At 41.7% G+C, this 144179-nt stretch overlaps 3 protein-coding genes across 3 annotated transcripts; 1 reads left to right on the top strand and 2 right to left on the bottom strand.

Annotated features, from left to right (window-relative positions):
* Nucleotides 1-41270: 41270 nt before the first annotated feature.
* Nucleotides 41271-55830, bottom strand: LOC306704024 (GTPase IMAP family member 8-like). Its single transcript, XM_079170235.1, has 4 exons — nucleotides 55629-55830; nucleotides 52792-53841; nucleotides 52555-52557; nucleotides 41271-42947 (listed from the first exon to the last, which is right to left on the bottom strand). Exons 1-4 carry the CDS (start codon nucleotides 55642-55644, stop codon nucleotides 41887-41889), a joined length of 2130 nt encoding a protein of 709 aa, XP_079026361.1. The 5' UTR covers nucleotides 55645-55830; the 3' UTR covers nucleotides 41271-41886.
* Nucleotides 55831-55886: 56 nt separating this feature from the next.
* Nucleotides 55887-57968, top strand: LOC306704511 (GTPase IMAP family member 9-like). The gene is made up of 2 exons (XM_079170890.1): nucleotides 55887-56018; nucleotides 56623-57968. Exon 2 carries the CDS (start codon nucleotides 56661-56663, stop codon nucleotides 57678-57680), a length of 1020 nt encoding a protein of 339 aa, XP_079027016.1. The 5' UTR covers nucleotides 55887-56018; nucleotides 56623-56660; the 3' UTR covers nucleotides 57681-57968.
* Nucleotides 57969-60645: 2677 nt separating this feature from the next.
* col18a1a (collagen type XVIII alpha 1 chain a) lies at nucleotides 60646-101435 on the bottom strand. Its single transcript, XM_079170888.1, has 40 exons — nucleotides 101016-101435; nucleotides 91237-91778; nucleotides 88938-89021; nucleotides 86055-86126; nucleotides 82197-82269; nucleotides 80031-80161; nucleotides 78790-78816; nucleotides 78416-78622; nucleotides 78107-78133; nucleotides 77096-77158; nucleotides 76926-77003; nucleotides 76758-76808; nucleotides 76503-76634; nucleotides 76315-76377; nucleotides 75401-75445; nucleotides 74513-74644; nucleotides 74106-74177; nucleotides 73627-73653; nucleotides 72186-72284; nucleotides 70862-70897; nucleotides 70435-70524; nucleotides 70025-70060; nucleotides 69026-69085; nucleotides 68840-68917; nucleotides 68638-68673; nucleotides 68448-68501; nucleotides 68214-68279; nucleotides 66878-66943; nucleotides 66579-66609; nucleotides 66177-66230; nucleotides 66017-66051; nucleotides 65798-65929; nucleotides 65445-65604; nucleotides 65197-65261; nucleotides 64816-64944; nucleotides 64339-64371; nucleotides 63906-64226; nucleotides 62656-62853; nucleotides 62233-62348; nucleotides 60646-62009 (listed from the first exon to the last, which is right to left on the bottom strand). Exons 1-40 carry the CDS (start codon nucleotides 101365-101367, stop codon nucleotides 61796-61798), a joined length of 4287 nt encoding a protein of 1428 aa, XP_079027014.1. The 5' UTR covers nucleotides 101368-101435; the 3' UTR covers nucleotides 60646-61795.
* Between the last annotated feature and the right edge of the window lie 42744 nt (nucleotides 101436-144179).

The raw sequence follows: 144179 nt of genomic DNA, 5'->3' as shown, positions 1-144179 counted from the left end.
AATCTGTGTCTTTATTAGAGGTGGTCGTCCAATATGGGTCAACATTGAGGGCCCCTGTCTCCTGAATGGTTGGCCATTCTGGTTGATCAAATCCTGTTTCTCTTATAGGTTTAAAGGTCCAGTTTGTAGGATTTGGCCGCATCTAGCGGTGACATTGGAGATTGCAACCGAGTACGATGGTTGACGTAAAAAATGCAAAAGGCCCTCTCTCGAGCCAGGGTTTGGTTTGTCCGTTCTTGATTACTGTAGAAACAGAGTGGACTCTGTAAAGAGGACTCGCTCCATATTTAGATAAACAGCTAAGACTAAGGTCACAAAAACACAACAACTCTTATTCTCAGGTTATTATACACTCAAGAAAACATACTTAATGTGCTGGAAATTAATCTTTTTAACCTCCCCGTCAGAAATATTTTCATATTTTATTACATTTTGCCAATAGATCCCCCGAAATGCAACACATTGGCTCTTTAAATCAGGTCAGGAAGTGATTTATTTCAGACGGAATGCCCCGAAGCAAATCATTTTATTGGCAAACAGCAAGCACTGCAGGATGAATATCTAACCATTTTACACACACACACACACACACACACACACACACCTGTCCCCGTCCACACGCAATATACGGATCTCTATCATCATTATCTCCATGTGTGGACATCACAGGGCATGCTAAATAATACCAACTCATTCTGTAGCTTTATTAATTGCATATTAGTAAGGTCATTCATTTCATCGAAGTGAGCTCTAACGAGTTTATATGCAGTTTGCATTTGTCGAGTCTTTTTTTTTCTTTCTAATGATACATTGAAAAGAAATGCTGCTTTCTGAGATAGAGTACTCAAATAGCAAAGTAAGTGACAGCCTCTGCCCCTTTCAATATCCATTTGAAAGCCTAGTTGGCAGCTTCAAATTGGAGCAGTACAAAAATGTTTGAAAAATGTAAACTACAAAATCCAGAATCATGTCGCATCATGTTTGTGAGTCGGACTGGACTGTGATGCTTGAAATGAAAGATGATTAAAGGAAGGAAGGAAGGATGGTGCAGGTTTTTCTCGATGAATTAATTCCTGGCGACTGATAAGAAAACAGTTTTTGAAATCGTCAGTTCAGTTCCTCACTTTGGCCAAGTACACATATCCCATGTGGCAGAAATTCATTTCAATAACTGTGTGACCAAAGCGGGTCTAGATTGCCTTGCTGGTCTTTTATCTGACTGAAACCAATTTGTCAGCAGCAGTCCAGGTCAGTCTTGTCCAGTTGCGTACATGATGTGAAGCAACACATCCTGTCATCATGTCTATCTGACACTCACAGTGTAAGACAGCCAAAAGAAGAAAAAAAAAGCAGCACATTGCAATAACAAAACTGCTTTTCCACAAATAAGACAAGTTAATTTAGCTCAAAATGACAACTGTGCTACTTTAATCAGTCTGAAGACATAATTTGTCCGAACAAAAGACTATTCAATTGGGAACCCAATGTGATTGTATGCAATTAAAATACTCATACTCTACTCAACAGACTGTCCAATATGTGGACCGACAATGTATTTTTTTCTTTTTTCACAAAGTCATGGATCAATGTCCTGACGTCTCTCTTTGTTAGACTTGTTAGATGTTTTGACAATGAATTAAGGGGCAACACACACCAGCGGTTGACGTCCGTCAAAACATCCACATCCATTTTCCATGTAAGCCCACACCGGTGGCGTCTGTCAATCCTCAATGACATCCGTCAGCTTTCAAGAAAAGCTGCAAAATTATCACATTTGCTCCCCGATTTGAAACAATCCCTGCTACTGGGTGACTATACTCCCTCTGCCTTCATGACACATCCAGTCTGGGCTGTGGGCATCGTTTGACACGTGTCAAGCGGCTGATGTGGGTGGAACTTTAGTCGGATCAGAGACAAGTGGCCTTCGGGTAGATGTAACCAAATCAAATCTAAGAGATTTAAAACAGATGCTCATTGAAAAACATCTGCTCAGTTTAGTTAATATCACAGTGTAAGTGAATTTATTTTGTCCAGTCATAAAGTTTCTGCATAGTTAACAGTTTAGCGTTTAATTATGACACTGTTCATTCTTAAAAGCAGAAAGTCCAGTATGTTTCTAACACAAACTACCTCATGGTGCATGGACCGATGCCTCTAAAAGCAACATTATAGAACAGCCAAAATCACAAGTCATTCAATCAGAGGCGAGTAGGCAGCTGTTTAGCTGGCATATGGAGCTTGGGAAACCCCTTTGCTAGATTTAAGACACTGGGATCATGTCATGAAAGCAAATTTCAACCAGCTCATTAATATTTATCCTCATTGCATTGCTTAAGTGCTCGTCCTCCGCCAGTTTGGGGGGATAGCGCTGGAGCGGGATGCAAAATAATGAGGGCAGAGCTGCACTATGACATTTTAGTGCATAAAAAGGTAGATTAATCAGGTCTCAGTGTGTGTGTGTGTGTGTGTGTGTGTGTGTATGTGTGTTACACACTTTGTAATTGCTCCCATTGGTTACTAGATTGTACATCCTTTTCATACCGTATACTCTGTGGATGTCCTTGATTGATTTATTACGAATGCATTTTGATGATGCCTAATTAGGTGGCCTGGGAAAAGACAGTGAATTACATAACCCTCCCATCCATCAACAAGACCCACAAAATCTCTCTCTGTGCCCATGTCGATGCCATTATATATAAATATGATTTGAATAAATATTTAAATGTCCTCGTTAATCAGTGTGCCATATCAACATTAAGTTTAATTATGACACCACATCAAAATTGAAATCTCTAACAGATCTGTCATTGTTTTTCTCCATCCATATAGGCACGGTGCAAAGCAACATTAAAAAGAAATGTGGACACAAATGTGGACATTGTAACTGTGTATGAAAGCACTAACAAGAACACTGCCATCTCTTTTGAAAACATCCATTTGAAATCTTTAACCCCCTTACGTACCAACCTTCAACAACCATTGTTCATCAGCAATAAACTGAACACATTCAGTGAGGAAGGCAAGGAGTACTAGCCAATCAGTGGCAGAGTAGGGTGGACAAAATCAACCAAACTACTGCAAATAACAGTCCGTGCAACTGCCAATGACAGTTAAAGAGGTCATTCAACGTGATTATAACGGAGAGTTTCAACATTTCCAGACAACTGTTTTGCACTCTTATTGCTAAGGTGCCGTTGGGTAAGCTGCAGCATACCAATGGTGGCACAGCGCCTAAGGTTGCCTACCCGTGGTCTAGTGCAACAGGCCACAGACCACAGCAATGGTCCTGGGCACTTAAAGTTACAATGTGAACAACTGTATTAAAGTGAAGCATGGGAATTGCTGAGAGAGAGCATGAATGCCCATTTTGGAATGAATATGGGTGAGTGCTGCACTCTTCGAGTGCCGTTTTAGTTGATCTGATATAATCTTGATCACAATTAAGTCAACAAGCATTGTCAGCCACAACTGAGATCCTTCTGCTCTGAGGAAAGAGGTTTTCTGGGATACGGCTATTTCTGTCATCCTCATTTGTGTGAAATTTGAAAGAACAAAAATCAGTATGCTTATGAAATCAACGGTAATCAATATCTGTGGTTGTGCCTGAGCATTTAGGGCAAAACTATATTTTACTTGGAACCACAAAAACAATCTGCAAAAGCAAAAGAACTTGAAATCAGTTAAGATTATGACTCACTGTCTGGGATGTGAAATGAAGACAATTGAGGAACCTACTCGCACTAGATTTTGTGATTCATATTGATTAACATGATAATTCCACCTAATGAGTAACGTGTCTCGTTTTATTCGGACAATACAACACTTGTTCTAATGTTTTTCTATGATGTCATCTCATTAATTTGGCCATCAGAGGTTACATGGTGGAGGTTTCCAAAGGAAAGTTGTCTGAATGTGCCAGAGTATTAGATTGCCAACGTGTTTGTGTCCAGCCAAAGATAAGCTTGCCTTTAACTACGAATTTGCATATACATGATGGCTGCCTCGCATATCGTAGCGCTGGGTAGAAGCCATATCATGGCCAGAGGTAACAAAAGCCCAGTGTTTTCTTCTGTAGGGTTACCAATGGAAGCCAGTATCTGCTGATTTGGTTCCTATCAGTCCAAAGCAGTGCTCTGTAGAGGGAGCCAGCTTTGCTGTATATATATATATATATTATTTTTTCTGAGGATATCACGCTTTGCTACAAGTATTTAAAAGTCAAAACACACACACAGATGTGTATGCGTAGACATGTACAAACATGCTCAAAGGATTTGAAGAAGAAACAGGCCGACAGACAGACCATCATGTCCATGCAGAGAAACTTAAAAGGAAACTTGTACACTTCTACTTCCTTCCTTCCCCCTCACTGTTTTGGATGTTTTTGCTCTCAAATGAAGTCATTATGGTGGACACAAAGCATACATTACTATTAAAAGACAGAGCTGAAGCAATATCAGTCACCGCGATAGAGATATGGGCTCCACTGTGATGTGGAAAATCATGGCGAGCAATGCAATATAATTATTAGTAATACTCAGTGACCAAGCTGACTTTCCATCTTTGATGAATGTTAAAAAAAAGTGTAAGAAATGCTTTATATGTATAGCACGCCATCTGCAATTAATGTACATTCCCTTATAACACAACAGAATTATTCATAACTGAAAATTTGGTGATAATATGAAATATGAGTCAGATGCAGGATGTGCGAGGATAAGAAAAGTTCAGTTTTGTACACAGCCTGTACATGTAGCCTAACTCAGCAAGCCTCTGTTGTTATTGTTGATAAGCTTTAGATTCCTGCAGAGTCAACTAACTTAACATTTGGGCCACATGGATGAATCCCTCAGAGAGGATAAAAGAGACTTCGTTCCAGTTCGCCTCTTTGAAAGTCAACATGTCGAGGCTGAATGTCATAATGCTGTCCTGTCCCAATGGCTCCACCAAATATGGGCAGAAATATACTTGCCCAAATATGGAGGTGTGTCCTTGACAGGTCTTGGTCTCCCTCGATCCTTACTGCACTGGTCATTTGTTTAACGGTGCATTCATGAGATCTTTTTGAGTCTTAATGTTGGGAAATAAGATGTAAACATGTCATATCAACCTGGTCTTTGTCATCGGTCACTGGTGAAAACATGACATGAACTGGGACCATGAAAATCTACCACCAAGGTTAAGTACTGTGGACATGAATTCCACTCAGACAATTAGTCTACCAATGGTTATGTGATTTACAATTATGTGTCAAAGTGAAACATCACAATTCATACTTCCTACTACGTTAGTATTGAACTACCTGGGCCCTAACATCTTTTTTTATTTTTATTTTGGGATGTTTCAGTGAAATTATCAGACAGTAAAGAAGACACAACAAGAGAAAAGCAGAGTAATTCATTCCTACATGTGTTGAATCAGAGGGATAACATACATATTTGAAAGCAATAAAGAATTCCAGATAAACTATTCAATTATATTTTTCATAATTGAATTGTCACCATGCCGAGTGTTTTTCTTTTTCCTTTACATAAATAAGGACATTTCCACCATAAATTGGTGCAGAAAAAATTCACCAGAATGCAGGAAATGAAATGTTTGACGCTGAACATTTCATTGGTTTTTCCCTCGTGACTTTGTGTCAAATCATTTCGAACTTGATGTTGATGTGCTATTTTCAAACCTGACAGTATTGCCTTTCCTTGGTAACTTCTGACACCTGGAGCAAATTAAAAAGCTGCTACGTTGGCAAAGGGTAACGTCCGCCTTAAGGGATTCCTCCCCACACTCCACAGTTTAAAGTAGTCAGATGCGCTTTTACTCAACAAAAAGGGCAGCCCAATCTGGTGATAGACTTCACAAAGACATGTCGTAAAAAGATTAATACATTTATCTGAAGGTCTGTGCATGTAATTCAGGCCTGTGACCGAGGTCACCAACGGCTTTCATTCATCAACACACAATTCAGTCTAACCTTCCAAGAATGGCAAAACTGAGATGGCAGAGTGGGCTGAAAAAAAAACAGTCTGATAAAAATGCCTTCTAGTTTTTGAACCTCTGCTATCTGCAGGAGAAATGCCTGCTTGCATTCCAACACTACCTCTCACTTCCGTTACAGGCCCCTTCTTTCACTTTGCCGCTGCAGTAATTATGTCTCCACTGAAATACAGAAAGCTGGCAGAAAGTCAGTTTTTTTTCTCTGTCTCCTGCTCTTAAAGAAGGCTGAACTGTGCATTCTGAATGTCTGCATAGCATCTTTGCCACATACTGTCATTGTGATATGCTGGTTCAACCAGGCAGCCATGGCTATAGTCTTAAAAGATGCTGTGAAACACAATTTTCAACTTCTCTCTGGTACCTATTTACTTTTTTTGTTTGTTCTATACATTATGAAGACTGCATTGTTTACGTGAATGATTGCATTGGTTAGCAGCCGTCTTCCTTGGTTTTGCCATAACGTCGTTTGGTTGAGTCATGGTTTCATGTTCTGCAGCCAAGTTCGGCAAAAGCGTTCACATTACCATTATGTTTAGGCAAACCACTAAACCTCATGGGAGATTGTGTTGAAATGACACTGTGTCACAGAGATGAAGCTGGAGTGACAGAGGTGTATATTTGTAACTTTTATCTAACATTCAGAAAGGAAAGTTGAAGATAAAGAAGAGGTAGGGGAATATAAAAAAATGATCAGTGACTATTTGATGTGTAGACATGAACATTAAACCTCTCTCCTATTTATGGCCAACTAAACATATGTTCCACATTGTATCATTGCTAATAAACCTTGCCTTGATTTCAGCACTCCATCCTCCAGTCTAAAACTTCAAAGCAAGGACACCTGCTTGCTTAAACCTCTCTGTAATAGGGGGGTAATACGCACACTCAATTTACCTTTGATGGATCAAATGTTTGTCGTCACTCACCAGATTTGCGCTGGGTGCTGTGTTCCCAGGGCATGCAGGGCACCAGAGCAATGTGGTCTCACACGCACACAGATCAGTTCATCAGCCTTTGGACTTCCCTTCAGGTTGATAACCAGCCCATGCTGAAGCCCAAAGAAAAAATGATAGACATGAAGGTTGAATCAGAGGATAAGAAATGTCTTATCAGGTTCGATAATCTTATCATATTTACTTTGAGTCTTCAAAATGATGTGGCACCGCAAAATCCCTTTAAAAACTGTATTGAAGTATACGTTGTCACTGCACAGCTTGTTTTTTTTTTCTCGGAGAAGCCTGTGTTTCTGCACAGGATCAACACATTTTGAAGGAAACCGAGACTGTCCAAAACAAGCGCCGCCTTTCAGTCATAATGGAGCAACACGTAAGTCATGTTACCTCTTACTGTGTGCAAGCAATAACATCAAGAAGGTGTGTCTCACCGTAGAGGGATCCCAAAAGTCTCCCAGGTTTTTTCTTCCAGGTCATGTGACCTGTGGCTGGCAGCCTTCCAGCAGAATGGGGAGACCAGACGCCTGGCTGATGGGCCTAAACAGTTCACAGGGTTAAGAGATGAAAACATGATTGGTAACAGGTGACGGGGTTACAAGTCAGGTATCAGCCGAATCAGCAGGGGATCTAACAAAATCTAAAAATCCTATAAAATCGTGCTGTTGAGCATCTATGTAGCGGAGTGCTTACAGCATGCCTTCCAACCGCAGTGATCCCCCCCCCCCCCCCCCACCCCCCACCCCCCACCCCAACACACACATTTCTATCCAACCATCCGTCAAAAAAAGCAATAACTTGAACATTTTTGCAAAGATGAGTGGGATGAAATCCCAAAGACTTATTCACAAAGACTTGCTGCTGTAATGAATACAGTGTTTTGGGGGTTTTTTTCTGGATTTTTGCTTGTTGGAAGATTCAATTTCACTTTTCAAAAACCTGCAATTTCATTAAGTTGTGTAGACTTTTTATATCCACTGTAGATAAATGTGCTCAGTAATTCAGCGGCCCTGCATTGGTTTTGAAATATTTTACAAGTAGAAGCTGAGGGTGAAGAGCATTAAAGTCCAGGACGTGGCTTTTAAAAAAAACGAGTGATCTTTAGAATCAAATTCAACATGACAACTTACTTTGCTGCGCCGGCCCAGCAGAAAGGGATTAGATCAAACCAATTGTTGAAGTGGATTCAGCGGATCTGTTGGAGAAAGGACAACACTGCTTTATAGGCAATACTGAATGAGTGGAAGCACACTATCCACCCCTCTGCTGTCGGAGTGAATTATTACGTTAGCATACTGAGTGAAGTGAAGGCATGAAGGGTTTTGAATACAGGCAAATTTACTGAATGATTCATCAGTGCAAGTCGTGTTTCTTACAATGTGCAGTTGAGTTGTTGACAGACAGCGCTCCGTGGGAGAGGAGAGGAGAGGAGAGGAATTCCTGTGAATGAAATCCATTTATTAATTTTTGGTGTTAGCAACTTCACATCACAGCAACAGCTCCTTCCATCTCCATCTGCCCCAAACGCCACAGAGTCTCATTCAACCACAGCCACACCCAGCTGTGTACAATCAATACACACACACCCCTAAACACACACACACACACATCTAAACACACACATGCACACACACACACACACACACATGCACAATCATTTTGAGGTTTGAGGTAGTGTGAGCTGCCAAGCCTCGTCTGTTTGGAAGGGTACCACTGCCCTCTGTTGGTTTTTCATGTGACAAACACCATTCGGTAGGAAATCTTCTCTGAACACAAGTTAATGTATGAACAACACCAAAAGGTGATTATATAAGCATTGTAACAAAAATATAAGCTTCTACTTATCTTATGTTTGTAAGTGATTTTTATAAGTCAATAAGTGATAACAGTAAAGTGCAACTGCTTATTAACAACACGTGATGAGTAAAACTGAATAATGTGTCAATTGATCAGTTCGGTGATCCACGGAAAAATAGTTGGGAACCTTTTTGACCATTTTGATAGTCGATAAAATATTGTTTATGGTATCTCCTATTAATTAGGAAACTGAACAGTTTTAAGCTTTGACATATGTGTTGCAATCAAGGGACATCAATTTGGGCTTTGGCAAACTGCGATAGGCATTTGTACTATGTTCTGGCGTTTTAAAGGTGAAATGATGAATTGAGAAAAGAACCAGCAGATTAATAGATCATAAAAAATAACTGCTGCAGTCGTACTGAACTGTACACTTAAGGGAACATGAACAGGGTTCTATATAATAGAACTATGAAAATGACAGTTTCCCTGTCTTTAGTCTAAAACGAACCAATACTTAAAATAAGAGCAAAAGTAATTTGCTAAATATTTAAAATGAAAGCGTCACTCTGGAAATACACACACATATGATGTTATGTAGGAAAGTATCTGAAGTGCTTCTCAGGATTAAGTCCTGGGTTAATATATGCTAGTCCCTTCAGGTGCCTTTAATAGTTTTAGAATAGTTCTAATATGCGTATGTCATCGTGAGCAAAAGACAGAAAGGCAGCAAGAGAGAGTGCATGACCTCACATAATCCACAACTAAAACACACACACACACACACACACACACACACACATTAAGCTCATCCTCAGACGCGAGGTGGCGATGTCATCTGCTCTAAGCTTCGGCGCGTGCACCGAGGGCCGGGTTGGGGGTGTTGAAGGTCCCCAGAGGTGAAACTCTATTAGCACGCAGCATGAAAGTCAATGAAAAGGACCCCAGCGTGCTCCAGCCCCCTGACAGTGTTAATGTTTAATGATATCTAAAAAGGCTAATACTCACCCCCCCCCTCTCGCTTTTGCTTTTATCCTCTCATTAAATATCCTCACAATATCATCACCTCCTCAGATTAGAGCACTGACCCCGTCTGCTGAAGGACTCGCCCTTCACTGACAATGAACCTCTCTCTCTCTCGCTCTCACTCTCTCTCTCTCTCTCTCGCTCTCACGCTCTCTCTCTCTCTCTCGCTCTCACTCACTCTCTCTCTCTCTCTAACACCGTAAAGATTTAAGTAGCCTTTAAGGGAAGGAAGCAGAGCTCCATATATTGGAATATGTTAAATAACACTCTGTGTACACAGTGAAAATTATGTAAATAGCTTATACAAAGTGTGTAAAAAATACATCACTCTGTGTGCACATGTTTAATATGTTGTAACTGTGTCTTGTCGCTGCTAGGGGATTCATAAAATATTAATGGGCCACCAGTGGGACTCCCCTCCCAGGAACCAGTGGCAGCAAATCTGTAGGCAAGAAGGAAATTTACTCTCAATGAGGCCTGTTCAGCTTTAACTACAGGTCAGAGAACCAGGCAGGCTTTTTGCCACATTCATTACCGAAACAAGAAGAAGAACTAAAACTAGGAAAAATTAACATTTCACATGTCTAGCAAACACTGTGATTTATCACAAGTTGAACATTAGGACCAACGTCTTTTTTATTCTATGGATCGATATCAAAGTATTCATTTTGTGCCGTTCACTTATGTGAGGACTCACCCAGACTATGACACTATAACAGGGATGAGTTATGGGAATGAAGCAGGTGAAACCTATTGGGTGTAAGTGCTGGATGAGCAGCTTTCACTGGAAGGCACCACAGCAGTCCCCGCTGTGTACAGCAATGCCTTATTTATTTTTAAATAAAGGTTAAATTTAGGTTGCCTGCACCTGTGCGTGCGTGCGTGCGTGCGTGCGTGCGTGCGTGCGTGTGCATGTGCATGTGTGCTGTGTTTGCAACACAGACGAAAGTTGTTGTTGCACCTAGGTTATTAGAGGTGTGCATGAATAAACATAACACATACTGCAACACAGGGACTGATCTCAACACCAACATCAACGAGCACGAATCTCAGCGACAATGCTAACATGGTAATGTCCACTATCTAAGTTTAGCATGCGAACATTTTCTAATTAGCTCAAAACACAAAGTATAGCTGAGGCTGACAGGCCTGAATGTCTACATTTAATCCACCACCATCCAACAGTTGTTGAGATACTTCAGTCTGGATCACTGCGGTGGCGTTTTGATTTTTGTTGCCATAATCCTTTTGCTGGTATTGACTGACTGAGGTCTCTGGCCAAAAGACATCAGCAAACATTTGGGTATCTTTTCCGGTTAGCTCTGCCAGGCCTGTACTTCAGACATCTTCACTCCTTTTTGGGGAAATCCTTCAGAGGCGTTTGGCCTTATTTTTGTCATCAGAAAGTGCAACACAAAGAAACCAGTCGGATTGAGCTCGTAGGTGTAACATGGTAAGTGAAGACTGCATGCATTTAGTATAAAAGATGTAAAAAGTGGTAATACAATAAGTTAAAGAATATAAGGGGCATTAGCTTGAAATAAGAAAATAACACATTATATTAAAATGAAATGACTCATATTTTGTTTGTGGACACTATTTGGGTTGGGGAATGGGTCTGTGCATCTGTGAATACTCTCGCTTTCAAAAGCTGCTTAACTGCAGTATTTTTAAACATGGAGCATAAAAAACCTTGTATGAAATGATGCAAACACACTTCTCAGCACCACAACGCATCAAGGCAACACACATGTACGCTCTCACACAAATGCACACCGCAGAAAAAAACCCACCGCAAATGCACCACTGAGCATGTACTCTACACACACAGCAACACATTCTCCAGGACACACACAAACAGACAGCGCGAGCAGGCAAAAAGTCAGAGGAAGTGCTTATGCCTACAAACACACCCAGGAGGGGCTGCGCAGCACTTAAGTGGTCACTTTCACACACAAAGGCCAATCACTGGAGCTTAGCTGGCCCCATCAAGCTTTTTTAGCAAATGCTGCCGTGCTGAAATTGCTTGTTTAGTTAACCCTGTGCGTCACTGACAGGAATGCGGTTCCATCACTCAAGTCCGTGTGGTGGCAAATGCTTCGCTTTGAAGTCAGTTAGAGGGAGACCATTCATTGTGTGTAAGATGACTCGGCCTTGTCATTCGTGAGGAGGGATTAGTAGTCATGCTGTGTTCGTTGGAGAGTGTGCATCAGCTTTCTTGACTGCTGCGTTTTAGGGATTTCTTTCCGCTTCTGAGGTGTTTCTGTCGGAGTTGCCGAACACTGACACTGAACAACTTTCTGAGCATCGAGCAAGCTCTATGACTATCACGCGATAGTCATTTTGGCATTTTAGAGAGTTAAAGTTTCTTGAACTTTGATGTGCATTTGCTGTGTTCACATGATCAAGGTCATGGACTTCTGCTCTCTCAGAAATTATAAAGCAGAAAAAGTTTGTCCACGTTGGCCATGAGGGTCAGAACACAACATTTCACACAACAGTTAAGTCCCGTTGTTTAATGTAGTTGTGTTTCGTGAAATGTTCTGTTTTCATGCAGAAGGAATTTATATTGAATTAAATGTAAAGGTAGCCTAGATACATGTAATTACAAAGACTGAAACTGACCTTTTATTTAATTGAATATGGTGTGATTCATACAGACATTACGCTTAAATTCTGTTTAGGACCAATCCATGTTGTGTTTAACTTTGCGAAATTGTGGCAGTTAGGTTTAGCAAAAGAAAAACGAGTTAGTAGGGGTGAGGAAAAACATCACATATTTCATGTGACTCTGTGGTGTAGCGTCACGTGACATAACGTCAGTAAAAATCACTCAACGGTTGGTTTCATCTGGGACACGAACGTTGGTCCCCTAAGTGAAAGTCCTCTTTGATTGACTATCCACCAACCTTCACTCTCATCCTCGGTACTTCGCACCATTAATACTACACCGTGGGAGTGAGACCAGGCTGCCTTTTGGTGGTAGAAGCAGTTGATCAGGTCACACATGACATTTCAATATCATCGAAAAATATTACACAGGATTAAAATGTGTCAGATTTGATTTACATATAGACATACTAATGAATAAAAAAAAAAGTGAAACATTTTAAGATATCTGTTTTAAATGATTACAGTGTATCCTGGTTCTGGTGTGGCCGTCCAGATAGCTTCCTTGGTTGTAGGTTACTGCTCAGCTGCACAAGGCATCAATGCACGACGGCTGGATGTGTTTACATAATCCTCAATTAAACTGAGAGGTAATTTTCACTTTGTTATATATCCCTTCTTTGACCCCACCTCATCGGGTTGGTGTATTTCATATGTCAGTGAGGTGCATGCACGTGTGCAAGGCCATGCTTTTGTGTGTGTGTGTGTATTGCATCCCTGCATGAGTTGCAGGGAAGGGGCAAAAAGCAATCGACGAGGCTTCAACCGGAGATGGAAGTGCCGGCTGTATATCTTGACGCTGGACATATTTATGCCCAGAGAGGCTCTCCTTTCTGCCTGCTCATCATAGACACTGGCGGTTGGTGAACTGTGTGTGTGTACGAATTTGCTTTTTTGGTATAATCATAAGTACGGTATTTCCAAAGAATGTTGCACAAGGTTTATCTTCATACACCAATGCAGGATGTGAATGGTAAATGGTTTGCACGTTATGATATACAAGGAGGACATTCTATGGCCTAAGAAGTATCAATCACTGGACATCATCCGCAAAGTAAATTTCAATTCAATTTAGAACTGAACAGACAGTAACAAGTTAATTTACCCAAAAATATGTAATACTTGTTGTTATAGGGTTGAAACTTTTTCCATCTCCTGAAAATCTCATGTTAACAGTTGAGAAAGAGCAGATTTCTGAGTAGATGGTGGGTCGGTCAATCCATCACATGAATCCTTAAAGTTGCCTTTGTTTCACCTCAAATGTTACTTCAATTTTCCCATTTTGTTTATCATCACAAGACTGAAACACATAAAATAAAAATGAAAATTACATAATAAGGAAGTCCAAGTCAGCAGCTGGTTGTGGGCTGCTGATGCTCTATTCATCTCCTTTGGACTTAGACAGTGTGTTCTGCCTGTTGCTGTATATGACTCTACTGATATGAGCACATCGGCCAAAATCATTAAGGAATTGATCAGGATGTGTTGGGAAAGTAAATGATGCGAAAGGTCCCTTTTGGTTGTCACAGATCAACGGACAGCAGCATACCAAGCCACCAGTCTCTGGCCTGCTGAACCGTGACATGGCCTTTGATTAATTCAAAGGTCGGGACATTGTCCTCAACTGTGATTGATTCTTCTCTTTGAGTTGTTGCATGGAAGATCTGCCGTGATATGACCTTCGTCCTGGTGATGGGTTGAAAGTATTAAAGGTTCCTATTGCCTATTAAAGTTGTTGCCCGACTGAAAACGCAGCTTCAGAAATGTGCTCTCAGAGAGCCATTGGGATATTGTGCAGTATTCCAATTCAACAGCGGGAAAAATGTCCTTAGCAAAGAAATGCAATTGTATGTAATTGGTCCTGAAATGGGCGTTGTTACGCCCAAAACACACCAGGCAGCTGCGAAGTGCGGCTTGCCAACATTTTTTTTACTTTCTGGGGCTGGGAGGAGTGTTCATGTCTTTTAGGCGAGAAGAAAGTCTATGTAAGATAAGTTAAAGTGTCAGGAAATAACTGGAGTCCTGTTACTGATAAGGCCCCAATTTGCTGTTTATTCGGCTGCAGCTCGCTGAGTTGGGAGCAGCTTTGCATAGGCATTGCGTGCCCTCCACCAAAATAAAACAATGTCATGTCCTCCATACTCTCCGTCCCAAAAACTATGAGGTGATATCATCTTCATTGATTCATAGAGGTGCAGCGGTGACGTGTGTCAGAGTTCCAACTGCATTTTCTGAATTTGTGAAGGGGGCCTAAAACTGTTCAGTTGCTCCTGACAGATTGATTTGCTACAGTTAGTTTTTGTATACTATAATAATGTCTACATTGCTGATGCTTAACCCTGAGAGATGTGCGAATGAGACTCGAGTCCAAGTCCAAGTCAAACCATGAAAAGGACAGAGATAAATATGTGAGCAAACTGAGGCTTGTCAGGACAATTTTATGGGCCATTACGTTGCGGTGTCTGATAAATTACATTTCACACTGGTTATTCAAATCAGTCCATCCTTTGTGACATCTGTGTGCATGAGCATTGCGACACAGAGCTTTGAATACAAATGGCACATTTCTCAAAAACGATGATTATTTAATTAGTGTTCTTTTGACACCTATCGCAGCAGTTTTATCTATTCAGGTCAAAGAAAATTACCGTTTTTGCAATATGTTTTGTTTTTCAATTTGCATTCACACTGTGATGGGTGGGGGAAAAAAATGACTCATCCTTTCGTTTTAGAATACAGTCTAGAACTAATTTGATCACAGTGCTTGAAGAGCCACAATCTCTGGCTTTCAGTTAATCATCACATCTTGACATTAAAAGTGCAGTACCCCCTGCCCACTGTTGGGGGTCACCCCACAGCTTATTGGGGGTCGCAAGCCAAACAGAGGACTTTTGACAAGCAACTCGTTCAATAAATACAATTTCACCACCAATTCATTCCACAATTAACAGTTAATCACAGACGTAAGCTTAAATTAAGCTTATTCCTCATTGCCAAATGCATAACATTCATGTAATCGAGGATACGAGCCGTATTGATCCTGCCTACATCTCCAGAAGGAAAGCGGCAGATCGCCTCTGCCAAGTATTCAACTCTCAGTTTCACATATTTCTTAAAGAAAAGTGGAATTCTATAATGTGCCTTGTCTAACATATCCCAATTCTTTATACACAGTCAGCCAAATGAGGTTCATGCATCAAGAGACATAACCCCCTTATGTGCATGGATATTGCACAGCTGTTTTTTCCCCTTACTAGGACATTTTTTCTGCAGATAAAAAGTGCCAGCTATAATAAATCTGATAAATTACCAGTTGCAAACTGTTGACCACTAACATTTTTTTTCTAACAGACTGTATTACCTGATTTTCTCCTTTGTATCAAGACTTACTGCAAATGAAGCTTGATTGCTCCCCTAGGTGGTGAGTTACGAATGTAATGATGTTGAACTAACTCAGCTTAATTACATTACATTACAGCCGACACTTTTATCCAAAAGTACTTTTTACAAATCAAATTCTATCACATACACCGTAGGCACAGCTACGGGGTTAAGTGTCTTGCTCAAGGTCACATCTAGCAGAGATGGGGATCAAACCGCCGATTCTTTGATTGAAGGACAGCCCTGCTCTCCACTTAGCCACAGTCGCCCTTAAGTTAATTTTCTCACACGTAGAAAGTCGGCTGCTCTGTTCAATATCTTTCGCTCTCACTCTGACTCTCGCACACACGTAAAGAGGATGGTCACCATTTACAATGATTACAAAAATTGCCATGACTGCAGACTAACAGAATGTCTTGACTAACAATTAGAAAACAGTTGACATGTTAATACACTTAAGAGTGATTTTTTTCACCGATATAGATTATGAGCCTTTAAAACAAACCAACGCCTTCTTGTGATCCCTCATCAGATGCAAGATCCAATGCCACAGACACACAGACACATCCCCTACAGTGGAATTTTAAGGGCCAATACAGGTATTAAAAAGATGTGATAGCAATATCGGCCTAAGTTTTACATGAGCACAAACATAAACAAAGATTTGGGAAACCAAGATATGTTTTGAACAGGGCTTGTCAGTGTTCTCTAGAGGGTGTAATAGAAACTCTATTTCTACCTCAAATACTTTGGCATGTATGTTCTGCATGTCCTTGACTGTGGGTATAGGCCTACCATTGGCTACATATTTCACATGGCATTCTCCTCTGCTGCTATCTACGCAGTGTTTCCCACACATAGACTTTACTTGGGCGTACTGCCAAGGTATATTAACAGAAGGCCCAAGTATATAAGGCTTCCCATTTAAGCATTTTTTTCATTTTTATTTTATGATCCATCTATAAGAACAGCAGCATCCGCGGTCGATTAACGACAGGCCGCAGCGGGTCACAGGGAGAGAGAGACCCCCTTGTGAAAAAACAATGCTCCACAGCGCTACTAGTGGTCAAAACCTTTTCAGGGTACCTTTAACGCACAGATATACTGTATACCAGCTTGCAGTGGCGCTATACCTATAGCCAAAGAACAATTTCCCCCTTTTAGGTTGTTTTAATTTTCATATTTCACCCAAAAAATGCAAAGCAATCATGGTAACCCACAAATAAAGGCATGACCCCCAAAATCGTCTTGCAGCCCCCTGTGGCGTTCTGACCCTGCGGTTGAGAAGCTCATTGCCAAATGGAAGATAGAAGATAATAAAAGACTGTTTGATGTAACCACATTAATGAGGTCAGCGGCTAAGAAGACCTTTGAACAGCACTGGTGCTCTGATGTACATGCAAATGAATGGAGCTAAACATCAAAGGTAAAATTGTTCCAATCCCCAAAACGTTCGTGCTGTTCATTGCACCAATGAACCGATATTAAGAGGTTAATGTGCAGAATTACAAATACAGCTGTTCCGAGGGTTTCTGGAGACTTCAGTGTGTGAATGTCCATGCATGGGAATGTCGGTATAAGTCAGTGTGGGGTAATTATATACCACCTAGCTAAAATAGCCAGTTATATACATAGGCTTAAAGTGTGTGGTTTCTTATGTGTATGTGTGCGTCTCAGGGGAAGCCTAATATCCTGCATTGCTAAGCAGCATATGACATCTTCACACCTTCATCATAGAGCCTTTCCTTAACATGGAGACGACACTGAAACTCTTTGATGTTCCAGAGTCTTTAACCACTTAATCCCTAAGAGAGGGGGGAAATTAAGAACCTCCTACATTTGAATGTCGTTTTTTGTGTAGCTTCTTTAGTCTCTGAACGCTGTGCACACACAAACACAGACACACACATATATCTGTCTACACTTAAGTATAGAGACTTGTACATAGTGCTTTTGTAGCTTGACATCCATGCATTTGTGACTTCTCTCATGGATATTTCAAAGGGTTCCCTGAGAATGAAATCAAACAGCAGAGATGAATTTATCCCTTCAAGTAAATACAGTGAAATCCCCCCAACAATTATAGTTACAAGGTTTGCACATGACAACAGCAATATGCTCATGTGTAGTAAAGTGATTGCAGCTTGGGCATGTAGCAGAATGTACATTATTATTAAAAGGGGGGGTAATCATGATGTCATACTGCTCTCCCTCTTGCAGAACGACGAAAGCAAATTAGCCGATGGATGAAGTTCCATCAAATCCGGGTGCGTGGAGATCACACCATGCTGGTTATATAATCGGCTTCCTCTTTGGATTCTCCTGCAGGGAAACAGATTGTGGCTGAGCTCACGACGAGCTGTACAAAATGTCACAAAAAAATCAAGTGGATGTTCTTCCAGTAAATGTGATCCACTTGGTGTCACAGTGTCAATACCAATCCGTTGTCACTCCCAACGCATTAAATGTTGGAGTTCGGCCAGTGCTCCTCGGCGTCTGACAAAGACGCACGGAGGAAGTCTTTAGCATGTGAATGTGACGCACAAGGCTTGCAACTAACTCCTATGTAAATACACCCACGTCCGTATTACACACTAGTGTGAGATACTTCACACTGTGGGGTGGTGAGGGAGGTTGGATTGGTCAAACAAACATGAGTGTTGGCCAGGAAACAACTGTTATAATCCTGCGCCAAACTATTTTTTCGAATGAGTCGCCAGTCACGTGAGTCGTTAATGTCGATAGTCAAGTGATTTGATAGTGATGTGACTCGTTTGTTACTCGCTTGTAGCGTAGTTAGTCACGTGAGTCATTATCCACGTGAGTCGCTATTGTCATTAGTCACGTGGGTTGTAGTGTTGTCAGTCAAGTGAGTCACATGAGTCGCTAGTCACATGACTCATGTGTGTCACTGGCTATTCGCGTAAGTCTTTAGAGAGTCAAGTAAACGTCAACCCCGCTCTTTTCCCTTAACTTAAAACCTCTTATACACGAGGCCTCCAAATTTGGGGGCTCTCGGGCTCAGAGGGGGTAGCATATACCGTCGAAAAACTTATCGAGAGCGAATATAATGCATGTATACATGTTATATACCAGATTAAACAACACATTCTGGGCAACACTATCATGCAAGTCATCTTTTACACACTCCAAACACAATTACACACAACTAATATAAGCAACTAGAAGGTACCACAATATCACATATTTTTCGCCATGAGTCGGCGAGCTACGCACTCCGCTTCGATATATCAACACAAAGCTACAAGCTAACACTGACCACCAATACATCTCAGAGCATGAGAATTCGACACAGAATCCAGAGATATCTTCAGAATTTTTCTCCGTGAAACCAGTACAGAGCTGTGAACAAACAAATCCTGTGTGTTTTCTGAGCTGTTTCCTGAAGAAGGGGGGGTCAACCAAGCGGGGGAAGGGGTTTGACTTTTGGCAAATGGAATTTTACGCTCGGAGAGGAGCGGCGCATTTTAGATTTTTAGGCTACTCCCACTGTATTCCTGAGACTCTGACGTGTCGAACGAGGTGTCATTGTCTGAATTTGACCAATCATAGGCTGAGAAAGCCTCACATAGACACAGGCAAACTGTATTCAGACGAGAATGGATCCATGGTTCATAGGCTTTGAGAGGATTCTGGCTCTCAAAATGATGCCAAACTGCTGTATTTGAGTAGATTGAACACTATTAGTGATAAAACAAGTGAAATATATAGTTATATAGTATATAAAATTACAATGGAACAGCTGGAACATGTGATCATTTTGCTTGACCCCGCCTGACCTCTCTGTACTAAAATCTCTCTAACTTTGTTGTGCTTCATTTAATCAAAGTAACAATTTGCAGACAGACTGTTGACATATTGTGCTATGATTTGGGAGAGTTTAGGCTTTCAGCTGCATTATTTCAAAGACATATCAATAAAAGTGCTTTTTTTTCTTTTCAATTTGAGCTGTGTGCCATCTTCATTTACTCTTAACCAGTAACATATACACTACATTACACATCTGAACAAATCTCACAAGTGTTACCTTTATTATAACATCAAAATTATTCAAATAGACCTTGTAGTTAGAGAAATACACTCTTTTTAGTATGGGTGTAAACATGCCCGAGCGGCCATGGAGGCAAATGAACAGGTCAGGAGTCCAGAGAGGTTTCAGAAGACGCTTCTTTTATTTTACAAGTCGACCATTTCACCAACGTTCCCACCAGTGTCTAGTGGCCTCCACTAATCTCCCGCACAAACAAAATGAGGGCCCTTTTGTACACCTGGTCCATCTAATTGGACCAGCCATACCACCTACAGGTAAGTCTATTGCTAGCTATCTATGTATAATAAATATTTACCGAATTTTACGCACACCAACCATACCAATATTAATTAACAACTATATATAAATAAGTCCTATACCTAACGTAAATGATCAACCCATAACTTATCTAACTAAATACAGCAACACATATGTTCACTTCCCCCTACCTGCTTCCTGTAGTTGGTATTTCCCGGAACTATAAATGGGTGCTCGGGCCCCCGGGGAAGTAATTTGCCTGAACACCCTGGGAAGAGGAAACAGGCAGAGGTAATTTGTTGCTCTATGTATATATATATCCAATAAACTTGTATTGTCCTTGACGTCCTTCCTCGCACACTATCCGTGGTCTAAGTAACGGCAGCGCGTCGTTACAATGGGTATGCAATTTTTGAGCAGAGGCCTAAAAATAGAGCCCAAATAATTAATTAGTTTATTAGTCAAATCTATCTCCCTGCAAAGAAACAAGTTCATTTTGAAAATATACTGTACATGTAACAGGTGTATATAACACACATTGTCCCTGACAATAGGGGTTAACAAAGAGTGTCAGTATTTGACACATTGATTTGACAATGTGTTGTCAATACACACGGGATATGTGTAGCAGAATGCACATTATTACGAAAGTTCTGCATCTAAGCATTGTCTACCTGATTCAAGCTTACAACAATGCTTGTTTTTTTCAGCTGTCTGAATTATTGTTGCCATTGTTTTAGTGCTCATCTGAAACAGATTGTGTGTGTCTGAAATAGCCCTCCCAAATGTAATGTCACTAATGTCACCAGGTGATAATACACATCAGAGAAGAGATAAGAGGACAAGGTTATGTCACACAAATAAAAAAGACAAAAAAGCAAAGACTAAGGCAGGAGAGTAGGGAGCGCCAATGTTGCACACCAGGTCTGGTACAATATCTGAGCAGTTGCACTGACACAGATTCAGTATTCCGTTAAATGAATAATAGAGGAAGAAGGGAGGGTTAGAGCATTCCCTCCTAATATGGAAAGAAAGGAAAGACAGACAGAGCGAAACGAGCACACAATGAAGCACGGCTGAAAGGTGACGTTTTCTTGACAGTTATTTTAATAGGAGTTTTCTATTTTTCAGCATTATTTTGTTACATCCGGTCCCAATGTTACTCCTAATAGTACACAATGAAATTGTTGAATGTGTCCCCTAGGGGTTGTCTCTGAAATTTTTAGTGATTAATGAATTAGGTTTTACATATGGGTAGGTGGAAAAGCACAGCGCGAGCTAATGGGATTTTAAGCTCTCCTTTTTTTCAGACCTGCCCCCATTTCATTACGGCTGCCCCCCCCCCCCCCACACACACACACACACGTCAAACTCACTACCTAAGATGCTGAGCGCACGCCAGCGGCAGCAACCCGGGGAAGTGTTTTCTCAAGCTCGCCTCCGTTTTCTACATCTGCTTAAGCACACTCGGCTGAGTTCTCGCTGACTTAGCAGCCTCTTCAGCGCACGCTGTAAAGTAGAAAAGTATAAAAATAAAAAAATAAAGAGAGCGTTCAGGGAAAGTGTGTCAGGGAAACAGAGAGCACTGCTATACCATAGTTTCTTCTCTGAGATAGGAGGATGAAATTTGAAAGGAGAGACGGATGCAGGGGATTAAACATGGTGAAATATACAAACACATGCTTTGGAGTTTACACCAGGGTTGATGGACTTGTTGTCCAGGCTTGTTCGCCAGCCTAATAACCTCATAATAGGAAATGAAAACTCTTTATCTTAAAGTAACTCTATTTAACAATCATCGCCATCTAAATGTTGAGAGCTGATCAGAGGAAATCAAAATACTCCCAATCTCGAATCTTGCACTTTAAATTTAGTAATCTGCTGAATACCTGCAATTGCTGTCCGGCTGCAGTTGATTCCCTCATGTCTTATACACTTAAATATTCTTTTATTACCTGTAGATACTTTGTAATAGTGTTTTGAAGTGCTTTGTCTGCTGTGTAAAAAAAAAATTGTAATATTTATTATGGCTGCCATGTTGTATAATATACATTGTTTGTATTGCTTATATATTGGTGTCGAACATCAGGTCCAGCTGAGAGTTCTGGCCAAAATCTTATCCCAATATAGGTCATTTTATACCTGGATAACATTATACAGTATAATATAGCACATTTTCTCATTTGCAATTCACAAGTATTGGACATGTAGTGTGATAGTGTCCACAATTATATCCAATCAAGAGATTTAATTATTATTGATGTTATCTGGGGGCGTGCACAGCTTCTCCATAGATTATTCTATTCATCCTTTAACCGTTTTTTGTCGTAGAACAGAAATAACATTCCTACATAACAACCGAAACATTGTGTTTACAGATTTCTGTGTATCATAGTCTGTCAAACCATGTCAAAACGGCAGAAGTAGCTCTTGTCTGGAAAGGAGCATTTCCTGTTTTGACCATTAGCCTCGCTTTCACATGTAAGGATCAGAGCACGACGCGTCCATATGACATATTGCCTGAACGCAGCTTGACCGGTTTTTAGACAAAATTAACAATAGAGACAATATAGAAAAATATAAGCAATAGACAATTTTGTATCGTTTTGACGGTGGATTATTAAACCATCAAATTAGATCAAAGGCGTATGCAAGGCTGTTGAAGTGGCATTGTATGCACTATTCCATTGTACATGTCCACCTCATGAGCTGAATCCCGAGGTGAGCGTCTGCTGTGTCTGTTCTTGCCTCAGCCTCCAGCTGGGGCCAATCTGTTGGTCAGGTGTGGCTCGGTGGTAGTAGCCGCGGCCTTGCCAGCAAGCTGAGAGTACACACAGCCCACATACAGAAAGGGGAAGCTTACACTGGCACAACTACCAGTAAAACACAACAGATACCAAATACCCCCGCGGCAGTTCATCGTAACTGTTACGGGAAGATTTCTGTGCCTCTAGAATGACGTTTGAATGGGAACATGAATAGAGATGAGTTAGAATAACCTTTATCATCGCAGTAAATGAAAAGGGACAGTGATGCAGAAACTATAACGCCAATACAGTTGCATGGCCCTTGTGCAATAACAACAGAACAGGGACGGTGAAAGGCATCATTTAGACGACAGGTCCCTACACATTACGCGTTCACTTGCCATGTCGAGAAAAAGGGAATGATTTGCTGCGATGACAAAACGGCAGCGATATTATGACCTCTCCAGGAGGGCATCAGAAGACAACCATTGATGCATTAAATCCCAACGGAGGGACTTCCCCCTGTGGTCTACTGTGTAGGACAATACACAGTCTGGCTACTGCTAGCCAGCTTCATCCAAGAAGTAGGGAGCAAGGACCCTACGCCGGGTTGGATTATGTCTAAATAAAGCCCCGGCGGTGTATGAATCACTGTGTCACTGATCCCCTCCGCTTCCCAGACAACAGGTTTGCTTTCTGCAAGCTGTCACTGGCTTTCCACTCTTTTCAAACGAAGAATAAAAGAGAGGGAGAAATCGAGACTGTGTGAGGGAGAGAGGGGAGTTGACGTTCATCACTCGAGTGCCGTGGCTTAGCCTAAGAGGCTTGAATAATCAGTATGTTAAGCTATCAGTGTGTGCGCTCGCACCTACCACGCGCTTACAAACTCCTGGGCGCTTTTTAATCAAGCAAAAACGCTGAGAGGCAGTGGCGAGTGCCAAAAGCCCAGGCTAAGAGATGAGCTTTGGAATATCTGTTACACTTTCTCCTGACATCACCAGACGTGCATTTTCACTGTAAGCTGCAGATGCGTCTGTTTTTTCTTCTTCTTTCTTTTCTTTAAAGAGAACACTATGAATTTTCACCCAAGTTGTTATGTGCTGTGAATCATCATATTCAGTACAACTCGCTCATAGTACGACGATTCTCTGCACATTCTACAAATAGATTCCACATTCACTGTGGATGACGGTGTTATCTACATTGTTTTGGTCAAATCCAGCCTACTGTGCATTCAAACGTGTGTTGACCCACTGAATATATGTGAGACAGTACTGTCAGCAGCAGTCACCAGCATTGCTGAACTGTCATAGGATTTTGAAGTGTTCTGCCTCGGCTTGGTGAAAACACATTACTCCATTTAAGTGCCATCATTTTTTACCCCAGTATCATCATAAATAAATCTGCTTTAAAGTGCTGTTGAAAACGTCTCCCCAAATAGTACATTCGTGGGAGTTGCAAAGAGAAAATCGTTTATTAATCAGAAGCTAGTTTGTAAACGCAGCGCTGTGTTGCCGGTGATTTTCAGCACAGAAATGCGTCCGAAGTTCCACTTTGTATGAGTGATGGAAATCAAAAGAGAAACACTGACTTTTCATGCGGCACCACTTATCCAAACAACATTGACACTGCGCTTCCTTGGGATCAACACACCCGCCATGACATAGTCGCATCTGCTAGCAAGACTAGAGTTTACGTGTCGTTTGAGAGCAAAAGCTCACATGATCATCGACGGAGAGCGAGCTGTACCCAGCATGCGGTTCTGCGGTGTGACAGTTAATAGTGGTCCCCTCGCCATACATTACACAGTGTGTACATAGCCCACTATTAACAAATATGTCCCCTGGATCTCAAGAGCTCACACTCCACACTGCACCCCATTGGGTCCTCAGCAATACATCCACCAACTGTGAAGTCGATCGGATGAACGGTTGTCAATAAAATCAAAGGACAGACACACAGACAGAGATTTCCTCCATTTTAGTTAGATAGTTGGATATCTAACAACTACTGATGCAGTTACTTAAAATGCAGCAAACGTTAGCATGCTAACACGCTAAAAAACAAGGAAAACATTCCTGCATACCTGCTAAGCTGATCAGCATGTTAGCCTTGCCATTGTGACCATGTTAGCATTTAGCACAAAGCACTGCTGTGCTTAAGTAAAACAATAAATAAATCAATTAATTACATACATGCATAGTATATATATATATAAAGAGGTCAACATGCAAGAACATGTGAACTCCACACAGGCCAGGAATCGACAGTGTTAGCCACTTCCCCACCAGGCAGCCCTTAAGAGGAAGGTGAAGAAACTTATCGTCTGACCCCAGGGCACTAATGACGCTGAGTGACAAACCCTCATTTTACGAAATGGCCGGGATAAACTCACAGAGGGGAAAAATTATAGAATAATGAACAAGATTAAGTTTCCATTCTTAACATTTGAGCTACTTTATTGAATAATGAATATTTCACAGGTTAGAGGCCCTGATATCTGGCGTCTTTCAGAAGACCCAGAGGAAGACATGAGGAACTAAACGAAACTAAGTCTGCCATCAGTGAACATGAACTAGTATGCTTTGTTTAACGAAACATCTGAAAAGTACCAAAGTTACATCGTAAATGTTGGAACTCGGCAGAAACTGAGGAAAGGACGTTAAGGTACAAACTGCTCCGATTACGACCCCATCCTCCTCGTTTTATCATCTACACTCCTGAGAAGCATGCACTGAGCCACAGGGACACATCCAACTGTGAATAAAGGCTGAAGTTGATTTTTAAAGCAAAATAAAAATGAATACTCTCTGTTGAGGTAATGTATGTCAAATAATGTAGAGTGCTGGTTTTGAAATTCATTTCTCTTCCCTCTCTCTACTTTAGACTGATTGCATGAGATAAAAGCCACATCTGTGATTAAGTTGGTAATAAATAAATAATCATAAACTGTGGATTGAAGCCTTAAGTAGGCCTGTATTAATATGCTCGTAAGATCCTGCTACATAAGTATGTATGTGCATATTATATGTCCCCAGAAATCTTAAACAGAAATCAGGGTGTGCACTAAAACCATGTCTTCAATCCCTGTATTTTGAATATATATTTTAATGTATTACGAGCTACAAATTTTGTCTTTCTTTGTAAAACTGACTCATCTAAGTGTGTATACGTCTTTGTTTTGCTTTTTTTTTCATCTTTGTTTTGTAAGTATACAAAATTCATCTTACTGACTCAATAAACATAGTGTGTCTATATCAAATATATATTAACTGTGAAAGCTTAGGCTTATCTCATTCATTCATTACACACATAAATATATAGACATGATGCCACCTGGTCAAATGTGATCCTTTTTGGTTAATAATGGTTCATCGTTCATGGTTCATTCATTGTACTCATCATTTATTCATCCTTTATTCACTTCATTCATTGTGTTCCTCATTTATTATTTCATGTGTCTGTTGAGTAGTTTTTAATTAATAGATCAAGAAACATGTTATTTATGAAGAAGTTGATCATGTTATTGGTGAGTATATGAAATAATTGGTCACTGTACACCATATCAAGAACTCCGCAGCAACCCTGAAATCGTGAGATTCAATTGATTCATATCAGTTGTGGATGTTCTCTCTGTTTTTACAAAATTGGGTGGCATCTTAATTTGAATCTAGTCTTACATTCTGTTACTTTAACTAATTGTGTCTGATAGCTCAAGCTGAGTTCCATCACTTTCAACTTTCACTCCAATGCATGGGTTTATGATCCATACATTTGGATTATTCATTATCGTTACATATTTCGATATTAATCAATTCTATTAAATCCGCTACAAGCAATAATGCTACATCATCACAAACTGAATTACAGTAAAACAGCGTCCGCTGGATTCCATTAAAGTAAATGAAAACAACAGTTTTGGTTTGAGAGAGTTTGAAAAACAATGGTTACAAATAAATCCTAACTGGCGGCAGAATGATTCATGGCGTGGTTTGAAAATGTAACCCATATCATACCGAGGTCAAGGATAATATTCCATATCAGCCCTTCCTTCCATTGTGCTTGTCAAATGTCAAACTACTGCCAGATTATTGTGGCACATCATTCATTTCATCCCTCTCCTCTTCCTTTCACTTGGTTTCCACAAGCACTCACTTCAAACACCGTGCTGTTTTAGCAGAATTCACGGGAAACCGTCACACCTTTCCTGTTGTTTTAACCAAGAGCAGAATACTTTGTACAAAGTCTGATCCAATATACAAAACTAACTGTTTTGTATATTGGATCTTGTATATGAGCCCTGATGTAATAAAGAATTAACAACACAAGGGTGATTCTGTCACAACCGTCCTCCACGGGTATGTGCGTAGTTCTTTGATCACTGCAGCTCTCTCAACTCCAAGCCAACAATAATATGTTCTTGTCACTTCACCACTTGAGCTGGTTCTCCAAACCCCCTGCATTAGCGAGTATAAAAATAGCACCAACACAGGGGGTAGAAGGGGCTGCCTATTTATGACCATACTTCGCCACCCAGAGTGAGCAGCGGGGAAGGCTGAAGCCCTGTTCCTGCTCCACCTTTCCCTCTTTAACCCGCAGCCTCTTCCATTTTTCCTCTCCCAACTCTTCATCCGCTCTGATTGATCTTGCAACCCTTCGCCGGCTTAAATTACATCTTTGCAAGGAGACAAAAAGGCCCTCAGGTTTCACAGATCATAATTCTCTCCAATAGCTTCCACTTGTAAAAGGTGCCATGGTTAATTTCAGCCTCTGGCACTGCATCACAGCCCCCAGCCCCTCGCATTCTGTTATGAATTATGACACAGGATAGATTGTTTTTTAAGTTTACAGCCCAGCTCAGTGACAGAAAACTGCTAACCAATCAAGTGAGTGTGAAGGAGGGAGCGAGAGGTAAAAACAAGTCAGTGGCAGCAGGAGTTCAATGGATTATTTGTGTGATCAGCCGCTTGCTGAACCTGTGGTTAGATTTCTGTGCATTGCTGTACACACACATATCCCCTGCTGAAACACACTACTGGCTCTAACTTTTAAAAACAACACACTGTGTTCAGGTTGATCTGTGAAGATGACTATGGGTGCACTAGTCTGCATCGCCACAGCTATTCAAACTGCATTCCTAAACATGGCCACTGCCCAAAATGGAGCTCCCCATAGTCTTTTATTTTCTCATTGTGATGAAGGTGGAAAGTGAAAGCCACGCAGGACAAAAAGAGAAAAAAGGAAATGCAAATTAATAGATATATCATTCCAGCAATCTTCAGCTTCTTTGATGAAGCAAAGGGAGTGGAGTTAGATCATGGTGACGGCAATTTGCAAGTGTAGAGCTACAGTACCAGTAGTGGCAAATCAACCTATAATAACTAAAGCTAAAAATTGTTGCAATGATGTAATTAGTTAAATTATGTTGATTTTAGGATTAAATAACCTGAGAGACCCCAGGCAAAAACATTGATTTCCATGCACTGGTTCATTTTGAAAGTTCTTAGAGAGAGACGTTCCTTTAAATTTAGTGGAAAGAAAATACACACAGCTGACAGTATTTAGTATTTAGGGATAAACAAAGATATCCAAAATTCCGTCGGAATATATTTGAACACAACGCATAACACAAAAATAATTGTCTTGATGAAAATAATCAACTGGTGATATTTATCTGGTGTGTCTCTCCTTAATCTGAGCAGTCACATAATAACGAGCTGCTGTGCTCCTGGTGTGATTGTTGAAGGTAGGATGCGGTAGCCTTTGACCCTAAACAGCCAGGGTTCAAAGGTGGTCATAGTCCAGCCTGGGCTGTAGGTGGTGGTGAACCCCTTTTTATTGTGATTTTAATTGAATGGCCCTTGCATGCTGTGCTGAGTCAGGTGGTCTGTGTAATTAATCAGGTGATCCCCTTTAAGAATATAGTAAAGCACACTGAGAAATGATTGATTAGGATCAAAACATGTCTGCATCAATCTCAACCTACATGCTGAGCAATGTGTCTCAAACATTCAGTAGGTGGTGATCAAGACATGTATGGCCCCATTGATTTTTTTGATACATTCAAATTCAAATGTTGCTTTAAAATAAATTCAATTACATAAACATAATTAACACTTGAGGTATAACTTGTGAAATACTGTGTTTGATGTTCGTTGTTTACCACAGTACAAATAACAGGGTTTCCATTTTTTATTTGAAAACGTTTCTGACTCTAAATTAAGATTATTGATGACCACATCATGGTCGTAATGATGCTTCATTTGTACTCATTTTGCAACATCACAATCTCTGGATGTGTGTTGTGTGTTAACAATTTAGGTTTGATGAATGTGATGAAGTTGGACACTAAGTATTACAAATTTAAGTCCACCAAATATTACTCCATACACGGCACGAAACTTTGATTTAGCCCATTAAAAATGATATGTTCTATGTAGATTCCTATCGTGAAGAAAGTAGGCGCCAGTGTGCAGCTAGTTTTCCAATATATGAACTATAAAGTCAGCACCCAACAGACCAAACACACTAGTTCCTTTGCAGGCCTTTCGTCTGCGTCCATTTGCCCCCCCCCCCCCCCCCCCCCCCATCATTCTGTGGCAGCTACCAAGACGGCAGCCAGTCAACGTCAGTGGCCTTTTTCACGCTGAGCCGGTCCCTACCCAGGCAACTCCCGGCGCACTCTGTGCCCTGAGCCAGGCCAGCGGGAGATCCGGAACGGCTCGAATGGGCCAAGGCACAAAGGGCCAGCTGCTTGCAGAGCATTGGCCTTACATAGAAGGAAGCAGGCCTCACTGAATATGCTGGATACATGTGATCCATCATTTTACACTGCTGTTGTTCCAAATGGCAAATTAGCAGTGGAAAGAGGAACACATTGAAAATGAAGATGTTTATAGAGTATATATGTATTAATGTATAATTACTGAGGATTCATTGAATAATTACAATCAAGTCAACTCGTGACATCCTCAGCTTCATCCCCGTCTTTTCTCAATGGCATTATTTGAAAAACAAACGCCTGTCCGCTCACATTTGATGTGCTGCCACTTCAGCAGCTTCATTTGCGTGTTTCGCTCAGCTCAATTCCCAAACCTTCACAACACCTAGCGCCCCTGACTGACATCTGTGGCATTATGTGATGTGCAAGTGTAAAACTGGTCCGACACGGCGATGCACACTCGTTGTCTGCATCAACTGCATGCCGCTCAAATTAAGCTTAAAAGCAGCGGCTTACGGAGGCAGCATGCAAATGCGCAAGCAGGAGTGTGCAAACACACCGCCCAGGCTCATAAATATGTCATTCTACAGGGAGTTTTATGTATGCATTCTTATGAGAGCTTACACTGAAAGAGATGACGTGCGGTAAGTGCATTAAATATGGCTGCAGAAGAGCTGCATGGGCTCATGTGGGGAGAGAAAAAAACATGTTATATTGGCCAGGTATAGTCTTCAGTTCTCTCAGTGATTTGTCTTATCCTTGAATTTGACCAAACCTGGACTATGCTACTTTTGTTGATTTAGAGATCATTGTTTTCAGATGATGATTAAAGTTGGTGACCTTAAGCTGTCACAGACCTGAATGATTCCATTTTGTTACGCGCTAGTAAGAAAGAGCCTTTTTCTATGACCAATAAATCATTTTCCTCTGAGTCTAAACATCATCTGTTCATTCATAGAAAATACATAATTCACAAAATACAGCCGAGTGCTTGACAATAAAGTCAATCTGACAAGATTGTTTTTATTGGTGAAGAACATTTTTCACCTTAATTTGTGTTTTTGTTCAATAAGCAATATAACTTTGCATCGAGCCTGAACTCCATAGAGGCTTAGAGGCCTCCTATCAACATGCTGTTTTTGATGATACATGGAAATCAGAGTCTGGGTTAATGCTTTGCTTTAGCATCTGGCTCAGAGCCAGCTGAGCATCTGAGGGTTAGCGCAGACAAACACCTGCATGTTTCGTCACGAAGTAGAGACACCCAATTTGCACGTCCTAATAAACGAACAACCTGAATGCATGAATATGTGACCGCCGCCAACAACGTCATAAAAACGCTCTTCACTGACATATTTATGGTAAAAAAACATCATAAATATGTTAAATATAAGTGATATCCAGCGATAGATTTTAAGTTGTCAGAGATTTCCGGGTTTTTTTATTCCGTTGTTCCACACAAACTATCACAATAAAAGCCTCTCGGCGAAAGCTGCTCTCCCTCGAGGCAGCCTTGATGAGACAACCCAATATTCCCAAGATGCTTTGTCACAGATGCTCTTTTTGAGTAAATTAGAAAACGATTATCACAGAAAGAAAGGTCAATCTGTCTGATAGAGAAGGCCAGGTTTGTTTTTTGTAGTTGAAAGTCACAGGCAAACTTTATATGATTGCATAATGAAAATAGTTCAACAGATTAAAGTGCCTTCTGTAAGGCATGAGACTTGACCTGGCATTGGATTATAATAATGTTGTGTTTGTTGATTAAAGTATAATTTTAATGTAGGTGCTATATAGACATTTAAATAATATCATGACGTAATAAATATAGGAAAAAAAAAACATCAGATTTTCATCCACATTTGCTCCTCAGTCATATTTAAACACCCACCTCCTCAGAAAAAAACACCACAGAAACAAAACACCACACCAGGAGAAGCATTTCCTCCGTTGTTGACATTGTTGTAAGGTCCAATTTTCAGATATGATAGAGTGGCTTTAAAAACTCCAGGCTGACAGTATTGATGTCTCAAGCACTTTAGCAGTATCTCTGTCTCCCTCACAAATACACACACACACACACAAACGCACACACATCACTTCCCCTTCCTGGTAAAGTACAGGATGTGCGGATGGAGAACTAAGCAGTTTTTCTTCTTGTGTGTGTGTGTGTGTGTGTCTCCTCTGCTGTTGCCAGGAATGCTTTATGGGCCATGTTAATGTTGGACTTCTCTTGCTGGAGAGATTGCTTGATTCAATCAAGCAAGTCAATGCCTTGCAAAGTCATTACACTTTGTGCAATGTCATGCGTTCTGGAGCCAGTGGCCAGTCCTGTGTTCTGTCCCGGCATCAGTGGAAGTGGCCTATAGCGAAAGCACGTGTGCCTGGCGCGTCAGCACCTATAAATAGCCATCGCCAACTAACATAAACACTCTTCAAAAATTAATTAGAGATGCATTTTCCCGTAACCCGAAAATACAGCATGTTGTCCTTGTCGACTTGTGCTCTGGGCAGACTTAGAAATAAAAGGCTTGACTCACTTTCCCACCGAAATTTGCACACGCTCAAAGCCAGAGGGTATGAGATTGCAAAAGACAAGAGGAGAGAAGATGAAGAGATTGTGTGGTAGAGAGAGAGAGAGAGCGAGAGAGAGAGAGCAAGAGAGAGAGAGAGAGAGGGGAGGGGGGGGATGTTGATATCAGAGGATGAAGAAAAATACAGTGACCTCACTGATATTATCTCCTGCAACTGTGTCACTTTTCTGAGAGGGACAGAAGCGCCGCAGGGAAAACTTAAAATATGCATGCAGGAAAGGAGGAGAGGACAGACACAGCCGAGTGTAAAGAAAATGAAAACAAGAGCAGAAGGAGAGGCAGGAAGTACTTTTTAAAGCCTCAACGCCAGCTGAAAGAAGCAGAGTCTTACCTGCTCAGAGGTTTTGGTTGGTGGGACGGAGAAATGAGGAGAGTCAAAGGGTCCCGGGGTGGTCTGGGTGGTAGGGGGGGGGGGGGGGTCTTGGTCCGGCTGAAAGCAGGGCTGTAGGGTGGTCCAGGAGAGGGGAGGAAGGATGGAGTGACAGGGAGCAGGGAGACGGGGAGGCTAAAGGGGGGAGAAGAAAACGCTGCTTGCCTCTCCCTCCCTTACTCTCTCTCTCTTTATCTCTTTCCTCCCTCCAAAATACACACACACACACACGCGCGCGCGCTCGGAGGCAGACACCAAAACCCAGAGTCACTCAGATAATAGGCAGAGAAGGAGTCTTTACATTTACACGCTCTGCCACAGGGGGAGGATGGGGTGAGCTCTCCTCCCACTCTCCTCCAGGCAGCCAATGGGAGGCGGCACAGAGGTGTCCAGGCAGCCAATGGAAGGGGAGGCAGCCGGTGCTTTTGCCCCAGCCAGTAAGTGCAATAGCTCATATCCAGTTGAAATAATTACAATATGGAAGGAGTCGTGGAAAGCTTCCCCCTTTTTTTTTTGAAGGACAGACCGAGCCTTGCGGTCCAGCCAGGGAGTGTGATTTAGGGCTGCAACAGACATTAGAGTGATTAGATTCTGGGCCTCTTAATCCGGCACAATATCCCCGCATGGTCCTCTGCAGACCTGGCAGAAACCCTTCTGTGCCACACAGAAGAACGAAGAAAAAAGAGGCTTCAGTCAGCTGGAGTTTAAGAATTACTCATGTGCGGTCAAACGAGCCTCTCACATGCACAAAGGCAGGAACACACGACGACATGCATGGCATGTGTGTTCACATCCACAGGCTCTCACACACACCCACATGATCAATTCCCTTCTGCCACCGCACAGTACATTTACACTCAGCATTCTCCAACGGCGCCCATCAACAACACCGAGCAGGGAGAAAAGTGTGAAGTTTCATCAGGCGTTGTTGCCCGTATGTTCACCGGGGAGCACATACCTCACTTTCACATGTCTTATTTTATTTCCCTCCCCCCCTCCCCTCCTCCCTCAATCGATAGCTCTGGCAAGCACCCAGCTTGATAAATGATCAATGGTGAACTGTCAGGTTGAGGAATGAAAGGCACATCACCATTCCACTCCTTATTCTGCACCGGGGAGTGAAGGAAACAGCCGTTATACTGTTACATGAAGGGCCTTGCAAAAGAAGCAGTACTTTTCCGTTGTTCTTTTTGTTAGCAAACACGGCTCGGAGCCCTGCTGAAAGATTTTGTGAGGGATGGAGGGAATTGTCATTCACTGCTGGAAGGGCAGCTGTGGGGGGGGTGCAGGGTTTTCTTCATGATGTTTGGCTGTTTTGGACAAGAGGCCGGAGTACGCCCTGGACAGATTGTCTATAACACACAGAGACGAACAAGATCACACTCATGGTCAAGCCTGTGGGCACTTGAGTGTTTTCATTTCACCTAACTTGCAGGTGTTTGAGATGTTTTGAGAGGAAAACCCCATGCAGACATATAAACTAATGGCAGCAGTCAGACATAGGGTTTCCAGGAAACGCTAGTAGTTAATACTAGAGTATAAGTACATTTTCTTCTGCCATCTCCTCTCCTTCAGCTTAAGATCCCTTGTCAACTTTAATCTGGATCGGCTTGACAGTGTCTGCCAATGCTTATGTCTATCCCTTTTCCCAATTTCAAACATGGAAACATGTTCAACCATATGTCTCCATGAATTCAGTTTGTCACAGCTTTACTTTAACCCAAGCAATGTGACGGGATCATTTCAGAAATAACCACTATACACACGCTGCTAATGTGACCCGGTGCAGTTAAAGGCAACAATGGAACAGCAGAGTTCCTGTTCGGTCATTAACTGTATGTGAGGCATTTTGCTGGGGCTTTCTTTGGTTACAATTAATTTGATTAACTTTTATTTTATTTATAAGAACTGATGACTTTATATGAATTGAGTTTCGGGCGGCAACCAATGATTACCTTCATTATCGATTAATCTGCCTTATATTTTCTGGACTCACTTTTTTGGTTTCTAATAAAATGATCATGGTCCTCTTGAAGCAGAGAAAGATGTGGATTTTCTCTCTCCTTCTATTGCCTCATTTCCACTGCGTGCTGCCAGCACAGCTCAACTTGACTTAACTCGCGTGGAACCGTTCTTTTTGTGGTTCTCCATTAGCAAAAGTTGTGGATGAAACCTGGGAACACCTTGGGCGAGGTTCTGCTCAGAGTCCTGTCTGCATTGTCTACATTTACGTACTTAGTTTTTTGCCTTTATTCCGATAAGACAATATTCCTGCTGAGCTGTTTTCATGGCTATTGAAAATGATTATTCCACTAATATTTCCTTTACTATGCAGCAGTGCATACCATAACATAAAACACCCCCCATGATGTACGTCCTGAAGCCGCGCCCCTTTAAAGGAGACATATTATACTCATTGTCAGGTTCATACTTTTTATTTTGGATTTGTACTACAACATGTTTACATGCTTTGATGTACCAAAAAGTCTTCATTTTTCTCCTATTGTCTGTATGAACATACGTGTTTACACCCTCTGTCTCTCTGTTTTAGCACCGGGATCTTTAAGCCCCCCCTGCCACCTGTGACTGTATAGTTGTGATACCACGATCTCACGGAGGCTGTGTGCATTTCTCCACGAATTGAACATATACTTTCACAATATTCACAGCCTTTTACAATTGCACTGTATACATGTACAAATAATGCTCCTGAAACCCAAATAGCATGGGCTCATCCCACATGTCTTCATCAGTCTTAAACATGTCCTAACCTTATTCAATTTAGAATATTGTAATATAATAGTGGAATATTAGTGTGCATGTAAATGTAGGGAGTGACGGGATATTATCTGCAGTGGAAAAAGAAATTGAGAGAAGCACCTGCTGTCATAAGTGAGTACAGTTTTTACCTAAATCTGATATAATTCATTTCAGACTTCTTTACATCATTTTAAATTCCTCAGAGTTAGATTCCTTCTACGCATTAGTTCTCGCCTACAGCTCCACTCCACCATTTTAAATGAAATAATATTGGATTCAAATCCTCTTTATACAGTATATAGTACATCATCACCATCGGCTGTGTGAAGAGGTTAGTAAAAATAAAAAAATAAGGAGATCAGAAGAAATGAAGTGTTATTTCTCCATCTAGGTAAAACAGTTGCATGTATAGGGCCTGCAGATCATCCCATTACTCTCCTTTGAAAGATCTTAGATTTGCAAAGGGGCCCTAAAAATCAATGAGGCTGTCAATACCTGAGTGCATTATAGCATGGTCAGATATGCACAGCACAAGTGTGGCATCAAACTGTCAGTTTAGCGGAGAGTAAAATCCAGAAGTTTCTCGTTCTGTGAAATCAATATCACCAGACGGGGGATGCATGAGAAAAGAATATCCCATTACTGGGCCGCCCCTTGTATAATGCTGTCTAAGATTAAACATACAAGCATGATTCCTTGTAAGGAAAATAATTTCATGGATATTTATAATGTTTGACAGGATTTTCCCCTTTCCTGCATGCACGAGTTTGGATCTCGACGATGCAATGATTGTTAATTATCCTGCGTACGCGCCAACGCTGTGTATTGAAACGTCTCTGGACGGAGCAATTGGCGAGATACCTACATAGTGCGATCTATGTCCTATCAGGACAAAAGGGGTCACGGATTCCAAAGGCAACACCGTCATTTACAGCAGCATACTTTCACAGAAGAGGGCTGATAAGAGGCCCGTCTGCGTGTGAGTGGGAGAGGAAGAGACATAAAAAATTCATGAGAAGATGGAAGGAGACGTCACATCGAATATGTAACCAGCTGCACTGATGACCATGGGCAGTGAGCTGTGTGAGGTTGGCGAGGGAGCTGTGAACTGCCACTGTACTGTAGACCAGACCTGGGGGGATTGTGAGTTACACGATCACGGAGGTCTCAAAAGATGCAAAAAACTAAAGCATGATACATATAAACATATATTTGTTTTTAGTGGTTATTTGGTAGTTCATGGTAAAGGGTCTTCGTTGATGAAAAGTCACAAACAGTATCTAACAAGAGTGGACGTCATTTTGGTTCAGAATTTTGGCAAGAAGATTCATTTTCCCACAACGCTGCTAAGTAACATTGTCATCCAGATAAATACATAAAATATAGATGAAAACCATTCCATCGATTCAATTGCAGCAGTCATGGGAAAGGCAATCGACGATAGAAAAATTGGGCCAGCGTGGTAAGTCATGATCTTTTCACCTCTGTCCCTGAAGCCTGTTTGTCAGTAAATGGCTTCGCCGTGACTTTGAATTATGCCTTTCAAATGTGAAGATCTTGGAGCAACCTGGGTCAGAGTAAAGGAGAGGGCATGTATGATGCAGTGGTCAAGGCCAATGCCAGGAATATCCACTCAGATAGCATCCTCCTTCATCAATTATTTAAAGACAGGAGGGGAAAAAAATAGACTTAAATGCCATATATTCACAGGGGGATTAAAAGACTGGGAGATTGTTACTCATTATCTATCTAAATGTCAGTGAAATGTGAAAGCCTTGCGGTGGGACTCAAGTACTTCAGACACTACACAGATGTTGCTTAAGGCCTCCTTATTACCCTTTAATTTGATGGGGAGCATGTTGGTCTAGTTAGAGGCAGAATGCATTAAAATGGTGATATGTGAAGACATTTAAGCAAGTAGTCTTTTTTTTACACACACTTATCTTCCTGTCTATAGGCTAAGGTTGGTAATACATAAAAAAAATAAGCTTGCTCTTCTCTCAGATGAAACACAGCACAAGGTCACAAAACAAAGTGGCTCTGTAACCGAGCCGAATCCAGTGGTGAGATATTGTTAGATCTGGGTTAATGTGACAGCGAGTCACCAGCATCGGATAAACACAGACCAGAGATCTGACAACTGTGGCTTTTCGCTTCCGCCCCGAGCGTAATTAAGTCCCCCAATATCTGGTTGTCGCCTTGTTGTATCATTACCGTAGCTGGATCATTTCACTGTACTTAGCTATTACTTGGCACCCACTAAATATAGCTTTCCTCAGGCAGACAGTGTGATAGCACCTCGCAGCAAAGCCAGCTGCGGGTTATTACATCCCAACCACCCCTCGCCCACTCTAGGCCTCACTCATTCAAGAAGACTTAAATGGATAATACGGCACTCAGTCAGTTGTGGGTTTTTTTCCCTGAAGATTTACTCAACCAAGGACATTGAGGAATCGGACAGGAGTTATGATGCTGGTCTATTTTTCTTTCAACCGGGGACTGCGACCCCTCCCCCACAGTCAATTAATATACGCCTTGCAGCTCTTGTGGGGCCGCTCAGTTGGCTGAGATGCTTAAGAGGCAGATTTGATGAAATTGAGTGGGAAGTGACTGTATTTACTGATTATTTTTAAGGCATGCTCGCTTTCTTATTACGGGTGGGCGCGTGGATAAATTCAGCTGCGCCTGATTCGTAAATGACCTGCCACTAAAGATGATGCCTTAAGGCTCCCATCTAATACCGACTTAATACCAAATTCGGCACGAGTTTATTGAAATGTGAAACTTGAATGAAACTGACCCGAGCAAGTTTTTACAATGTTCACTGTGCTCTGTATTGAAGTACGGGCCTGTTAAGAACCTCTCCAGGAAACTATTCAGTACAACAACATTAACTGTCTCAAAAACCAGGCTGATAACCATATGTTGTACAAATTGTAACCCTATAGCTCTATGAAGAGGATCTACTGTACAGACTTGTCTAGTCGCCCAGATGCTGCTCATGGTGATTTATTCACACACATTCAGTAGATTGATTCAAAGCACATTAGTTATTTTCGAATTTCTATTAACAGTATTAGAAATAGGCTCATATTTAAACTACAGTAGACTACATGTCATGATTTATTGGGAGAACCCAAGCAAATCTATGTAAAATCAGACATTCAGCACCCCACATATTGCTGGAATTAAATGATTTGTTGTTTCATAGTCACATTTTCCTATCACCCTGTTGAATCGGGCTCCTTAGATCAAATCCTCAAATAGTCGACTATTTAGGGTCACCCCTCTAGTTCAGATATTCATGTCCCCCACAAGAGGAATCATGATGACTTTTCATAACCTTCATCTTTGGCATTTTTTTTTTTGTCCAATACTTTGGTTCCAATACCTTAAAAATAATGACATACCTATCAGGCTCAGACTTGATTTGTTTAGTGTTAATTAGTGATTGTTAGCATTATAACCTAACCTAACCTTGTGAACACGGTTAGCATTTTACCACGTAAGAGAGTTTTACTAAATGTATCTATGTGTGTGTTTGATTGTTTTAGGATTTTTTGTGAAAACAAAACGGCTTATTCAGCAGTATGCTCTGGAAACTGTTTTAAAGCAATTTTATATTTTCTAATGTGTGCTTCGTGTTATATTTAGATTTGGCTTTGAGTTTGCGACACCAAACTACAGCTGTCTTTTTCTATCTAACTATTTTTTATCATTTTGATGTGTTAAAATAAGAAGCCATACAGTGCATATGCTATGATTTATTCTTCTCAAAGTGAAAATACACAACATGAACACATCCCCCACATCCACCACTACATTATATATAGAGATTATATTTTATATGAACCATACACACTCCACACGTAGAACATCCCCAGATGTTACAACACCACCAATGATTCTGTCCAGCATGGATGTGGAAGCTTCTGAAACTCACTAATTAACGCACAATAGATTTGTTTGTTTGCCAGCTGGTTGTCTGGCAACCTCATGGGGGACAGAATCCAGGAAGAGAAGAGCTGGACACTTAAAGCTACAGTTAATGACAGTGATTTTGTGCTTCATTTCTTGTTTAAATCAAACAACTGAGATACAACGTGTTGATTGGTGAGGGTTATACTATGTTATTTTTGCCACTCTTTTGTGGCTCTATAATAATGTTCATGACTTTTTATGACATACTATCCTATGATCTTTTCATGATCTTTTATGGCATACTGTTTTTTTCTATTTTTAGACATACTACACTATGATATTTCTGATGTGACTCTTTGATGTTGTACAATAATGTGCTATTTTGAGATATTTTTATGGCAAACTATACTATGACTTTGTATGACATGTTGTGAAATACTATACTATGCCATTGTATTGATATACTATTATGGGGTCTTTTTATGATTGTTTTATGACATACCAGACTATGGAATATCTTTATTTATTTATTTTCTTTACGGCTAATAAGAGTTATTATGAATGTTTTTTTTATTAAATACTATACTATGACTTTTTATGTAATTTCATTGCATACTATACATTTACTTTTTCATGACTCTTTTGTGGCATATTATACTTTGACACATTTTTTGACATAGTATGCTGTTATTATTTGTGACTATTTTATGGCATACAATACTATGACTGCATGACGTTTTTTATGAAACACATTATATTGACCTTTATTTAGAACATTCTTATGACTCTTTTATGGCATACTATTCTATATTTGTTTACTTTTCATGACATACTAAAGTATTTTTTATTAATCTTTTTGTCATACTATATTGTATTTTGTATGACATTTTGATAACGTTCTCAATTTTACTTACATTTATGTCACTTTCATGGTATACTAAACTATGACATTTTTATGAAATGTTTGATATATTTCAAGACTTTTCTATTACCTATTATACCATGATAGTTGTATGATATTTTTATTGCATATTATTCTATGATATTTTTTATGACTTTTTTGTGACATTCTATACTATGGTATTTTTAGGATTCTTTGATGTTATACTATACTCTATTTTTTAACACACTTTTAAGGCATACCATACTATAATATTTCTTGTGACTTTTTAATGACAAACTACACTATGGTATATGACTCTTTTTAGCACTATGATATTTTTATGACTTTTTCATGACATAATATACATAGTAATGTATTTTTAGGATTCTCTCATGGCATACTATACTTGGCATTTTTATGAAATACCATACTATAGTATTATAGACTCTTTTATGCCACACTATGATATTTTGTATTTTGTGGTATACTATGGCATTTTTTTGTTTTTCACTATCAAATACTATACTATGATATTTTTATAACTTTTTAATGAACATACTATATTTTGGCATTTTCTGACTCTTTGATGCTATACTATACCCTGCTGTTTTTTATGACTTTTATGGCATATTATATTGTGGTGTTTTTATGATGATTTTTGGCATACTATGCGATGACATTTTTATTACATACTATACTATGATATTTTATATGACTCTTTTCATGGCAAAATATACTTTGACATTTTTTATGACAAATGTATACACATTTTGTATGATACACGATTATATGACTTGTTATGCATTATTTAATGCACTTTTTAATGACATTCTTTACTATGACTTTGTATGATATACATTACTTTGACTTTTTATAATACCAATACATTTTATTTGTATAGCGCTTTAATGGTATAAGGGTACTCATTGCTATGGCATACTATTATGACTCATTATTTATTTTTAACGACATGTTTCTATGATACATTTGTATGACTCTTTCATAACTATCTGCACTAACATATTTTAAAGATATTTAATTGATTTCAAACCTGATCCATTTACATCCTGACTATGAAAACGTAACCCTGTACTACAGGTAGTAAATAGTGACTGTAAGTAACAAGACATTTCTCAGTTTTACATGTAAACTTTATTATATGTTGACTGATGACAATATGAATTATACAATATTCTCTTCAGAATTTTGAAAGATTATCAAACACATATCTGTGAGTTTGACAAACATTACACAGCATGAATATGGTAATAACCAAGGTTAGATGGTTACTTTTAAAGTGTATTCCAATACAATTACAAATTACCTGTTAAAAATGTAATCAGTAACCTGATCCAAGTATCACAATATACAAGTCATGTAAAATGATTATCTCTGTGCATATGAACACTTACAGCTTTTTCATAACTTGTGAAAAGAATGCTTTGACTGTTACTTCAGTTTTTATATGATCTATTAAATGTTAATGATATGCGTACATGTATTACTATGAAAAGTTAACTTACACAATGAATACCTCCTAAGAACAAATTCAAAAAGAAATCATGCGTGACTTAGCCTGACTAGCAATAGTCTCTAGTTCTACTTACATGATTAAAATTAGCTTCATTATCATTCATTCTGATAACTAAAAAAAGCAAATGTAGATTATAGTTCTGTGGATGAAATCATTTTTGTTTCATATATTCCTGTATGTGTTAGCTGCTAGAGGGTTACTCTGTAGTTAACTGCCTGAGAAATCAAGATATTGTACAGTCAAAAGCTTTTTCGATTCCTTTAGCGAAGTCAACCAAAAAACCATCACTCCTCTCAGCTTTCTTTCTGGCCTCTTTTTCATGCATTGTCTGCAACTTTTCTCTTTCTTCTCTCAGTTCTCTGTCATGCTGTTCCTTAATTTTACTCTGCATGTTTGCCATATCCTTTTCTTGCTGCTCTCTGTCTCTCTGTCTCTCTGCTTCTCTCTCTTTCCTGTCCCTCTCTCTGTCCTCACCAAACATCTCCACCGTCTTCTTCATTTTCTCCTCAAACTCTTTGCTCTTCCTCTCGCTCTCAGCCTTGAGTTGGTCAGTCATTCTCTTCATCTCTTGGTCATATTTTTCCTGTATTTCCTTGGTCAGTTTCTCTTGCTCTTTCCGAATTTGCTCTTCTTTCTCTTTCAGGATGCGTTGTTTCTCCGCTTCGATTTTCCTCTCTGCCTCTTGGAACATCTCGTTGGTGTAGTGGCTTCCTCCGTTCTTCTGGACTACATTTCTGATCTTCTGGAGCAGCTCAGTGACCTGAGAGTGATCCTTCAGCTTATTATTGAAGACATGGTACTGGCCCTTACATCTGCCCACAAGTTCCTGCAGGTCCGGGCAATCCTCCAAGAACTCCTCAATAGATGTGTCAAGAAGGTCACCATGAGTAAAGAGCACCATGCTGTATTTGTCTGCTGCCTGGCCAAAGAGTTCTTGAATTCTCTGCACCGTCTGCTTTTCCTCTTCAGTGTATCTGCCCAGCTTGATGATCACCAGGAACACCTGGGGTCCAGGGGCAGCATAAGAGATGCACTGGGAGAGATCTTTAGATGTTTTCTCCATTTTAAACCTGGTGTCAAAGAGGCCCGGGGTGTCGATAACAGCAACTTGTTGCCCATCCACCTCAGCGTCGCCCTTGGAACAGTATACAGTCATAGACTTTCCACTGAACTTTGATTGAAAGCACTCTCGTCCCAGAATAGTGTTTCCAGTGGCACTCTTCCCAATTCCAGTCTTCCCCACCATCACTATTCTCAGCTCCTCATCATTTTTTCTGTTGCTTCCTGTGTAGAAGAATGAATGACACTGAATAAGACTCTACATCAGGTTGTACACACATTGTACTCAATGCAACTTGTACAGATATAGGAGAAAAGAAGCATTCATTCTGCTGCTTTGACAGAGCCAATGAAGGAGTTTGTTGGAGGTTCCAATTTACAACATTTGTTGCAGACTTTCATTTGAGACAAATAAATGTTCTCATCTGGCTTTCTGTCCATCATCTAATGTGGCGTCCATATACTGTTCAGTTCACCACTTACAGGAAAAGGTAGCAGGTCTTTTAAAGTGTGATCAGCTGAAAAGTGGAACTGGATGTTGAAAACCTGTCTGCCTATCCAGACTGACATTTATTTGAGGGTGTCTAAGATTCAAAAGGCAATTCAACCTCCCTACCAAATAACAATACAATGACAAAAACAGAACAAATGAACTTCTGACTCTGATTCTCAAACTAAAACGAACCCTGTCACCGGAGACAGAAAGTGTCATACAAAATTCAAATTACCGTAACTCCTCAATTCAATCACGCTATCGACAAAATTCCAACGGATTCTGAAAGCTGAGAAACTGAGCTTTCCAGTGATATATGGTACATTACGGTAGTGGAGAAACAGTGCCGTGATTGGCTGTGGGGGAGGGGTGGAAGTGAACAGAGCAGGAAACGCAGCAGCTGAGAGTGAGAGTACAACTTCTGAGTATTGTAGCAGTGTTTTCGCTGTGTTTTCTTTGTAAAATATATTTTGGTGTTGTAAATAATAGCGTTAGTATTGTTTCTGAGAGTTTTTGAGTGTTTTTTTGCCGTTTTCTTTTGCCACCATTCGTCTAAGTAGTGGAAGGAGGAGGAGATCTACCAGGGAGAGCAAAGTCCCATCGAGATTTTTGGAGGAGGAGACAGGAGGAGTCTCAACCACAGTCAGTAATTCAGTTTGTATACACTAGATGTTTATTCCCAGCTTTGTTACAATAATGTTTTTCAATATCTAGTGTATATTTTCTTATTGGCCTTGTCTCAAATTGCTTTATTTATTACTTTTCCTGTGTTATATGTATTACTTTTCCTATTCTTATACTGTTGAATGTTGAATGGACACTGAAAGCTGTCGGCAAACAAAACTGTTTGAGAAGATGTAAAATAGGTTGAGTTTAATTTTTGTATTCTCAAAAGTTCTGTTCATGTACATTTACAATTGTTTATAAAGAGAAACCTGATGAAATTCAAATCCGTTTATTTACTTTTTTGTTATTACACACTGTTTTAAGCATCTATAAAATATAATGACAAATACTTGCCAGATTTTTAAATTTACATTTCTCCTGAAAAAATGAGCAAAATAATTTTCAAAAAGGACATTTTCTAACACATTTATTGAAGAAAAAAGACAAAAAAGACCAGGCGGACCCTCATAATTAGAGTATTATGAGGATTAAGAACGAAAACTGCATTCGTCTCACTCCACTATGGATAATTATTTTTTATTTTTTATTTTCTAGTGATGAAGAAATTATGATTTTAATTATTCCAGAATTTATATCAGGCTACATTCTTGGTACTAAAGTCAGAAAAACTAAATGTATTTACAGTTCTAACCAGTAAGTCTAATACAGTATTAGTTTATAGGAGGTACAGAGGAACATTTCATAAAATTAGATTCAGCAGTGAGCACTACTATATCAACATACAATAATTCACTTTAAAACATAGATACAGTTTCCGACTTACCTCGGTTTGTGGCCATGTTTGGGTTAAAGAGTGCAGTAGATACTGCAGCTGAAGTTCAGACAGTTCAGAGTGCGTCTGCTGCAGCTCTGTTAGAACGGCCTTATATGTACTAAACAACACCCACCAATAGAAAGAGAAACCAAAGGGTTTCATGGAGGTTTCGGTTATGGAAGGATTTTTTAATAGATGGGGTAAAGGTGAGAATATATGCTAAATACAATATAGTCTTTAATCATTTTGGAGTATACGGAGTCTAGTCTTAACAAAGAAAGCAAGAGACATTAGTTATTCTAGATGAATTAATCAAGATAGTATTACTATTAGCTTAAACAATCTCACAAGCTGTGTCACATAACACATTCAGTTATTACCAGAGCTTGAGTTTAGTATACACTTTTAAGAGTACTTTCAAATGTTTAAACCTTGATCCCTTTCCAAAACACATCCATGACCTCAGGTTGAAAATATTGAGGAAAAAAAAGACAATAATTTAACTCTGCATACAGTAATGACAGTGACTCCAGATAAATATGGAACTTGTGTGGAGAAAAGTTTTTCTTGATGACCACATGCTGCCTTATTTGTCACAGCGTTTTATAACTTCACTTTCCTTTGCAAGTTCCCGCTGTGCAGGGCTGCAAGACATTACGAGGAGTTTATTTGAATATGACATACTATAAACAAAGACAATTCAAAGTGCCTTTCAAAATGTATTAACCACATTAACCAGAAAGTGCATCAATAGAAATGAAAAGAAATTACTGTTAAAATTTGAGAAAAGAGAAAAAGAGAGACTTACAAGACAGTGAAACTTTAGGTTCTTTAGTGCTCGAGTACTTAAGGTTTCGTTGATTAAATATATTCACACAGTGGACATATGGCTCTGACATCGTGCTCAGGGTGGGAAGGAATCTCCCTGAAACTAGTCAAACTGCTGTATAACTATGGCAAAGTGGAGCAAACATGTGAAGCTATTCGTATGAAATGCCATTTAGATCCTGCAATAATGCATTCTTTATCAAGTTTAGATTTTGTTCATATCGTACTTCTCACTCTAAAAGGTATTTGTGAACATTTTATGTCAATAAAAATGGAATCACTGGCATAGGGCGACAGAGAAAGCAAAACAAGAAAGACCCTCAGCTTTTAAGCTTTTCTTGACCTGAACAAGTCTATTTGTAATCAGAAGCTGTTTTTCTCTCATCGTGTGGCTTTAAAGTAGTGACTTACAGTGTCCCTAAGACAGGGGTCGGCAACCCGTGTCTCTGGAGCCGCATGCGGCTCTTCAGCCCCTCTGTTGCGGCTCCCCGAGGCTACATCCACTACTACTGGAGTAGAGTTTGGAGTTTTAAAACGATCTCCGTACACACGGCGTTTCAGCATCGTATTCGAGATGATCTCCAGCCAGACTACCACGCCTGAAAACTAATATCACGTGACTATACACGTACACTGGGCACGAAGGTGCCGGTGTAAACAGGATGTAGATTGGTTGCTTAGTTAAAATAGTACGACAGATCAAAGGAGTCTTTAATAATGAAAGGTCGTGCTTGATAATTTGCTCTGCTGGTGACTGAAGTCTCTGTGGTTCTGGAGAGCAATCAATGTTTTGTTCCTTTACAGTTTATGTGTGTGGACTTCACAATAGTTGTGCAGAACAAAATAAGCATTAATAAGGAAAGGAAAGTCCTGTTTTGTGTCCGTCCTCCTCAAAGCCGCTAACCGTGACCTCAGACGGCCGCTCCGTAGGGCTGATAACACCGCTGGACACGCCGCCAACAATACAAAATGTTTTAATAGTTTGTCAACTAAAATGTGCGCCACATCCTATTACGCCTTTCCCTGCAGGTGGCCAATCGTATATTATTATAGTAAGCTGCTCCCAAGGCAAACAGGTCTCAGGGGAGAGCCCAGACTAAGAGCGGTTCAAAACGACCCTGATGATAAGCAGCCCACGGACTTCAGCCACCTCGCCCGGACCAGGGAAACCGGGGCACCCTCCCGGAGCCAGACTCAGGAGGGGAGCTCGTCGGCGAGCGTCTGGTGGCCGGGCCTTCGCCCATGGGGCCCGGTCGGGCTCAGCCCGAAGACACAACATGGAGCAGCCACCCTGTGGACCCACCACCCGCAGGGACAAGCATCGGGGTCGGGTGCAATGCAGACCGGGCGGCAGGTCAGGCCGGAGGCCTGGGCGAGCCGATCGCCGGCAGCATAGACTAGCTCTAGGGACGTGGAACGCCACCTCGCTAGCGGGGAAAGAGCCGGAGCTGGTGCAGGAGGTGGAGCGATACCAGCTAGATATAGTTGGACTCACCTCCACACACAGCACTGGCTCTGGAACCAAGCTCCTGGAGAGGGGTTGGACTTTGTCCTTTTCCGGAGTTGCCCAAGGTGAGAGGCGCCGGGCGGGAGTGGGGATACTCACGAGCCCCCGGCTGAGCGCCGCTGTGTTGGAGTTCTCCCCGGAGAACGAGAGGGTCGCCTCCATGCGCCTACGGGTTGCGGGGAGCAAGGCTCTGACTGTGGTTTGTGCTTATGCACCAAACAGCAGTTCGGAGTATCCGGCCTTCTTGGAGTCGGTGGGAGGGGTCCTGGAAAGGGCGCCGCCTGCCGACTCCATAGTTCTCCTGGGGGACTTCAACGCTCACGTGGGCAATGACGGAGAAACCTGGCGTGGGGTGATTGGGAGGAACGGCTTGCCCGATCTGAACCCGAGTGGTGTCTTGTTATTGGACTTCTGTGCTAGCCACGGTTTGGCCATAACGAACACCATGTTCGAACATAAGGTGGCTCATAAGTGTACCTGGTACCAGAACACCTTAGGCCGGAGATCAATGATCGACTTTGTAATCGTATCATCTGATCTGCGGCCGTATGTCTTGGACACTCGGGTGAAGAGAGGAGCAGAGCTGTCAACTGATCACCACCTGGTGGTGAGTTGGATCAGATGGCAGGGGAACCGGTTGGAAAGACCCGGCAAGCCCAAACGTATAGTGAGGGTGAACTGGGAACGTCTGGCAGAGGACCCTGTCCGGGAGGTCTTTAACTCCCACCTCCGGAAGAACTTCTCACACATCCCGAGGGAGGCTGGGAACATGGAATCCGAATGGACCATGTTCAAAGCCTCTATTGTGGACGCGGCCGCTAGGAGCTGTGGCCGGAAGGTCATCGGTGCCTGTCGTGGCGGCAACCCGAGAACCCGGTGGTGGACACCGGAGGTGAGGGAAGCCGTCAAGCTGAAGAAGGAGGCCTTCAGGGCCTGTTTGGCCCAGGGGTCTCCTGAAGCAGCTGAGAGGTACCGGCAGGCCAGAAGGACTGCAGCTGCGGTGGTCGCGGGTGCTAAAACTCGGGCATGGGAGGAGTTCGGGGAGGCCATGGAGAAGGACTTTCGGTTGGCCTCAAAGAGGTTCTGGCAAACCATCCGACGCCTCAGGAAGGGAAAGCAGGGCCTACCCCAGGCTGTTCTCAGCAGGGGGGGGGAACTGTTGACCCGGACGGGGGATATTGTCGGGCGGTGGAAAGAACACTTTGAGGAACTCCTAAACCCGACCAACATGTCCTCTGCAGAGGAGGCAGCGCCTGAAGACCTGGGGGGCTCACCCATATCCCTGGCAGAGGTCGCTAAGGTAGTCAAAAAGCTCCTTGGTGGCAAGGCGCCGGGGGTGGATGAGATCCGCCCTGAGATGCTGAAGGCGCTGGACACTGTTGGGCTGTCTTGGCTGACACGCCTCTTCAGTGTCGCATGGGGGTCGGGATCAGTGCCCATGGACTGGCAGACCGGGGTGGTGGTTCCCATTTTCAAAAAGGGGGACCGGAGAGTGTGCTCGAATTATCGGGGTATCACACTACTCAGCCTTCCGGGGAAAGCTTATGCCAGGGTGCTGGAAAGGAGGCTCCGACCGTTTGTCGAACCTCGGATTCAAGAGGAGCAGTGCGGATTCCGTCCCGGCCGTGGAACAGTGGACCAGCTCTTTACCCTCGCAAGACTACTGGAGGGGTTCTGGGAGTTTGCCCAACCAGTCTACATGTGTTTTGTGGACTTGGAGAAGGCTTTCGACCGGGTCCCTCGGGGGTTCTTGTGGGGGGTGCTGCGGGAGTATGGGGTGCCGGACCCGTTACAACGGGCGATCCGGTCTCTGTACGACTGCAGTAGGAGCTGTGTCCGCATTCTCGGCAATAAGTCAGACACGTTCCCGGTGGGTGTTGGCCTCCGCCAGGGCTGCCCTTTGTCACCGGTCCTGTTCGTGACTTTCATGGACAGGATTTCTAGGCGCAGCCGGGCGGTGGAGAACGTCAGGTTCGGGGGTCTCGGGATCACCTCTCTACTATATGCAGACGATGTGGTCCTGTTGGCCTCCTCGGATCGTGACCTCCAGCATTCATTGGGGCGGTTTGCAGCTGAGTGTGAAGCGGCGGGGATGAGAGTCAGCACCTCCAAATCCGAGGCCATGGTGCTCTGCCGGAAACCGGTGGATTGCTCCCTCCAGGTGGGGACGGAGTGCCTACCTCAAGTGAAGGAGTTTAAGTATCTCGGGGTCTTGTTCACGAGTGAGGGTAAGATGGAGCGGGAGATCGACAGGCGGATCGGTGCGGCTGCAGCAGTAAAACAGGCGCTGCACCGGACCGTCTTGGTGAAGAGAGAGCTGAGCCGGAAGGCAAAGCTCTCAATTTACTGGTCGGTCTACGTTCCTACCCTCACCTATGGTCACGAACTCTGGGTCGTGACCGAAAGGACAAGGTCGCGGGTACAAGCGGCCGAAATGAGTTTCCTCCGTAGGGTGGCCGGGCTCAGCCTTAGAGATAGGGTAAGGAGCTCGGACATCAGGAGGGAACTTGGAGTCGAGCCGCTACTCCTTCGCATCGAAAGGAGTCAGCTGAGGTGGTTCGGGCATCTGATTAGGATGCCTCCTGGACGCCTCCCACTGGAGGTTCTCCGGGCACGTCCAACTGGGAGGAGACCCCGGGGAAGACCCAGAACACGCTGGAGGGATTATATCTCCCAGCTGGCCTGGGAACGCCTCGGGATCCCCCAGTATGAGCTGGAAAATGTTGCGGGCGAGAGGGAAGTCTGGGTCAGCCTGCTTGGCCTGCTGCCACCGCGACCCGACCCCGGATAAGCGGAGGAAAATGGATGGATGGATGCATTTAAATCAATGAGGTTGGTAAATTATGCTTAGTGTTTAAAAAGAATAAACCAAACATCTCTTTATTGTTCAATTGTCATTATTTATTGCCTCGTGATCAACACATGCTCACTCTTCCATGTAGGAATGTTTGGTTCTAGAATGACAAAAAAATTACAAGTGTTGTGTTTTCAAAATTTCTCAAAGAAAAGGCAAAGGGATAGCCCCCCCCCCCCTCTCTGCTCCGTCATCCGTCAGCAAAGCAAGGCCGAATCAGCTGTTTTGAGTTCAAATCAAAAGGAATTTAATATACTAACAAAAGCAAATGCAGTTACAAACTGAATCACACTATGAATTACAAAACAAATATATATATTTCATGAAATAGAGGATCGCACCACACGACAGACTGGTGTATCTGCCCCATGGTCCGGAGGAGGTCTGATTATCTCCGGGGATTCATAGTTCCTTTGTCCCTCCAAAGTCTCTGAAATTTCTCATATTACACATTTCTTAGCCCATCGATCAGCTCAATGATCAGCTGAACCCTTCGGAGTTCAGTCGGCCACTTCCTTGACTAATTCCTTCCCCCTTCTTGAAGGCTGTGCTCAGAAACTCTTCAGCAACATCCCCCTCTCTCTGATTTTTATTACTTTATGGCGGTGTCATAAATTCTCTGGTTTCTCTCACAGTGCACAATAAATTCAGTAACTCTCCTTTTAGTTTAAACCTTCCACAAGTAAACATATTGTAACACATATCCAGCAATAGGAGCGCTTTAAACTTAAATTCCTTACACCAGTAAATACATGATGTATATAACTAGGTTGCAAATTAACTATCAACATCAAGTGTAGTATAGTCACTGTATAAACAAAACAAGCTTGTTCAACTTAAAATAATTTGTAACCTGGCTGCCTTAAAATGTTGAGTTACACAAGCTAAGAAACTTAATTTATTTGCACTTCAATCCGAGTTCATTTAACTAAAAATAAATAGTTGGGCTGACAAGGGGGAAGCTAAAAAATAGTCCCATCAACTTTAAATATTGGAGGTTTTTTCTTACTACCAACAAGACATTTTAGGTTGTGCAAACTTAAATGCTAGTTGAGACAACAAAGAATGACTCGTGTAACCAACAAACTATTACTGTTATTCTGAGCTGTACAAACGTGAAAATAATAGTTGTTTGAACTAATCTTCTTGTTGGATCAATTTATAAATTTTACTGAACTGTTTATCTGTGGAGTAGATACACTCATATATTCTGTTCATCAGGATTCTTTCTAGTACTTTTGACAGTACGCTGCCCAAAGCAATGGTATCGGTAATAGAAATAGTAATGTGAGTAATAATAAAATGTATATTAGCAGTGGGCATCAGCAGGGCTATGGCGGGAGGAAGAACCAGGGTCCAGATATAACCACGATCCATGGACACCTGCGAGGCGAGAAAGCATAAAGACTCTGGGGAAGAAGCAAAGTTAGTAATGTGCATTAATGGGACATGAATTCATACAGAAGGAGAGAGAGATAGAAGAGGAGAGAGGGACTCAGTGGATCCTAGGAAGTCCCCCGGCAGTCTAGGCCTATACCAGCTTATCTAGGGGCTGGTCCCAGGCAAACCTGAGCCAGCCCTAATTATAAGCACTATCAAAAAAGAAAGTTTTAAGCCTACTCTTAAATGTGCTGAGTGTGTCTGCCCCCCGGACTGAAACAGGAAGCTGGTTCCACTGAAGAGGAGCTTGATAACTGAAGGCTCTGGCTCCCATCCTACTTTTTAAGACTCTCGGAACCACAAGTAACCCTGAATTTAGGGAGCGTAGCTCTATAGTAGGATAATATTGTACTATAGGCTCCTTCAGATATGATGGTACCTGACCAATTAGTGCTTTATAGGTAAGCAGAAGGATTTTAAATTCTGTCGTTGATTTTACAGGGAGCCAGTGCAGAGAAGCTAATACAGGAGTAATATGATCTCTTTTCTTAGTTTTTGTTAGTACACGAGCTGCAGCATTCTGAATCAGCTGGAGAGATTTAAGAGACTTATTAGAGCAGCCTGATAATAAGGAAGTGCAGTAGTCTAGTCTAGAGGTAATAAATGCATGAATTTATTTTTCTACTTCGCTTTGAGACAGGATGTGCCTGATTTTTGAAATGTAAATTTTTAGATTATTTCAATACTAAAGATGTAAATAAAGAGAAAGGAAAAAATCATGCTGAAATTTCATGATTTTGTTAGTAAAGCAGGAAAAGATAAACAACACAGTACAGTGCAAGTCCTGCCTTCCAACTGGGAAAATCATTCAAGTTCTTAAATGATTTGGCCCACTAGTGTGTCTGGATGTTAACAGCAGCAGCAGTATCCATATACATTAAATTACGCATATTTGTAGCGCTGTACAAAATGCCTTTTTTTCCATGAAAGCCTCTAATGAGGTTTTTCAAAAGAAGCTTTGAATGTCTGTCTATGATGTCATCACCCTGAAAAATTGGCAAGATATGTCATATGCAATATGTAATTTATGCAAGATAAGACTTTTGACCTTTGAACTCTTGGTAGAACAGTTAATCATGACTTAGAAAAAGGTCTGGTCTTAATATCACATGTTTATTACAAGATCAGTTTAGCATATGAACACTTACAGCTTTACATAACTTGTGAAAAGAATGCTTTGACTGTTACTTCAGTTTTTATATGTTCTTTTAAATGTTAATGATATGCGTACATTTATTACTATGAAAAGTTAACTTACACACTGAATACCTGCTAAGACCACATTCAAAAAGAAATCATGCGTGACTTAGCCTGACTAGCAATAGTCTCTAGCTCTACTTACATGATTAAAATTAGCTTCATTATCATTCATTCTGATAATTAAAAAAAGCAAATGTAGATTATAGTTCTGTGGATGAAATCATTTTTGTTTCATATATTCCTGTATGTGTTAGCTTCTAGAGGATTACTCTGTAGTTACCTGCCTGAGAAATCAAGATTGTGGACAGCCAAAAACTTTTTCGATTTCTCTAGCGGCCTTAACCAAAAAACCACCACTCTCCTCAGCTTTCCTTCTGGCCTCTTTTTCATGCATTGCCTGCAACCTTTCTATTTCTTCTCTCAGTTCTCTGTCATGCTGTTCCTTAATTTTACTCTGCATGTTTGCCATATCCTTTTCTTGCTCCTCTCTGTCTCTCTTTCTCTCTGCTTCTCTCTCTTTCCTGTCCCTCTCTCTGTCCTCACCAAACATCTCCACCGTCTTCTTCATTTTCTCCTCAAACTCTTTGCTCTTCCTCTCGCTCTCAGCCTTGAGTTGGTCGGTCATTTTTTTCATCTCTTGGTCATATTTTTCCTGTATTTCCTTGGTAAGTTTCTCTTTTTCTTTCCGAATTTGCTCTTCTTTCTCTTTCAGGATACGTTGTTTCTCCTCTTGGATTTTCCTCTCTGCCTCTTGGAACATCTCGTTGGTGTAGTGGCTTCCTCCGTTCCTCTGGACTACATTTCTGATCTTCTGGAGCAGCTCAGTGACCTGAGAGTGATCCTTCAGCTTATTATTGAAGACATGGTACTGGCCATTACATCTGTCTACAAGTTCCTGCAGGTCCGGGCAATCCTCCAAGAAGTCCTTAATAGATGTGTCTTCAAGACGGTCACCAAAAGTAAAGAGCACCATGCTGTATTTGTCTGCAGCCTGGCCAAAGAGTTGTTGAATTCTCTGCACCGTCTGCTTTTCCTCATCAGTGTATCTGTCCAGCTTGATGATCACCAGGAACACCTGGGGTCCAGGAGCAGCATAAGAGATGCACTGGGAGAGATCTTTAGATGTTTTCTCCATTTTAAACCTGGTGTCAAAGAGGCCCGGGGTATCGATAACAGAAACCTGTTGTCCATCCACCACAGCGTCGCCCTTGGAACAGTATACTGTCATAGACTTTCCACTGAACTTTGATTGAAAGCACTCTCGTCCCAGAATGGTGTTTCCAGTGGCACTCTTCCCAATTCCAGTCTTCCCCACCATCACTATTCTCAGCTCCTCATCATTTTTTCTGCTGCTTCCTGCGTAGAAGAATGAGTGACACTGAATAAGACTCTACATCAGGTTGTACACACGTACTCAATGCAACTTGTACAGATATAGGAGAAAAGAAGCATCCATTCTGCTGCTTTGACAGAGCCAATAAAGGAGTTTGTTGGAGGTTCCAATTTACAACATTTGTTGCAGACTTTCATTTGAGACAAATAAATGTTCTCATCTGGCTTTCTGTCCATCATCTAATGTGGCGTCCATATACTGTTCAGTTCACCACTTACAGGAAAAGGCAGCAGGTCTTTTAAAGTCCCCCCTCTGTCAGCTGAAAGTGGAACTGGAAGTTGAAAACCTGTCTGCCTATCCAGACTGACACATTTATTTGAGGGTGTCTAAGATAAAAAAAAATCTTGATAAAATAAAAATGTCAATAAAACTGTTTGTCAATCACATTAATAAATCAAAGAAAACTCTCAACTGAACCTCCCTTCAAAAGACAATTCAACCTCCCTACCAAATAACAATACAATGACAAAAACAGAACAAATTAACTTTTGATTCTGATTCTCAAACTAAAACGAACGAACCCTGTCACCGGAGACAGAAAGTGTCATACAAAATTCAAATTACCGTAACTCCTCAATTCAATCACGCTATCGATGAAATTCCAACGGATTCTGAAAGCTGAGAAACTGAGCTTTCCAGTGATATATGGTACATTACGGTAGTGGAGAAACAGTGCCGTGATTGGCTGTGGGGGAGGGGTGGAAGTGAACAGAGCAGGAAACGCAGCAGCTGAGAGTGAGAGTACAACTTCTGAGTATTGTAGCAGTGTTTTCGCTGTGTTTTCTTTGTAAAATATATTTTGGTGTTGTAAATAATAGCGTTAGTATTGTTTCTGAGAGTTTTTGAGTGTTTTTTTGCCGTTTTCTTTTGCCACCATTCGTCTAAATAGTGGAAGGAGGGGGAGATCTACCAGGGAGAGCAAAGTCCCATCGAGATTTTTGGAGGAGACAGGAGGAGTCTCAACCACAGTCAGTAATTCAGTTTGTATACACTAGATGTTTATTCCCAGCTTTATTACAATAATGTTTTTCAATATCTAGTGTATATTTTCTTATTGGCTTTGTCTCAAATTGCTTTATTTATTACTTTTCCTGTGTTATATTTATTACTTTTCCTTTTCATATACTGTTGAATGTTGAATGGACACTGAAAGCTCTAGGCAAACAAAACTGTTTGAGAAGATGTAAAATAGGTTGAGTTTAATTTTTGTATTCTCAAAAGTTCTGTTCATGTATATTTACAATTGTTTATAAAGAGAAACCTGATGAAATTCAAATCCGTTTATTTACTTTTTTGTTATTACACACTGTTTTATTAAGCATTTATAAAATATAATAATGACAAATACTTTTCAGGAGAATACATTTCTCCTGATAAAATGAGCAAAATCATTTTCAAAAAGGACATTTTCTAACATATTTAAAGGACCAGGCGGACCCTCATAATTATAGTATTATGAGGGTTGAGAATGAAAACTGCATTCATCTCACTCCACTATGGATAATGATTTTTATTTTCTAGTGATGAAGAAATTATGATTTTAAGTATTCCAGAATTTATATCAGGCTACATTCTTGGTACTAAAGTCAGAAAAACTAAATGTATTTACAGTTCTACCCAGTAAGTCTAATACAGTATTAGTTTATAGGAGGTACAAAGGAACATTTCATAAAATTAGATTCAGCAGTGAGCACTACTATATCAACATACAATAATTCACTTTAAAACATAGATACAGTTTCCGACTTACCTAGGTTTGTGGCCATGTTTGGGTTAAAGAGTTCAGTAGATACTGCAGCTGAAGTTCAGACAGTTCAGAGTGTGTCTGCTGCAGCTCTGTTAGAACGGCCCTTTATGTACTAAACCACACCCACCAATAGAAAGAGAAACCAAAGGGTTTCATGGAGGTTTCGGTTATGGAACGATTTTTTAATAGATGGGGTAAAGGTGAATGAAGTTGTACTCTCACTCTCAGCTGCTGCGTTTCCTGCTCTGTTCACTTCCACCCCTCCCCCACAGCCAATCACGGCACTGTTTCTCCACTACCGTAATGTACCATATATCACTGGAAAGCTCAGTTTCTCAGCTTTCAGAATCCGTTGGAATTTCATCGATAGCGTGATTGAATTGAGGAGTTACGGTAATTTGAATTTTGTATGACACTTTCTGTCTCCGGTGACAGGGTTCGTTCGTTTTAGTTTGAGAATCAGAATCAAAAGTTCATTTGTTCTGTTTTTGTCATTGTATTGTTATTTGGTAGGGAGGTTGAATTGTCTTTTGAAGGGAGGTTCAGTTGAGAGTTTTCTTTGATTTATTAATGTGATTGACAAACAGTTTTATTGACATTTTTATTTTATCAAGATTTTTTTTTATCTTAGACACCCTCAAATAAATGTGTCAGTCTGGATAGGCAGACAGGTTTTCAACTTCCAGTTCCACTTTCAGCTGACAGAGGGGGGACTTTAAAAGACCTGCTGCCTTTTCCTGTAAGTGGTGAACTGAACAGTATATGGACGCCACATTAGATGATGGAAAGAAAGCCAGAGGAGAACATTTATTCGTCTCAAATGAAAGTCTGCAACAAATGTTGTAAATTGGAACCTCCAACAAACTCCTTCATTGGCTCTGTCAAAGCAGCAGAATGGATGCTTCTTTTCTCCTATATCTGTACAAGTTATGTTGAGTACAACGTGTGTACAACCTGATGTAGAGTCTTATTCAGTGTCACTCATTCTTCTACACAGGAAGCAGCAGAAAAAATGATGAGGAGCTGAGGATAGTGATGGTGGGGAAGACTGGAATTGGGAAGAGTGCCACTGGAAACACCATTCTGGGACGAGAGTGCTTTCAATCAAAGTTCAGTGGAAAGTCTATGACTGTACTCTGTTCCAAGGGCGACGCTGTGGTGGATGGGCAACAGGTTGCTGTTATCGACACCCCGGGCCTCTTTGTCACCAGGTTTAACGAGGAGAAAACATCTAAAGATCTCTCCCAGTGCATCTCTTATGCTGCTCCTGGACCCCATGTGTTCCTGGTGATCATCAAGCTGGGAAGATACACTGATGAGGAAAAGCAGACGGTGCAGAAAATTCAAGAACTCTTTGGCCAGACTGCAGACAAATACAGCATGGTGCTCTTTACTCATGGTGACCAGCTTGAAGACACATCTATTGAGGACTACTTGGAGGATTGCCCGGACCTGCAGGAACTTGTAGACAGATGTAATGGCCAGTACCATGTCTTCAATAATAAGCTGAAGGATCACTCTCAGGTCACTGAGCTGCTCCAGAAGATCAGAAATGTAGTCCAGAGGAACGGAGGAAGCCACTACACCAACGACATGTTCCAAGAGGCAGAGAGGAAAATCGAAGAGGAGAAACAACGCATCCTGAAAGAGAAAGAAGAGCAAATTCGGAAAGAGCAAGAGAAACTTACCAAGGAAATACAGGAAAAATATGACCAAGAGATGAAGAAAAAGAGCGACCAACTCAAGGCTGAGAGCGAGAGGAAGAGCAAACAGTTTGAGGAGAAAATGAAGAAGACGGTGGAGATGTTTGGTGAGGACAGAGAGAGGGACAGGAAAGAGAGAGAAGCAGAGAGACAGAGAGACAGAGAGCAGCAAGAAAAGGATATGGCAAACATGCAGAGTAAAATTAAGGAACAGCATGACAGAGAACTGAGAGAAGAAAGAGAAAAGTTGCAGGAAAAGTATGAAAAAGAGGCCAGAGAGAAAATTGAGAAGAGTGATGGTATTTCTTTTCTCCTCGCTAAAGTAATCGAAAAATTTCTAAAAAAAATTTAATTATCAGAATGAATGACAATGAAGCTAATTTTAATCATGTAAGTAGAGCTAGAGACTATTGCTAGTCAGGCTAAGTCACGCATGATTTCTTTTTGAATGTGGTCTTAGCAGGTATTCAGTGTGTAAGTTAACTTTTCATAGTAATAAATGTACGCATATCATTAACATTTAAAAGAACATATAAAAACTGAAGTAACAGTCAAAGCATTCTTTTCACAAGTTATGTAAAGCTGTAAGTGTTCATATGCTAAACTGATCTTGTAATAAACTTGTGATATTAAGACCAGACCTTTTTCTAAGTCATGATTAACTGTTCTACCAAGAGTTCAAAGGTCAAAAGTCTTATCTTGCATATTACATCTTGCATATAACATATCTTGCCAATTTTTCAGGATGATGACATCATAGACAGACATTCAAAGCTTCTTTTGAAAAACCTCATTAGAGGCTTTCATGGAAAAAAAGGCATTTTGTACAGCGCTACAAATATGCGTAATTTAATAGTGCAGGGCTGCAAGACATTGCGAGGAGTTTATTTGAATATGACATACTATAAACAAAGACCATTCAAAGTGCCTTTCAAACTGTATTAACCACATCAACCAGAAAGTGCATCAATAGAAATGAAGAGAAATTACTGTTAAAATTTGAGAAAAGAGAAAAAGAGAGACTTACAAGACAGTAAAACTTTAGGTTCTTTAGTGCTCGAGTACTTAAGGTTTCGTCGATTCAACATATTCACACAGAGGACATATGGCTCTGACATCGTGCTCAGGGTGGGAAGGAATCTCCCTGAAACTAGTCAAACTGCTGTATAACTATGGCGAAGTGGAGCAAACGTGTTGAGATAAGGTGCATATAACACTTTGTTAAACTATCCCTTGTTGTTAGACCTCCGCACCAACTGTGGCGAAAGAGCTGTATCCATTCAGCTGAATTATTATTAGTGTCTGTTCAATCAATATATTTTAGATTTTTTAATAAAACAGTTAAAAAAATGTTTTTCCAAACACAAATGGCGACGAGGATGGGATCGGACGAGTAATCAGGACTCCGTTAGACGACAGAAGCGCGCAAACAATAGTTGACTCCTCCCAGAAGGTGAGAGGCTGTCGTCAGGCGGGGTTTGAGATTGCCGTACCAATCCTGGACCTGGAAAAAGAATCCCACCCTGTGAGAAATTATTTTGTGATGGAACAGACACTTTGAAGTGGTAAACCGGTATTATCGCACATTAGGGTGCTGGACAGTAGAGTCCTGGTTAACTTGTAGTTTTTTAGAGAAGATTTGGTGTATCCTTTCAAGTCTTGATTGAACCAGATTGTTTTGAAGATACCGTAAACAACTAACTAGAGAAAATAGGTAAAAGTCAAAGTAAGTCTGAGCCTAAGCAGCCTGATGCCATGGTCTTCCCTCCAATAACAAAATACATGTGGGACAAAGATAATCAGACTGCCAGACAATTGGAAGGATGGATAAAATTGGGGTTCCCTGAAAAAGGCAGTTTTAGCCTCCGACAAAAAATTGGATTAACTCAAAACGTGTTTGAAGCAAAGAGAGAAAGGTGCAGCAGAAAAATGCTCAAGAGAGAAAGAAAGAAAGAAATGTAGAACGTTTAAAGTAGACTGGAAAGCATATAGTATGTGCAGAGAGAAAGCACAAGAAGAAAAAGAAAGATTTGGAAATAAATGTCAGAAAGACACAAGAAAGAAACAGGGAACAATAAGACAGATAAAATTGTTTTGTTTGGTATTTGTTTTATCTGAGGTACATGCTTGAGTTAAGTTGAATTAAAGTGTTTAAGTGATCATCTTTGAAGATTCATGTGTTTTCAGTGGACTCATTTTCCCCCTCGGTGTTGACAGACAAATAAATCCGTCTGTAACAAGAACTAAGGTGTTGTGTATTTCCTTTCATGATATGGTTAATATTGTTCCCTCTGATGTGAATAATATTTGAATGGCCCGTGCTCTTTAGTGTGTGGTGGAATGCGTGTTTTGCTGGATTGATTGTCCGTTAATGACGCAGCATCCCGCCGTGTGCGTATTCATGTATCTGCACTCAGCAGTTAGTGTATTTGTAGGTGTTGAGCTTCATTTTTACACGAAACAAATAATAACCCGTAGCTGTGGCGTCAGAATGAGGTTATTAGGAGCTGGTTTAACTGCAGTAGGACAGCACTGAAGGCCCAGGTATAAAACACACGGCCCGCCACTGCTGTAGAACCACCTGAATGTAAGAATCTCTCTTCTGGTGGACATATCATTTTAAAGTAACTTCTAAATTAGGCCAACTCTGAATGATTCAAATTAATCTTCTTAATCAAAGATTATCTTGAAACGCCTCCTAACTTTAAAGACGAGATTTAAGGGGATTTCATGAGCTATCGCCAATGACTGGTGACCCAGTTCAGTTCTCTTTTAAAATCCACTTACTAGACCTACAGCAGATGCTAATTTCCTTTTCTTTTTGTTTTTATGTCAATCTGGACATGTTCTGCTGTAATTAGTTCACAATGACACATACAAGTTTACTTAACTCCTCATCAGGACACATTGACATTTTTTTTTAACATACCCATAACATTGGCAGTTACCATTATGGTTACTGTTGTATCATCTATGTTATCATCTATGTAGTTATGATGTCATGGTTAAATTAAATGAAGTTGCATTTGTAGATTAACAGTGATGATGTATGACCAAGGCGTGTTGAGTGCCTCTCTTTACCATGGACACACTGATTTGTGGTGGAGTCAATGCCACCAGCAGCAGCTCATTGAATAGGACATAAAGCTGCTAGTCAGGGCTGCTGAGTGAAACCTATCAAGGCCACAGTGCCATCAGCGCTCCTCATGGGATGGGGCCATTTGTTTCAGCAAATGAAAGTAATTCAACACGCTGTCTGGCTACATGAACATGACATCACATTATTGATGTAGTTGAAAAAGACTTTTATTCAGTGCCTGGGCGAAACAGTATAGCACAAATAGTTATAGAAATGGATATCCACAGTTTCAGTCAAGATATTCAAGATATCAGTAGCATTAAGGCCAGGTTAGTCTCTGAAATTCATACAAGGATACTGCAAGAGCTTCTCTCCTCTTAACATACTGTTTTATCCGGCCCTAACGCCCGTGACAGCAATCCCTCCAACAAAGATTAGCAGCAAACTAATCATTTCCAGCTTACTCACTGATAGGTTTTCATGAAGTGGTAAAGGGAAAAATAATCATTTTAGATTCATAAGGCTCAATTTTAGCTAGGATGAATCTTGCCCTGTGGATGCAGGATTATTTATCACAGTGGTGTCTGTGTCCAACAAGGTCATTTAAATTTAGCAAAAGTAAAAGCATCTGAATGCAGTAGAATAATGCTTTCCAAAGGAGGGGTTCACTACATGAGCTTATTGTGTAAAGCAGTCCTGGTTGTGTAAAAAGGCAGTTTCTGATCAGAAGCTCTTTTGAAAAGAATGAAATGTTCTAAGTTGTGTAGAATATAAATGAGGGTATTAAGCATTTTTCTTTATTTTTCCAAATCATTTTTTTCCTTACATAACTTCATTTAAAAATAAATATCTATTATCTCCTTTAAAATAGTCTTTAAACGTTTGCTGTTTCCCCGTCATTACCCACAATTTAAAAATGAAATTGGAAAAGAAAGTGGAAATGATCAATACTTAATATAAAAATAAAAAATAACAGGATGGATATAGCATTTTTATAAACAGTTTAAAAGGTAAAACAATGATAACGTCAACAAAAAAAGAAATCACAAACAACAAACATGTAATATACATAATAACAAAAAGAAAATGGATACAATTTGAGAACACATTTAGCTTCTCCGCTCTCGTTCCGCACCGAGGAGAAAATATGTGTCAATGCCCCCGAGAAAAAGGACCAACACCCCTCTGTTCGACCCTTCTCTTTGGCGTTTATGGAGGGGAGGAGCAGACAATGCAAAGGGTCTCTGCCAGGCAAAGAGCCACAGGGCCAGTTCATTGGACGCCACATGGTCACCAGGCGTGTTCTCGGGAAATTAAAACGGTGTTTAACCAGGGCCCAGAACAAAAAAAACAAAAACAAAAAAAATATATAGGAGGATGGACGGGATTTATTTTTTGGAGTGTGATGTGAAGGCGTTCTCGATGCAGAGGACGACGTAGGAGCCGGAGCAGCTGCTGGAGGTTTGCTGCAGGAGGTGGCCGCTCTGTAGAGATGATGCCAGACCAGTCACAGCGTGGTCGCCCGCCCGCCATGTTTCGCAGTAGTGGTCTGTTTGCCGGTGGCCTTTGTTGCTTGATCCATGCCAGACCATTTTCTCCGGCCTGAAGGAAAGCAAAAACAAGCACATGTGTCAGAATATATATATATATATAAATATATACAGCATTCAGTTTGTGCCCGTGGATGGAAAATCAACAAAGTATACAAAATGTAACAGTAAAGGAAACAAATGCTGCTACTACTACACTGACAGCGACATGTAAGTGCACGGGATGCTGTATTAAATGGACGACAACTGAACAAATGACATTAACAAAGACTCACCATGCGCTGTCTCTGACGATGTCTCTACCATCAAAGGAGTAGATTGGTACATTCTCCCTCATTCTGCTCACATCGTCCCCAAAGAGAGACTCCCAACTGCTGAACAACACTTGGTCCTGCAAGGAGAATATAATGCCTTATATTTCATTTCTCCTACTCTTCATATAGCAGCAAGATAAATAAAGAAAAAACGTAGTTCAGACAACAGTTAAAACACAGTCGAAGACCACAACGATTAATACAGAATCCTATTTCCTTTCAAGAAACCTTGAAATATAAGGTGTCAGAGCTACAGTTGGACTGTAGCAGAATCAAACTCAAAATCTCTCTATATCTGAGAGGGTCAGCCTATGCAGACACCCAGTGTAGTATGAACAGGAAGCCTTTAACAATGCTGCCACTTCCTCATCAGTAGTAGCTGACCTTGAGGTTCACGATGGGGGTGCTGTCCCTGTCCGACCTGCGGACGATGGTGTAGAGGTCTTGAAGCTTGGAGGACAGGAAAGCTCTGAAGGTCCCCTTCAGGCCCACAGCGCGGGCCTGCTGGAAGCACAGGAAGTCTGCCCCGCGGATTCCTCGCATGTTACCAGTTTGAGGGGCGTTCAAGGCGATGATATGTAGCTGGAGAGGAAGACACGGGTTTCTGTTAAAAAGAATTGCCTCTGTATGACCTGCTCTTGGTACACATCGGTTTAGGATACTTTTTTTTATATATACCTCGTTTAGCATATTGCTAAAAAAAAATGTTTTTATTATTGTTGTGATCAGATAAAATATTGCATATTTAATTTATTTGCCATTGTGAAAAGCTAGAGCACTTAATAGGATGGGCCACTGTATCAGCCAATATTAGCTCATTGCTGATGTACATATGTCCGCTGATAAGTAACTAATAATTACGGAACGCAAATATCAAAATATTTGAGGTTATTTAGAATAGACACTGTCTCCATCATTTGTCCAACAGTGAGCACTGACAAGTTGATTTTCAAGTGTGTGGCTGACTTATGATCACAGTAAAAAAAAAGAAAAGAAGACTGTGACATAGTATATTACTGCTGGATATTAGATCCTCTCAAATATTGATATTGGTATCAGCCTCAAAAGTCCATTATCAGTCAATAAGGATGTCAAGATTCCAGAAATAAGTCAATACCAGCGAAGACCAGAGAAATACCACAAAGTACAAAGCAATAAATCCCACGTACATCAACGTGCACTCTTTTATTACTGTTTGCATTCTGTTTTTTGCAAATGCATTATGTTATTAAATAAAATATTGTATTATATTATATCCAACCAGCATACTACATTATTTCCACCCAAAAAGAGTCAAGACATTTACCTCAAATCCTAGTCCTAATCTGAAAATAGGACAAAAGAAGCACTAATTGGATGTGACGGGAGAGAAAGACAAAGCAGGTGCTTCTTATACAAAGGTCAATAATGACAACAAAAGAGGGAAGAGATATGCTGCTGCGCTGTCCTTTCTGTGGATAGCAACAGAGGGAATAAAACCCCCAATCAGTTTATTCCCTTTCTTTTTTTAACCTCCACGTCAAATATATACAAACACACCGAATCTTCATAATTATGCACTGCCTTTAAGTGCGCTGCAATATGATACCCTCCATAACTAACTAACATTGTTGACATTTATGAGCTCTACTCACTCCTGATGCTGATGGCTCCACATGGCCGGCAGGCTGCGCTACAGGCGGGCTGGGTCGTCGCTGCGGAGTTACAGGGTATCTGTTCTCAGTCTGTTGTGTGGCTAATCTCCCATCTGTCTGGCCTGTGTGTCTCGGGTCTGGGAATCTGGGATCATACTGTGCGGGGTATCTGGGGTCTACAGGTCGTAGTGGTGGAGGCTCAATGGGTCGTATGGCTGAACCACCCTGGGAGTAATGGCCAGCTCCGTTGTTGTGGGACTGGTCCTGGGACTGGGGGTACAGGATCACAGGTGGAGGCTGGACTTCTGCCACCTCGTTCTCCTTGAAATGAAAATTAGAGAGATTTAAAAGAAAAATCAAAAACAATCAGTGAATGAAAAAAGCTAAATATGTCTTCTATCTCTGTATTCTATTTTTCTTCTGTGGAACGTACCAGATCTCTGAAGAAGGGACTGTAGTTTCCGAGCTGAGAGGAGAGGAAAAATAGCCGTTTAGTGAATACTGACATCTCACCTCACAATTAATGAATGGCCTGATCTGAACTGAGTATAGTGTATTAACTCAGAATCTTTACTTTTTTACACAAACACATAACTTAAAAAACCTTTTCATATAAGTAAAGGTATTTTACAGTTGAATAATAAAATGTTAAAACATTATTTCAAATATCCATGAATGAAACCGTATGAAACAAAACTATCTTTTTGCGTTTCAACCAAAAATACCATTGGGCCTCATGTTGTTGTTTTTGACAGGATGTTGTGAAAAACAGGGATATGGCAGTGGCTGTGCCAACTTCTTTTGATTTTCTTGTTGCACCCTAGTGGCCAAAAACTGACCACAGCAGCTTTAAAGTCTGATAGTATTGAAACTCTACAGTTTAAAGGCCTCTCAAAGCATTGTACTGTACCATGACTTGCCGCAGTCCATCGCGCACTCTCAAATAGAGGTCAGCTTTGTCAATGATGTAGATGAGGCTTCCCTCCGTCTGACGTCTCGCAGTAGCTATCATTGTGTCGTATGACCTTAAAACAGTAACCTGTGGAAAACAAATATACATGCCGTTTAGCTTTTGATGAACATGAATGAAATAACTAATATATGCCAATTGCTCCTCAAATGAATCAGCCCTGAATATACTATCAGGCAATTTTAGACACAATATGATCAATGGACAACACCTGCTGCAGTATGCAGACTGATAATTACGAATAACATAACTTATTATCAATGCCAGCCTAACAATCACATAATATATTGGATGATATTAAAGTGCAGGGACTTTACTTACCCCAGAAGAGTGACCAGGACTTCCAGGCGGACCAGCAGGACCAGGAGGTCCAGGAATATTGAGGGCTGCAAATGCAAACAAAAGCTTGTTCATGATTTGGCTTCTGAACAGCTCAAGTGGAGTTTGTCTCCAGTAGCCAACGAGCTGAGCGCAGACAGTAGCTTAATAAAGGTCACCTCCACACTAGATGCAGCAGTGTTCAGTTTAGAATGATCTGGAATATTGAAACAGAGAAAAAGGTCGCTTACAGTGATTGGGCCTATATGCTCCGGGAAGCGAGGAAGATCCTTGGGGTCCTGGTGGTCCAGGTGCTCCTGGAGGACCTGGTCGCCCATCGTAACCAATCCCTGGTGTCCCTGGTGGCCCCTGGGGTCCAGGAGGGCCCAACACAGGTTCTCCTTTTGGACCCTAACATGAAAAAGAAAAAATCTAAATGACTGGAATGCGTTTTAAAATGTTCATCATCTAGGTCATGACAAACAGTTATGTGTATCAACGGGTGATGTGCTTACTCTACAGGTAAAACCACAAACCCTCTAACTAAATAAGATCTGGGTCGTTAACACCTGTAAATATACTAGGACAGACTCTTAGAACTCACCTCTAGACCTGGTTTGCCAGGAGGCCCTGGTGGGCCTTGTATTCCTCCAAAACGTGGGTCATAATATCCGCCACTAGACTCTCCCTTTTCTCCCTTCACACCGAGGCCTCCGCGCTCTCCCTTCAGTTCATTCTGTTGGGAACAGTTTAACATTATGAAGTACAGTACATCCAGCACACTCAGGAAACTGATTGGTGGGGTAGCGACAAGCTAGTTTACCTTGAATGTGTAAATATCGAAATTAGAGGCGGTCCCTGTAAAATAAAAAAGTGTTTTAGTAGCTAAGTACAAATAATTCACTTCTACACACTCCTGCAGTGCAGTGGATATGTATGTCATAATAGTACAGTATGTGTATTTTACGCAAACTTGGATTTACCTGGGATTCCTGGAAGGCCTCGGTCCCCATGCTCTCCTTTTTCCCCTTTAGTTGCTACAACAAAATATCATTTTTAACATTGGTGAGTTAGACACAATATCCCACAGGTGTATCTGATGTGCAAAACTGTAGCATTGATAGTGACGTCTTCTGTGTTTTATCAATTCATTCTTCAAATCTAGTCAGACTTGACAGCCTAATCTCTTGACAATAGAGTGTATATCCCCTTCGGGCTGAGGCAGCTCCATCAAACTGAAATTAAGATAGAACTGGTTATCTCTGCAGGCACTTAAAGCCCTTTCTAAATCTCTCTTCCTTGACTGGCACTTTTTACTTCTTCATTCTGATCCCTCTCTATCTTACAGTATTATGTATCGGTGCGACGTGTGAGAGAGGTCATACCTGGGTAATTCCTTGAAGTTTCATCATAGCGCTGTGAATAAGGGGAAAAAATGAAGAAATTCCCGGCATTAATAGAGGAAAAGATTCATCTAAGGTTTATGCTAAATTATGCAATTAGCGACTCAGTAGTTTCAGAAGACAACAAGGCAAACGGAACAAAAGCACCAGATAATGATTGACTGCTTAACCATATGATACTATATCCGACCACATGAGAGACATCAACATTGTGCTAAATAGTACATGCACATGTCTAAAGTTTATTTCACATTACAAGGTTTTGGATCTTGTGTACTCACGTTGAAGCGATCTAAGGGAATGGCTGGTCCAGGGGGTCCAGGTGGTCCTGGTTGGCCGGGGACTCCCTGATGAAAACAAAGTTGTTCACTCTATCTTACTGTTTGGTGTGTATGTAGAGAATTATTACTGACATACTATTAAGAGCTCCGACAGTATTTTGATATTTTGATATCTACTGTGACACAATGACTGCTAGCGTTGACGTAAACAATGTTATCTGTGTTGGATGTTCGGGCATTCTCCCAGCAAACGCTGACAAGTCTGAGAAATGTACAGCTTTGATTAGGATTACGGAAGCTCCCTGATGAGATATATGTATGTATATACAGTATGTACATGTGATACATATATTTTAATCAACGCTGTGAATCAACATTTATCACACCGGCACAAGGTAACTAAACAGGGGTTGTGTTTTTGAAACCCAAGACTTGTGTTAGTTAAGGTAAATAATACATAAATAGCTAGTAAGGGTGTCCCAATTCTCCAAAAACCACAATTAAATTACATTTTTGACTGTTTCAAATATATTGAAACTTTTTTAAATGTCAGCACTGATGGCTGTGCCATTGTTACATTATCAAGTCTTGATTCGTAAAGAGCAACAGATTAGGGCTGTCCTCGGCAAAATCAATTCCTAGTTGACTAACACATCATTTTGTCGACTAATTGATAACTTGATTTAATCAGCAGACCCCACAAAAGCAACACTTTAAGACACTTTAATGCCCGATTCTTCCACTTATCGACGAAGAGGAGGCAGCTCTACAACAGATCATTGGTTTTATGGTCAGTTTTTATTTTCAAAGGTGGCGTATGGTAGGCTACCGCGAGTAGCATAGCCTGCAAATTTGCGTTTGTTGTTTATATAACTCACAGGGAAGGCAAATTGTTGTCACATCGGTGACTTCAGGGAAGCAGGACTTTCCAGTTCTGATGTTTCTCCATGATTTCAGAGGTTGCTAATTTCTATCGACTTAGAAACAACATTGTGATACCCCTACTAGCTAGTGCAAGCTAGCTAATTGGCTACTTGACAAGAGGTTGAAAAGAGGTCCCAATGAACGTTTATTAATCAAGCTAAGTAAAAAGCTAGCTAGCCAGTCAGTTTTTGATGCTCAATGCAAGACTCTCTTCCTTTTCAGTGAGTATGTGTAGTTCCTGGCATGTGCCACCTGATGAAATGCAGACTCGTCACATTCAGTGTCTTTTGTGACAACCAGGCATGGCTTGGGTGATGGAAAGTAAACAAGATGGTGTCAAACAATCTGTATTAACTTCTGTCACTGTCAAAAACGATCTTTCTAAGGTATTGGTAATAATAATAACACTTACTGGGTAGCCATAGCCAACTCCTGTCTCTCCTTTCTCACCCTTGTAACCATTTACACCAGAGCGACCCTGAGGGGAGAAAGTCATGGATTAATATTTCCCTGCACTTTGAAACAGGTAACAATGGCATTCAAATGTAACTGGAGCAATATGCAATAGGTCAGTAAATTGACTATGTGGTACTTAGTATAACCACATAATAGTAAAGCAACATCCAACCTAGGAAGGGCTACTTACAGGTCTTCCAGGCATTCCCATTTCACCCTTTATTCCAGAAGGCCCATACTGGCCCTATGCAATAAATCAGGAAATGAAAGACATTGTGAGCTGACAGGAGAATGAAGTGGGGAAAGAAATACATTTTTGGTTTGAAACTGTTCAGTTAAATAAGTGTAGATATAATAGATAGAGATGGTAAAACCCTTACAGTGGGTCCAACAGGTCCAGGTGATCCTCTGTCTCCCTACATGCAGCGTAGAGGAAACAGAATAGTTACAACAACAAATGTATCACCGAAACCGGGCAAAATATTAAGAAATGAAAAGCAGCAACACATCATATACTTAAGAGGAGAGGCGCGTATCTCTTTTTATGAGAGAGACAAAACAGATGAAAGCAGTGAGACTCACCTTCGTACCCGTCAGCCCTTCCAGATGCAGAAGGTTTCCATCAGGTCCGATTATGAGGCCTGGTTCACCTTTATCACCCTGAACACGGCACAGCACAGACGAGGCAACGCACACTCAATTACAGCAGTGTCTCAACGACGACGAGTGGCTAAATGACTTGAACGAACAAATAAACCAAGACTTTACCTTCCCCCCGTAGCTTGGAAGGCCAGGGTCTCCTCTGTCCCCCTTTGGTCCAATAGGACCCTGCAGGATAAAGACAGTATGGTTTATCAGCCGGAAAGTCTTCCCCCAGATCAATTCAAGCCATTCCATTACGCTCCGTCTACACAGTTCTGCTTGTATTGCCGAGTTAGCCACTGTTTACACATTCAGTGTAGAATTAAGTGGATGAGATGTTGTGGGCTTCTGGGAGTAGATGCAGTGCCAATATGTTGTCTGCTAACTGTAGCGCAGAGAAGCATTTGATGCTTGCTCACTTTACTGTTAAAATTGTTGAAGGAAATTACTTTAATATCTTCCTCTAAACCAGTGGAAAGGTGGTTTCATATCTTAAGTATTTCTCCATAACATTAAATACTCATTACTAAATGTATAACAGTCACGGTCAAGAGTTTAACAATCTCAAATAAACTCATAAATCTGCTTGATTAACTGCAAACAGTGAGGTGGCAACATAAGCAAACACCTCAAACAACTGTTCTCACATTTTGATTAAAATGTTAAATCCTGATTGGTGCGTTGAAATACACGACAGACATTTTTCATCGGACATTTTCAAAACTTTGGCTGAAAATAGTGCATCCATGTAGGACCTGATCATTTATAGTATGAAGCTGGTTGAGAAAATAGGTTTTTAGAGCCTTTAATTTACGTTTAATATAATTGTAACCTGTTTTTGTAAGATTTGCATTTTTAGTAGGAGTGAATGGTCTCGAATAGGGAAGTTCTAAAGTACTGAGAGGCGGAAAAAAAACATTGTTGGTTTTGGTCTTTTCATGGCATTTGTTGACAATAATAATGAAAGAAAGAATAAAATTAAAAAAAGAAATGTAAATTAACAAGAGGTTAAAAAAACACAATAATCTGAAGTGTATTTACCATTAGTGTGAAGAGTAAATAGACTTAAAATGTATGGTTATAATAGGGGAAGGTACATTCATCATGTAACACGGGGAGACTTACAGGGAATCCAGCCTGGCCAGGTAGACCAGCTCCTCCCTGTAAACATAGACATGCAACTTTATTAAACTGGTGTTCGGTGTTTTGCTAACTGACTATCAGTTTTTTTTCAAACTTTATAATAACTGTAACACAAAATTGTACAAGTAAATCTACACACAACGAATTATTGCCCTGATTGGTTTGATTCTAAAATGTAACCTGTGAAATGAGTGCAGCTTCCTCTCTGTGGATGAATTGTGTACAGCTGCCTAAAATACAATATATTTTCTGTTTCACTATTACTGTTTGAACATGAATACAAACCTGAGGGCCGTCATTGCCAACAACACCATCAACACATGAATGCCATCACTGATTAAAACTGCTCTTAGTTTAGAATGACAGTCTACAGTGTGCTTTTTGTTGCTTACATCGCCAGATGTTTGGTGAATGATTTGTCCTGGTGGTCCAGGTGGTCCGGGTGGGCCTTGGAGACCTGTTCCATCTCGACCCGATTCACCCTAAAACCACAACACACACACACACACACACACACAGCACAAAAGATGAGCAACTGTCCATCCAAGACAGGAAATGAATCAAATGCTGAATGTGACACAGCTTTAGTTTTTTAATATCTGTATAAACATAAAGAATAACAGTATCTTCAAAGAGGATACTTTTGATCTTTTACGGTCTAACAGATCAAAATAACTACACAGAAACCGACAGATGTGAGATGGAATGTGTGTTGCAGTACAAGATTGAATTAGCATCATACAGAGAGTTGCTTTGTAATGAACATGATGTGTATAAATGAACAGTGATTTTAGGGTTAAAAATGAAGATAATATTCACCCTCTCTCCTTTGTTGCCATAGTCACCCTTTGGGCCCTGTGAAATTAAAGAGGAATGAGACAAAAGATACTTTAACAAAGGTGAAAGGTCCAAATACCTGCTTCACAAAGATCCGACAACAGACGAGAGGAACAACCTTCGTATTCATTGAAAACTGAAGAGAATAAAAGCACTGCTTCTTTCATGTCACGTGGTATAATTACCTGATAAACCTGCTAAATAAGACGTAAAGTCATTTATGATTCCATTCATATGTAAAATTGAATTCCCAATACACCTGCCATGACACAGTTGCATGCCCCAGCAATGTTAGAGCGTAGGCGTCATTTGGGTGCTCGCACGTACATCGACAGAGAGCAAGCTTTACCCAGCATGCCGTTTGGTGGTGCAACAGTTGATGCTGGAGCATGTGACGTATGAATAAGTATGAATATCAACTGAGCCATCTCTATGACAGCCAAACAAACATGATGATGAAGACCATGACATGCAGTTGAAAGTTCATTGAAAAAGCTAGTAAATGGACCTTGTTAAACAACTATTTCCAAGGTCAAGAATGAACTTTCATGCTTATATCGGGTATTACTTATAGATCCCAATATGATAGTACATTTTAACGCAGTTTTTGACTGACACTGATAGGCCGCCTGATATATTGTGCACCCCTGCTATAACAATCTCCATAAAGCATTGCTGCTAGACTGTGTTTTAACTTCTTCTGCACTGCTGGAAACAGCAGTAGGACGTGTAAAAAATGGTGATTCTCCGTCCTCAAACAGTCCATTAATTTCTCTCTATTATAGTTTTTTTTTTTAAGAAATTGGTTGACACAGGCTTTGTGTGAGGGGTTTGCCTTTTCTTCTGTTACTGCATCTTGTCAGCATTTGCATGACTTCAGGCTGCATACTCGGCTGTTTTTCCTCCGAAATCCTAATTGTGTAACCCAGAATGTGCTCAATACAAAGGACTTTATCAAATGACCTATTGTGGCCACAGGGGTAAATGACACAGACATCAACATTTGAGAATGCAAAATATTTTTGCCCCATGGCTTGTTAGATTATGACAAGTCTGCTACATAACACAAAAAAACAGATACAAAAAAAATCCCCAAATAAAAACCATGAACATTTCCCTGAAAGTCAAGTATCTTCATTTTGACAGCTTGCCCCGTTTGTCGTGTAACATGGTAAACCGAAAGCTCTGTTACATCACACAGGTTTCAAACATCTCACACTGTGTTAACACCTTTCAACAACTGTGTGACCTCTGCTATCCAGCCGGAGCATGAAATATTCTTATTTGTCATCTAGATCTATTTTACCTGAGGTCCAGGGAAGCCATCCAACCCTGGACGTCCATCTCTTCCTGTGACACCTTCACTGCCCTTCTGACCTGGTATACCAGGCAACCCAGCTTTGCCCTGCAGAGGTACAATCAAGATACGACGGTGAAAATCACACTTCAGGGGAACACAAAAACAAAGTTACTGCCACATTACTGCCCATACTAATAATACTTAACACACATCAACACGCAACTCTACGCAGATTTCAGCTACTCTGCTCATTGTTTAGCTTTAGGCAGGTTACATTGACATGTTTGCTAACACACTAACTTGGGTACACCTGTGCTGTGTTGCTATGACTTTGTCTTTCAGCCCCCTTCATTTTCACACATTCTACTTAATGTTCCTTCTATCTATGCATTCATTTAATGCTGGGGTGGCCAAACGACTGCCTGTTTTTAAATGGCTCGTGGTGAATTCTTTAAAATAAACTAGTACACAGTACAATGCACATTTTAATTAAACACTATATGTCGACTAGGCTAAATTTAATGACATTTTCTCCGTCTTAACCTCTTGGCTCAAAAATGTCTGTTGTGTTTGTTACATGTTAATATTAGAATTAGAGATTCACATTTTTACACCTACATTTGTAGCGTAATCTTTTCACTGAACCTTTAGGCCATGAACAGAAACAGAAATATAGGTATTTGGTAATTTTCTCCTGTTTTAACTTTAGTTCTTTACAGATTTACACATCGCATCATAATATTTTAAGTGGGCGCATATGCCATGCACTGTATTTAAATGTAAAAGTATTGAATTTATTTCAATTAAGATCAATTGAGAGCAGCAGATTCAAAATACATGTGGGCAAACCAGTAAATAGTAGTTATTGTAGTAGTACTGTTGCGTAGTTATTTTGATAGCTTGAGGTTTCCTGGAATAGAAACACAGCTTTTCTTGCAACTGGTTGAAAACTACGCATTTACTATTGTTTGGCCCATGACTCCTTTTATGTTTCTCTACATGGCCCACGATCAAAACAGTTTGTCCTCCCCTGATTCAATGGATTCATTTTTTTGTTACTTTCAGTTCTGTTTGTGTGCTTGTATTGTTTCTTTTTCCCCTGCTTCTATTTCTTTAGACAGGACAAGGATCTTCTTTCACCCTCAGAAATCAATTAAGGTGCAGCTTTTTTTTCTCAACTCCAATGGTTTAGAAAACACACGCGTGAAATGACAACGGAGGAGAGTAGCAAGGATAAGATTACCACCCATAACCAATCCTGAATGTCAAATAAACTTCTTTAGGATGCTTGAGGGTGTGCATAGGCTAGGTAACTGTACCTCACACTTGTTTGCGTGTTTCCACTAATTTCATGGACTCAAAACTAGACCCCTTCTTGATCCAATAGTTTGGCAATAGCAAGAGGACCAGCTCATCACAAATTAGAAAAATGACTTCAGTTACTTACCGGAAGTCCAGGCAAGCCAGGAGAACCCTGAAAGCACACACATTTGCCTTGGTTATTATGCAAGTTCATGTATATCTTCCTCATGCATTTGCAACTTTCTACTATAAATAGGACCAGTTCCAGTTCAATAACCACAGACGTGTAAAGTGTAGACCTGTACAAAATGCACAGCATATTGTTTTTAGAGAAACAATCAAATCATTTACAGAATGTATGGCAGATAGGCCAAATAGGGCACAAATGGGACACAAGAGCACACTCAATTGTACTCTTGAGTATTAATCAGTCACTAAATTACCAAGTGACAACAGGACTTTAAAGCTGCTGATCAGATCCTGGTTCAGAGACTTACTCTGGCTTGTAATATGGGGACTAAAAAAAGAATTTCAGCACAAGGGGGAACTATTGCTAGTTTTAAACCGTGTCCGTATTGTGAAGAATGTAAGATACTGCATATCGTCTTCAATTGCAATACTGACCTGTCTTCCCTCAGGTCCTGTAACGCCAGGCAGTCCATTGCTGAACCCTCCACCGGAGGCCTCCATGTCATCCTTCACACACCAACAAAGATTTTGTGACAGTTAGCCAAACAAAACGTTTAGTTGTATTGTTTTTTTCTATCCCGTTTAATTATTTTTAGATTGAATGCTTTCACCTCGAATGATTTCCCTCACTGATATACATATGAATGGACAACAACAATGTGTCTGAAGTACAGCTGTCTATATTATTGAGCATAATTTCATATTTCCATTTATTTGATGGAGAGCTTTCCCAGACAACCAAATCACACACATGAAATTTAGCTTTTTTGGGGTATCTTTCCCATTGATATATAGTCGACTCTACCAAAAGGTATCATCACAAAAACTAATAGAGAACTTACAAATCCAACACGATAGCTTGATCCAGGAGGCCCCGGAGGCCCTGGAGGCCCAACTGGTCCAAGAGGTCCGGGCAGACCAGCCAGTCCAGTCTCTCCTGAGGTTCCCGGTAAACCAGGGTCTCCATGAGATCCCTATCGGGTGAAGTGACAGAATAAATAAATACAAAGTGTAATAAAAGCAAAGATTTCATCTTCATTGAAGTGCATCTTACCATGGTAAGGTAGTGTAATTCATTGTCTCACATATCCTGCACAAAACTATTTTGTAATCAAACTGTTACCATTCATGCAGCATTTCGTATCAGTAAGTGTGGTTTAATAGTACGTAGATTAATGTAACTGCACAAAAACCCATGCTCATTGATCTGGGGCCAAATTCAGACGTCACCAAATGTTAAACCAAACCATAGCCAGCACTCAGATTAAACTTTAGGTCTATCTGACAATATTTGACAAACATTTGCATATTGTTAGAAGACACAAATCCCCTTTGATGGCTGACGTGCTGGAGCCCAGTTACCTGCGGATGGGAAGGCTTAGGAAAGTAGGAGGAGGATAAATAGTTCGGCAGCAGATTGAGAAAAGAAAAGTAGGAGCTTGGCTGGAGAAATAGAAATGGAAGGGATGAGAAAAGCTTTAGAAATAGTTGGATTAAAGTTGATATTCTAGTTAGCCAATGGGCACCATTAAACAGTACTGGTATTTCAAAAGCACGCCAGCAATTCATGTACCTTGTTTTCAAGATTATGTGTTCTATGATACTGGTTCCAACAACAAAGGCAACTTGCGTTTAGTTGTGTTTTTGAGTGTGGATCTAATTGTAACGTGTCAGCTACTTTAATTAAGATAAAACTGAAAAAAAAACAAAGAAGACAATAATATCTGCACCTTCTCTCCGACTGCTCCTGGAAGACCCAGATCGCCTGAATCACCCTAGTGTAGGAAAAAGAGTAGGACAAAATGTGTTAATAAAAAACGCTCTAAACTACAATGATACTGTTGCTATTGTGTATGTTTCTATCATTTTTTCAAAAGAGGATTGAAAAGATTTGGACATATTTATGGTAACAGCATCTAATTGCAACACCCCCCCCCCCCCACCCCCCACCCATGCAGCTACAACATACCACTCTGTCGCATTTAGCCATTGCTCTGGTGTGTTTTCGGCGTAAAAGCCTGAGAGCCAGTTTAGCCCGTTTTCCGCTTTCATATATTGATACAAGCTGTTGCTTCTTTTTTTTAAGCTCACATGTTGGTTATGTACAATTAAATACATACAAAATTGGGTTGAATTTCCACTCGGAATACGGACGCTTGTTAGCCTAGCATGCTAATGTTAGCACTAGCTCCCACTATACATACATTTTTCACACCTGCTGAGTGATTAGCAGATCCCACTCGCTCCCATTATAGACGAGTCTAGCTAGCGGTAGCTGTCATTTTCTCATGGGTGCAGTCGTGGTGAAAACGCTATCGACCAGACTGTCCATTCCGCTCCATTCATTACCCAGTGATTCAAATTACAACACAAATCACGACACAGAATCACGTTGAAGCTGAGGTGATATTATCTTCAGTATATTAGTGCCCACCTACACACCAATCACATCACAATAATCAATATTTTTAACACAGACCAAGGCAAAGCAAAACTGAATTTTAATTTCAGTTCAACTTATACAGATCCAACTCATGTTTACACTATGACTGCTACTGAGACTGCCATTGACACACTTCTCAGGCTGCTAGAAAGATACATTTTGAGTTTACAGAAGAAACAATCAGTCTCACAAGATCATTACCGTATCTCCCTTGGGACCAGAAACCCCTGGGCGGCCATCAGTACCAGGCAAACCAGGCAAGCCCTAGAAGGATTTGGTTCAGGCATTCAGTTGTTGTTGATTGGGTTAGACTCTACAGTCATTTTATTCAGAGAGTTTAGAGAATTATTTGGCTAGTGATGCTGAGAGACAAACACATTGACACCTACAGGTTGACCGGGCACTCCGTCCTTTCCTGGTGGTCCGAACGCCCCAGAACCCGATGCTGCTCCTGCTGTAGAGGCAGTAGCAGGACCAGGGGGACCGGGGGGACCAGGAGGACCTGGTAGGCCACGCAATCCCTAAGACAACAAAATTGATTGTCATTTACAGATGCTGGTTACAGTCTTACAGCAACACAGATGATGTCCTCCACTACATAGCTTGTTTCGGTTGAGAGTATTTCTAATTTAAATTCTTCTCACCCGAATGGATTCCAGATCAGGGAAACCAGAGCCTTCCATGTCCACAAAAGTCTGAAAAACATGGACTGGAATCAGTTGTATTCAACAGATAAGTCACAAAGGCAGGACGCCTGCTGGTAGAAGTTGTGCCTAAACATTATGCAGCATGAGAGGCCAAGATTAACTCACAGATCTGAGTCCTGTTGCTGGGGGTCCCGGAGGTCCTGGGGATCCCCTCGGGCCAGGTTGACCCTCTCCACGGTCTCCCTGTTTGCACAAGTCTCATTATTATAATCATATTTATAATAAAAAAAATATATATATATTAGTTTTTCTGTGAATTTAAGTGGGCATCTAACCTTTTCTCCTTTAGTTCCAGAGTCACCTGGGGTTCCTGGGAAGCCAGGTGGTCCATCAGCACCCTGTGTTGAGGAAACAATCATGTTAGGGCACTGATGGTGTTAATACAAGGAAAATCTAAGTGTTAAGGAATAGGTATCTCCTAAAGGTGCTCCGATCAGGATTTTTGGGGATGATCACTGATCGCTGGATGCAGTATCGTCTGTCAACGTCATCCCATACAGAAATACATCACTTTGCATAATGTTACAAACAAAATACAGATTCTCCAGTTCGGGGAAAAGGGTTTCTATAACATACAGTGATTCAATTAATCTGTATCACAGCAATCTTTTTGAATATGTCCAGAATTTGTCTGATCAGTATCTGACAAATAGGGTCTATTAGCTTGTTATTGAATAAAGATGATTGAATAAAATATTGAAATAATAATCAGACAAGTTTGTGATATCTATTTTGGGTAAGTTAAGTGTTATATAGTGTTATATTAATCAGGTAATAAAAAAATTAATAATTAGACTATTCCATAAATTACTAAAATGAATATTGTTAGACTAATTGATTAAACAAATAGTTGTCAGGTAGTTGTCAGGTGCAGACCTAATCACAGGGTCTATTTAAATCCTTCTATTTACATAGCATTATTTATTTATTTAACTATTATTAACAACACTGTATATTAACTGTGTTTATTGGCAGTCAACTTGTGCAACATATGCAACATATTCCACCTTTTCTCTCTTAGAGACACAACTCCTAACTCCGGTGAAGCCATTTTTGTGTCACAGAGAAATAATCTTGCGTGTTTTGCCTCATCTGATCTGCCTTTACAGAGACCACCAATCAAACTATTTAGTATGAATATCGGCCGATAACGATCAGTGGTTGATCGATTAGAGCACCCCCGTAGTATCCCCCAAATCCATCATCACATAACCTTTTGACAGTTGAGAGTTCAAGCCAACTGTCAGTGTTCATGGTTTTGTGCAGAGGGGAAAAAAGCAACTTACCGTTTTCCCATCCTCACCAGGATCCCCCTGTAAGAATGAAATAAGGAAATATACGTCAGACAAATTTCAAGATTGACAATTCCTTTTTTCAATTCCATACACGTTTTAACTTTATATTTAAACTACGAAAAGGATCACATTGGAAACTTGTGAATCAATTTCCTTTCAAGACTCTAAAAAGCAAATGTAACAGAAAAGCTGTGCTTTACAATTCAAGAAGAACAACCGCACGCTGCAACAAACGACCACATCGCATCTGTTGTGTTTGGATGATTTCAGGAAAAAATATTTCAACTGCAGTCTACTAACTGGCTCTCCATCAGCTCCTGGCTGTCCCTCGCGGCCCGCAGCACCTTGTGGTCCGGCCGGTCCTCGGGGTCCGGGGCCTCTGGAAGAAACTGAGCCGTCGCTGCCGACTGAGAACTCGGTTGCGGGCCCTGGAGGGCCCGGGGAGCCAGGTGCCCCGGGTGGGCCGATGTCGCCCTTCTTTCCCTGGTAGCCGAAGCCTGCACTGCCCTGGAGATAAAGAAGGTGGTGACCAAAGCTTCTCCAAAAAGTACAACAACATAAGAGTAATAAAGTATCACTGATACCAGTGATTAATAGAATACACATAAAAGTAAGATAAATGTAGTACAATCCTCCTGTAACTTTGCTCCTGGGCGACTCAAATCAAATCTTACCTTCAATCCCTTTTCCCCTGGATCTCCCTGAAAATAAGACAACAGTGCCGAGTCAGTGCCAGCAGTTTTCATTGGCTGTCACATTCCACTTAAAACTCTAAAATGCACTGCCATACGTATCCACAGACACATCCACATGTTGGAGAACTTCACATTTAGTATACACACTTCCATTAGGGGTGGCACCAGCGGATGTTTTATTTGCGACACATTCCGATAGAATCTGTGTGTATTTTGTTTTGTGTATATTTGGACAAGTGCATTATGTGTATGTTGTTCTAAGACAGAAGGGAAACAAATGTCAGGCCAACAGTAATGTCCTCAATTTAGAGGATCTTCTTTAATTTGACAATTATTGTAAAATGAATGGCATTTGGCCCTCATATGACAAAAGATCTATGCAACACACACACACACACACACACACACACACACACACACACACACACACACACACACACACACACACACACACACACACACACACACACACACACACACACACACATCTTGTTCTTAAAACATTAAGAAATGTAAACTACAGTATGTAATTAAATCAATAACAAGAATAAACAAAGTAACATAACAATGGCTTGACATTATATTGCATGTGGGCCCTTATGGAACACATTCATATGATTGGATATCATTCCACTGAGTATGTATCCTGTTTCTCTCATTGTGCAACTGCAAACTGGAATAGCATGCAGAACAATCTGAAGCTTACCTCGTTTTTATTCTGAGGGCGAAATTTAACATTTCATATTCCACTTCCAGTTATAGTTGATTGACTTGCTTTAAATTTCATTTGCTTTAATTATTCTTAAGGGTATTATTATTTTACTAATTTGGCTTTTTATTATGTTTTTAGAACCAATTCCATCGAAACTTTTCTCTTGTCTTTCTTGGTGACTACTTTTTTTTTCATCTTTATTGCAAATGACGTCTCTATCTCAGTGTATTTTTGAGTTAACATAAAGGTTGAATGAATGAATTTGCCTGCATACATTTAAGACTAGCAGCTCCCTCTAGTGTTCCTTTGGGACATATAACCACAGCCCATATCACTGACGTTATTACCCTCTGCTCTTGTCCCGCTCACTCACTGGCCACTGCAACCTTCACAAGGACAAACCCCGGCGTCATCAGTGCGTCCCCCCCTCCTCACATGACAACGATGACTTGTCTCATACGAGTATTACATCCACAATCAAAGCAGATTACACAAAAAAGGTCCAAACCTTCTCTCCACGGGCTCCACCTCGAGAGCCGGATCCAGAGCCAGCGTCTCCCTTCGGCCCAATTGGACCCCTGTCTCCTTTCAGTCCTGTATCCCCCTGGACACCCTTTTCTCCTGTACCCCCAGCTGGACCTGTAAACAGCGACAAAAAGGACAGAATCATCAATGCCCTCATGAAAAGACCTTTCAAAATTGATGAATGACTGTATCCCACATCCCAAACAATACAAAGCCAAAAGCAGGGGAGAAAAAAAGGGAAAAGAAAATGACTTTTTGCTTGTTGGAGCGAGAATCCCAGTGCGTGTGTGTGTGTGTGTGTGTGTGTGTGTGTGTGTGTGTGTGGCTGTGATTTAAAGGCCATGTGAAGGTTTTGAGGTTGTCACACCTTCCCAGCGCTGCACACACGAGCATCCTGATATTTATACTCTGGTGTGAGCTCAATTGACCCTAAACCCTTCTCACAGAATGTGTCGCTTTCAGTGCAGCACGTATGAAATGCAACCCGCTTTCCTGAGCTGTGAAGAAGTGGCACATCTCTGAAGCCGCCGACATGCACAGCGACATGATGTCCGCTTCAAGTGTTCCAGTTCAGGGATTAGAGTTGAGCAACAGAAAACAGGATCCCGTGCCCTCTGAACGGATACATGAGCATGGCATATTCACAGAAAACACTAATACCTCATATCAAAGCATTAGTAGCTTAAGGTAATATGCAATATTTTCTTTCTTACGCCTTTTTAATTCTCTCTCTCTCTCTCTCTCTCTCTCTCTCTCTCTCTCTCTCTCTCTTATTTTCTCTTTGTGTTTATCTTTCAGAAAGATAACAGCCTGAACGGCCCAATTTTTCATCCCCCTGGCTTACATACGACCGTGTCCGCCACCCTGCGTGAATTCAAAAGCATAACATAGAGAGATTCATGCATGCTCGTGTGCTTTTTCAAATCCATGTGAGGTCCTGCGCGAGGAGTACACATGAGGTAGGCAGAGCATCAGGCCAGAGAATATTAAAAAAAAAGAAAAGAAGTAAAACACGGGAGACATGGAAGCTTGTCTCTGTGTTTTAAACTCCCCTCGACCCACCTGGTGACCCAGGAAGCTCCCGCCCGGACTCCACAGAAAGTGAAACGTACTCTCTGTCACTTGCTGAACACAACCCAGGAGACAGTGTTAAATTCACTTGCTGGAGCAACATTATTTCAACTCAGTTACAGTACATGGGGGCTCCAGGATGTGAGGTTAGCTATTTTGTTATTTTGTCCATTCAGTCATGATACGTTTTTTTTCCTTGTTTGAGTCTGGTCTGTTTGACTTGACTCTTTAAGCATTTAAAAAAAGAAATTGTATTTTATGTGGTAAAAGAAATACAGGAGGGTAATCATTCCAAGTCAAATTGTACACTGTGAAATTGACCAGATCCTGGTTACTCAGATGAGCACACAAGATGCTGTGTCTGTGACATAATATTGACATACTGTACTTAATCTTAAGATAGTTCATCACAGCCCCTTTTATAATCTTCACAGTTTCTAGTTGAATTTTCATCGTGGAAGTGTCTCTAAGACAAAACAACTAGCTTTGTCTCGTGACAGAGACAAAGCTAGTTGTTTCATCAAAGACCTACATTGTATTTAGCATTAGTGTTGAAGCTGAACCTAAGTTTCTCTTTGCTCCAAGTTATGTATTTGAATGTAATTCACACAGAAAGCAGCACAACACGTCAGTGCTCATCACAGATGAGAGCCTTCCAACCTCTGTTGCATTAATCCTTATGTCCACTAGATGGAGACATGTGTCAGTGTGTACCTTTGTAGCGAGCTCTGACTAACTCAGTTATACATGTTGAAGGAATACGAACTCTGCAACACCATGTGCCATCATGAACATTCCCCCTCCATACCCAACAGGTGAGCCAAGTCACGTGTCGGCATGTGGAAGTACAATCCCTATTTTTCATATTTCAAACTATAAATGTATGAAAGGCAGTGATACAGAGAGGGGCAGATCCAAAGGCATCTGTAAAAAACACACAGTCTGAAGACGGCTGACATAAAGAAAGTACACTAAACTTAGATTTGTGTCCAGTATAGAAATTACAGACATATGTTAGAGCTGATCTCTCTCTGCTAGCAGAACTTAGAACTGTGAGTGGTCCTTGATTTAAACTCACCTGTTTCTCTTGCAATTTCCTCTTTCCTGGTCAGTGGTGGCTGCTGAATGGGCCGGGAAGATGGAGGAGCAGTCTGCAGGATCATGCAACAGAGAGAAAAACATATTATTTTTAAAAGGGCAATGGATTACATTCACTGGAAGCTGCTCTCTAGATTTTATACCCCTGCAAACAATGCAACAGCCATGTAGCTGCATGGGAAAAAAGTAGGCATTGTGTTCCCATAATGTTTATAGTTTGTGCAGCCAAAGCTCTCTTCCTAACGAACAACGCTTCCCAGCTCTACACGAAGCCTTTTGAAACAGGGTAAACACGATTGAGTCAACATGTGCACGGCAAACCGAGCGTGGAGCAAAACTTGTTCTTTCGTATTTTGACAAATCGTTATTGTTTTTCGGTAATTGCAGTTTATGTGTTACCGCCGTCAGACATCTTGTAAAAACTCTTCTGGAACACGGCTGGCGGTCTATTGCGCTGATCAAGCACAATATCATCGCCCAGAGTTATAGTGACACCCAGAGTACAATGTTAGAGTTTGTTTACGGCAACCTTCATTAGTATTCGTGAGTGTGTGTTTGTGTTTGGTCAACTCATTGCTGCAACTCCGAGCCCCATTTTTAACCTGCTGAGCTATAAAACCCCCCATTATCTAATATGAACTCGGGAAAACGTTATGATGTGTGTTTTTGTGTGTGTACATCACTCATCACATTTCTGCCCAGCTTTCAAATTGTCCTTGACATTTGCACTGCCTTTGTATGACTGCATTAACAAATCAGATGAATTCTTTTGTCAAAGTAGCTGAATATATTTAGAAATTATACTTTTTTTAAATGTTTTTTGTGTACTGTGTGTATTTGCGGGCATAGGAAAGACAGATCAGTCTGTAGTCTACCAACAGTCCTCCGTCACTAACAACACAGCAGGACTGAGAGGAGCAACGGGAGTTAATAATGAAGGTCGGGGGAGGAGGGGTCACTTCTGCTCCCAAACTGCCTTTGGCTAAAGACCAGAGAGGGGGAGGAAATAATGCAACCGCCCCCCAGCCAGTAGCTCATTCTTCACCGGTGACACACTTCGATTTGTCACCTGTGGAATTCAAGAGAGGAGTGGGATGAAGAATGTAGGAGAGGGGGGCAGCCGAGGGGGCAAAGCGAAGCCACTGTTGATAATTAACCAGTTTCCTTTCTGAGGAATTCTCCCCACTGTGTCGCACGGCACTGGCTATGCTAAGAATTTGTGCCGGGCCGCTGTTGACGGCTCTGAGTTGATACATGTATTAGTGTGATAAAGAATACCCCGCTTGTTCACTGCTTTACTTATCCATCATAGCTGGGGTTGAAGGGTGGGAGGCTCCATTCTTTAGAACATAGTGTTGATGGATTTGAACCGCATGACCCCCTGAATCTAAGAGCAGGTATGCAGCTCCCTCGGCAATGAAGGTATTCCACCTCTGGAACAGTGTACTGTTTCTTTTTTTCTTTTCTCAGAGCATGTCCTATAAAGTGTTGCAGAGAGAACTCTTTTGTGCTGTTGTTGCTCTTAGGGTGAAAGACAGACAGCCTGGCTCCCATAGTTTGCCTCCCGTGTGTTTGACTCTTATTGCATCGTGAAATGGAATCTGGAATCAGAAAATTTTTTCCTCCCCCCCCCCCCCCAAATATTGCTGCTTTTGATTAAGATTTAAATGCACACTAGAAGCAAAACATGCCTGTTGGCCAATCAGTTAGGCAGAAGCTCCTTCAGCACTCCCAAAGCCGATCAGCTGTCACATATCACAGCAACAATCAGGTTAACAGCCCCTGTTAGCTCAAACCAAACCTGGTCAAAATGTCTGTTATTTGTATTTCATGAATTACTCAAGAGAACTACATTCAGTCGAGCAGTTTTTAATAGTCATGGGTCACCAAGGCAAGTCTCCTCAGCCTTCTCACGTCTCAAGTCAGGTCGAGTCTTCAGGCGCTCAGGTCTCAAGCAGGTTGAGTCTCACAGCAGACGAGTCGCAAGTCTACAGCTCTGAGAAGAGTACAACTCTTAATGCACAAAATCCATGAATGTGTTCACATTAAGTATTTATGAACGCTTTCTTCAAAGGACATTACAGGCATATTGAACTTAGCAGCTGTACTCTACCTGAAACAATACCTCGCATCACATGCAGCTGGAATTAAGCACCTGAAACATTTCCTCTTTGGGTTTCATGCTGAAGGAGACACCAGCAGTGACACTGCTACGGGTGACTGACTAGCTCTGCCATCTATCACCACGAAATTCCAGGATGACAAAATGGAAAGTTTGACTTGTACAACTCTCCCCGTCTAAGTCGTCCCTGCCCGGACTTGCCTTAATTGCAGCGGTGGGACAGTTGCGCAGAGTGTAGGTTCTACCTTCTGTGAACAGACATCGGATGGAACAACATCGGCAGGTAGGCATTAGATGCCAGCTGCTGTGTGTTGCGTTGCATCGCGTACTGCATGATAAAAGCCTACTGAACAGATGGAAAAGCCCCTTATAAAAGTTGCTGAGTATATGGCAGTAGCGTTGAAGAGACTTCCGACCCGCGGTGCCTCTCCTGCTGTAACTCTCTTTCCACCTCACAGAGTTGAGTGTGATAGAGAAACCAGTCAGAATAACAAAGCCTTGAGGCGGTGTGTGTGTGTGTATGGGGGACCTTGGATCCGATCGAGTCCAAATTGACATCTGGTTTTTCTAACTCTCAACTGTAATTGTGAGTGGGAGCGCATGCACGCAACAGAGGCGGTGGTGCAGGCTGCCGGTGGAGGCTGTGCCGCATTTCAGCCTGCGTGACTATCTTTGACAGGTGGGAGGATGTGAGTGGGAGGATGTGAGTGGGTGTCTGTAGAATCTGATTGTGTGAGTGTGAGGGAGACAGAGAGCAGAGAGAGGAAGACAGAAAGACAAGGGACTGGGGGGGGACGGACAAACGGAGAGATGAGGAAAGATACCGTAAAATACAAGAACATGTAGAGATTTAGAGAACGGACAAAAAAACAGGATAGTGGGAATAATAATAGCGTGAGCATTGACAGTGTGAGTGAAGGGAAAGGTAATATGCAAGGTGAGTAAGAGGTCCTCTTGCAATATCTGTTATTTTAGGCCTTCGTCCAAGTCTGCAGATCTATTCAGAGCGCACTTACCTGACAGCAGGTAAATCCCTGCTCTTGAAGCATACCGTTCATGCTGAAAAAAATGTGCTAAAACCAACATTCATAGACGGACATCCTTCTTGCTGACTTTACTTTCTGTTTAGGCCGCTATACATTTCAGAGGAATGTCATTAACTCTTAAATTCTAGAAAAAAAAAACTCCCCAAGGTCATTTCCCTTTCTGGTCTGACAAGAGGAAAACTCTCTATGTAAAAAGTCTTTGTCCCCAGATCTATAAGACAGAAGCGGCTCGATTTCCAGACGTCAACTCAGCAGTTTTTAATCTCTCTTGAGGGATGAGTGTTCACTCACTTATAGCGAGCAACTCGAGGCATCAGTGGTATATCTAAGACTGGGATGACTCGGTTTGCAGAAGCAAAGGAATAATCTTTGTCGGCCAGGTTCGCGTGTCTGGCTTGGTTTTGAGTCCTCTTTAGGGAACACGGTATTCTGCGTTCATTCATCTTCTCACTCCCCCATATCTCGATTTATAGTTTTACACAACTTCCCAGTGAGAAAATAGTAGACCAAACCCATAATGTATCAAAATAATAAATAAAACAGTACCGTTATTAATGAGACATCACTTAACCGAGCTTAAATGATGAAGGAAAACAAACACCAGCGGGTCAATATTGTCAAACCTTTGCTTGTAAAAGAGCTAAATAATAAATACAAAGTTGTTCCATACCGTCATTCTATGTTTCTCCACGGTTGGCTGTGGGGGTCTGGTTTCTTCGTAGCCGCTTCCTTCACCTGAAGCCTGAGGAGACCAATCAGACATTTTTAAATTTTACGTCAACAAGATGTTCTTTCGTTGTTTTACTGAGTGAACTGACAATTAAAAACCTGTCATATCGGAAACAGTTCTTTAAAATGCACGTGTCCATGCACCATGCGTCACTTCATGAACTCTACTATAAGTGTGGTAAAGTTCAAAAGGAATGTAGCTGTTTAGTTAGCAGTATTTTATTAAATATGTGTACAGTACATGTATTTTACATAACTACATCATTTCTATCAGGCCCAGATCTAGACAACAGGGGGCCCGAGACAAGATTTTCTTTGGGGGCCATCCTTACTTTATGTGTTTGTGAGAGAGAAAAACACACACACAAAACAGATTGGGGTGGGATCGTATTATCATGTTTTTTTAAGGTTATTGCGATTTATTTTTATTTTCTTAAGCAGAAGACAACCATTCATTCATTTTACTTTTGAAAAAAGAAAAAAAATGTTGTAATTGTCCTTGATTATTGACTGCATTAACTTGTCAGAGCAGGGGGTTTGAATAGATATGGCAATAAACAATCATTTACAACATAGTACATTGCTATATAATAAAACCTTAAAGAAACTAGATATAATTACTACTACAGCCATTGATTGGCTTTTTGTCCCCCAGCAACTTTCTTTATGAAAAACATTGCGAGGACCTACTCATAAGGCGGGCTGGCACTAACCTCTATGATATTTGTGCTCTGAGTGACAGTACCACTTGCCTGGTGTCTTTATTGCTGTAAATGTGTTTTTTTATGCCATGTTCTTGGCCAGGTCCCTCTTAAAACATACATCTAACCTCATTGAGCCTTTTACCTGAATTAAAGTGTTATTGAACACTGAACTCTCTCTAAAGTGTCAATACTCTATGTCGCTCCACTAATGTCATTAAGTCAGATGCTTGTATATTTGTTGTATCGTTTACAATACAGTAAGTTTGGGCTCATTGGATTCAGAACATCTTGGTAACGCAATACCTTGAATGTGTCCTCAGAACAGCTGTGTGTGAGGTTAGCATTTGAGATAAAAGACACTTCCTGAAATCGGAAACCTGTCATTTCCACTTGGAATGTGATTCTCCCATCTAATCCAAACAACATCTAAAGATTTGACGACAACAAGCGGTAAAATCTTGAACCTTGTTCTGTCAGTAGGGTCGAGGTTTTGGTGGTCTCAGCGAGCAGAGCAGCTGTGGAGGCAGCGTTTCACTAAATAACAGTAAATGCTGCTGGTGGGCTGCAGGGAGGCACCTGTGTTTGTGTGTGGGTGGCCGGGGTCGGCGCTGAAAAGGCTGCTCTCGGGCTCTTATCTGTTACGCATTTACTATTGTAAAATGCTGGAATAAATCAACAAAGTACAGTAAAATTAATACTTGCGCTATTTTAGGGCTTCTCCCTGATGCAGTGGCAGATCCAAAAGCTAATTCTTAATAGCCTATTTGAAACGATGGGTCCCTGATTTCAGAGAGAAGTAGACTAAAGCAGGCTTCTCGTTGCTAGCCGGCGACCATCAATTTTGGCAGATGCTGGCAGATTTCATTAGCTTCAGCTAGTTAGCCAATTAGCTTAATGTTAGCTCCAGGACTTGGTTGTAAACGTTTCCAGCTGACTCTTTTTGAAATGATAATCTTGTTAAGGGGGTTTAACTTTGCACATGATGGGTGAAAGTCTGCTAACATTAGCCGGAACTCTGACAGCATCCAGGACTGGCTTCCTCACAGTGGAGAAATACTACTCAGTGGTTCTGCTAGATGTGAAACGGGTCTTTCTTTTGTGACCTGTAACCCAGGGACTATATAGAAGAAGTGGACTTTGTCACTGTGAAGTTACCCATCGGTTTGAGGACTGCCGTTATGAAGCCTTGAGTTTGGCATTTTGGCCGTCGTCATCTTGGTTTTTGGCCGTAGCCATCATGTTGTTTTTCAAGCAGAAGCGACAGGAAAAGGTGGAGCTAAGTACGACTGAATGCTGAATAAGACATTCTTAGGCAACCAAAATGTTGCGTTTAACTTTCATGAACTGAAAACACACTGTGTAATGTTTAGAGTTTTAAGACCTAAACATGGACAACACCCAGGCCGGACAATGCAGTGGTAGCGACCTGTCAATCACAAGGTAGCCACGCCCTGAAGCATACACTGATTTATGGTCTATTTTACTCTAATTGGGACAAAAATGTATGAAATGGTCATTCTGAAAAAGACTTGAAACTAGCGACTGAGACCACAAACTCATGTTTACAGTGTTTACTGAGGTAATAAATCAAAAGAGAAGTAGGGCAAATTTCTCATAGACTTCGATACAATCAGATTTCTTTTTGCAACCAGAGTCTCCCCCTGCGGTCCAATAGAGAGAATCAAGTTTAAGGCACTTTTGCATTGGCTTCACTTTTCAGACGCCGAGGTTGCTGCCTGCTGTAACCGCACAAACTAATGGGACCTCGTTAGATAACGATACTCTATGGTTGTTGAAGCGCTAGTTTAGCCACATGCTAATGCTCTGAGCTTACGTGTGAGCAGATAAACATAATAAATACCTCACACTTTGCTCATGTGTTTTTGGTTTTGGAAAGACTTGACAGGCCTGCAGTGCCTGCTAACTGTTGCTAAGCTATGATTGGACAAGAAATGTTTGAGGGGGGGGAGTTGTGCTAAAAGTTAACATGTGTGAACAATCTCATCACCAAATACAGTTTTATGTTTCTGTCTTATAGTAGGTCTATTTCTTGCAGTCATGGCACAGCGGTTCATCACATGTAGTCAGGTATCTTCAAAATGTGATTAGATGTCATTTACCATATCGGAGTCATCTTCATCCTCTTCACAGTGCCTCTCAGCAGCACGGGGGTCTCCCACCACCCTCAGCTCACCAATCACTCCCTGTCAAAAGACATATAATATGTGAGATGAGCACTTGTTCTCAGACACACACACACACACACACACAGTATGTCTTACTTTCAAGATATAAATATGCTTATCTTATCTTCTATTTTTCAAGGATTTCCCCATTTCCGTGAAATCAGAGAGGCTATTGATGTCTCCATTTTTAGCGTCGGCCTGTGAAGTGCCACTATCTTTGCCCCACACAGACACGATCTGATACATGTTCCCACATAGGACAGTTGCACAGATAGCATGAATGCTATCTGACGGCCTAACAAAGGGCCATTAGGTCTGAATGAATAGGCGGCTTCTCTGCTGCTGAGTTATTTGAAGTCGACTCTTCAGGACACATTTATGCCCTGAGAAAAAAGTCAAATGGATTTTTTAAGAGAACTTTGAAGATAAACAGCAAAGGCTCTTTGACATTGGAACCATGTCTCTACACAGGCTTTTAATGGTCGTTCTTTTTTTATAACTTGCAGAATGTTTAGTCAACGTGTCATGGTCTTTTTCTAACAAACTGCTTTAGACCTTCACAATGAATCTTAGATCCTATGCACAAGAAAGGACTAAACTGTCACTTAAGTATGGTTTTCCTAGTGATGGATAATAATAAAAAGGGACATCAACTAAACAAATCCAGTTTCAGAATGGAATTTCCATTTTATAAATATATAATATAAATATTTAGATGCCAAATAAGCCCTCCAAGTCTTTATTTGATTGGAGAAATTAAATTCTCAAGAAATCTCCAGCTGAGGGCCATGCTTGGGTCAACATATGGCATGTGGCCAACGTGTCCTGAAAGAAGAAACAGGGTTGGGTTGCTTTTTCCCAAGTGAGCAGCTTGTAATACATCTTTCTCACAAAATATCCAACTCCAAGGAAATACTTTATATGGGCTTGAGTAATAAAAGAAAGAAAAGCTCCAACTGTGTGTAGCAGAGTTACAACGTGGTTTACAGCAAAAATAAGTAATACAAATGATTAAAGCAAGTGTTACAGCTGGGAGAACACTAAAAACATTATCTCAAGGGCTCACAGCCAAAAGGGAAGTAATCATTTGAATTTTTGACATATTTAGTAGTTTAAATATCTCTATATTTCTTTATAATGTACAAATATCATAATTGTTATTAAAATATACTCTTAACCAGTGGATGGAGAATCCCCCAATAAGCCCCTTTTTTGGCTCGCCTGTAAAGGGCTTGTGCCCTCATGGCTTCGGTCTTATTAACACAACAGGGAGGTCATATATGTCCATGTAAGCAGCAAGACTCCCTACTTGGCAACACTGAAGAGTGAAAGCTGCAGAGAAAAGCATCATCGTCATGTTGAAGTGAAACTCATAAAAGAGAAAGGTCATGCTGGGATGCCGACAAAAGCCATCCATCTATCAAAAGTCAATGAATAGCTTCCAAACAAGACAGTAAAAGTCTTTTAAATATCACATTTCTAAGATAAATAAAATCATTTTTTGCATGATTTAAAGATATCTCCACACACTTTATTAAGGGACCTGGATTGTATTTTCAGGTGTAACTTCAAAAGAACTGAGTCCTAATAGTAATTTTTCTCCAGATTGTAAGTGAATAATGAATCATAAAACAATAAGTGATTGTTTGACTCATTGTGAAATGCACCCAGGTATGTAAATAACTTAAGCAATAAAGTAAGAGTGTCAACGCCTGCAGCAGTGGCATGTTTTGTCCGTGCAGGTAGCCGTGGGTGAACTACTATAACCCTTTAACAGCTAAGGTCAACAGTTGTTGCGGTCAACCGCTGGGGTTTACAGCAGTCAAATGACTGAAGTTAATTATGTCCCAACTGTGAGGCCTTCCAATTATTTGCAGTCTACTCTGGAGAAGATGGTGAAGCGATGCAGACATTTATGTTGTGGTTTAGAGTAGGCCAATTTGAGCAATCAAATCATACGAGTTATTCGGCCAAGATGTTTCACATGGCTGACTGTGGATAGTCAAAACAAGAAATGGTGTGTGGGAATGGGAAATGTGCAGTCTTCTGACTCCAACACAAGAATTAGTGTGACTTATTGAAAAAAATAGAGCTGAAAAATAAAGATTGTTTTCCCGACACTATGAACACAGTTTATCTTTCGTTGTCATATAGCCCTTAAATAAAATAAAAATCCTGATTTCCCGGGACTGAATATTGTCTTGTTGAAAAGAGACGACGCCTGTGTACACACCACAAACTTGTCAGGATCAGCTCCTCCAGCTTGCCCGACAAAGACCCCGGCACCGGCCTGCAGATCCATCTCGTCCGGGGACCTCTCGATGTGCATCACCTGAGGGTCTGTGTCACAGTTGAGGTAGAACATCACCTTGTCGTCCCTCACAGCGATGGCAAAACGAGTCCACGTGTCCCTCATGGAGGGCACGAGGAACCTGGCCGCCTCGTACGACTTCTGGGAGTTGGGCTCCGTGTAGTACAGGAGGACATTCTGGTTGCCGCCCTGCACGGCCGACAGTTTAACACCCACATACATGATCTTCTGTGCGGCATCTGTGACGGAGAAGATGACGCCGGCCCGCTCGGTGGTGGGTTTCAAGTTGAAGATGAGGGCGAAGTCTCGGTAGAACGGGCTCGGCAGGTGGGCGCGGGCCAGCTGGCCTGTGTTGGCGTCACGGTCAAAGACATAGCTGGGGCTGCTGTCGGGCCCATAGACCTGGGCGATCGTACTTGGAGGAGGATCCCCAATCAGCTGTAGCAGGGAGACTCCAGTGTCTTCTAGAGGGGGAGAGAAAAAGAATGTGAGGCGACAATGCGTATGACACATGTTGGAGGTTAGATGAGAGGGCTGCATGGCAGGGTACAATGTTAGAACAGGATATATTAGGCTGCTGGGGGTTGACTTCAAGTGAATGTGCCTGTTGGATGCAGGAACAACTGCTATTACTTGCATAGGACCGTAGTCTTTGTTGCACAAAAACAAGAACAAAACAAAAAACAGCATAATTGGTCAAAGATGTTTCCCTTTCAAAAGTGATGTCAATTTCATTGAATGTAGATGGAAAGTTACCACAACTGCCTCCAACCAATCTGCAGGCTCTTTTGAGAAGCATTGGCAGAGCTACTCTACTCAGGGGACCAACAAACAAACATCAGTTTAGAACTTCTAGACCGAAATATGGAAAAGGTTGACATCTCCCAAAAAAAGCCAAAGGGATAGGCCATATGAGACTGTGAGCAGATAGTTTAAGCAGACATTGCAAAGCAAACTTGTAATTCCAAATCTGAAAGGATATGAAAAGGGATAGTCTAAAAGATACAGTACACGAGGATGTGACTTAAGAGTTGACTGATTTAGCTCTCAGTATCTGAGAAAAACAACTCAACACCTAATGTGTCGAGAAAACAATCTTTATTTTTTTGCTCTACTGTATTTACATGAAAAAAGTATGAGCGTTATTATTGAATGTAGTGACAGAGGAGTCGCAAACTGAGGTGTCATAGGAGCTGTAGCTTCTAGACGTGGTCTCTGCAAAACTCATCACTAGAGAGAAACAAATCTTCCTCATTTAAAAATGTAATAATAATAATATTGATGAATCTAGTGCGCGTAGAATAGGGTAAAGATTATTATAGATGCATCGCTTTTCTCACGATACTAAAAATAAAATAAAATTTAACAAGAAATCTTCCGACTTGTGTGACATCTACTAAATGTCACTGCTCCGGGGCACACAGGGACCAACAGCTGGGCCTCCTGCATATCTTTGCTCACTCTTCCATCACCCTGGGTGACTCTGGCGGGGTCGCTGCATAATGATCGGAGGCGTTTAGGAAATAAGAGGAACACAAAGAGCGATGTGTTCACATAACGGTGGAGATGTCTTACTAGCATCAAACTTCGAGACCGCACCTTTTCAGGCTTTGATCCAAAAATGATGTGTCCTCATGTTAAAAGAGAAATCACTGTTTTGGGGAGAAGACGACGTCGTTTTCTGGGGCTTTGAAGAAATGCTTTGGTTTGCCACCTGGTGACTGATGCGCGAGCTCCATCGCCCGGTTCAAAGCCTCCCCGCTGGAGATCAGTGGGGTCTGCAGGCGGCTTTGTTGAGAGCTCAAACACGCGATGCGTCCAGCTGAACCCGAGGTCCTGCTTTCTGCTGTACAACCATAAACCCGAGTCTGAGCTTTTCCTGCACGCTGTCGGAGAACTGAAGATGCTTTCATTTGAGTCTGAGCAAACAGAGAACACAGTCACGCTGTATATGGAAAGCAATAAAAATACTTTCCAGTATTAAATACCAAGTTCCCCCTCCGCACCAAAGAAGACGCCCTTACTAGATGCACATTTTATTATGTTACCAGAATAAAGCACTGATAGTATAAAGATGTGCTACGTTAGTTCACAGTACAAATGCTACTCTTTGGGTCAATTTCAAAACAGTATAATAGTGGAAAATCCAATAACATATATCCAATATAGCAAGCTAAAAACAGATTATAATAGAATCAATAGCTATCTATAGAATATCTACTTATAAAGGACACTACAAATGTTTGTACATGTCACTTGATAAAACCTTGATAAACCTTTCTTAATTTGAAAAACCCGAAATAAACATGACCTTTAGCATAAAACTGACATTTTCTACTTAAGAAATAGACGGACGCAGACGGACACGAAGAGTGCCAGCTCCAGAGCTCCATAACTGCTTGACTGCTGCATGAATGGCAGTTAACAACTGACTCATTTGCACCAGGTCTACCAGATGTTTGCTCTGATGAAGTCAGAGTGAGAAACCTGGAGGGTCTCTGCAGTGGGCCTGTGCTCACATGTCTGAACCTGGCTCCCTCTTACGAGCACCATCTTTGCCAGAGTAGGGTTGCTGAAGCTGACATGTGAGTGATCGTTAAAGACTCCATAAATGTTCTTTTTGATCACATTTGGACAGAGAAATGCCGCTGCTAAGTGCAATTCACTTGCTTCAACAATTTGAACGTTTTCAAAGAAACATGCAATTTGTGAACTGTACATTAGCAGCTGGTCATGACTATCAGATTTGTATGCAGATTAAACTTCAAGGTCTGTAATGAATTGGAATGCGAGGTCTCTCAAACAGAGTCTGGTTGTCCCCTCTCAAGAAGAGATACGTCATACATGCTTCAAACATCTGATTTTCTTATGCATTCGCCAAATGAACAGCAGACATCCTCACACATGCACACAGCTTCCGAGCTTCCCCAACCCCTTATTATCGAAACACATATTAGTCATCACTCACACCAACCAGATGTGCACTCTTTTGGACCATGTTCAGAATGACCAAAAAGAAGACACATCCTCATGAACCAGACGGTGATCAAACACTAGAAAACAAACAGGATCAATCTTTACTACAAATACAAAAAAGAATCCTGATGTAATTGTGCCAGATGCCAGGAAAGAAAAAAAAAAAAAAAAAAGCTTTGAAGTGTAAATAAAGACAATTTCATCACTGGATCTAAAGCGGATAAAAAGGTTTGACCTGCTTCAGGCTAGCAAAGGAATGCTTTGGCTAAAGCCTGTTCAATGAGCCTGCATTGTCAACAAAGGGGCAGCCAGTCATTCCTTGTCAGAGATCAAAAATTGCTGGGTACAAACAAGGTTCACCATTAGCATTTTAAGTGCGATCTCAATTCAGGTTTTTCCAAACAGCTTTTGTTCACCAATGACAGCTTCAAGGCTAATCGGGAAGAGAAAAGGTCTGCTGATGAATGGAGCGGTTCTGGGTTTATGGCGCTAGTTTGTCTTGTCAAGAAGCCAGCTTACTGACCAGGAACGCGGCTCTTTTTTTCATTTCCTCAGATTCCAGGACGGGGTACCAGAGTTTGTGATACCCTGTTGATAAAGCTGTATATACAGTGTGGGGCTGTGTATACAGCTTTGGGAAGTACAGGATCCTGTGTAATCCATGGGAAAACATTTGAACATCTGGACAGTCCCAGAAAAAGTTTGCGGTTTCCCTGACTACGCTCCATCACCATTTAAAACATCCCTTGAGGCCCGCTGACAAGGGCAGTGATCTCTCCACTCACTCTGCAAAAAAAGCTGGTCAGTGGTCTGACCTGTGTTCAGAGAGAGTCTCTGTTAGAATTCAACTCTGGAGACGTGAAAATTACTATCCCATGATGACAGTTTATGCATTTGCTGCATAAACTGTCTGTCAGCCAATTGATTTAAAAGTGAAGTAAATTAAATTTGGTCACCGCTACATTGAATTCTGTTTGATCTTAATTCCTGTCTGCTCACGGGGCTAAAGGGAGCCATTTGCAATGCTTACAATGTTAAATCAATGACAAGTCCTTCGTGGAGTCCATTTTATCTGGCAAAATGAAATAGTGTACATGATTCATTTTGATACGACATGTTGCCCACTTTGTTGCGGAAGAAATAGATGCAAACACGGGTGCACTATAAACTCAGTATCACTTTAATCATTTGATCTCGTGCGAGTACATACTACATAAACTATAACAATATCTATAGCAGCATAACTAATCTTTAACAGCTCCATAGCCAACAGCAGATTCCACTGCAAGGAATGTGAATTATTATGTCCCTAAAGTAAAAGAAGAAAAAAGAACACAGGACGTTTTGAATATCAAGGTACATATCAACCCCCTGGATAAATGGTGCTTTCTTTCTGCAGAGGATATTCTGTAAACCCCTGGGCAGATTGTGCGGTATCTTTAACCTGATGATGCAGAATGCTCGGGAAAAAAAAAGAAGTCAAACCAAAAACCACATCACAGTTCAGGAAGGAGATTTCATGTTGGCTCGCCGTTAAGATTCAGCTGTGATTCTCAAACCACAAAGAGGAAGATGGGCCTACCGCAAGCTGTGCACTTTAGTCTTTGGGGAAGGAGTAATACGATAGTGTTCAAGTTCTCTACCTGTGACGAACGCTTAGTCAATATGCAGGGTGTAAACAAAACCCTTGCCACATGCCTGTAGCTTCATAAATACGTCTTTTTGGAATGCTGGGGGAAAATAGTTTGTACGATATTCACAGATGCACAGTGGAAATGCTTCTAAATAGATTTAAAGCTCATTAAAAATGCTGAAACAGCAGCTCTCTCCTCTAGAAACTGCTAAAAAAAAGCTTTTAAGAGTGTCACAATTGGGCTATTATCCAGCGAGAGTACTGTGTGTTGCAACACTGCCTCATCAGTTCTCGTTTTGTACCAGTGCAACACGAACCGGAGGGGGGCCAATGAGTTTCTGGCAGCAAATAAAATCGGGCTACACTGTGCCCATAATTAGAACCCTCCTGAGAGCCAACTCAAAATGATTCGCTGGCAAGCAGCGAGCTGAAGAACTGGGGCCAACTTTCCTGTCATGAGATACAATGTCAATCTCAGCTCAACTGAACCGTGGCACTATAAATCAATGTTAAACCACTAAAAAGGGTGCACGAGCCACACAACAACGACTAAATGTACACCGATGCCACCAAGAGACAGTGTATATCTTAACAAGAAAACATATTTATTTCACGTTTTTAGACCACAAAAAGTCACTTTAAATCAAATGAATCAGCCTCAACTGACACGAGAGTAACGGAGTTTCTCATACAGGATATAGTTTTACTGCCGAGAACAAACCAAAATAAATTGCGGTTGACCTCTAGACCCTGATATGAATGACTGCTCATCTTTCAAGAGGGAGACTGGTAACCATGGAAAAACATCATTAAAAGGGGCTATTGTGCCCCAACAATCCTGTCTTACCTCAAGGGCAGCCCCCCCCCCCCGTGGTTAAAGGATCACTTCTGACATATTTCTTACAATGTTGCTATGCACACACTGATATCTCTGCCATCTTCCCACAGTGATTACACACAAATACAGGCTGTATTTTAGGCATATAAGGTGTTCCCTTATGTTTCTTGCCTCATGCCGACGGCCCTCAACTCTAATTCCATCCAGAATACCAACTCAAAATAACGTGTATATCATAAGGCATTCTTGCATGACAGGGCATCGTTAAATGTTGTGAGAGTAGGGTAGTATTAAGGAGAATATGAGGGCCCTCCTCTCACACATCGATCACTCAGAGCTGCAGATAGTGGAAACTAAGTGTCTACAGCTTCCCAGACACTGCATAGGAGGGGCTCTGGTCAGTGAATCCGAAAGGTCAAAGGACTCGTGGGTGGGTGGATGCAGCGGAAAACAGTACCAGGTTAAAGTTATTGGGTTAATAAACTGGGAAATAAGGCATTTTTGCCTGTAGGGCACACATTTACAGAGCTTTGTAACATATTATCTTGGCTATTTGTGTGTGAACTCATTCAGTTTTAGGCCAAAGCCCACCAACCCGTTAACTACGTTCAAACATTTACTAGTACGACCACTGGCTGCTGCAGTAAGACATTGGCATTCAGCACATGAGGCATTTTGTTAACAGAAACAAGGTGAAGTTAGATTGCTAGGCAACGTCTCATTGACTCTGGAGTTTATCAGTTAGCTTCAGGATGTGGGGGCAAAGAGACCAGAGACAGTGATAAGTTAATAGCTAAGTCATTTCTTACATCAAGTCTATTCAGCCTCACTTAATCACCATCACTCCATTAAGCACTGTCCATTAGTAGATTTTTAAGATTGCTGTCTTTGAATGAGTGGTACCAGATGGTCTTTGACTGCAGTGGCTTTCTGTCTATCTAAGAATGATTTAGAGTGACTGAAAGCACTGCAATGATACCTTGAGGGTACTCTAACAGGTGATACCCATCAGGCACGTCTTAGTGGTGAACCAGCTTTTGGAGAGCCTATAAAAGCTGTCCTTGGGTTGTAAAGATGGCAACAAGATCGGACCTTTTTATTTGCCTTAGGTTGCAAATAGCTATGTCAGAGCTGCTGTGTATGAAGGCCAATACACTCATCTTGATCTTTTTTTTTTTAGCTTTCTCAAACACAACATAAGGAGCAGTCAAAGGCTCCTTATGCATCACTGAACTCTTGTATCAAACCATTGAAGTGTAAAGCTATGCAGTAAGAGTCAGAAAAGCTTACGCAACACTTTTGTGGCATTTCCAAAAAATCTACATGTAAAACCTAAGCCTAGCTTTTATCCCAGCTCCCCTGATGTAGAAAGGTCTTGCACACCCAACACGTAGAAAGTTAAATAAAAAAAACAAATGCAAATCTATTTGGAACCAGATGTATCACTTAGTCCTGGAACCAGGGATATCTTGTCCACTCATGTCTGTCAATGAAGCAAGCTGTCAGAAAGATAGTGAGGCTGTAAAAAGACAAAGTCTTGAACTCCCAGTGATATGTAGTGGAAGTGGAGAGCAGCAGCCCAGCAAAAGGAATTGGGCTTTAAAAATGTTCAGAATTTAAGGCTTGCTTAGAGAAACAGGTTTTCTCTTATTCGATTGTTGGATTGTTAAACTTAAACTACGAGTTTGCTGGAATTAGTAAAACCTCACTGACATGTATATAATATGATTGATTATATATGTTTGAAAGAGACATTTCAAACAACAAATTAGCTGGTCTGGTATTTGACATGTCATATTTAATTAATCAAATTGAATTCACCTGCTAAATTTGTTTTAACTGAGTAAAGCAACTTTCCAGCTGTGATAAATACTTTTGCCTAGCACGGTTGTAAAAAGTTGACATCCCACTGAAAACTGTTGATGCAAGCATGACTGCTTACGATGCATAACAACCTAATCTGTCCATTTCTGGACAGACAAATGCACATCAAGCTGCCTGCAAGTCACTCGCTGTCAAAGAAAACATGCAATTCTACGTGCCACAATTATCTACAGTGTTTCATGCACAAGCTGTCAACAGAAGACGTGCCTCTGCTTAATGCAATTTTCAGATGTATCAAGGATTAAAAAAACGTGCCTACGGTAGAAAAAAAACTATTTGATTAGTACTAAGAATAGTCATGTGTGGAAATATATAAATTATTTACATCGTATTTTCTGACATAAATACATTTAAATATGTAGTTCAATTTGAAATACGGGATTCTTTCAATTCACATTTTATTTTTGTGGCATGCATGCTTGAGGCTTGCTTAACACTATATGCTGTATGTCTGTTGATGCTATGATTGCATTGCAGAATAGGATACACAAAACGTACAAAACCATGCAAACTCCCTCTGAGCAAAATATCACCCTTTGAATTAATAACTTACAGGAATGACCCGTGTGTGTGTGTGTGTGTGTGTGTGTGTGTGTGTGTGTGTGTGTGTGTGTGTGTGTGTGTGTGTGTGTGTGTGTGTGTGTGTGTGTATGTGTGTGTTATAATGACCTTCAAGTAGTAAGTCACATGCAATCCAAAGTACAAGGGAAACACATACATGCAACACTGTATGTAAGGAGTGCATGCTTGTTAGGCTTTAGCCAGAACCTTTTACCTTTTAACATCAGGACAAACAAACTTGAGGCATGCTTATTTTTTTTCTTCTGAATGGTTTTGCTGTGCATGGGAATCAAGATATTGTTAATGTCTTTATCTGGGCTGACGGGGATAACTGTAAATTCTTTGGGTGGGTATCGGTTATTGGGAATTGGGAGGAAACACCAGACAAACTGGGGAGTAAGGATACTGAAAACTGGTTTAAAATTAATCCCAAAACTAGGATTCATTTGAACCAGTGGTTACCTTTATGGTTACTAACTGACAAGCACTGATACCCATCATCCTCCTCGTCTGGTAGAGTGTGGCACTCCACAGGGAGGCGTCCCTCATCCAGGAGTGCCCAGCAACTGTCCCGCAAGACTTCGCAGAAACTCCGGCAAGGCAACACCGGCAGCGGGACCGGAGAGCTGCACTTTGGTACCAAGAGAAGGCAGAAAAACCACTCCAAACTATGGTGGCAACGTGACTTCAACAGCCATGCCCATTCATTTAGGAGTACCTGGACTTCCTCCACACTGCTGTGGTTGAGGTAATTGGGCACAACAAACCTTTCCCCAACCATGGAGGAGCAGAAAGGGAGAGCAGTATCAAGCAGTAAGCATTGAGGGGATTTTACGATAAGTGCTGATTTAGCTACTTCTGTGTGGCTTTCAGCTGGTGTCCACCCACTTACAGTTGTTGGTCTAATTGTGGTTGCTTGGCTAGGCTCTTGCTCACTTACTGATGATTGAGTAGCATCTAAGATTTGGTAAATTTGGCTGTTCACTTTCTGGCTAGTTGCTGATGCTGGACTGGGTACTTGAAATTGGGCAGCTATTGGTATAAAGGTAGTATCTGGTTTCTTGCTAGTTGTCTGTGGTTGGGTAATAAACATTTTCGGGGTAGTAGTTGGTTCTTGGGTTGTAGAAAGCGCCTGGCGAGCAAATGAATCTTGTCTAGTCTGTAACACTTGGTTAGATAAAGTTTGCAGAATAGCTGTTAATTCACCAGCTGGTAACTGACTAACGTCCACTAGTTGGTTGACCTTAGGTACCTGGATAGTCTCTACAGAGTTGTTGCTTACAATTGGGTTTAGTACATCTCCTAGGGTAGATATTTCATGAGAATACTTTGTCAAATTAAAGTCATTAGCATTCCAATTAGAGCTACTGTTAAGCTTTCTATTTACTCTTGTGTTTTTGCTGGTTTCGACAGAAAAATCTAGATTTTGCTCTGATTTTGTGCTACCGAGATTATGGCCCTCATCTGTGCTGTGATGAATTACCAAGGCACTCTTTTGCAATGCCATCTGATTTGTTTGGGACACTACACTGTCTCTACCATCTAACCCCGTATGATCAGTGGGCATTACAACTCCTTGATGGTTTTCCTCAGAAAAACCCTGTGTTTCAAAGCCAGCTCTCCAGCTACTTTCAGATCCGGTTGCAGATCCAGATTCAGAATTGAATCCAGAGCCGGACCAAAGACCTGACTCAGTGTCTGATTCCAATTCAGACTCGAGCCCAGATCCAAGTCCTGAAACATCTCCTGCAAACCTCAAATGATCAGATCCTCCAGAACCCATACCCGTTAGAGAAGATGTGCCATTACCAGGTTTTCGTATGCGCGACGAAATCCCTGCTGTTCCCTTTTCTGATTCACGTTCATTCTCCGGTTGTGTTGTAGGTATTAGAGTGGTCCGTCGAAGTCCCTCAGTGATCTCATCCCAAGTCTGCACTTTTTTCTGGATCCCATGTCCCTCATCAATGATCTCCGCTCCAACACCTGCAATGTTCTCTGATGGTGCATCTCCACTACCTGCTCGACTGCCAGACCCCTCATGGTCCACTGTTGGGGGAAAAGTTGTAGTACCAGTCCGGGTCCAGAACCAAGCATCAGAGTAGACCACCCACAGGGTCAACAAAAACAAAACTCCAAACTGGGTCCTCATCTTAGGCATCATATCAAGTCTTGACCACGTCCACCCACTTGATCAGGCTCCCAGACTGAATTGTGTCATGTCCACACTGCCACTACACTCCTCACACACACTTTTCAGCTCTGTCTCCACACACTCCACTAGGCAGAGAGCAAAAGTGAAGAGGAGTGTCCCATTCAAAAGAATAAAGGGGGAGAGCAGGAGGAGGTGCCCTCTGTATTGGCTGCCCTGGCAATATTTCCCCTCCTAACTCCTCCTTCTCCTTTTGTCACAGCAGTGAAAAGCGATCTCTCCTGCTGACTGATACCTTAGAATTACGGCAGCTTTGCCTTTCAGTGTACAATACTGATGCCTTCAGTGTCTTACAGAGAAGGGCAATTTGTTCCCCTTGACTCGTTCTCTTTGTTAAAACATGATAATGGGAAAACTACAGATCTAGCTTTAAAAAACAAACTGCAAACTCTGTGAAACTACACAGTGGGAGCAAAAGTTGTGCTCATGTGTTTTGCTGATTTCAACAAAAAAAGATTTGAATGCAATTTTGTGGTGAAGGTTTGAAATGTAAGGAGCTGTGCTGAATTCCCAGCTGTGGATTAAACGAGTCCCATTCCATTGCAATAATGCAACCAATTATGCGGCAACGTTGTTGTTGTTGTGACATGTAAACATGTTTAAATATAATCTAAACAACAATATATTACTACAGCAATTGTATCATTTTATGGGATTATGGTCAAATGTATCTAAACAACCAAATTCAAAACCACTAAATATAAAATCAATCCACCAGAGTCAGTTGAAGTTCTTATAATCTGTCTTTACATTTCAAATTCAAGGCATAACATTGTTATTTCCTTCCACTCTTCCCCGCCTGCATTGTCCCTGCTCTACATGGTGCCATTTATTGTCCAATACAAGTAAGACCCCTGTTTTCAGTGCTCTGTGGTTACACGTTAATCCAGGCCTCACTTTCTTGTCCAGACTGGTTTCTCACACTGCCTATGGGATCAGTTGACAGAGACCCTCAACATCTGCTAATGGGAGATCAGTGATAAAAAGGATCAGGAGGTTTGTGCAAGTGTGTCTCCAATAGTACCGGGGGTTTTAAATAAAGGCAGGCCTTTTTTTGCACATAAACACAGAAAGGAACTTGGGTCAAATGTGCACAGCATGCAAACATCCCTGTGAAGGTTCCGGACGCTTATGTTGAGATGCATAAATGTCTTGACACAAGCTTGACAACTTTATCCTGTAGCTCTCCGTCATGGCCCGGGGTCACTGATGATCCATCTGACCCCTGTCTGCAATATTATGTTCGTTTACTCTTAGCAACGGGGGAGGGTGAACACCAGAGACATTGGAAAGTAAGAGGGGAAATATTGACAACGTGCAAAAAAGAAAATAACACAGTATAGCTCACTTATGTATCACAAGGCCGAGCTATTTTGCGCTTTTTGCCCTGATGACAATTTCAATGAAAGAAAAATCTTGTGTGCAGTCATATGAAAAGAAGCTTCCTTTTGGGCAAACATGACTAAGGGACTTGTGATTGTCTTGAGTTAGTGTCTGCCTGACTTTTATCTACAAAAACATTTGTCCCTTAAAGGAGCAACAAGGAAAAAAAGGTCTATTTGCCACTACTAAAATAATATATAAAGAATACTACTTCAGGAATGGAAGATCTAAGGCTCTCTATCCTCATTTCAGAGGCAGAATACTAAGAGGCGAGTTGCAGTAACAGTAAATGTAGATTAGTTGACCCTTAAGGCAAAAAGGAGTTAACACTCTAACCAAGCAATTGTTCACTCTAAAACTGTCAAAAATAGACATTTTAATTGCAGCAGTTGCTTGAGAGAAAAAAACAAGGAGTGACATCTCATTTTTAAGGTGACTTGTACGCAATCCTATCCAAGTAAGGGAAACAACACAACATGTTTCAGGAAACATTAAAAGTGGACTGCAGATATATTCTCATCCACTTGCAGCAAATGATTCTGTGGTCGGACAAACTCAGTGATCAAAGTCACCTTTAGTCAGTCTGTAAACCAAAATAAACACAATGTATATAGTAGGGGCTTGGTTAATAAACCCTAGAGTAATAAACTCGGTGATAGGTAATGATTAGCCTCAAACATCAGCTCCCCCTCTCAGGGTTTATTGTCTTATTGTATAAGTTAGGAGAAACTACACTTTCTTTTGCAAGAATTTCCACATGGCTCATTCAAACCAGATCAATGTAACTTAATGATGGCAGAGGTGCGTTTGCTGTTTTACACTTTCCATCTCCGGTGGGGATCCCCAGCAGCGTGATTTGCTCTTTTATCTCGTCCCTTTCCGCTCTTTTTACTACTCACAGAATCCCGACGGAAAGAAGAAACTGTCTAAAAAAAAGAGCGAGACTTCAATCAGTCTTCGGGGAAGCCTGAAGATGTTTTTTGTATGACACTGAAATATAAAAGATGGTACAGAGTTTACAAATGTTCATACACACTTTAAAAATGGGAAACTTGGGAAACTTGCCAGAAGGCTTGGGTGGCCAAGCATATACCCTGTCACCTTGGAACTGGAAAACCTGACAAGGAAAAGGTAAAATTGCACTTAATGAAGGTAGTACTTTTGCACTTTGGGAGTGACAGTTTTATTCAGTACAGGTAATCTGCAGATATCATGACATACCTTGAACTTTGTCAAAAGTCTCTTCTTTCAACATCCCTTTAATGTGTACTGCTGCCAGTACAGAGTGCAGGCTGCAAGAGCGATTTGACAACACTGTGTCCGGTTTTCAAGAGTGGCATTTGTAATTCTAACAGGTAATTACAGTAAGAATGTTTGAAAAGTTTGCACTGTGTTGTATGTCGAAGATCGTAAGAGGCTGAACAAAGGAACGCACCAACTGTGTTCGGCTGATGACACATCTTTTTCTGGGGAAATCAAACTCAAAGGGTGTCTGACCCCTTCAGTAGTCCTTTTAATACGAGTTATTTCATATAAAAGAAAAACTAACGATTGGGATGGTGTTGTTGTCGAAAATAACAGCAGGGCTATTGTTGTCTATGAAATTAAGTGTTCAAAAATGCATTTGTTCAAGATATAGTGACCCGTTTTAAGGGTTTCAGAATGTCCCTTTTAGTTCACATGCTGGTCACTGCAGCACGCAGACAGAGGACCAGAATCTCAGCAGGGATCTCTCGTAATGTAAAAGGGTCAGTTCACCCAAATAAAACATTAAAAAAAAGAATGCCTCAGTGCTTTTGGCACCACTAATACAATTCAATTCACCTCCAATGTATTTGTGTGGTGGCAGAAATATTTCCCCATGAATACTGTATATTTCTCCTCCTTTAAGAAAGGAAAAGCCTTTATCGTACATGTAGATAATGCAAAATGGTATTCCTCGTAAATGTGTGCGATGTCTGCGGCCTGTGGAATCCTGAGATGTTTGAGCAGGGGAAGAGGTGAAATTCCAGGCCTCCCCAGTGTCCGTGCTCACAATACACAGACAAAAGCCTGAAACCCAAGACCAGGAATGAGTCTGACGCCTGAGACCATCAATGGGAGGATGAATGATCGACTAATTACAACACCAACAAAAAAACCAGCTGAACTTAATCCACGAGGGGCCGAAGGTGTCCAATTATCTGTCACTGCACAGCAGTATGTTAGTGCCAAACTGTCGTTCAGATCTTGAATTTCGTGTACAGAGTGCCGATGTCATCAGAGCTAAATATAGGTTTTGTGAATAATTTAAAGAAATAAGAGGGCATATGTGTGCAACACAATGTCCGCTGGAAAGAGAGAAAGTATACGTGACACATACAGATTACAATGAACCTTCTCTATTAACTTAATGTTAATTTACCACTTGAACCGTCACTTAGCTTCTTGAAACATCTCAAATATACACTTAAATTATTGCTTTACAGGCATTAAGGGTTCTGCTGCAAGGAAACACTTACATCAAACGGAAGAGCGTGAAACTAAACGTACGTTACAGCAGAGGTTGACGATACAGAAAAAAAGAAAACGTGAGGGGTCTGTTCTCCGTAGGCCTTGGAGCAGCCAAAGGGCCTTTTGGGAAGCCCTCCCTGGACCTTCACTGGTGTTATTTCAGCGAGTGCGGGTCGGCGACCTCTCGCTGTGAGTCATAGTGTAGTCTCCGTTATACAAGCATTAGGCCCCGAGGCACTCGGCTCTGGGAGTTTTAAATGACACAGACGAATCAGCATGTCCGCACAGACACTCATGGACAAAGTCAGCCCACATATGGTTGAAACACATGTGCACACACACACACACACACACACACACACACACACACAAACTTGGACTGCAGTCGCACAGCATGTCACAGCTGAGCAGCAGTATAAACAGTGAGACACAGACACAAACTAGTGAACATATGGCAACAACACACATACACACACACACACACACACAGGACTCCCCTGCTTAAGCTGCAGCCATACAGCATGTCACAGCTGAGTGGCAGTGTGAACATATCTCAATGTGAGTTAAAAAAAAACACGTAAGGAAATGCCTGCGATACCATCATTAAGAATCTGCATTTGCATCCATTCTCTCTACATGCATATATTCTCCTGCTCGCAAAAAGACAACTTCTCTCATCTGTCCCAGTATCCCGGAGCAACAGGTTGCAACCGAGCGGTGAATCACTGTACAGTGAAGGCACTATTCAGTGGCTCTCCAGCTAAATTTAAAGCCGGTTGTGAATCTTGAAAACGGAGTGCTTTCACTTGTCTTTATCCCCTCTTTTAAAAAGGCACAATCAGCAATTTGAGGTCATGTACCGTGCCCTAGTTTTTCCAGTCTCATGGGAATTAGTGTAACACACGGTATGTGCCAGAATGTAAAAACTTTACGTCCTATTGAGTACAGGCTAGCCTTGCTAGACGGCAGACCTGGTGGCACCAGATAGTGAGACAGCAACAGATCCAGAGATCCTGAGAATGGAGGATGAACACAGTTTTTAGGCTGACGGAAAGACCCCGATTCAAATGGCATCTTCCCTCACATCTCTAAGATGTGTGTCACTGACTGTGTGAGACAGCCAGAATGAGAGGCAGGGGGGGGTTGGACAACAAGAGTGGAGGTCAGAAGGTCATAGCTATCAGATTAGGAGGGAAAGGGGTCCCGTTTCCCACAAATAAAGACTTATCGCAGTCCTGGAGTGGCCTGCAGGAGCAGGTTGTGAGTGAGTAGCCCTGCCTGCAGTGTAAATGCCTCCCATTCAGACATGACAGCTTTTGTAAACTCAAACTGTTGGAGTTTCTTAAATTCATCGTCTATGGAAGAGAGATTATCTGAAGACTTTAGAAGAGTGCGAGAGTTCATTCATTGGAGTGGGCGTGAAAAGAATACATATGAATCAAGCAGTCCAGTGTAAAGGCTTAACAAAAGTAATCTGTAATTATCTGTTACGATTGCCTTTCTTTCACGCAACTTGAGTGACGCGGCAGAGGCACCGTGGGTGAACGGAACAATGTTAATTCTACAGTGTAGCCTTGACTCTGTGGGTGGTTTCAGATTCATATGAGTGAGTTACTTGTCACTTCGTGTTCATTCAAAGCGGTTGCAGCGGACCCATTGAAACGGATGAGGAGACCTACAGCACGCGTTTCAACAATGCCATTAGCAGTCCGACAGCACCATTAGTCCTCTTCGGGGTTTTTTGTGCTGTGTTTGGAGATCGATGTCAATTGTAACAAGTATTGATCAAGGCCTAAGTTACTAAGTGGTACTCCCCTTTAAGAGGAAATGAATAGTGATAGAACATGTCTCACAAACGTCTCTGGCACTAACTCTTACCAAAACTTAAGGAAGAAAGTGAGTTTGACAACCAAAAGCCCATCACATGGCAAAATAAGCACTGAGCTGTCAATGCAATCCTATCAAATCCTGAAAATACAGGCAGTGTTGAAAAGCACCAACTGATTGCTTCAGAGACTGCTACGTAGCGATATCACAACTTGGCCTCAGGGGCCTTTACGTTCCGTACAGCAAACGACACCCCTGTGTACTTTTCGACCCTCGCTTTGGATAACGCAAAACTCCCCCACTCAAAAAAAACAAAAAACTAAGCTAAGCTGCATCTTTCAAGCGTCTCCGCTGAACAATCCAGTATTCTGTAGAAAGAGACAGCCGGGCAGACAGAGCCCTGCAGGGTTCCTCACAGTCCTGCTCAGGCAAGCAGAAAAAAGCTTGGCTGTCACTCTGAATAAGACAAATTCCATAACAACAGCAGAATATGTAGCCTGTGGGGGCCTAAACAAAAGTTACAGTATAGCAATGAGGTGCTATATATATATATGGGATGGAAGGGAGGATCACATGTTTCACCGCCTTTAATGCATGGAAGAAATGTGATTTTTTTTTTCTCAGTAATCGTTATCACTTATCTAACAGGGCAGATCAAAGCTCCTCTGCTGTTCCGCACATGAATTGCATCCTGAACTACGAGTCCCACTTAGGACCAGTGACGGATTGGTTCCTTTGTTGATTCTTTGGCTTGAGAGTTAATCAAACATGAAACATGTATGTTTTGGGAACGAGCTACCCGTGCACCGGCAAGAAAGAGAAGGATTTATGTTAAATAAACTAAAACTATAGTAACCTGACATATGATAACTTTATCAAGACATAATTTTTAAATTGTATTAAGGCCAGGACATTTTAATTAATTAGGCTTTATTATCTATACCTGAATATAACACAGAGTAAAGGAATCACCTTGTAACTATAACATGGAACGTGACGTGGCCTTAAAAAGGGGAGCGATGCAGGAAATGACCCGAGGATTGAAACCCCCCTTGCCGTCACCCTTAAAAAAATCCCCACTCTAAAAGGACTACTTTCTTCTGCCTGCAACGACTCCACTAATTAATGCGCGGTGGAGTCAGAGCATCCGGAAATGTCTTAACTGTAATTGCCCCACGATGCCTGTGAGGTGTTGTCTCGACTAATGACAGAGACACCGTATTGATTCCTCTGCCTCAAACTAAACGTCAAAGAGGAGACGGGCGGAAGCTGCAGAGAACTTTACTCTAATAGATGTTTACATGCGAACGTGTGTGTTGGCTCAGAAAAGGCAACTTTTTACACTTTGACTTTTTTGTGTCTGCTTATATGGAAGTGTTTTGAGAGTTTACATAGAACCAGCGTATTATTGCCGTCTATTAAAGGTGTTTTTCTAGGACTGTTGGGAAAGGAAGCGTATTCCCATATACTAAGCAGAGGATCACATGCTGCATCACATATAACAAGCAGCCGGTTTGGAAAATCTGATTGTGCTGGCGTTTACTATCACTTCACATCATATGGTCGGGCTGGTAGCTGTGGGGAAATAGCTCCCTCTAGTGGCCACAGTGTGAGCCACACCTAGTCGCAGTGACGGTACCGCATTGACCACACAGCCTTGCCTCAGCTGTCTATTTTAAACTGATTGATGACAAACTACATTTCAAATGCAACCCCAATAGAAGGAAAGCAGTTCTTTATGTTGTTGTTTTTTCATCCCATGGAGCGTCCCAGGACAAACAGTTTACTCTTGGTATACACGGCCGCAAGACAAAGATGTTGACAGGTGTAAAATGGTTCACAATGATCGGTAAAATCAGCAGCTCTTTGACGCGCCGTCCCACATCCTCGCTGCTGCTGCTGCAAAAAAAACCAAACCTCGCTCGACAGGTGGTGCTCCCCGAATGAAAACACACCTGCGGAAAGTCAAACACACCGACCGTAAAGGCCTGTCAACAGCAAACGGCGCCTCGGGGGCAGATAAGGCACGTGGTCAAGATGCTGCAAAAAAAGATTTGTTTGCTTGTGCATGGTTGTGTGGAGTCGGCAGGAGAGAGAGAATGACCGTATTGCACACTGTTTAATTTGATGCTGAAGATAACTATTTAATCACAAGGCGTCTATTTTCATCAGCTACAACAATGTGGCAGCCGAGCCTCCGGCAAAACTCTCTCAACACACCTGCACTGTTGAATGTCACAGCACAGAGACAAAACCACCGCCGTGTTCAACTCCAAGATTACGTCCTCAAAGGGAGCTGCTTCTCCTGACATTTAATAGTGCATGAGATGACTTGCAAGAAGACATATGGATGGATTAAAGAATTATCACCGCTGCCAAAGTAAGTAAACCGCTCGCTCACTCAAAGCAAACTAACTCAAAACAGATTTATTTTTCTTTTTTCATTTTGGTGCCAAAAAAGTAGACAGAAGATCTACAGAAGATCTACATAATCTCCACGTACTTCAAAGACATGTGAAGGCACTCGTGCTGTTCACCGTTTTCATCAGCAGAGGGAGACTGAACCACTGTGGGCTTCATGACGGGGTTCAAAGGGACACTGGCCTCATTACGGTCCAAAGCACTTAGGTCACAGGACTGTCATCAGCACGCGCACACACACACACACACACACAAATATCAGATGAGAGACAGGCGGGGCCGACACACAGGAACTAAGTCCATTCAGGTCATCATAGCAAACGGAGCCTAAATATTTTGTTGCACTAACCTGCAGCAGAGTGCCATGCTGCTCACTGAAGTTTGGAAGAGTGACTTCCTGCAACAACACCACCTCCCTCAGGCCATTAAGGAACTGACACAGAAAAGTGGCACTTTCTTTCCTTTCATTTTAAACCTGATATTTGTGTTCATTTTTTAGGTTTTTTAAGATATCACACATGTAATCAGTTAATTTAATTTTTTTTTTTTTTAGTTTTTGACATATTTATTTCGATTTGACATTGTATTCCTATTTTAATTCAGTCCGCTTTTGGAGTAAGGCGTATTGATTTAGTGGGGAACGTTGTTGTTTTAACTACAGTGTTGTAAATACATACTGTAATAAATAACCTTGCTTTAAGTGGAAGTTTGGAGTCAGCCATCATTCTATTTTTATTGTTTAATTATTTAGAAAAAGGATATGGGCAATAATGAATACAAAATACCGTTACTAGAGTAAGGACAAAGTCAAAAGTTGATTGTTCAGTGACACAAATACTTGAATTTAAGTGAATAAAGTAATTTCCCCTTACACATAATGCTGAGAAAACTGGTACATATGAATATATCCAAAATAGACAAAGAGCGCAACTCAACCGGGACTTCCTATCAACCGCTCGCCACCATAATGCAACTTATTTGTACTTATTCTTAACAAACCTTGAATTTACATCATTGTTTTTGTCCATTTCTGTATTATGTGCATCTGAGAGTAAATCATTTTTTCTTAACGACGGCCCGGCGGATCTTTGCGTGAAACTTGAGGTAAAGGGTCACCCCACTCTGACAAATCATTGACCTGCTCTCTAGACCTGAAAAGAATGGAGAGGGACTCTCCCACACCTGGAATCCAGACACTCTGCTTGTCTAATATGGGCAGGGTTAGAGGGTCACAGAGTTGGAAATGTCGCATTCAGGTTAGCTACATATTTACTACAGAATACCGAAGTCTGATGAACAAAATAATGGTATTCAAGCTTTTCCTTTTTTCTTCAGGTTTTGAAACATTTGGGGGCGATTTGATTGTTAGTGATTGCTGTCATTTCAACGTTTTTTTTTTTTCCTCTTTGAGAGATCATTTCCTGGTCACAAGGTGGCTACAGGTCAGAGGATTGGGGCCTTTTGGCCGGAGGGGTTACGAGTTTCACCCTCAAGACCAGGAACAATTTGGATTGAGGGAATACATGCGTCACGGTGTCATGTGCTTTGATGAACTGTTATGAAGATGTCCTTAAGCAAGGCACTTAGCCTCCAACTGGAGCTCACTCGCTAACGATGAACGACTTTAAGGGTCGTGTGAGTAGCTCAACCACTTGGCTCTAGTTTAGTTCAATTTCCACGATTTTAACTTCATGTATTGAATGTCTCTGTGACAATCTACAACCCACCATCAAATCGCCCGAGTGTGCAGAACACACAAATTGAGCTACATAACTGCCGCCCGTGTTCAGGCTGATCAAATCCAGCCTGTTGATGTCTCTGTTGGGAGAGCGCCACCCAAATTGACAGTCTGTTGGAGAAAAATAGTTCATTTCTCATTTTGCCATTGGTAACCACCAGTTGAGGGGAGTCTGGAGGTGGAGAGGTTAGTAAAGGAATTGCACATACCAGCTGTTTCTCTGGGACTGCCTAGCAAGTCTGAACTCTTCCTTCTTCAGACATCTGACACGCATGAACGAGGCCAAGGGGTCCAATTTGGGGCCAAATGTTGAGCCATTTTTTTTTATTTTTTTCTCACCTCATAAAAAATGTCAGATTCCAACCAAGGCCATGTTTAAGAAAGTCAACTGCAAAAACTGAACAGCAGATGCATTTCCAGCACCACTTTTAAACCACCGGCCGAAGATCAGAGGGTAAATAATTTCAGGTCTTGCGTCACCAGCTCGACCAGACCAGTCAGAAGAGAAATGCCGGTGGCTGCGACCTGATCGGCTGTACGGTGATACGTTTGGGGCCAGCTGGTGATGACAACGCCGTCATTCTCACTTCCCACAGAGATGAAGCAACGCGGAGATCGGAAGTCTGGCATTAGGAGTGTTGACTTTGGGGATTAGGATCCATAACCGGATGGGCAGGAAAAAAAGGAACAAATCATCCAAATACTTCTTTGAGAGGCATCTGTAAGTGACAGCAGGGAAACGGAAAACAGCGCTGACATCCTTCAAATAATCCTTTGACCTTTTGTGTTTTCTCTCAAAAAGGCTGCATCTGTTACTCTGACATGTCTTTGCTAAGATATACAGTACATTGTATTTGTCCCCTGAGGAGTCTTTCATGCACTTATTTATTTATTTTTTATTATCCTTTCCCAGATGAGAACTGGCACAACAAGTACGGGTTATGAGAATTTCTGTGAATATAGTGTTATCTCAGGGGACAAGACAAACCCCAACAAAATCAGCTAAACTCAGTTCATGCAGCCTTTGAGGAGGGTTAATACTGAGTTTAGGTAATAATCTGAGAAGGCGTAGAGACTCAAATTATGTATTCAACACGCAAAATGTATAAAAATAGTACCTTAGACATAGATTGCTATGTCTACCTTCCATTTTTTGCCTTAGTTGTTGCCTGTAATTGGCGTTGTAGCTGGAAATGAGATGTTAACAGCATGGGGAAAAGTGCTGTTGAAAGTGCCAGATCCTTTTAAAGGTCAATTAAGCCAGATGTAGGACTGAAAGCACCCTCCATGTTGAAACAATAGGCTCTTATGTGAATAGGAGAAAGACCGGGTGTTTGTTTGGGATCGCTATGTTCCGTTAACACGAAAAACTAAAAACAAAAATAAATCTCCATATTGTGGCCAGGTTGTCTTTTATGTCGGTATTTACTTCATCTTTCCCTCAACAACAATTTTTTTTCAAACCGGGTCAATTGCTTACCCACATTATTTGAGAAAATTCCAGTCACACACACTGAAAGTCTTTGGCTGGGTTTCAATGGTGACCTCTTTAATGTTTCTCACCCATAAAACAGGCCCGGCAGACAGACTGGGAGACTTGGCTTCAGTACAAACCAACTGTCATCCCTTTGCCAGGAACAGATTGAGACCGCGATGAGCCGAGGCATGTATTTACAGGAGAGTTTCTTTTTCAGTTTTCTTTATTCATCACTTGTGGCTATTTACGTTCATCTCCCACTTTGTGCACACCATGAGAGTCACAGCTCTTTTGTCTTATTTAGAAAACTACCTCATGTATAACACACACACACGTGTGCGCTGTCTAACTCTCACAACTGCCACTGACTGTAAAGCTCATAATATAGTTAAATTTCACTCCTTGAGTCACAGACACTACAGAACAATCAAAACACAGCATTTTAGATTCATTACAGATGATAGATCCGCCTCGGCGTCTCAGACGGTGTTTATTTCCGCTCGCTGACTCACGAGTAAAACTTGAGTCGTTGGCATGAGTCAGGACAAGCAGGGGGGAATCGGAAATTTCTCCCACTTGCAAACAGATGGAGTGGAAATCCAGTCGCTTACTTTACCAGTCGATAACAACCGGGGACGGGCCTTTCATGTGAGGAGGATTTACAAACATTTAGGCCGTTACAAACATTTATGCCATGTTCACAAAGACGTCGGCAAGACGGCATGCGCATCGTTTAATCAGAACAACTTTAAAGAGATTTGGAAAGACAAAAGAATGGTTTCATCCCGGAAGAGGACCTCAATCTCTAAATTGAATGACGTCTCATCAGATAGCTGCCCAGTTGTTATGCTGGTGGGAACCACCCAGACGGTAATTCTAGCTAAAAGAGATTAAGATTAAAAACCAAAAAGGAGTCTGGTTTTGACAGTTTTAGGTACAGTTTTTTGTGTGTGTGTGCATGAAGGTGTGCCAGTGAGGGCCAGTTGATGCTAGATGGGCAAGAATTAAGCCTTGGACTTTACAAATCATTTGGTAATTCCAGCAATGTCAACCAGGCCATTTCCTCAGCCTCTTAATCCCAAAATGAGTGAAGCATGTGTTTGAACATCAAAAGGTCCTGGGACCGTGGCCGTTAGGGGAGCATTCTTCTGCGTCCGTGCAAATGAATGGGGGTCATTTCCAGAAGCTTTACTCAGCCGACCAAGCATTAAGTGCCCTCAATTGGTCTATTAGGTTAAAAAAAGAAGAAGAAAAAAAGATTAATTACAGTTAAGCATTTTTTTTTACGTTGTCAGTCCACAAAAAATGAGGAAAAAATAGCATGCCTTGTATTTTTCATAGACCGGGAGAATGCTGCTGAACCAACCCGGTCAGATCTCCAGACCGTTCCAATGGAAATGACTTTTCTAGAATGTCTAGATCTATGATGACTGTTATCTGAGTCCAGCCAAATTACCACACTAATTTGCTTGGATGTCTATAAACCAATCACAGCTTTCCACATCATCTAAAAAAGTGTACTGCAGTAGAGCCACGCCCACTTCTTCGGAAAGCATGGCCGACCCGTAAGTCAAGAAAGGCTTAAAAGAGGAGATATGACGTCATATCATTGGGGTACAAAACATGTGCAGAAAATCACAATTCTGAAATTATTGAAAAGATCGTTTTTAAAAGATCATAAACAAATGCTTTCTCTTTAAAAAAATATATTATATATTGGCTGAGCTCACCCAAAGAGCACGTGAATTGACACTATCCCTTTATTTCTAATCTGTCTGCTGTGACCCTCCAACATCGCAGCTCCAGTTACACTGCACATGTGTCAAAGCTCAAGACCTCGTCCAAGCCTTCATTCAATAGCCTTGGAGTCAACGAGGAAGCGTAATGGATATATTAATCTACTTGTCATCTTGTTAAACTACATCATGAGTGTAAAGTAAACATAAGATGTTATATACGTATACACGTTAAAATATCATATGAAAGATTTACAGCTTTCAGGACGTTTTTCATGAAAATCCGTCCGGATGGCTGAATGTCACCAGAAGGGAAATAGGGACGTAAATTGAGAAATACAGTTTTGATGTATTTTGACTGTTTTGATTGGAATAGCTAGACAATATTAACAGCTAATAAAGTATTCTGATCTATTCTATTTACGAGTGCATTGGTAAATCACACAATTGTACAACTGTATGAAATAATCACAAACTAAAAAGTTGCAATCAATCCGGTGCCGCCATTATCAGCTGTTATCCATTTAAAATGGCTCCATTTATCAATCAAATTATAAACAGGCCTCACAATGAAGCAGATTTGTGAATGTGTGCAAACACCACTCACACAAACACACCCTTCCCAATGACCTTTACCCAACTGTGTGTAATGATTAAAATGGCAGTTTAAGCCATATTTCAGCAAAAAGAAAATGTTCGGAACGTACTGAGACAACAGAGAAGCAGATTGTGCTTCAGGGGAGGTTTGAAATGGATGTTCTGATAGCTTTCACTGCAGCATCACTATTAGAAATCACTTACTGTCATGACTTTAGCTCGCTGGCTCTCAATGAAGGATGTGAACATTTCACTGCCACCTTTCAAGTCTACAGAGGGTGAATGCTTGACACTTTAAAACATGTAAGACACTGTGCCGGCCGTTTTTCTTAGAGATAATTACATAGTTTGATAACTGCTGTTTGGAACATATTTCCAGAACCTTTCTAATGTAATGCTACAAGAGAGCTATACTCACCATGTGACTCACTTTCAACTGAGAGCCCTGAGGTGCGCAAAGCATCCACCATACATGTTCACAAGCACAGCAAACGCATGAAACACACATTTCCCCCAAAAAAGGGATATCAAAGGGAATCGTTCCCTTAGTTCAGCGGATCTAAAGAGCGAGTTGCCGAGGAAGAACCGGGATTACAAAAGAGGAAATTCTGTGGCTTTGCATGCTCAGTGGAACTTCATCTCCATAATCCACTGTAAGCACATAAACTGTTTGCAGATGAAAGCCCTTGTGCAAGACAAGACAATACAAGCATGCAAAGGCAGTGGTAATAAAAAAAAATGAATACTGCTGACTCTGCATACTGCAAGCAATCACACAAAAAACAGGGTTACAGATCAGAACAGCTAAATGTGCTTTTAGCACCTCCAAGAAATTCTAACATATTATTTATACTTCAACGTTGGGCAACTTTACGACATTCAGAGAATTCATGTCGCAGCAAACAATTATTTTCGGTATGAAAAATATAGTGGAGTAATGTCTACCTGAGCAGAGAATGATGTCGCTCTGTGTGTGTTTTTGTCAAAGCTTCTCCGTTCTTTGGTGACAGGCAGCTCAGGTTAACACTGTTAGCTCTGTTAGCACTGTTGACGTTGTTTGCACTGTTAGCTGCAAGCCGCCTACTCAGCCGTCGCTAAATTGAGAGCCATGCTCAGGATTTAGAATTTAGCAGCTTTACTGCAGATACTTTTTCTTTGCTATAATGACAAGGGAAGTTATTGCACGAGTGTGGTACAATTAAATAGTTAAAGAAGGTTTTTATCCATTTACTCCCACATAAGTCCAAACAGTTGTAAATGTATTTATTCACTGAGAGCCCCTCTCCCCTCAGTTTCTTTAGACTGCGTGTAAAATATAATATCAGGGAACTGTGCACTTCACATTTTCATTCAAATTCAAATAGCATGTGCTATTATTTCAGACATTTCGGAACACACATGGCCAACCAAGACAGAAAATGTTCCTTACTTCTGTTGTCATGTTTTGTGTTTTATTCTTTCAACTAATGCGGTAGCTTACATTCCCTTTAGTTATATTAGAACTCACCTTCCCTTAATCATACCCCAGTCGAGCCAGCAGACAAAACAAAGCCATCACGACACACTATTGCCAGCTTTGGGGTTTCTGTTGTTACAGGAAAACAATTGTAAAAATTATAAATTTGGGTTATTTTGTCAAACTTGATGATTTGTTTACAGGCTAATGAGTACTATCCATGACTAATAACTTGACCTTTATGAGTAGAATTAATGGAGTGTGAGTTTAACAGTATGATACCAAGATGTGTTCCAAAGAAAGACCAGCATTGCTTAAATGCTGTGTCAAAGCTCCCTAAACAGTCCAGACAAATGGCCTAAATGTAAGATTTTAATGAAAGAAAAGAAAAGCAATAAAGCAAATATCAATCAAACAGACCGGCTCTGACCAACAAAGGTCTTTCTGCAATGTCCATCTTTTCAATCTTCACCTAAAGCCCCAAACAGACCCCTTACCACCAGCTCCAAACCCCCAAAGTGAAAACATTCCTCCTTAAATTATCACATTAGAACAAAAGAGCCTCTCTACAAAAAAAATAAATGGGACAAAAGAGGGGGAAAAAAGCATTCCAATCATGTTGGTTCAAGCTTTGCAATACCAAAATACTGCATGTGAAAGAGGAACGGCAGGCAGGCGCACCAAAAGTATCGCCCCGGGGCTGTGGTTTTGTGTGGTCAGTCAGAGGGGGAGGAGTTTGTCTACCACCTACAGCTTCCTGGAAACAAGACAGTGCATCTCAGTTCCATTGTTGGCCAGAAATCTGTGCATTCATTTCTTTTGACACAACCGGCTGGAAACAGCGGCACATCAACAGCGTTACAGTCGACGCTGCAGCCTCTTGATGCCTCTCGCATCCCTCACACCTCGCCAAGTCAGGTCCACGTCAGGTCGGCAAGAACTAAATAAAACTAGATTTAAAAAAAAAAACTATGCTCCTGGGTCATAAGATGGGGATATCAGAGAGCAACATTAGTCACTGCGAACGCCTCCCATTTCCTTTAAGAAGGAAAACCTGAATAATGAATCTCTATTCTGCAGCGCAACCTGACAAGCGGGGGAGTCACAGAATCAAGTGTCAGTGATTGATAAAACATGTTGAGATGATTTCTGAGGGAATAGGGAGAAGGAAAAGACGGAGGTGTTTTCAAACCGCTACGTGATTTACTTCACATCTGTAACTCTTTCATGAAGCATTGGCCAAAAAAATTAAAGCTGACAGTGTAGGAGGAGAGAGAGACAGAATAGGAGAGGTTGCGGCATAATATGTCTTCTTCCAGACACATAACGTTGCAACTACTAAAGGGCCTCGACCATTTAAACAGACCTACAGGGATTTACTTCACCGTTTATTTGCATTAATCATGTCGCTGAATGGCTACAGATGGTCTGCCGCAATGTTTTTCCACTGCAAGGACATAAGGAAGTGATATTTGTGCAGTCTCACTTCAAATATAAAATATATATATAATATATATATTTTTTGTACTTCCTAAAATGACCATCTTTTATTATTTTGGTTTATCGCTGATATCGACCTTGATGGGTGTTTTCGGGTTTTCACATTCATACTGTGTGAACACTGCTGCCGGACAATGAAAGACAAACATACAGACAATTTTTTTTGTGAAAAGTGGCCAAAGCTGATCACCATCCAGCATGAGCATGTGTTTTCTTAACTTAAGACCAGGTGGTGGAGAGCAATAAGCCCCTGAAGCACTTCCACAAGAAGTAAAGCTGGCTCCAGCCTGGGCCTGGCAGCATCACCAGAGAACCTGGTTGCATGATTTATGCAGAAAAAATGTTGGCTTTATTTCACTTCACTTTCACCTGTCCAACCATTTTTATGTACCCTGAGAGTCCTTCGCCGTTTCCGTGGATGAAGACACATTAAAATACAAGGAAAATTCTGCGGTACCACAAGTTTCAGTGAAGGACCTGCCTCTGGTTCTTTTCACCTCCACAGCAATTTTCAAGTTGACATAAAAGCATATTTAGAGAGATGTGTACCCTATAAATCAAAGAACATGTTAACAAGGCTAAGAATCTGAACATTTGCTGCCAACTTTCAATACTTTTTAGAGTCAGTATACTTGGTACTCGAGACACATTTCTTTCTGTATAAAAACACTAACGTTTTACACCTCGCCATTCTCTTTTTTTACAACTAAACAAACAGTAAAACTGACAAACATCCCCAGGAAGCACTTATAAACACAGGAAGAGTCCTACAGGATCGTGTCATCTAGACGCAGTGCTACCTTTTTACAGTCCGGGCGGGGTATACAAGTCTGGCCATCCGAATACCTGCTCTCTTTACTCGACTCTCTTTCTGTCCCCTTGCATGTTAACTTTTATGACCCGGTCCCTCGGAGAAATGCATTGGGTGTGTGTGTGTGTGGGGGGGGGGGGGGGGGGGGGGGGGGGACTCTTAAATGCTCACAGACTGTCCTCGGAGACGAAAGACAAGATGGGAAGGCTGCATCCTTTCATCCCAAGACATCAAAGATTTGACCGAGCCGAGTGGGCAAACCCAGACCCACAAGTACAGAGCAGAACAGCTAACGCATTCCACTGCTCACACACACACACACACACACACACACACACACACACACACACACACACACATCAGCAGCAGTGGGCCACCACTGCTACATAATAAGAAAAGCGATTTCTTTTTTGCTCTGTACTGTCCCTTTACATGGCACATAATAGTCTGTTGTCTTTGTACTGCGATTGACATCACGCCGTGTAACTGTCAAATGTTTGCAATGCCATCACCCTATTCCTTAACTTTATCTTCTTTTTCTTTTGTAGTCGTCGTGTCATTTGTAATCTGACAGACCAGCAGAGGGCTGGGGGGGGGTAGAAGTCGGCCATTCTCCTCCTCTTCAGCTATCTGCACTGTATGTTTTTGCAGAAGCACCGTCACTGACTCCTAGACTTAGCACCGCCCGAGACAATTGTGATTGGTTGAAAGAAATACAAACAAGCCAGACCCCCCCCCCCCTACCAGAATGATAACGTGTGGAGCCAGACCTTTCATTAGAGCTGAGTGGTGCCACGGTTAGAGGACGACCGATTGAAAGGGTGGGACGGGTGCTGGCACTAACTTTAAATTTAGTTTAATATTTTACAGCTCTGCGGTCACTGATTCTACAGTCATATCTGACACGTTTTTCGTTCAATAATGGTTCTATCTCGATTATTTAACGCAACACTATCAGCTCTTGATAGGAATCGGCCGATTAATTGGTTATCGACCTTTTCCTGCTCCAAACTGTCTTTAACATTATTGTACTTACTTTAAAAAACTGTCAACCTGTAGTCACCATACTGGGATTCTCAGCAGTGCCAGCCATCTTGTTTCCTATAATATCTGATACAGCAACCATGTTTTGAAATAATGGGTCGGTCAGTAATTATGATAACAAAAGTTGCCTCAAATACTTTCTTTTCCTGATCTAATTGTGCTCTTTTTTTTCCTCAAATTATTCCCAACACATTTTTGTTCTCAGTCAAACCGCCAACTGCCAAAATAAAAACAGGTGAATAGTGAATATCATTACTGTCACATGCCTGGCATTAAGTTCTTTCATATTTCAGCTTTCATGTCTACTTTAATTTGGTGCTACATATCCACGCAATTCAGATTGAAACTTCAGAGGTTCTTCTGAAACAGTGTCGGCAGCATTTAGCTGTTCTCGTTGGCCTGCTTACCCGCTCAGATCTGTGTCGCTAAGGGGCAACACAGACTGGATCTCAGAGTCCTGCAGCGTTTCGGTTGGATGGTGGGAGAAAGTAAGTAAGGATACATGGCTATTGTCTGCTCTGAGGCATTCCCCACAAGCTGTGCCTATTCACCAAGGCGACTCCACTGTGTGTGAGGGAGACAGCGAAAGCATGCCGGGCCCTCGCCTTCGACTTTAGCCACTGAGCTTATGGCCATTTGGACTCACTGAGGGGGAGCAGAGATAAAAAATGAAGTCAGGCCTTGGGAGGTGGGGGGGGGGGAGGGAGGGAGGGAGGGAGGGGTAAGGGACCATTATCGTCGCGCGAGCGACGGAAATCCTTAACCTCACGAACACGCGAGCACACGCACCACAATTTGGTGCCGCACACACACACACACGCTCAGCTTGACGCAACAGCGGAAGAGGAGGAGGAGGAGGTGTATGTGTGTGTGTGTGTGTGTGGCCTCATTTTCTTCCCTCTGACAAACAATGCACCATTCAACTGGAGAACAAATACAACAAAAACTACAAAAAGTATGCGGAGACAGCAACAAATTGTTACAGGAAGGACAGTCAGAGGCTGAATTTCATGAAGAGGTAAACCATTTTCCCAAAAGCTTTATGAAGCAGCAGGACGAGTTGTTCTTCTCTTCTAAATGTTTCCATTTCATCTCGTTTGTTTTAAGCCTAATTTTTACCACCAAGTGCTTGAGGAAAATAACTAACTTCTCACATTTCCACCCTCCTCCTTCTGCAAGAGAAGCAGAAGTATGAGCCCACCGTCATAATAAAAGTCCAGGAAACTATCAGTCATGGCTTGTTAGTATGTGAAGAGCGTTCATGAGCATTTATTAACCCCTGGGAGGACTCTGGGCTTCGACTCAGCTGTATGATGTCTCACGCCATCACTGGAACAACTTTGATCTTTTGGGTCTTTAAAGCACTGGAAAAGCATTTTCAGTAAAACGTTCGGCACTGTGATTTTAACCTGCAAATAAAAGGTAAGAGGTGCAGATTTCTATAAGTAATAAGAGAGCCGATCTCATGACCACGCTACGCTTTTGAGCCCAGATCAGACCTATTAGGTAACTCCGCAGTAACCTAATAGCACTACCTCGCTCTGTGGGCTGAGCGGCGGTATGCGCGGCCGGAATGTGTCCAAATACCTGAGCGGTGGCGGGAAGAAAAAACAGACGCAAGGAGGGTAAGGAGCAGGAAGTGGAGGCAAACGCACACACTCCTCGTGTGAGCCAACGCGGTTCCGATGGCTCTTTCTCCTGGCGCGGTTCAAACACTATAAACGACGCACTGAACCTTGAACCTGTTCAACACACACACACACACACACACACTTCCATCCACCTCGTCCCGCATCCTTAGAACAATCGCCTGCTGTGGGCATCAGCTCTCCCCTGAGTGTATCAAGGAGTCATTAGCCGCCAGTGTACGCCATTGTGTATTTCCAGTGAAGATTCGGACTCTTGGAAAGTGGCCAGCCTCTTAATCGCAGTCCCTGTGGACCCCGTAAAAGACACACCTCACCACTTTATTTCTGTCCTGGACCAGAGACACGGTCAGGAGCCTGAGGACTTGGGGTTTTTTTTTTTTTAGTGAGAGGGGAAGTGAGAGGTTTTACTTGCCCTCAGGGTAAGCATACTGCGGGGGTGTTGGGGTTAAAGAAATAAATAAAAACATCCATCTACGCAGTGTTACAGCAGGGCCCTCGTCATCACATTCTGCAACTTTACAGGAGATACTGAGGAAACATGCTTGGATGCCTTGATTGATGCTCCCTTTGTGGTTTATTGCACAATGAATCACCTGTAATTGGTCTTTACTCACTAAGTCAATTCTCGTCTGGATCCTTGGCATTTACAAGCATTAACTGTTAAGAAATGACATCGGATCATCTTGCAACTCGAGGGAGACGTTGAAAACATACAGTTGCAGAACTCTTACAGCAGAGCAGAAGTCTTTTCTTTTTTTGAAAGCTGGGAACGATTTGAAGCCTGTAAAAAGGACTGAGGTGGGACGTGTGACTCTGAACTGACTCTGCATGACTTCCTGTTGTTCCTGGTGCTAGGCCCAAAACATTAGAATCCGACCTAGGTCGGTCCGATACCATGAGTCAGAATTAGGATCGGCGAGCAGCCTTTTGACCGCAGTCCATTGTTAACCAACACTGATTACAAGAAATCCCAAGAGGTTTAAGGGCTGACATTTGCTTTACTTTCTTCCATTAGAGAGTTGATCATTTGTTTTTATGATAAGGGATTGGTATTTTTTCATAAATCACTTTTTGACGTTTTTTAAAACAATAAAATACTGCTGAGAGCACACCATGTAAATGAGCCAACGCTTAACCATCCTTTCCAAACTTCAACAAAAAAAATAATTACAGACATTCATATTTTCTAAAGCTAAAAATCCACATTTTGGCTTTTGTGTCATCAAGTTAGAAGACTGAATAAATCAAAATATGTACTAAATTATTCAAATTTCATCCCTGAAAAAAGGTTTGCCTAAAGGTCACGCCTTAAGCAATACACTGCTTCCATTACTCAGTTTTAACTGGCAGAATGCATTCAGTTAAAAAAACATAGATTCTTTTCTGCCTACATATGTTTAATACCTGAAGGTCTTGATCGTCTGACGTCAGTGTGCACTCGTAAGAGCATGCCAGATTTCAGCAGCTAAAACAACAATCTTTAAACAAAGAGCTGAATACAGCTTTTCTACGACCAGTCTGAATTGTAGGAAGTGATCGGAGAAAACATGCTTTTCCTACACAAATGGAAAGGAAAGGAAAAAAACTAAAGCTGTACACAGTCTAACCAAAAAGCAGCTATAAAATAAACCACGAAACAACATGGATCCAAACCACAGACCGTAGGGTCACATACTGTGTGCTTGAGCTCTCTAATCTTCCCACTCGAGCAGCTTCGTAACCCACTTCACTCAAACAGAAAACCACCGAGAACAAGGGAAAAATTGATTCTGTTCAGACAGGTTTTAGTAAAGGCAATAAAATGCATCCATATAAAATACACAACGACCTTTTGAGCTTCAGAAAGTGTGGTAATAAAAAAAAAGGAATAATTACACTTTAAAAGCCCACTGGCTTTACTTTCAACACTTCACTGTCTCAACAGCAACAACGGTTTTCCAGGAACAGAAAAGGGTAAAAAGTGGAAGTTGATACCGTAGGCAGGTTAGGGAACCCAGCCAATGTCTGGGGTTGGTTCGACGTTTCTTCAGTTGTGTAAAAGATTGTTGTTGTTTTTTTCTCCCAGATAATGTGTGTTATCCAGCAACAGAGAAGCATCAACAATGTTGATTCAGAACTTTTTAACCTCAAATTAAAATTGAAGAAACCCAAGCCAAGTTTCCCTCAGGTGGCTGTACAGCCTCGCTCTGACTCACTGATGTTTTGTCGGGATACATGCCCCTGAGCACAACTTACACCTCGGGCACAGTGGGAGACGAGTTTCCATCATGTCGGCGCATTACAAGATGCTGCTGTTTCACAGTAGAAGCCTTCATCCATTCTATTTGCTTGTTGGGCTCATTAAAGATATTTATTTTAATTGAATGATCCGACATCCATTCTTAAAATCAAGGGATCGATTTTTGTAAACTGTTTGTAAGGGGTTCAGCTCGGGCGGTATGATGTGTAGAATTTGAGGTTTTTATTACGTGCACAAAAAAAGTTGTTTTGCATTTTAAAAAAAAGTAATGTTAATAATAGCTGGTAAACTGTGACGTGAATAGTTACAGTGTATGCACACTCGCCGCACTTAACGGGACAAAGCATTGGTTCCCAGTTTTAAACGTGGGATGTATGTGTAATATGACTATAATGTGCACTTTATACGATTTTAAGGCTCATTCGTTGGAATAATAAATATAATTATAATAGAAAGTAGAAATGCTTTACGGTACAAAGGTATTAATCTGATGTAACTGATTTATTAAGGATCAGACTGCCGATATCCAACCCCATTTGCATGACGGCTATTATTGTGAAGCAGCTGCAGAATGCGTCTGCATTGACTTTATACTATAACGATAAATGCACCTGCTTTCTGACAACGTTTCTCTGCTACAGGCATCGTTGTTTCCTTCCAGCCCAAGGAAAACCCTTTGGTGGAGAAGTGTGCCTAAAGCAACATCGACAAAATAAAATGGTGCTTCGATGTTCATCCTCTACAGTATAATATCTTACTTTGTGAGTCGGACAGCATGTCGTGAGTAATGTCAATGAGTATTTTTGACCAAAACTGGGAACTCAAAGGACTTGAGAACTCTACGACTTGCTGTCGCTTGTTGGCTCTATGAGGTGCATTGTGGTCACATTCCAAGACATGCTCATATCTAATAAAATAGAGGCCCACCTCTTTGGTGTGCAGACTGTCCACTGACAAACTTCCCAGGCTATCAGCATTCTTAAGATTCTCCTGCCAGTCACACAGGACAATTTATTGACTGACCATGTAACAACCTTGATGCAGTGTTTCAACACAGAAAATCAAAGGTTTAAGGTTCCTAGACGTTACGCAATGACAATCACATCAATACGGTGCGTCGTACAGTAACAATATTACAACAACTGCATAACACTTGCACCTCGGGGGGGGCGGGGGGTTTGGCTGGAATAGCTTTGTTTTCATCACCATGAATGGCTTAAGATAAGAACTCAAACATCAAAGGTCTACGAAAGAAGCCTGGATCATTAGTTACAAATTATGAAGCCCATGTCGAGGCATGTGCCGAGACATTGATTGCTCAAGCCATATCCAGATACTGCTATCCAAAATAAGAGAGAAGCAAACAGCGTTTGCACGCTGGGTTTTATCTTGTAAGGTGTTTCGTCAGTGTTTGACAAAGACCTTGAACGCGTTGGCCTGATAGACCATGAATAATCGTTCAGTGATTGTTAAGTAGAAATGTAAAATTCCCAAACGTATATTCGAGATATGGTTACAAGATAGAGCGTCAACATTTTCACATTCTCTCAGTGATTTCAAAGCGACGTCTTGCAATGCTTGATAGATGCTGACATTTCTATGGTATTTATTCTCTATGTGGCACAGTGACAAGGTCCTGAACCATGTCCATGTTGGATTTTAGTTTAGGTATAGAGAATTAAACTACTAGCTGCATGATGTCTTAATGCAGTCAAGATTAAAAGTGAGTTATCGTTCCTGGGATGCGGTCTGTAATTTAAACCTCTAATTTTCCCTTTTTCAGATTAGAGCCTTGTCTGTGCTACAAACTCTGGTCTCCTCTACTTACAGCATGTTAAAAACAGTTGTTTGACACAGTCTAGTTTAGATTATGTTACGGTTTTAAAACTTTGAAAAGTTTGAATTATAAGGAAACCTTTCCTGTGGGCTTCTTAGACTCAATCCTCTCTTGAGATGTAAGGGAAAGCTTTGAAAACGTGACACTTATATGATATAATATATGCCATTGCTATATATTTCCATGGCCCATTAGATTCTCCCATTAACCATGAATGCACAAATTCTACCTGCTGCCACAGGTTTACCGAACAGCTGAAAACGCTGGCAAAGGCATAAATGCATATGCGCATCCGATCAGCATTCGGCATGAGCCAAAAACTGAATTTCCCCTCCATTCCTGTTGGTTCTCCTGAATGCATCAGTAAAAAAACATCCTCCACTGAAGACGTGGGCTTCGTGCGGAAAGAATGCGCATGCAGATCTCATTTGTGTGTTGTGCGAGGAGCAGATTGTTATATCAGTCCGTTGGCCAGTCCCCGTCTTTGTCTCGATGCTGGTTCTTTGAAACCGCGAGGCCTCACTCAAGTGTTGAGTTTCAGCTTTGCACAGCACTTCAAGGACGTGTCAATGCAGATCAACACTTTGACAGTAAACCCAAGCCATGAAAGAGGGATGTAGAGTCCTTCTTTTCTGTCACAAAGCTTCCCTCTTTGCATGGGAGGGAATCATGGGCGCGGACCCTTGACATCCGCAGCAGACTGATACGAATTCCGCGGTGAGGACACCGCCACAGTAAAATGAAAGCAAATAAAAGCGGGGGATGTGTGCTCCGCCACTTACCTACCCTGCTCTGGACAATCACATATGTAAATGTGTTTTAAGTGGACAGTCATCGAGTTGGTTGAATCCACGCTCACCACTGAGAGCCACTACCCATTTATTCAGTCCTAATCCTTGTTACTTGGCTACAAGAGCACCGATCTCATCGATCTCACGTAGATTAAAGGGAAGCACAGGACTTTGACCTTTCTCTCGGGACGATACACCACAGAGCCCTAAAAAGGCAAAGTCTCATCCTTCAACATGCAGGAGGGGTGTTGACAGGGGCACAAACTTTTAGCTTACGAGGCACAACACCTTCAAACTCACCCTCAGTGAATAACGCTGGCGAGCTTATACTTCACCTTCAGCTGACACTTTAATCCCCTGTAATGAATGGTGACAATGGCTGGAGGGGAATGACGTTATGCCTGTGGCTGTATCGGAGGCCCGGGGGGGATACAGTAGATGAAGAGAAGTGAGGGGGACAGAGAGGGCTTTCATCGACAAGACAATATCAGGGCCCTCAATTAGTACGGGCCAGACTATGGGTCCATGGTGCCAGCGTGCATTGTTCACCCCGCTGGGCACTTTAGCTCAAAAAAAGCCCACGGGTCATGCTCTTCCTCTGTTTCAGCTTAAGCCACGCAAAGGCATGTAATAATCCACGTGACGGGGCTTTGGTGAGCTGGTACTCCAACTTCATCTGAACTTGGTGAACCAGCTGAAAGATATGTTGACCCCGCAGCCGCAGATGTATGTGACTAAGCAGATTTCTATTTAGCTATAGGTATTTCAACAATGATAACCAACACAAGAGCTAGGACAGAATACCCTTTACCCAACCTGTAGAAATAGTATGTTTCTTGGCCAAATTAAACATGGATAATGCTCTGCCAATTCAGCACACCAGCAACAGGAAATATTTAGTTTCAGGGCAGAGTGCAGACATGCAAAATGACTCAGTTAGAGATCAAAATATAAACTAAGGTCGGAGAATTTATTCTCAAATACAACCCGTCTCCCGTCTGATCTGATCTACATATAGTGTGCCAAACCACAGATGTAGTAATTCCCACCCGGGGGCATTTATAGATTAGTGACCTTTTCATGCTTTCAGAGTTTCACTGAGAGAGAAAGAGAAGAAGGGAGGAAACAAGAGACTTGAGTGAAAACAAGCACATAAACCCGCCAAGGCCCAAGGCTAGCGTGTGCCTGTTTTAGGAGTCCAGACTCTTCAAGCCAACAGTGGGCTGCCAGGTTCAGTTGGGTCATGTACTGTTTTGCTTACCACATACAGACTTCTTAGTGGTTATTTCCTCTCACTGATGCAGAGTGTATGTGCACTTTGGTAGCCAGTAGTTAGTAGGCGTTATGGATATAAAGTAACATCTTAAATCTTTTAAGCCTTGAATAATATGCATGGGTAAACATTTGTCTTTTTCCTCTGACATTGCTGTATAAACAGGTTGTCTAATCAGAAAAGGATGCAATTCAGTAAAGGTGCAAAATGGGCTTCACAACTTTTAGTGCAGCAAAGTGTTTGTTTTTTCCTGATAGGTAAATGTGACTGGTTGGCGATAGTTGGTTAGTGTGTAGGGCTCCTAACAAGCTTTGTAACTTCAAAATGTATTCGTGTCTACACAACCTGTGTAGCAAAAAGCAGCATGTTGTCAGAGCAGTAACAGCAGGTTGTGTGCTCCGTACACACAGGATGGGTTCAGGTCCTGCATTGAGTGTAGTGTCATTTGCGTTTTGGCAGCGCTTAGAGCCCAACTCACAATCAGTGTAGTTATGAGCCTAAAATGACATTTGTATGCACGTAGAGCACAAGTTAAAGGTAAGCCCTTACGTGGTAGAGAACTGTATTGATTCAAACTGTATCTGTTCAGACCTATGACTGAAAAACTGACACCTCCTAAATTTTGCCCAGAGATGTCAGAGGAGACCAGTCCACTACAGCAGAGCCTGGATGGATACTGACTCCTTTACTATGTTGCATTATGTGCCATTGTCTTTTTAGATTCGTACCTTCTTTCCTGCCTTAAACTTGGGCGGACACATTCAAGACAGGAAAGGTTACAAAGACTTTATACAGCCAAGACTATTACCACGCACAAATAATGAACTGGACTTGTAAAACCACAGGGTATACTGTCCAACGCGACACTGACCAAGTTTCCCGGCATGTTTCAATAAGTCAATTGACCTCCGAGGGACGAATTTGACCGCCGTCCCTTCAGCCCACCTCCCAGACTGATAGTGCCACGGTCTCAGAAACGGAACCGCCGTTCAAATCTTTCACTGGACCCCTAAATGTTCCTCCTCTCTAAACCTCTCAATGGATGGCACTGTGCCACCTGGCCCATAACGACAGCCCAGTGAATAGAGGGCACCCTTTATTGTCTGCGAGCTCATGATTCACACAACAATTAGCAGCTTCCAAGTTACGAGCGGCCGAGGGATTCACTTTGTAAAGGTCCAGGCTCAGCACATGAGCCGACAGGAGCTTCAGTCCTCTGCAGTGATGGAGTGTAACTAAGTACATTTACTCAAGTACTGTGACAATCTTAAGGCACTCATATATATAATTGTACTTGACACATTTCCACCACATTTCAGGGAGAAATATTGGACTTTTAGTCCATTACAGTTGTTTGACAGCTTGATTTACTTTTCATATAAAAATGTTGATAAAAACATGATTATACAATAGAATACATTGTTGAAGATTAAACCAGTGGATTCCCACACTTTTCCCCCCTCTAAACTTTTACCGTGGTTGAAACAGATTTGTTTCTTTTGCATTTCGTTAAACTTACACTTTATAACTTCAAAATATTTTTGGTTGACTTGTAATTTTGTATAATGTTTTTTTTGTCTTTTTCCTCTCCCATTAACTCATCTCATGACTACACAAAATCACCTTGTGACACTTTGGAGGGGCCAGACCGCTAGGTTGGGTACCACTGGACTAAACTCCCGAACTATATATCAAGTAGTCAAAGCCGGCTCCCTGCTACAGAACGCTGCGTACACGCTGATGCATCAGTAGTCTTTTAGTGTATTAGTCAACGGAAACTCTTGTTTTTACCCATCTTTTTATCTCTAAATTTAAGTCCACAACCCGAGAATGCACCCAACACTGAGTGCACCTGGGAAGTCCACCTCTCAGTTCGGGCCATGTCGTTGAATCCCAAGACTTGGCCCAGAGTCCTACTTCCGGCAAGTCCATACCAAAGTGGAGGACAGAGGTACAGGACTCGGCAAATCCCTCTTTTGTCACAGGAGCTCTAGGCTTGATGGTAATCTCTCCGTCCCATGGGATTCTCCTCAGTTCACACCCCCATGGTGTGAGATTTTGTGAGGGGGTAAAAAAGAGAAGTGCCTACAGACGTGGCAGCCCTTGAAGGACGGGTGAATGAGTGGAATTCAAGGATGCCCTGAAAAGCAGCCTGCACATCACGAGAGTCAATCAGAAGATAAGAAGACGTGGAGAGCGAAAAGAGGGATATAACCACAAAGTGAGGGTCAGAACGCACAATGGCATTCCCGAGAGGGGCCTCATGAAATGCTCAATGGTCTATTCATTCATTAAAAAAAAAAAAAAAGAAACGCATTGGGTGGTAGCATGGTGCTTGTATTAACAGTGTTCACATCTGACAGTTAAAATACGCTTATTTCAGGTCTGGATCTGAAAAGTGCCTTTAAAATAATGTCAGCAGGCGGTTTGTATGGTCTTGGTCACTCGGGATCAGCCCTAGTTCACGGAAAGTGAAAAGCTTACGGTATGGATTTCTTTGGACAGGAGAATGTAAATGGCAGGAGGAGGGGGGAGGGGGGGGCTCTCTAGTTTCATGCCTCCCTGTGTTCGGCAGGCTGTCAGTGAGGACAAGTGAACACTCCCTAGCGCTGGAGACGGGGGACAAAGTGCCAGGTAGACGGATCTGGTTTCCTTTGCTACAGCCAAATACGGCTTTGTGGTGGAAAAAAAAAAAAAATCTGCACCTGGTGGCCATGGAAACCAGCATTCAGTAAACGACTGCAACCGCTGCTGTGTCCACCCCAAACACATTTAATTCTGGGGCTTTTATCCGCTGATTAAGCCTGCCTGGCTCGGTAGCTTGCTCTGACACGCTGCAGTCTATTAGCACTCCTGCAACAAAGTTAATGGAATCAAAATCTGCATATGAAGAAGCAATAGCTGCCTTGCTACAGAACTCATCTCCTAAACGTTGGAAGAAGTAGAAATGTTTTCCCTGGAGCAAATGCATTTCAAAGAGCATCTCTGAATATGCATCACTGTGGTTCCAGAGATGGACAAGGCTCACTTTTACTTTTGTTGGTAATACATAAGCTTTTCCATCTTGCTCTACATGTTCAGATCCTTAAGACAAAACCTGCATGTACAGTAGAGTCCTGTCATTTGCAGAGCTTCACGCCTTCCGCTAACAGTGGACTCGATTGCGGCTGGGAAAGACGAGCAAGTAAGTGAGGGTTTCGCCGCAAACAGGAAAGAGGTGCCGAGATGTAAGAGGGCACTCACTGTGCCATTAGCGCTGGAGATGGTTGGGTGTAGAAAACAAGTGGCCTTACAAATCCTCGTCTCTTGGAACACAAGCAGTAATTATGGCGTACCTCTGTATTTTGCCGCTGTCAACCCGGCATTTTGACATCAGGGACGGCATGACAGAACGGCCGAGCGCACCTGAAACGGCTGAGCGCCGGGAGCACATAAAAAATACAAATAACAGCTGTCAGCGACATTCAAAAGGATGCTCTGCCATGGAAAGCATGCAGGGATCACAAATACTGAGCAAAGGCCGCTTTACACATGGCGATGACAGCAAAACCATGTTGTCCCCATAATCAGGTCACTGTTTTTACCATGTTCAGGTTTTTACAGCAAGCAGACGCTCGCTTTACTACGATAAATACATTCTCACTCAGTGTGTGTGGTCGGGGGGGGGGGTTAAATAAGATGATCTTCGATGGTAATCTTTGGTCAAATCTAAGGAATTTAAGATGCTAAAATATACCAGCATTTTAGGGAATACACAATGTTCAATTGGTAGACAGAATACATGAAAAAGAATAGGAAAAATGTAACTTCATGCTTCCGTGGTGCACACCCAGCCTAATTCAAAAAACATGCCCTGGATGATTCTCAATCTGGGCCATGTTCGTCAACGTCCAGCACAGATACACAACTCCTCGGATCCAGATGGGTTGAATTAAGTAATCAAAGCAGGATGTGACCACCGTGGCTTTCTTATAAAAACAACCATTGAAGTAAACTACACCATGTCTAGATTTCCTTTTCAGTCTCCTTAGTAAGTGTTTCTCACATAGGGACACAGGTTTTTTTTTTTTTTGTCCCTGGTCTTAGACAGCTGTGCTGCATTAAGCGTATGTTCCTGTTACGCTGCGTGAGTTTGAAGAGACAGGAACGAATGACCTAAAAAACATTGTTGTGACAGTCTTTATGAAAAATGCTACAGATGGGGTCTCCAGTGTTTTTACAGCAAAGCATCAAATGGGATTTTAAAAGGCCCGTTCAGTCCATTACTGAAGTGTCTGAAACTTAAACTGAAATGATCAGCAGAGGGCTTGAAATCTCTCTTGTGTCTTCGTGAGTGACGGACAAAAGACGGTTGCCTCAGTGGGCACGAGTAAGAGCATAAATGCATAAAGGAAGTGTCAATCTTTAAAAAGAAAATGATGAAAAAAGGAGCCAGGGAAGGGAAGTACAGATACCCACTTGACATTTTGAATGAACCCCCCCCCCACCCACAAGCTCACACACACACACATACACACACGTAAGCCAACATTGAAATTCACGAGCCAAGCTGGACACTCAAAGATATAAAGGTTTAATGACCTTTTAAATGCTGGTAGGCCGACACAATGCAACTAAACAATGCCAGACGGGACTTCCGAGCCCTCGATGCGAGGGCTCCTCCGGAGATGTCGATCATGAATAAGTAGGTTTACCGACTAGAAAATCCCGGGATTAGACATCACAAGGTTCACTGAGTCAGACGAATCCGTGCACAGTCGCTCTATTTATTTCATGTGAGAGTTCCAATGATCCTCACAGAGGCACCAATCTAATAGTCGTTCACCACAGGACGCCGTTTTATTCTTGAAGGGGTGGACTTTTACAAAACACAGCACATACTGTGAGATCTAGAGTTTACCACCATGTCTTTTTAGAAATCCTGTCTTCCTTCATGGCCTCTTTTTATTATTGATTTTTGCACATTGTCCTTAAACGCTCGTTCATTTGCAGACATGAATATCAAAATGTTTTTTAGAAGGATGTCAATTCACATTCAGGGTGTGTGATGGGAAGGATATTAAGCATCTATTATCAATTCCACAAGACTTTTAGAAAAGCCACTCAATAAGAATTTTGTGTATGCAAACTTTATTGAATCCATCAAAATTGATGTTTTTAAGCTCTGTGTTTTACAGCTAAAGTTTAATATTGTTTTAATTTCAATAATGTGTCCCAAGTCAGTCTGTCTGCTATCTAATACAATGTTATGTCTCCAAGAAGACTCCAAATAAAAAATACTAATAATTAAAGCAGATATTCTGCATCGTAAAAACTGCTGTTTCTTCAGTACTTTTATTTACACTGATAATCATTCTCGTGTCTTGCCTTAACTGACTTCTATTAAAAACCACAATGGTGGCCACTGTTGATGCCTAAAATAATCCATTCACGCAGCAAACTGCTGTAGTAGATTCAAGTATCTGGTATTACGACAGCCAGAGGAGAAAATGTCAGAAAAAAGAAAGTAAACAGAATTTAAAAGTTGTTGATCTTGCTGCTGCAGAGAGCAAATGAGAACAAAAACACCACAGTTCAGAACATCGTTCTCAGGACACTTCTGAGATGTGGAAGCAGAAGTTTTTTCTACAAAATGCTGCAACTATACGTGACGTGTCAACGCATGTTTGTCAAAGGGCGCTCTGCTTCAGACCTCTTCCATCATACCCAACAGCTAGGGCTCAAGATGATCAGATGGCAGTTGTGGAACCACTTTAAATAGAAGAACTGTCAATAAAACATTTATAGAAATAAAGGATATTCTATACGTTCTGAAGCAGATAAAGTACGATGGGGGATTTAAAAAAGCCTCTCATTTACCACTTTTCCCACATGTTTCAGATGGCTTTCCTGTACCTCTGGCCATCGTGCCCTCTGCACTGAAAAGAAGAGAACCCAAAGCCAGCTGTGATTTTCAATGTGGCATCTAATTCAGCCATTAAATGGCACGGCGGGGTGTCCCCCTACGGCCGTTCCCCTCCCCCCCCCCCCCCCCCCCCCCCCGCCTCTCTCCTGCTCCCCTTCAGGCAAAACCACGCTGGGTGCATGTCAAAGATCACATGACAATAGGGATTCCTGACCCAGCTAGGGACTGGGAACGAATCAGACCTAATTCAACCATGTCGCAGGCAGCCAAAGGCATCGCTCCTGAGACGGAGTGGCAGGCCTTTTCAACCTGGACACACACACACACACACACAGACGGGACAGCATTCCCTGTGAAAATGTCACATTGTTGGAGAGTTACGTGAAATGTGTTTTACCCTTTTCTATTTTTTGGGTGGAGTTTTTTTTCACCTGTGAGGTAAAAGATGGAGAATTATCAAGATGTTAATATAAAAGAGAGGGCCAACAGAGGCAAAACTACTTGATGGGTCGCGTTAGATACAAAACACAAGACAATGAGAAGTAAAACGGGTGCAGACTTCCCCCAAAGCCCCTAAAATACTGCATCTAGCCGCTATAGGGATCACAGTCAATCAAATATTTATCAGTGTCCTCTCGGTTTCCTCTCCCTATCACCTGACAGTGACACCGTTCTCCAACTCAATGTTTACTAAATTAAATGCAGGACATTAGTGGGGTTCAAATGTAAATTATTCAGCAGCAGAAGAGAGTTCTTCCATTCAGTGGCTCCTGTAGCTCCTTTAATACCATTACCATTGTGTGTGTGTATAAGATAAATGAGCCTTTGTCATCTCCTCTTAGTTCAAATGTTCTGATGTTATAACAGCTGGCCGGATACAAGTGACAATTCTGCTTAGGTTGTTACAAAGGGGAAAAACATCTTTCAGTATTTAGATGCAGCCAACACAAGCAACAGTCAGACACAGAGCAAGAAACAGGACTAACAGGGAAGGAATGTAGCTTTCTGAGGACTGCAGACTTTGGACTTGAGAAAAAAAAAACCTGTAAACAGCCCCAAAGCCTCTTTGACCTTCTCTGAATGGACAAACGGCTGTGTTTTTTAATCACTGGATCAGAACTATGTGTATTCTCAGCTTTGTGGCAACCGTGCTGGTCTGGTCTGTTCGTGGCTGTTAGAATAAACAGTAGAATAATGCAATCCAAGCCAAAGAAGAGACAGCAATGAGCAAACACCGTATAGCGCCATAAGGAACACAGACAGTAGCTTGCAGTTGTAACGGTATCTGAAGCCTAACTTTTTCATAGAGGTTACACATTGGTGCTGAGTTGGGCAGATAACTTCCAGGAGCCTGCCAAAAAAAAAGAGGCTATTTCTCAATGTAAGACAGTATTTTACTATCTTAAGCTTTTATTGTGAAGGGAGCCTGAGTGTAAGCCTATTTAAATGTTTTCAGCAAAGGATACTAACAATGCACAAGAAGAAATCGTCACGACCAGAGCATTTCTATTATTGCATTGATATTGTCACCATTGGTTCCTACCTGGCCATTGCGATGCAGCTGAGCTGACAAGAATAAGGACGCAGCAGAGAAGGCGCTCCAGCCACAAGGAACACCTGCAGAGGCAGCAAGCAGTCACATTCACAACTTTATCGGCGCACTGAAAAGCTATTAAAAAAAAAAGAGTTTCAAACACAAACGCAAAAACAAAAACAAAAAGAGGTACCTCATCGTCATCTCTTCTTTCGCAGATGTCGAGCGGGGAAAAGGCTACATGGACCGTTCGGAGGTGACGGAGGGTGTAAACGTGTTCTCACAGCTTCCTTGGTCCTGCACCGCTGCTGCACGCGGCTACAAAACAGCTGATGGGGACTCCGCGCTTTGCTGGAGACAAGAGACGTGGTGGAGAGGAAGAAGAGAAGTGACCTGCAGGGGTCCACATCAGGGACTTCCGCCAGGTCCTAAAAGGGAACACTTTCCAGCGATTGTCAAGTTACAGTAGCCTGTATGATCAGGGTCGGCCCAAAACACACTGTAATAATAAAAATGATAATAATAATAATAATGTGTTTGAATTATGTGTGATGTTTTTTTTTTTAAATCTAGTTTATATGATTTATTTTCAAGCTTAAAGGAAGAGTTCACCCCAAAAATAAAAATGTTTATTTTTACCTGCAGTGCTATTTATCAGTCCAGATTGTTTTGGTGTGAGACTAGTTTTGGAGATATGAGCCGTAGAGATGTCTGCCTTCTCTCCAATACTATGGGACTGTATGGTACATTGCTTGAGGTGCTCACAGCGCCAAAAAGATACATTTTAAAAACTCAACAGTAATGTCTCTTTCCAGAATTCTTGACCCGGTTTACTCAAGATAATCCACAGACATTGCTGTGAGCAGCTTCATGTAGGAGCGATGGTTGAAAGAAAATAGTTCCTATACATTAAACCGCTCGAGCCGAGTGCCATACAAGTCCCATTGCATTGGAAGGACAAGAACAAGGCAACTCACACCAAAACAATGTAGATTGACAAATAGCCCTCCAGGTAAGAGCAAAACAATGTATATGTTGTATTTTGGGAGTGAACTGTCCCTTAAAGGTCATGCCCCTCTACTGACATTAGCTGAAGTGGATGTGAATAGATGACAAACTGCAGCATGAGCTGTGTAAACCTAAGTTTTCCACCGGAAAAGCTTCTGTCATTCATGCAGAGTTTACACTGTCACTAGCCTCTCGAGCTGTAGTGGTGCTCACAAGACCGGACTTGACAAGATAATGACCACATGTAGGTTCAGGGAAGGCTTGTTTACTTTAGTTTACTTTGCTTGGAGGTAAGACAGAGGTGAGAATCCATGTTTTCTTTTCTTCTTTTTTTTAGCAATGTAAAAATACATTAAAATATATTCTTAAAAAATATATATATATAAGCAAGAAAAAGGAAATTATTCTATTGCAGAATGATTACCTTCTGTATTATTATAATGTATGATCATATACTGGCTAAGCTTAACATGCAGCAGCAGTTCAAAATCAAACCCACAATGCCTCCGTTGCAGAGCATAAGATACGTGATCAAACTAACGGTACATGACAAGGGATATTAATATGTGCAAAGTAACACAGTTGCTTAAGTAGAGGTGGTGCTATAGAAACGACAGGCCATACTGTGAGTAAAAAATGCTTCCAAAGGGGGTCCTTTAGCCCCACATCTTCAATCTCCATTCTGATCGATAACTAAATAAAACAATCCACTCATAATCAAATATAAAAAGTCATGGTATTTGCCCTGAAGAGCACGAACATGAGCCAAAGTCGGGGCATGTTGCACTTACACAAGATGACCAGCAGAGGACGAAGTTGGTGTGGTTCTTGTCTGCAGAGGAAAGATCTAATTGTGGACGGGCCTGTATCATCATGGCACCGCTGTCCCCCTACAGTACACCCTGTTGATTGGGTTTGGTTGCTTCTTCTCTCCCCCTCGTGTCTCCGCGTTAGATGTAAACACAGTCGCGTCCTCGTCTGTGTGGAGCTTGTAGGACTGAAGAAACAACAGCAATCGTTGTCTTTTTTTGTGAAAAGTCCTTAAATAAGTGGCGTATGTTTGTTTGGTTTTTGAAATGATATGAATGTTGACATGTTTGTCAAATGTGCCAAACGGAAAAAATAAAGGAAACAAGAGGATGCAGCTGAATATAAGCACTGCAAAATAATATCTCAATCCCAGACTGGCTACATTGCCACGAACAAGAATGAAGACAAGACCTATTTCCTTTTTTTTTCTATCAATGCAGCAGTTCTACTCATACAGACATGACCTGATGCATGACTTGATTCTATTAGTTATGATTTGAGCATCTTACGGCATTAATAAAACATCATATTGGTACTTCCTTTCCACGTGCCAATTCGTTAAGACTTCGTATAAGGTGAGTTTGTTCCACAGGAAGAGGCTTCAGTCCTCTGGCACTCTGTATCAGACTGTATTAGCGGCTCTATCTGTAGGCCTCCGGGCTACTGTCTGAACACGTCCACAGCTCTGTGAATGTCTGCTCGGCTCACATTCCAATGTCAGGGAAAAGAAAGGCAAAATTGCCTGTTAAATGCTATGTTGCAAGTGTAACCTTACAGAGAGCAGGGCGGGACTCCTTCCACAAAGAGTAACATGCAGTGCCAGCCGCCGCTCTATAATGAAAACATAACCTCAATTATTATCACCTGACGAGCAGCGTGTCACAGCTGTAGTCATGCTAAGTGTTTTGTCCTTTTTCTTTTTTTTTTAATAACAATGGAAGACTCGCTATACGGTACATGATCAGAGTGATAAAAGCAAAATGACAGCTTTTTTACTTGTTTGTTAATCTCTTATTACCTTTAAATATATATTTATGTTAATCTGATCAAAATACTCAAGTCTATTTGGAGTCCAACATCAGCTCAAATGGTCTTAATCCTAGAATAATGGGTTCAGTGTCCAATCCGTTCAGAGGTGCTCAAAGTACTCACAAGCAAACAAACAAGCCTAAAACGTCTGTTATTAAAAGGTAAGTAGAGAAACAAGAAATGTTTTTTTTTGGGGTCACATTATACCGTAAAGTATTGCTCTGACCTAATTCTTTGAAAGGCCTTTACAGAGTCTACAATGGAATTGATTGCTTTATTGGATAACCTAAATGGTCAATGTGGCTTTATAAAAGCAAAACAGAATACTTTGTTTGAGTTGAACTCAGAGATGGGCAGTATTTCTATTACTTGTAATTGAAATACGTATTTCAATTACTTTTGAGTATTTTGTAATTTGTATTTGATAGGGCCGATTAAAAAGCTAACGTAATTTGTAACAAAATACTTTAGAGTGGAGTAATTTTGTATTTAAAATACTCAAAATACTTTCTCCACGAAACAAAAAACAGTTCACGAGTTCAGTCTTCAGATCTTCAAGTTCAACGGATTGTCTGTCAAGTTAAATATTGTATCTGAGTGTGACAGATGTCAATTAGCTTGATGTATAATTTTTGTCTGGGTCTGGCTACATAGCCTATTGTATATACATGGTGATGGTTATAATATCAAGCTAGCGATCGATGCTAACATGCTAGTGATCAATGCTAATATGCTAATGATGCTAGCATGCTGTCTAGGCTAGTGCATAGCCAGTGTTTAGCAAGTTAACTTATCAGTCGAGTAGCTAGCTATTTAAGCAAAGCAACTTCACGTGGAGAATCTCCAGAAACAGAGCAGAGTGGATCTGCTTCTGTGTTGAAGGCATAATGATATGAAATGTTCTTATTGTAGAACATATGATGTGTCTACTGAACTGATCTACATCAAATTATTTTTATTAAACATGTTTCTTTTTGTTAACTTGTTTAGAACTTTTCTTCTTTTAGTATACAAGTGTTCATGACAATAAAATCTTAAACTGCCTTTAAATATTAGTCTTGGCCAATGTAAACATTAAGAATAAGCTTAAACAAATATGCTATATATTTGTAAACACACACTGCTATATATTTGTAAACACTGCTATATATTCGTAAACACATTTAGTGAAGCTTAAACCATATGCTATGTGCAGTAATCATAATATGTCTCTAAGTGTAAAGTCACAGAGTGAGGCAGTGTATTCCACCTGCGCTGGGCCCCCTCATTATCTAATACAAAACAGGAACCAGGTACTCCCCGGTCTTGCCACTGCCTGGTACAAAATAACAGTTTCGACTAAGAAGTAGTTAAGCGACCTTGGCTTTAGAATGAACTCTCAAACACACACACACACACTGATCTGACTCATCGCTGGAGCGGCTGGCTATCCGTGTGCCGGTGGGGACGGACGTCCTGTGCACCAATGAGGCTCTCAGAAAGTTTAAACCAAGAGCCGCCTCCACCAATAGTCAACCAATCACAAAATGCCCTTAAGGACATATAAATCATTGTGGCTCCCCCTTGGGGAGCGCCTTTTTCTTTGCTGTCACAGATCGTTTTGATGAGGTCCGAGCTCGTATTGATCTGCTGCGTCAGAATACTCCTGTTATGAATAAACACTTTGTTTGATTTTAAGTATTTTGAGTTCAGTCTTGTCTGTGTCCTCTTTCATTAACATCAACTAAAGTCCAAAGAACCTGAAATGTAGAGATGAGTATATAAGTAAGCTGTTGTAATGAAACATGTTGGTTAGATGTCTTTAGGAGAAGATATATCAACCAACATACTGTTGTCTGAGGTGCAATGAATGAGAGAGCTTTAGGGCTCTCTTAGTGTTTGGAGCTAAGTTGTATTTCCTAAACGTGCAAAAGGACTAAATATCTGTTTTAAGTTATCAATTTTGTATCAGAAGGCACATTTGTGAGGCTTATAAGGACTTAAGTGTGAAATGTTTGCCTAAAGCAGAACAGCTGGAGGTTAGAGTGGGTGACATCAGCTGCTCCGCTATCGCCCCCTTCTGGCTTGGGCCCTGTTCCTCGTACGTGGTTCAACTAAGTCAATCAAATGTCCTATCATCCAGCTTAAATTAACCCGATGATTGATGTCAGGCTATCTCGGGTCCTCAAAGGCTGATCCGCGCTCAAACAATCTCGTTAATTCGAACCAGAAACCATGATTTTCTAACAGTACAACGGCAAATAAACTCAAAGAAAGAGCCTCTTTTTTGTCCGCTGATGAGCAGGAGATGATCATGAACGCATATGAGGAAGTTAAATGCGTAAGTGTTGGGAAAATGTATAGGTTAATTTTAAGTGCCTCATCACCCCAATCAATCAGATGATATTTCTTTAAATGTGCCTGCTGGCAGTAGGCTTAATGGAATGCATCATCCAATGAGATCTTATAGTGAAAATTATTATCTCAACTCTTTCAGAATAAGTAGATAAAAACAAGCCCAAAGAGTATCTAACTGATACGAATGAATAGATACTTATGAGGATATATGTACTGTATGTGCTTATGTATCATGTACTATATATATGTGTATATACATGTATGTGTAGTTTACCATATACAACTAGGAGTTTGAATATGCGTGTGCGAATCTGTGTATGGGCGTATCGGTATATGTATTATTCATAATCAGTAATTCAATCAATTGAAGCAGTGAAAATAAATTGTGTGTGATTCTCTCTATTCTTATCATGAGTCCACCTTAATCATTTTCTACAATAATGATATGCTATGGTGTACTAATAATACTGTCATATAATTATGAGTGCTTTCAACCATCATGTAGTTGCAACCCAGCTATCAAGAGGACATGGGAGCGAGTAAAAACTAAGCACTAAAACATTATTCAGAATGGTGAGTCAATATGAAGGCAAATCACTGTCAAAATCCGAGAGCGCAAATGAGATCCATGCGCGCGCGAAAATCAAACAGCTGCGCTGTTACTTTGACGAGCGCTTTTATATCACTCAGCGAGCAGAAGTCCGTCTCGCGCGAGCGAAAGTCGCTCGCGAAGTTTAAACCTGCTTTGGTTTGGTTTGGTTTTTAGTTTGGTTCATTTAAAATGATCAAGATTAAATAACATTTACAATGCACCACCAGTAAACAACATTTTCCTTTATAATGTATCAAATCTGGAGTCGGTTGTTTTAAAACAGTTATGTGAATAGCTCTGAAATGTAATAGTGTAGTTAGTTATGTTAGCAGGTTGTAATGAAGTTATTTTTAAACCTTTGTTCTAATTCTAACTGATGTAAAAAGAATGACTGAAAATACAGGTGGATGGACCATAATAAAACCAACAATAACAACTTAAAGTTAAAAGGAATTTTATTCCCAATGTAATACAGTTCAACATAACATGTAACAATATGTTAGAAAATGAACAAGTACATTCAGCATTTCACATCATAATACCGTGGGCACCGCTCCACTGAGGCACTCATGTGTAAACCATTCGCCGTCAAGTCAAGGCTCCGCTCCGCCGTCAACTGCCGACAGGCTCCGCCCCACCCCTTCGCAGTCAAGTCAAGGCTCCGCTCCGCCGTCAACTGCCGACAGGCTCCGCCCCGTCCCGCTCCGCCGTCAAGTGCAGACAGGCTCGACGGGCTCCGCTCCACCGTCTAGGGCCGACAAGCACGCGAATGCCGACAAGCTCCGCCGAGCCACAAGCTCCGCCGGCCACAAGCTCCACCGAACCGACAGGCTCCGCCAACGCCAACAAACTCCGCCGAATCCGACAAACTCCGCCGATGCCGACAAACTCCGCCGATGCCGACAGGCTCCGCCAATGCCGACAGGCTCCACCGAACCGACAGGCTCCGCCAATGCCAACAAACTCCGCCGAATCCGACAAACTCCGCCGATGCCGACAGGCTCCTCCGATGCCGACAGGCTCTGCCAATGCCGACAAGCTCCACTGATCCGACAGTCTCAGGAAACTGTCGGATCGGCGGCGCTGCTCCACCGAGCGTAATGCTCGGCGGAACCTGTCGGATCGGCAGAGCCGCTCCGCCGAGCCTGTCGCTCAGCGGAGCCTGTCGGACGCTCGGCGGAACCTGTCGGATCGGTGGAGCTGCTCCGCCGAGCGACAGGCTCGGCGGAGCGATGAAGGCAAGGCTCCGGCGTCAAGGCTCAAGGCTCCGCCGTCTAGGCTCAGGCTTCGCCGTCTACACTTAGGCTCCAGCGTCAAGGCACAAGGCTTCGCCGTCAAGGCTCCGCTCCGCCGTCAAGGCTCAAGGCCGCCGTCTAGGCTCCGCTCTCTCCGCCGTCATGGCGCAAGTATCTTACCACAGCATCCTGTCAGGATTCCTGTCTGAACCATTGTGTGTTAACCTCTGTTTTCCCCCAATCTCCTCTCCTCATGTGTCTGTCATTCCCCTGTTTGTTATTGTATGTCATGTGCTCGGTGTTTGTTTTCTTGGACCTGCCTCCAGACGATTTCCATGGCCACACCTCTGATTGCCACTCAGCTGCGGACAATCTGGATCGTTACCAGCTGATCCTGATTCCACTGATCACCGCCTGGCGGCTTATCAACCCTGGCCCTGCAGGCCTGGGTAGTCTTACCTCTGTTCCGTGAATTATCAGTTGATGTTTTCCTGGACTAACTTCCTTCCTCTCCACTACGGTTGTAGATTATTCGCTGTTCTGCCTGCCCTCCGGTGTCGAGCCACGGGACTCACATCGTCGATTTGGCTACCTGTGTCGGACCACGGGCTCCACACATCCTCGCCTTTAAATGGTGAAATAAAATCTGTTTTGCCAGACTCTGTCTCCTGTGGTCTTGCTATTGGGTCCTCATCTTGACCTGCCGTGACACATCCTACATCAGACCCACGGGAAGCTTGAAGTGAGCTCTGAGGCAGACTGGCGCAAAGACTTCCTGCCCCCAGGTAGCACTGAAAACTGGCCGACCATCTTTACACTCTGCTGACGGCAGCCTGCGGCTTGCCCCACACAGCGAACTAAGCCACACAGTGACCTATCACTGGCAGGACTCAAGAGCGTGACTGAGTCTTCCCCCCAGTTCAAACACTCACCGTCAGCATTGGCTCCGAGAAGCCAGCTACTACCTGGGGGCAGTTCTGAAAATATGCTGCGGCCTACCTCAGAGCTGTCCAGCTGTCCTCTGTGGAGTTGTTTTTTTTCCATACTATACAACATTTCTACCACTTGACCGCTTCTCCAAGGCGGCTCACTTCCTCGCGCTGCCCAAGCTTCCCTCTGCTCAGGAGACGGCTGACATTATGGTCAGCCAGGTGTTCCGTCTGCATGGGATCCCCGTGGACATTGTTTCTGACCGAGGCCCGCAGTTCGTATCCCAGGTCTGGAGAACCTTCGGCCGGGTCCTCGGCGCGACCATCAGCCTGTCTTCTGGGTTCCACCCCCAGTCCAACGGGCAGACAGAGAGACTGAATCAGGAACTCGAGGCCTCCCTCCGCTGCGTGGCAGCATCTAACCCCTCCAGCTGGAGTACTCACCTGCCCTGGGTGGAATATGCCCACAATTCTCATACTTCTTCGGCGACTGGTCACACTCCATTCGAGGCCTCCCTGGGGTACCAGCCACCTCAGTTCCCCGCCCAGGAGGTGGAGATAGCCGTTCCCTCAGTCCAGCTCCACCTTCGTCGCTGTAGGAAGGTGTGGAGAGAGACCCGGGCCGCTCTTCTCCGTACCGCTGAACAAAATAAACGCTTGGCGGATCGCCGCCGCATCCTGGCTCAACGTTACCAAGTCGGTCAAGAGGTGTGGCTCTCCACCAAGGAAATCCCATTAAGGACCGAATCACGGAAGATGTCCCCCCGGTTCATCGGTCCTTTTGAGATCCAGGCCATTATCAACCCTTCCGCAGTTCGTCTGAAACTCCCCTCGTCCATGAGGATCCACCTGTGGTCTTGCTATTGGGTCCTCATCTTGACCTGCCATGACACATCCTACATCAGACCCACGGGAAGCTTGAAGTGAGCTTTGAGGCAGACTGGCGCAAAGACTTCCTGCCCCCAGGTAGCACTGAAAACTGGCCGACCATCTTTACACTCTGCTGACGGCAGCCTGCGGCTTGCCCCACACAGCGAACTAAGCCACACAGTGACCTATCACTGGCAGGACTCAAGAGCGCGACTGAGTCTTCCCCCCAGTTCAAACACTCAC

Source organism: Pholis gunnellus, assembly GCF_910591455.1.
Source record: "Pholis gunnellus genome assembly, chromosome: 12".
Classification (NCBI taxonomy): domain Eukaryota; kingdom Metazoa; phylum Chordata; class Actinopteri; order Perciformes; family Pholidae; genus Pholis; species Pholis gunnellus.
The sequence above is the reverse complement of the archived record's forward strand: the minus strand, read 5'-3'. Positions and strand labels throughout refer to the sequence as shown.

Excerpts from the sequence above, each read along its gene's own strand:
- LOC306704511 (XM_079170890.1), top strand. The coding sequence starts at position 56,661 with ATGGTGGGGAAGACTGGAATTGGGAAGAGTGCCACTGGAAACACCATT.
- col18a1a (XM_079170888.1), bottom strand. The coding sequence starts at position 101,367 with ATGATGCCTAAGATGAGGACCCAGTTTGGAGTTTTGTTTTTGTTGACC. Across the intron at positions 80,162-82,196 it reads GGAAATTGCAAGAGAAACAG|GTCCAGCTGGGGGTACAGGA; the intron begins GTGAGTTTAAAT and ends CGCTGTTTACAG. Across the intron at positions 66,052-66,176 it reads AGGCCTTCCAGGAATCCCAG|GGACCGCCTCTAATTTCGAT; the intron begins GTAAATCCAAGT and ends TTTATTTTACAG.